This window comes from Pinus tabuliformis, chromosome 4_2 (genome assembly GCF_031772625.1).
Source record: "Pinus tabuliformis cultivar Carrire ecotype Pingquan chromosome 4_2, CPIR1, whole genome shotgun sequence".
Lineage (NCBI taxonomy): Eukaryota > Viridiplantae > Streptophyta > Pinopsida > Pinales > Pinaceae > Pinus > Pinus tabuliformis.
Window position 1 is genome coordinate 1,091,641,709 of NC_142304.1, and position 144,179 is coordinate 1,091,785,887.

The 144,179-nt window shown below is 36.4% G+C and overlaps 3 protein-coding genes and 1 long non-coding RNA gene across 8 annotated transcripts; 1 reads left to right on the forward strand and 3 right to left on the reverse strand.

Annotated features, from left to right (window-relative positions):
* The first annotated feature begins 2,751 nt into the window (after positions 1-2,751).
* Positions 2,752-28,552, forward strand: LOC149173444 (uncharacterized). The gene is made up of 4 exons (XR_016259123.1): positions 2,752-2,999; positions 27,537-27,580; positions 27,699-27,907; positions 28,212-28,552. It is a non-coding gene; the product is annotated as an uncharacterized LOC149173444 (long non-coding RNA).
* LOC149173445 (SUPPRESSOR OF GAMMA RESPONSE 1-like) lies at positions 3,945-71,677 on the reverse strand. Of its 2 annotated transcripts, none has more exons than XM_089424613.1 (7): positions 71,507-71,677; positions 60,872-61,010; positions 5,886-6,072; positions 5,277-5,749; positions 4,623-4,958; positions 4,428-4,525; positions 3,945-4,321 (listed from the first exon to the last, which is right to left on the reverse strand). In XM_089424613.1, the coding sequence occupies exons 1-6, from the start codon at positions 71,512-71,514 to the stop codon at positions 4,460-4,462; spliced, it is 1,209 nt and encodes a 402-aa protein (XP_089280739.1). In that variant the 5' UTR covers positions 71,515-71,677; the 3' UTR covers positions 3,945-4,321; positions 4,428-4,459. The 2 variants fall into 2 exon arrangements, with proteins under 2 accessions (XP_089280739.1, XP_089280740.1); XM_089424614.1 differs by lacking the exon at positions 71,507-71,677 and adding an exon at positions 61,143-61,163.
* Positions 18,237-25,877, reverse strand: LOC149173446 (uncharacterized). Its single transcript, XM_089428086.1, has 3 exons — positions 25,799-25,877; positions 19,032-19,173; positions 18,237-18,915 (listed from the first exon to the last, which is right to left on the reverse strand). The coding sequence occupies exons 1-3, from the start codon at positions 25,875-25,877 to the stop codon at positions 18,453-18,455; spliced, it is 684 nt and encodes a 227-aa protein (XP_089284212.1). The 3' UTR covers positions 18,237-18,452.
* A 20,274-nt stretch (positions 71,678-91,951) lies between the features above and the next one.
* On the reverse strand, positions 91,952-92,854 carry LOC149173447 (uncharacterized). Of its 4 annotated transcripts, none has more exons than XR_016259681.1 (3): positions 92,717-92,852; positions 92,448-92,616; positions 91,952-92,322 (listed from the first exon to the last, which is right to left on the reverse strand). XR_016259681.1 is itself a non-coding variant. In XM_089427941.1 (3 exons), the coding sequence occupies exons 1-3, from the start codon at positions 92,788-92,790 to the stop codon at positions 92,219-92,221; spliced, it is 243 nt and encodes an 80-aa protein (XP_089284067.1). In that variant the 5' UTR covers positions 92,791-92,854; the 3' UTR covers positions 91,952-92,218. The 4 variants fall into 4 exon arrangements, 3 of the variants coding, with proteins under 3 accessions (XP_089284067.1, XP_089284066.1, XP_089284065.1); XM_089427941.1 differs by having other exon boundaries at positions 92,547-92,616; positions 92,722-92,854; XM_089427940.1 differs by having other exon boundaries at positions 92,722-92,854.
* Positions 92,855-144,179: the final 51,325 nt, after the last annotated feature.

Here is a 144,179-nt window from a genome sequence, read left to right on the forward strand (position 1 = left end):
ACCTTGCTGGCGGATGTGGACCAGGGACAGCAAGTTTCTCTTGAGCTGTGGGAGATATAGAACATGATCCAGAAGAAAGTCTGGAAGACCAGGCAGTTTAAGCCTGACTGTGCCAAGCCCTGATGGCTTGATTTTTGACTGATCTGCAAAGTATACTACTCCATCAACATTATCAGTGAAATCTTCAAAAAAATCTTTCCTATGAATCATATGACAGGTTGCTCCTGAATCAAGCAACTAGTGATTTTTCGAAGAAGTGAAGCATTAAACAGATCTTCATTTACTCCAATGTTACATTGTACCTCAATATAGTGAGCGGATTCAGGTGCTTTACCTTTGTCTGTGTCATCAGTTTTACCTTTCTGCTGATTTCTTCTCTGCTCAATCTTTTCCCATGGTAGCTTGCATGTAGAAGCATCATGTGATCCATTTCGTTTGCAGCGAATGCAATGTAAGTATGCCTTTTCTGCTTGAGAATGTATGCCCCCCCTGCCTCTGAAGTATCTTCCTCTTTCTCTTGAATGCATACTGTAACAAAAATTATTTCTGCTGATAGAAAAATAATTTTGCTGATAAAAATTACTTCTGTTAAAAAATCCTCACTTTACAGCCTTTAAATCCCTCTAATATGTGGCAGAAGGCATCAGAATTTCATTGAAATATTATATTACTTTGTGCTTCAATACAGTATAAAAAACAAACTGTGCAATTGTTCTGACTGATATGACCTTGAATGCTTTTGAAACTGCTTATATAACCCGTTTGAAAACCGCTTACAATACAAAAACTGCTATCATAAATACATATCAACGGCACACATTACACTGCCATTAAAATCATCTCTCTTGTACCTATGTCACTATGAAATATGATCCACATCCGTTCGCTCGCTTGTTCAGGTCTCACCCCAACGGTTACTGTCTCGAGCACCCGTTTGGTAAGCGAGCTCCACAGCTGTCAGGCCAATGTGAAAAATTTCTTTACGGAAACGGAAGTCCACCACCAGATTATAGCATATAGGAGGGCTTACAAAACACGTAACTATAGACATGCCGGCAAGATATATGGAGATGTCTAGACGATGAGCTGCGTGAACCAATTGATCCCACGCAAGTGGAAGGTTTATTCTCACCTACAGTTTTATCATGTGCTCTTGAAACATAGTTCAGCTGCGCACCACGGTCTCATATCTCAGTCGTATGCTGAGTCGCCAGCGTTTTTTTTTTGGATGCCACAGTTCAACTGCACACCAATGCTTCACACAGCGTATGTGGAGTGGCCAGCACACAGCGTATGCGGAGAGACGCAGAATTTCTCAGTGAACAAAATATATCATAATTGAGAACTTTGAACTGAAACAATATTCTAATAGCAGATTCTCAGGTTTTCTCAGAAAATGAGTAATGACTCTCTGGCTAGGGCGCAATTACTGTAATGGTTTAATGCATGTCAAAGGGGCACAATGGCTTTTGCAAGTAGACTTGGAAGCCTGCTTAGAGCCAACGGCAGAGATAGTCGGAAGCCGAGCGGAATTCCACAACGTTCTCAATGAAATGTAACTGATGCGCAGAGAGGGGCAGCGTATTCAGGCAAAAAAATAATGCGCAGTCTCTGGCGGTCAGAGAGCGCAGTCAGAGGCAGAGCCAGGGAATCAAGGTCAGAGTAGCGCTCAGGACTGAGCAGCTCTCAGGACAGGAGTTACAACTATTTTAGAACCTGGGGCCTGTGGTCTGATACCATGTCAGGCCAGGGTAACTCCACATTGAACGAGAGACAAAACTGATTGGTTTTATTCATTAGCTAACACATTATTTATATACATACATATGATGGATCAGTTCATCTTCTAGATGACTGTCCAGTTCACCCATCCGTTTCGGATTAGGTGTCAACAACTATCACCCTATTCTCCCCTTGCACAGGGCAAGTGGATTTTCTCTCTCCCTACTCCCTTCTAGATAGATCTCACCAGAATTCCCTTCACCCGTGAGAGCAAGCTAATAATAATGTCCTCGAGATGTTTTTCTTATAAATACACATATGACAAGCATATACTCCATATTCAATGAACTAAAACCAATTTCATAATTTCTCTCAAACTTTATGTATAGCATCATTTCCTCTCATGTGTCTCTCTCACACACATATTTTTGCATTTATTTTCAGTCTCTAATTGATGCTTACATGGATAGTGACAGTCAATCCAATTATTGACAACATCTAAGCCTAACCCTTTCTTTGATTTACATTTATCGTTTATATATGGACTAGGTGTTGGTTAGAGATGTACCCATAGTGTGTGGATTAGGTGTACACAAATAACTGTTTGTAAAATATTACACATCAGTAAATTAACTAACTAACTATATATATAAACTCTAATATATATACTAATAATGCAAAAAAAATTGCAAAAATACCTACACCTACTGAAGTAATCAACCGTATAAACAATGAACTAACTAGTAAAATCAACTCCTTCCTTGCCATTAAAAAAATACCTACTCGTTTAATTTCATCCTTTAAAATATAACTCACTGGAAATTTTTTCAAAGAAATACAATACTTCTTTACTTGAACTCGAATAAATTGCAATACCCTTTATATGTATACCTAAACGAATTTCAACCATCAAACAACCAATCAAACAAATTATAAATACCAATTTTTATGTAGGGGCTCAACTGATGTACGTTATAGATTAGTGGTTTAACTGTTAATCTCTTTCAAGATGAAAAGCAGCAACTCTTCGGCAAAATTTACCACAACTTTCTATTTATGTGAATCAATCTGAATTTCATAATGTTGGAAGGAGATTAGATCTCATCTTCCATGTATCGTATCCCCTCCCATAGATGGTTACAAGGCAATGTTGTTGCTCCCGTCTCTTTCCGACATACCCCACAGGCGGGAGCACAATACCAGGTTTTATTATACTGGGAATCAGTGTAAGAACAGTCAACGAAAAGTTCATGGTTAACTTCGAGACTACTACCCTGGTGAGCCCCGACGCTCTCCTGGCAATATGATCAAGGACTCAGTAATGTAGGATCTGCTCATTCTATATTCTCATTTCTACACAGGGATTTTGATCATTATTGTTCCATGTTTCGGGGGTTAGCCTTTTCCAGTTGCCTTATCATGCTATCTGTTTTATACTTCTAGTTTGGATTGGTTAACCAGGAAGATATGTTTTATACTTCTTGTTTTTATTGTTGTTATTGTTGGTTTTCAGAACCTACATACACACGATTTAGCAGAACAATGGCGCAAACAGAACTATAATAGTGTACCCAAGAGTTTCCGTAGTACAACCTGACACTTTGTCAAAGAAACATCCACGAGCAAAGTAAGGCAAAAAGTTTTATTGCGGGAGAAATAATACAATCAGGCTTACACCCACACAGCCTCCTAATCTCTAGAAATCATTAAAAAATATAGGCACTGTTACAATAATTTTTTATAATTATCTTATGATTAGTAAAGCCATCAGAATTACCACAACAAAATAGCTAAACATAGTTTTACATTGACAATTTCTTTTAACATATTGTTATCATATTCTAACAGTTATTACTCCTTTCATAAACCATTCTCTATGCCCATTTCTGGAAACTAGTAATTTCATTTCATCCAATATGAGACTGATATAAGGGTTTCAAGAAATGACTGTTCTCTATGCATGTTATTGATAACATTACGACTTTTATATTTCAGACATGCGTTGCAAACATTGAAATGATTCTGAGTAGTCTATGGCATGCAGAAAGAAAACAACAATAATTTGAACCCTTCAAGGTAACAAGTTTCCAACAATTCTCCAGACTAGTACGGAATTGCACACAGTGGTAATGGCATTCCTAAATATAAATTATAACTGAAAACTGGCATGAACATATTAGATGGGTCCTAAATTTCTGTCTTTCTATATACACTGTTTCATATAATAGAGATAAATATGAAAATCAATAGATTGCTAAGTGCTTCCGAAGACGGCAAAAATAGTTGAGAGACCCCAATTCACCAGACTAATTAGTTCATTGGCCCAACTTCGGTGTTTTACCAAGTTGCAGACTGTCATTTTGGGAATATAAATGATAAATTATAATTAAGCAAATGCTGGCACACATGTGACCATACTATATCAGTCCATTTTTCTGTTCCTCCATAAATAGTGCTGATATACTAGAGATAAAAATGAATATCAATAGGGTGTGAAAAATCTTTTTAACGGTTTATTGATTCCAGATGTAAATCGAAACCGTAAATCTGTAGATGGATATTCAACTCCTTTCAAAACAAAATAACCTCCGAGCATGACCTGTACAAATACGCAAATTATTAGATACAACAATTAGTTGGAATGGATTAAATTGGAATCTAGCAAAATACATAATCTTGTTAAGGGAACTTGACTGGCTTCTGACCTTAACATGCATGAAAAAGTTCATCATATACTTCATTGGCTGTTACCAAAGTTCTTTAACCATCCTAAAAGGCTTTCTTGGGAACTGAACTGTGAATCCTACAGAATAATGAGAGTTAAAAAATAAAAATCAGTGGCAAAACTGAACTAGATATTGAAGATGAGGACGTCAAGTAAGTTATATCGAAGTACTTACTAATGGAATGGGCCCATCAGGTGGCGTATCAAAATCTAAGTTTGCTAGATCAGAATATGAAGTTTGATGCATTTCCTTTTCATGTCCATTCCCTCCAATCCGACCACAATCAGACAAACCAGGGATGTTGTTCGTTTCTTCAACATTCTCCTGACAAGATCCGTTTCCAAGTATCTCCTCACAAGAAAAATGGCCAACCATCTGCTCCTGTGAATCTTCAAAACACTGAGATTCCCCTGCCAACCATGAAGTCACGTCTGGAATATAGATCTGTCCATCACATTCTGCTTCAATAGGTTTGGAAGGCAAATGAAATTTTGGATCAAGATCTTCAGCCTATTTCCAGAAAGTTTAAGAAATCACAAAACAACAACTGTATCAATAAATTCATATATTGAAGGCCATTTGAAAATGCAAATTGATTTGAAATAATCAACTAAAATTTATAAATAAGAACCTATTTTTTAGTATAATATTTTGGATTGACACTGTGTCAACGACCTAGAAGTACATGAACAATGGAATTCCCAAATTTTCTAAACTCAAACATAAATGTATACCATCAAATGTTGAAGGGGCAATTTCAAATGCCAACATGGAACAAAACCATGAAGCAAGACCATGTTATTTAGTATTATTCAGCAATGATTATACCTGAGGTGATGATGCACGAAACATATGTTCTTCCTCAATTCGATCAAGACAAGAATGTTGCTTCTTTGAACATGGTTGGGGAGGAGTACTTGTTGTAGGTGTTGATGGATCACCTTTGCTGTTTGAAGTCCCAGCATCCTCCTCTTCAGGTATGCCTGGATCATTTTTATCACATTGCTTTAATTGTATTTTTGACACAACAAACTCATCTTCTTTTTCATCGTCCTCAGTCCCAAGATGGTATTGGTGCATCACCCAATCTGTTCTCACTGATTTTGAGCCTTTTGCAGGAGTCGTATAGAGGACCATTATTTTTTTGCAACCAATCTGTTCCCCATTTTCACATACCTTCCTTGTTTTTCCTGTCTTGTGCCAACGAAAATTGTCAACCTTTCGACGCTTACGAGTTCCAGTTGTATAAGCCTTGCTTGTCCTGTGAAAGAAATGGGTGCTGCTTCCGTCTTGCTTGACCCCTATTCTTCCAATAAGACAATTGTACAAATGAATATTACATATCAAAAAATAATGGGATATTGAGCAATGTTTGACCCTATTATACAAGTGCATAATAAATGCATGCATAAAATATATAAGATAGCCAACAATCACCTGGCAAATTTTCGGGATGTGTATAACAAATGCCGTCACGTTCCTCTAGTGTCAAAATGAATTCATTGATGAGTGGGTGTGGCCTTGAATTTCCTATTCCAACTTTTGCTGCTAAATGTCCTACAAGCTGTTCGTCACTAGGCTCAAACTTTACACCAGAGGGAAGCCCTGGCCACTCTTGAGTCACCTGAAAATAATAGGGTCAGAGCATAGCATATGCAAAGAATGAATTTTCAATAAATAGCACTCCAACTATTTAATCACGATTTGTTTCTTCTTTGTAGAAGAAAGAGAGCTATAATATAATTCAGCTATAAAAGCACAGTGATAAAAAGGAACAGCAATTAAGTGCATCACAAATTGGCGTATCTCTTTCAGCTTTTCAAAAAAAATTGGATCAGCAAAACCTTATAAATCTGAGCGTGCTTTGGCTTCCTCTACCTTCCCTTCATTGAAATTTAGAATGACAAGGGATTCTTACGTCTGCAGTCCTCATAATGCATAGGGCCTTGGTAAACTTTATTCTAAAATGTCAAGAGATGATGGACCATTTTAAATTTATGCCTATTTATATTGGAGGAACCTTTTCCTTCATTTCGGGAACTTTTTTAAGCTCTGGGATAAATGTCTCAGATTTAACCTAGGTTGTTAAATTTGAAAACTAGGGCCAATCATCACTTTGGACAGCTCTTATGAGGTAGCTGATATTTTTCTTGGATTCCTCTTTCCGAGAGTTGTAAGATTGATCTAAAAATCATCCCATTCTGACATGTACAAATGAAGTTATAAATTTATGCCTATTTATATTGGAGGAACCTTTTCCTTCATTTCAGGAACTTCTTTTTTAAGCTCTGGGCTAAATGTCTCAGATTTAACCTAGGTTGTTAAATTTGGAAACTAGGGCCAATCATCACTTTGGACAGCTCTTATGAGGTCGCTGATATTTTTCTTGGATTCCTCTTTCCGAGAGGTGTAGTATTGATCTAAAGGTCATCCCATTCTGACATGTACAAATGAAGTTATAAATTTATTTTGTCAAGGTCAGCCAACCATCAAATTAGCCTCCTCCAGCATTCAACGTTGCACATAAATACAAGGTGCCTCCTCATTTTGGCATCTCATCTCATTCATCTCTCTCTCACATCTTGATTGAGTACAGATTTCTGGGCCCCTCTCTCTCTCCACACGTGCGAAAGGAAGACTGTCTTTTCTAGCTGCAGCGTTGACCAGATTAGACCGATATTTCAGGAGGCCAAAATTTCAAGAGGCTGACTTTGACTAGTGTTGACCTTGTTTGACTTTGGTTTTGTGAGGGAGACTTCTGTTTGGACAGGCTGCTGTTTTGGGCACAAAAACCGAGGCTTCTGTTCTGGGCACAAAAACCAAGGCAGTTTGACCTGTGTTAACCAGCGTTGACTGCCCTAACTCAAGTTGTTGTGTTGACTTTTGTTGATCAAAATTGACTGGTTATTTTCGGACTGTTTTGGGCTGCATTATCTTGTTGTTAGAGGCTAAGTTGACCAAGCTGTTTTGGGTCAATTTCAGCCCTGTTGACCAATGTTGACTTTCTGGTTAGGGCTGTCTGTTTCTGCTGTTTTGACTGATCAGTTTGGGCAAGTGAATATTGTAAATTGTACTCTCTACTGAACTTTTGAAAAATTACGGAGGCAGTTTGACCTGTTTTAACCAGCGTTGACTGCCCTAACTCAAGTTGCTGCGTTGACTTTTGTTGACCAAAATTGACTGGTTATTTTCAGACTGTTTTGGGCTGCATTATCTTGCTGTTAGAGGCTGAGTTGACCAAACTGTTTTGGGTCAATTTCAGCCCTGTTGACCAATGTTGACTTTCTGGTTAGGGCTGTCTGTTTCTACTGTTTTCACTGATCAGTTTGGGCAAGTGAATATTGTAAATTGTACTCTCTCTCTCTGCTGAACTTTTGAAGAATTATAAGAAGAATTGATCAAGGGTTTCACCACATTGGGGTTTGTCCCTTGTTGGTGCCATATCTTGTGTCCTCTTGTGTTGCCTTGTGTTCTACTGTTATTGTTTATGTTCTATCTACATTTTACTATCATGTTGATGTGATTGCTATATTGGATATGATATTGGGCTAATAAAGAAAATTGAAGTAAAATTGCTCTAAGCATAAAACATATCATTGTTATCCTAAAATTAACATGGTATCAGAGGTGAGGTGAAGACAGCCCAAACAAAAGTGAAGAGTAATCACTAAGAGGAACAATCACTGATCAAGAACAAGTCTTAACGGCCTCCACATCCTACTTCAAGTCTGATGATAAGCTTCATGATAAGTCCGATTATCATGCATGGAAGATGTCTCTTGATTTGATTTTAAAATAATGTCATGGATTATGTGTAGAAAAAGATTTTGGAACCTCCTTCAAATGCACCAGCTGCTGCTAAGACAAAGTACATGAAGGGTGAAGTTAAAGCCAAGAACATCATGAAGGATTCTATTCATAAGCACTTAGTCGCTTACATCTTTGATTTGAATACATCAAAAGAGATGTATGACAGGTTGGTTGGCATGTTCAAATCTAGCAATGCAAATCAAATTCTTTTCCTCGAGAACAAGTTGAAGGATATAAAAAAGAGAAAAGTGAGGATATTCAATCCTACTTCATGAAGATTGCCAAGATCAAAAATGATCTTCTTTCGATTGGTGAAACTATTGCTGACAGGGAGCTCACTTTCATTGTGTTTGGAAGTCTTCCTCCCGAATGGCATGTGTTCAACACCTACTATTCTCAATAATGACAAAATTCCAAGTTTTGAAGAATTGATGACTAGATGTTCTCAAGAAGAAACAAGGATGATGGAATTGGAGATGTCTTCGAATAGGAATAATCCTACCGCATTCTCTCTCATGCCAAGAGGAAGAACAATGCAGGTTCAAAGAAGCAAAGTCAAGGAAGATTGGGATTCAAAAATGGAAGAAAGGGAAGATGCTTCGTTTGCAACAAGTTTGGTCACTATGCCAGGGAGTGTTCAAATAGAAGGGACACATCTCATGATGATGATCACAATCATTCCAAGGGCAACAACAACAATCAAAAGAATGGCAAGTTCAACAACAAAGGGAAAAGGAATGCTTCAGCCACTCAACTTGAAAATGATCGAGCTTCTAAAAGAACAAGAAACTCCAGGTATGATGAGTCTAATGTTGTAAATTCTAAGCAAAAGGAATCTTATCTTATATTTGCCCTCTCTACTGTCTCTCCTCCGGATACCTTGGGAAATTGGTTGATTGATAGTGGTGCCTCAAGGCACTTCACCGGGTACAAGGAAGCTCTTTCAAATTTGATAGAGAATGATACAAATTTGGAAATTATCCTTGGAGACAATAACTCCTGTTGTCGCACAGAATGTCTAAGCACCGCAACAACGGCTCAGATCAGGGGTTGTCACCCTGATCCCCAATCTCTCCGTTTAAGTTGTCTCCCTACAGTACGCTAAGGGGGGTAGATCCTATGGAAAAGTGAAATGAAGAAGAACTAGTTGGGAATCAACCCGTTCGGGAGACACAGTGAAGTAATCAAGTACTTGATTAAAATTTAGCAAGACTTATAGGATTTGATTAGATTTTAAACGATTGATACCAGTGCCTTGTGGAGTCAAAGATCTTGCTAGGGAAATTAAGACCAAGTAATCGATTAGCAACTGCTGCTTAGATGGATGACTATTTTATATGAAATGTAGATCCTGAAACTAATGTGAGATGCAAAAATCTTGGTTAATTTTAGTTAAATGCCTATTTAAATGTCAATCCTTTCTATGTTGAGCCTGATTCTGTGGTAATTGGTAGAGAGAAAATCAGGAAAAGCACACTAAGGTGTAATTAACGATACCTCTCCTGAAATTCTAACATACCCGGTGCCTCCGGCGCTGCAGAGAACTGTGGCTCTGACCACTATAAAGTCACTATTTTAAGTACTATTAAAACAGGCTTCTTAAGAAAAACAGATGGAGATCTATCTGTCTATCAACCAAGCTTATGCTTGGAAGTAAATTTTATCTTTGCAAAGTTAACTTATATGCAAATGCACCGGAATATGAGATGAAGTTAGACTTAAGAATGGGAAAACACTTATGTCGCAAAAGCCCTCAATTACCCAAATGAAATGCTCGCTTTTTTTTAGATGAAGACTCAAAATTAAACCCCTGAAGATATTATAATTAGAACACAAGCTTATTTCAAATATTTCTGATACAGTTATAGCTCAAAGAGAACGAAAACTTCTTTGCAATTAATATCAACAAATGCTCAAAAAATACTCAATTTATGAAACAAAAGATACGCATTTTATCACAATTCCATGACAGAGTACATAATTTTCAGAAATCAGCTTTTAGAACAGCAGTAAGAAAAACTTTATGACAGCAGCAACATGACAATGAAAAAAGTAAGCTATCAATGATATCTTTATGCCAAAAATTTACCGAAATTTTTCCAAGCTTGCCCACATGAATTATCAAAATTTTCAGTGTGTTATGATGTGATTTCCGGAATTATATCAGATCTGATATACTTATTACAGCCAACAATTAAAATATGAAATAAGCCTAATGATGAATGTCCAACTCAAGAAATTAATTCCTTAATGTATTAAACAATTTAGTCACTGATTTTAGGATAACCCACAGGAAATTTTTTCAATGTTATATTTCAGACTTCAGAAACAGAATTATTCAAAGATAACAGTGACCCAAAATGTAGATCTAGGCCAAATTCTTGATACACATCAAACATAAATGACTTATTAATGTATTTAGAAACTTTTTAGTTAATTTCAAACCACTTAGATGGTTTCTTCACCACTATTAAAAAGGTATATGACTGTTGTAGCAAACGGTGAGAAAAAAATGATTTAGAGACCAAATCCTTAGGCCCTAGGCCTTGAAGATCACTTGCCCAAGTTGCCAAAAAAATTTCAATATCTGAAACACAATTTTTTACCAAATTTTCTGCAAAAACCCACCAATGATTAGCTTCAGAAAATCAAATATTCAAATCAGAAATGGAGCAAGGGAATCTAGGGCCAATGAGAGCTAACACTAGGCCCAATAGAACTAGCGTTGGGTTAGGAGAAGGCAGATTTGGGCTTAGGAGCCCCAAAACTTGAAACCCTTGTTCTGAAAAAAAAAAAAAAACTATTTTGCTTCAAATCTTCAGATTTATTGCAAAATCTTTAATGGCTGGCTTTGTAAGAAGATTTGGGATAAGATATTGCCCTCCACGGCCTAGATCTGTCTCAAAACTCTCAGATTTGCTTCAAAAATCTCAAATCTGAAGATTTATTTGGTTGATTTCTCAAATCTATTCCTGCAAACAATCTTTGAGCCTAGATATTACCCTCCATGGTCTAGATCTAGCTCAGATCTGAAGATTTTCTTGGATGATTTCTCAGATCTATTCCTGCACACAATCTTTGAGCTCAAATCATGCCCTCCAAGATCTACATCTAGCTGAGATCTAAAGATTTTCTTTACTGATTTCTCATATTTATTTCTGCAAACAATCTGTGAGCCCAGATCTTGCCCTCCAGGGTCTATATCTAGCTCAGATCTGAAAATTTTCTTGGCTGATTTCTCAGATCTTTTCATGCACAAGTGAAACAAGAAAAACTCAATACCCAATATGTACAAAAAAAGAGAAAATCCCCAAAATACCCAAGTGTTAAAATTCAAAATTATGTAACAAAAATTCTGATCTACACAAGTAAATAACAGATCTATACAAATAAAATACAAATGTATACAAATAATTTACAGATCTATCAGATCTGAGTATGAGTCCAACTTTGCTCCCAAATTTGATAATCTAAGGCTCTTAATAGCCAGTTCTATCAAAATTTCCACAAAATATTTAAAAGATTTTGAAATTTTAGAGGTACTAGCCCAAAAACAACCTGCAGAAAGAAAAAAAAATTAAAAGAAACAAGAACCAACAAAAAAAAAAAAAAAAAATTATATTATATAAATCGGCTTATATGAAGTAGGCTCTTCAGAAAATATGTGTTGAAAGTTGTCTGGTCCAACCGAGAACTATCTCTAAACGCTCAATGAAAACCTGAGAGATTTTCTGCAAACACTAGATCAACCATCAAATCAAATAGAGAAATAGAACAACAATAAAATTCTGAAGAAATAGAGGTACCTGCTACTTCAATCAAAATTAAAAATGCTACCCTAAATCCAACAAACTAAATAAGATACATGTATTCAGATTATTCTAAGAGAACTATTGATTGATAGTTTTCACATAATATTAAGCAGAAATTAAAACAATGTTACCATAAATTCATGAAGAGGAATGCTACAGCACATTGAAACCCCAAACACTTTTGCATTAATTCAAAAAAGTATACGAGAACATGAGAGCTTAGTGCACAATCCAAACATCGGATGAATTGACTGACAAATAACCTCCTATTTAAAGATAAATCCTCCAACGGCTAGTTCGAGTGATCCTCGTCAAAGCAATTTCGACCATTGATGAGGATCAAAATTTCTTTTAATCTCATACGTTGAAATTTTAAATTATTGAGAAAATTCAAATTTTTCAATTAAATGCATTTTAATCAATTCAAAAAGTAAAATTTTGAATTAATTTCCTCGAAATTTAGACTTTGACTTAACCCCAGAAGACCAAAGGCTTAAAATTTAGCAAAACAATCAATTGACCTTAGTTCTTGGATCTCTTAAAATTTAATTTTTAAGAACCAACGAATTTTGCCTTCGGAGAATTTAAATTTACCTAAGACATAGAATTAATTAAATTTTCGACTTAGGATTTTAATTAATTTTGTCTAAAAAATTTAATTAATTAACCTACAAGGGGATAAATTATTTTTCTAACCCTCCAGACACTTTACATCATGATTTTACATTTTTTACATCTCAAGGGGGAAAACCCATTTGAAAAGGACCCTCACAGACTATCCAGATCTGCGACAGAAATATAATCTAGCAAATCAAGCAATTTGTAATAAAATAACCTAACCAAATAGTTAGGATTATTCTCAAATCACTTTTACATAGACTCGATATAGATCACTAGGACTCTCCTAAGATCCCAGTGACAAAATCCACTCTGGCTTGTTGGAAATAATATTGAGAGGGACGGGGGGGGGGGGGTGAATCAGTATTATCAAATCAGATACTTTTCAATTTTCATACTCAAATTCATATACGCGGCTTCAGTTCAGTATATCAGCGTATATACGCGACTGTGTTAAATGCTATTAGCGTACATGCAGTAATCTTATGATTCAGTTAGCTTATCTTCAGTAAATTCATCAAAACATTATTAACCATAATAACAGTAATCAGGTGCAGTAAAACATAACAGATCATCACACATAAGAAGCACACATGAACACCAAGATATAAGATGGAAACCCAATGTGGGTGAAAACCACCTACTGCAATTCGTCTCTTTCTTCCTTTAATAAGAAACTTCTTTTACAATGTACTGGTGCAGTCCTTTACCAGCACGCAGGCTTCAACCTACAGAGGGCTACAACCCTCTCTCGTTTTCCAGCTACTTCTGGAAGAGAGCTACAACCCCCTCAGCTCTTGTACTAGCTAATATACTAGTACGTAGGTGCTGACCTACAGAAGGCTACAACCTTCTTTTCTTCCGGGACCACGTTTCATAAATTTTCAGACTGGACACATAACTACAAAACGATCACTGCTGCAATACAATCATCAACTTATACTTGCATCATAAATCTCTAAATCACCCAATACTGAATCACTGAAACCCTGTCATCAAAAATACAAAACACAAACCAAAGCCCAGAACTCTGCAACAACCACTAGAATCAACAGCAACCTGAAACACCAAATCTCATAATGTATACGCTACTTGACTATATCAAAACCGCGTGTATACGCGCTTTCACCAGAGACAACCCGCGTACAGATCTAAAGATAATTACTTATACCTTCGTTGTCATATCCAACCGTAGCCACGCATCACAAACAGATAACCAGCAATAATAGATCTTCCCACTTCATCAGACATCCATTCCTTACTCCTGCTCTTTGCCTAATGATCTTATCCTTATATAGGTTAGGCTTCTTTCAATACCATGGTCCAAAACCATGTAGAAACAATACCATGGACCCAATACCTGGGGTCAACACTTCTGACGAGATACCATGGTCCACAACCATAGGTTCAAATACCAAGGACTAAATACCACGGACCAAGACATAAGTTTTCCCACATGTACGCGCTTTTCCTTACGTGAAAGTGCGTGTATACGCATACGCGTCTTCGGCACGTCCAACCCGCGTGTATAAGCTGATTTGTCACAATGAACCTGCGTATATCTCTTTCTTGACCTGATGTACTAAGATCTGTCCTCTGATTAAGTTGCCATCACCTGTATCAACCTCTGAGTGAGTTGCCATCAAGGACAACACTTGTATCATAATGCCAACACGGCTTTGGGGTAACGCTGAAGGAAAACTCTGCCGACCATCCGAGAATTGATCGATGAGACAAAAAAACCTCCCGGAATGAAGATCGTCACCAGAAAAGTAGGTTTACCTAGGTGATTACATACACGCCACGGATCTGCTGAGATTATTTACATTATACACATGCAGACTGGGTTTACATTATAAGGCAATCCTTGCGCTGATGATGATAGCTGGATGGCAGGAACACATTGATCAGGGCCTATCCCTTTTGCAAAAAAGGGGGTGTACTGCGATGGGTCATTGACACGTAGTGGTCAACAACTCCTATCTTGTGAAGGGAGTTGGGAATATTACCCTTCAATTGAATCAAGGTAACATCGTTCATCTTCAAGAAGTACTATATGTAACTGATCTAAAGAAGAATCTAGTGTCTATCTCGGCAATGGAAGACAAAAGATTCAAGGTGGCATTCATCGATGGAAAGGTACGTGTGTGGAAAAGAAATTTCAAAGAAGCATTTACTCTTGGATTTAGGGTTGACAGTTTATATCAAATTGGAGGAAGTCCACTGGGAGCCATGTCTTGCAACACATCTCTTCAGTCCGAGCTATGGCACCGAAGGTTTTCTCATCTTCACTATAAGACTCGACCCGATGCAAGGGAGATGGTTACAGGTATGCCCGAATTCCAAATAGAGCATAAAGGTGTATGTCAGGGATGTCCCAAGGGAAAACATACAAGGGGACATTTTGCAATTGGTTCATTCTAATCTCTCTAGTATGTTGCCTGTGACATCATTAGGAGGATATTTATATTATGTTGTCTTTGTGGATGACTTCTCTAGCAAAACTTCGATATATTTCTTGAAGAATGATGAAATATTCTCATGGTTTCGTGTCTTCAAAGCCTTCATGGAAAATCAAACAAGGAAGAAGATCAAGATATTTAGGACCGATAATGTAACCGAGTATGAGTCAAATGAATTCAATGACTATTGTAGGGAAGCTGGCATTAAGAGAGAGACTACCACTGCATATACTCTGAGCAAAATGGTGTTGTTGAAAGGAAAAATCGTTCCATTATTGAAGCCACTCGTGTCATGCTTCATGATTAAGGACTTCCAAAGTTCCTATGGAGAGACGATGTCAGCACTGCTGTGTACATTCAAAATCGATGCCCTCATCAAGCATTGGACTCCAAAATTCTTGAAGAAGTTTTCACAGGTGAAAATCCCGATGTTTCTCATTTTAAAATTTTTGGTAGTCACGTATACTTTCATATGTCGAAAGAAAAGGGAAGTAAATTGAGGCATCTGGAAAGAAAGGAACTTTTGTGAGCTACAGTGAAACTTTTAGGGATATAGAATTTGTGTGCCTGGTCAAAGAGAAGTAGAGTTGAGTCATGATGTCACCTTCAATGAGGATGTTGTCCTAAGGAAGATTAGCAACCTTCCTATTCCAAGGATATTCGCAAGATAAGCCAATGAGAACCGATGAGAACCGATGGATCCGATTGATCTTCCTCCTCATGAGCCCCCCTCCTCCAAAAGGAGACCCTCATGGTTGAGGGAAACTCTCAAAGATGCACTGAGGGGGACATTTCATGAAAGCAAGAAGCCTAATAGGTACCGAGGGTACATAACTGCTATGAGCACCATTATTCAATCTGAACCTTGCTCATTCGAAGAAGCTTTGAAGCAACAAATATGGAAGGATGTTATGAACGAAGAGTAGGTGTCAATTATGAAGAATGATGTCTGGGATGTGGTCCCTAGACCCCACGACAAATCTGTTGTCACCTCTAAATGGCTCTACAAAATCAATCATGGTGTTGATGGAAGCGCTGAGAAGTTCAAGGCCAGATTTTTTGCTCGAGGCTTCTCTCAAAAGGAAGATGTAGATTATGTTGAGATATTTGCACCCGTTGCTCGCTACACCACCATCTGTTCGATTATAGCCCTTGTTGTCTTGCAAGGATGGAATCTACATCAGATGGATGTCAAGACCGCCTTCTTGCATGGTTCACTTAAAGAGGAAGTCTATGTGGAACAACCTGAGGGGTTTGAAGTTCGAGATCGTCAGACACATGTATGCAAGTTGAAAAAAGCCTTCTATGGGTTGAAGCAAGCACCCCGAGCTTGGTATGAGAGGATCGATAGTTATCTGATGAAGATGGGAATCACAAGAAGTGAAGTTGATCTCAACCTTTACTTTAAGGTTGAGAATGATAGACCTCTCATCTTGGTACTCTATGTGGACGATCTCTTTCTGACAGGTGCGAACCCTCTTATTCATCAATGTAAGAGAGTGTTGGCTTCCGAATTTGATATGAAGGACTTACGACTGATGCATTATTTCCTAGGATTTGAGGTTTGGCAAAAGCCAAGGGAGATTTTCCTTTCTCAAGGAAAATATGTTGTGAAGCTATTTGAAAGATTTAGGATGGTGAACTGCAAGTCCGTGACTACTCCATTGGAATTTAACTTCAAGAAGTTATGCAGAAGTGTTGTACGGCTCGATTTAGGAAATCCTTCTGAGTATTGTCAACTCATAGGGGCCCTGATGTTCTTGGTGAACCCCCGTCCAGACATATGTTTTGTAGTGAACACATTGAGTCAGTTTATGGTCGCGCCTCATCATATACATTAGATTGCTACCAAGAATCTCTTTAGATATCTTCGGGGCACAATCACTTATGGACTGAGATACATTGTCAAGAATGTGAGGCTCCATGGTTACTCTTATGTAGACTAGGATGGTAGTGTGGTGGATCGAAAAAGCACATCAGGATGTTGCTTCTCTCTAAGTTCTACTTTAATATCATGGATGAGCAGGAAGCAGAAGTCGGTTGCTTTAAGCACCACTAAGGCTGAATACATTGCTGCTAGTTTGGCCTCCTGTGAAGTTGTCTGGTTGAGGAAGCTCTTTAGTGAGCTGTTTGGACATGTGTTGGATACCACCGTGATCTTCTGTGACAACCAAAGTGGGATTCGCCTTTCTGAGAATCCTATGTTTCATGATCGCTCCAAGCATATTGATATCAGGTACCACTTTATCCAGGAGCGAGGAGCAATAACATATTGGGACCGATGAGCAGGTCGTCGATATTCTTACAAAGTCCCTCAGGAAGGTCAAATTCTTAACCTTCTGTGAACGACTTGGACACATGGAGAGACCCTCTTATGAGAGCCCTGTATGAGATGGATAGTGAGCTCTGGGAGCTTTGGGGGGCTTGGGGTACTTCTTAGAGCGATGAGCGACCATAGGGTGACTCACCCTCCCCTAATGGTGCGTTGTGTACAGGGTGAATGGTTCACTTTCCCCTGTGATACACCATGGTGGCATATGCATAAGTTGAGTGGTTCACCCTCCCCTATCGCATATGAGCAGGATGAATGGTTCACCTTCTCCTGTCGGCACATCCTACCCATGCAGTCCGGGACTCATGGGAAGTACCTCTCATCTGGTCAATGAGCAAGGAAATGAGGATAGGGACCATAGTACTACTTATGGACGTGTTGTGTACTACCATACACCCTATGCTAGGAAGTTGATATTGATCTGGGATCAATGGAAACTGACTATGGGTCAATTAAGAGTGGTATGACACTCTTTGTTGTTGGACACTGACTTCGGGTCAGTGGAGAATGGTATGATACATTCTCGATCATTTCTTCTTTTTTCATGGTTCAACAGAGCAAAGCAATGCAGTGACAGGGTTGGTGTAGATTCAATGTTGTGAAAAGCGCGAGCGGTATTAAATCGGCGCGGGGAACGAATCGGAAAAAACCGGAAAAATCGGGAAAAAAGCGGGAAAAAATCGTTTGGTACAAAAATATTCATTTTTTTTCATTTTTTTTCAATTTTTTTAATATCTAAACCATCTACAACATAAAATAAATACATTGACACATAAATATGATAAAAAAACTAATATATAAGATGTTTAATATCATTTCTAGCGCTAAAATCACACATAACATTGAATCATGTCCTGAATAGTAAGTCCTGACTCCTGAGTCCCAACTCAGCCTCAAAATATCAACAAAAAATATGATAATGTATCTCATCATGTCATAATGTCATATACAATAAAATGAAAGTCTAATCCTATTGATTTCCTCTGCCCCTCTTGCGAGAAAATGTCACAGCTTTCCCTTTCCCTCTAGATGTAGATGTTGGTGCCTGTGCTGGTGGAAATGGCAGTGGAGTCTGATGTGCTCTAGAAGCTGAAGAACTAGAAGTAGGAGCTACAGGAGGTAGACCACGTCCTCTACTGGTGGCAGTGGTAGCTCGGGTAGGCGATGTCACCTCCTCCTCCTCCTGCTCCTCCTCCTCCTCCTCCTCCACCTGCTCCTCCTCCTCCTCCTCCTCCCCCTCCACTACATCCTGCACTAACCAATCATCAGTAGAATCCATGAGAGGCCTCTCGGCCTCAACCCTCCATGCAGCAGTGGTGTCAATCCCATCCAATGAGATGGCATCCACATCAGGTGTCCTCTCAAGTTGCCTCACCCACAATCGAAGATTGTAGTAGACGTAGACCATGTCATTAAGTCGCTGGGACTCCAACCTGTACAAAGATCATGAAATAATAATTAATAATTAATATTATAAAAAAAAATATTGTTTAATGAATTCAAAAATTTATTTGGAAATTTGCAATATTTTAAATGTTGAAGTGTTAACCTGTTGCGCTTCTTGTTGTGTATTTTTTCAAATACACTCCAGTTGCGCTCACATCCTGAGGAGCTGCATGTTTGGCTGAGGATGCGTATCGCAAGCTTTTGCAAAAGGGGTACCTTGCCACCATACATTTTCCACCATGCATCTACAACAAAATTACAAATAAAATTTTAAATAAACATAAGAAAAAAATGGAAATTGAAGAGAATGAAATTTGAAACAAAGTTACAAACTAAAAAATACCTGGCATTTTAATCGTCCTATCAGTGATAGCCATCTCAAAGCCAAATGTGCCACCTGCTATCTTATATGTCTCAATTTGTTTAGAGATCTCTATACGTTGTTCTGGAGATCGCACCATCTTCTGGACACAGGATAAGAACCCATCCATGATCTCAGCATCAAAATCAAACCCACATGCATAAGAAAATGCAGGGTTCAGGAAAAGCCCAGCAGCATGAATGGGACGATGGAGTGTATTGTTCCATCGCTCATCAATCACTCCCCATAGAAGGAGTTGTTTCTGAAACCCATCATCTCCCTTATCATCATAATAGGCCCAAATGGCTTCTTTGGCCCTGTCCATGGCTTCATACAAATAGCCCATTGCGGGCTTCTCACCATCAACCAACCGAAGAACCTTTACCAAAGGTTCAGTAACGGCGCATACCTCCTGCACTCCCGCCCAGAAGTCTTCCTGGTATGAAACTAGTCTGCATACGGCCTCTCCTTCTGGTTTGCGGCTCATTGACAAAGCACGCCACTCCTCTGAAAGAAACATTCTCTTCACATCCCACATAGAATTCAAGAGGGATTGAAGAAATATGAAACTCGTGGCAAACCGTGTAATGGCGGGGCGCACCAACTCTTTGTTGTTGGTGAATCTTCTCATCAAGCTAAGCACAGATGTATGATTATATATAAATTTTGTGATGCTTTTTGATGAGTCAACAATATCTTTGACAAAGGGAATTTTCCCTATGTCCTCTAACATCAAATCAGTACAATGGGCAACACAAGGTGTCCAAAATAAAGTAGGATGCCTGTCCATAAGCATTCTACCAGCAGCAACATAATTTGCAGCATTGTCCGTTATGACTTAGACAACATGTTGTTCACCCACCTCCAAAATAAACACATCCAGCAAATCACATAAAGTTCTTGCATCTTTGATTTGATGAGATGCATCAACAGATTTGATAAACATAGTCCCCTTGGGACAACTAACCAAGAAGTTTATAAGGGTTCTCCCCTTTTGGTCAGTCCAACCATCTGACATAACAGTGCATCCTGTTTGTGCCCATGATGCCCTAAAATCCTCCAATCTTTGGGTGCAGTCACGCTTTTCATTTTGAACAATCCGGCCTCTGAAATCATGATAAGAAGGGATTTTGTACCCCGGGCCAACACTGGCAATAGCATCAACAGTAGGTTGGAAAAATAGATTATTCCTTACAATGCTAAAAGGAATATCACTCCAGAGGAGAAATTTTGCCATCAACCTGTCAGTTTGTTCTTTATCAGTTCTTTTTAGCATTGAACCAATAGATGGTTGTGAACCAGGTGTGGTTCGAGGAACAAAAAATGATGATGCAGCTACCGGATTGACTGATGCTGCAGTAGAACCAGTGCCACTTGGCCCACTTCCTTCAGCTGACCTTTTTAGTTGCCTTTTGAGTTTTTCTTTAGCCTCTCTAGTGTGCTCTAATTCTCCCAATGCTCTCATGGCTCTTTGGATAAGTTCAGGATTTGTATTTGTACAGGGCCCCACATCATGTCCTGGGATTTGTGCAAGGTGAAACTTCAACCTGTAAACCCCCCCACGTATCTCCTTTCCACACAACTTGCAATTCAAGTTTTGTCTATCATTCGGAGCTTTAGGTTCACCATATTCCCAGAAAGGATCCAATTTCCTTGGCATGTTTGTTTTTGAACTTTGAATTTGCATACCTATGGGAAAATAAGGATTAGGAAATAGGTATTTAGGATTACAATTTAACATTTACAAAATTACAAGTTACAAATTTCCAGAATCCAAAGTTCCAAACCCAAGTTACCCAACCAAATGACAAATGCCGAAAACAATGTTTAAAAAAATGAACAAAACACAACAACAACAACAAAAAAAATTGGTTCCCATAGTCATACCAAGTTACCCATCCCAACTCAATGAGAAAATACAAAAAATTCTTTAAAAACAATGAAAACAAAAGGAAAATGGTGCCCATATGAAGTTTCCCAACGAAAAACAATGAAAAACATAGAAAAACAATGTTTTTAAACAAAGAAAACAAAAAAAAAAATAATCAACATATCGTTTCTATGGAGAAATCGATGGTCTCCTCTTGAATTTGTCCTCTAAGCACTTAGATTTGGTCACAAACCCTCTTCAACTGCTCTCCAACACCTCCTTCCTCCTTCTCCGCGCGCCCACTATCCAAATGACAAACAAAAAACCCAAAAACTCATTATAAATCGCGTTGCCCTGACACCCCGCGCTTTTTTTGGAAAAAATCGACAAAAAAATAGCCGATTTTTTCGTGTAAAAAGCGCGATTAAATCGACAAGGGGAAAAAAGCGCTATTTTTCAAAAAAGCGCGATTTAATCGCGCTTTTCACAACACTGGTGTAGATTGTCAGACAGTTTGGCAGGTGATGTTCTCCCTAGTGGAAACTAGGGCCAAACATCACTTTGGACAGCTCTCATGAGGCAACTGATATTTTTCTTAGATTCCTCTTTCCAAGAGGTGTAGAATTGATCTAAAGATCATCCCATTCTGACATGTACAAATGAATTTATGAATTTATTTTGATTATAGACAAACTGTCAAGGTTGGCCAGCCATCAAATTAGCCTCTTCCAACCTTCAACGTTACATATAAATACAACGTGCCTCCTCATTTTGGCATCTCATCTCATTCATCTTTCTCTCGCTCATCTTGATTAGGTACGAATTTCTGGGCCTCTCTCTCTCCACACGTGTGAAAGGAAGGATGTCTTTTCTAGCTGCTGCGTTGACCAAATTTGACCAAAATTTCAGGAGGCTAACTTTGACCAGCGTTGACCCTGTTTGACTTCACTTTTGTGAGGGAGACTTCTGTTTGGGCAGGTTGCTCTTCTGAGCACAAAACCTGAGGCAATTTGACCCATGCGTTGACCAATGTTGATTGCCCTAATTCAAGTTGTTGCATTGACTTTTGTTGACCATATTTGACTGTTATTTTCAGATTTTTTTGGGCTGCATTATCTTGCTTTTGGAGGTTGAGTTGACCGAGATGTTTTGGTCAATTTCAGCCCTGTTGACCAGCATTGACTTTTTGGTTAGCGCTTTTTGTTTTCCGCTGTTTTGACTGATAAGTTTGGGCAAGTGAATATTGTAAATTGTACTCTCTCTCTCTGTTGAACTTTTGAAGAATTATAAGAATTGATCAAGGGTTTCCCCACATTGGGGTTTGTCCCTCGCTGATGCCATATCTTATGTCCTCGTGTTGGCTTGTCTTCCACTGTTATTGTTTATGTTCTATCTGCATTTTACTATCATGTTGATGTGATTTCTATACTGGATATGATATTAGGCTAATAAAGAAAATTGAAGTAAAATTGCTATAAGCATAGAACACACCATTGTTATCCTAAAATTAACATAGGTGGATCCCTGATCTGTTATGGTTTCCTCTTCCCCCACTTTGGTTCCCTGGCCTGTTCAATTTTTTCTTTGTTTTCCTATAGATTTTCTACAAGCAATTTGTACCATTTTGGGCATCCCACATTTTGGAGCTAAAATACTTCGGGGCAAGCTGCCATAAGATAGCACAACTCATGGGCGTATCTTACATATGAAGGTGATTTTCCATGATACAATCATTGAATCCACTGCGAGCCATCAACATTTAGGATGATCCTACAAACAATACATAGTTTAAATCCAATTCAACACACAACCTGTCAAGAGTAAATATACCTCCATCCCCACTTTTACTATCTAGGAATAATAACCTGCCATGACAGTATTCTTTTCCTCCTTACACTGGTTCCCTAGCATGTACAACTTTTCTTTGTTTTCCTTTTGATTTTCTACTAATGATTTTATCATTTTTGGATATCCCACATTTAGGGCTTTCTTTTCCTACTCAAAAATCCTTTGGGGGCAAAGATGCCATAAGATATCATAACTCATGGCATATATTACATCTGAAGAAGATATTCCCATAATCCAATTCTTGACTCCACCACGGGCCATCCACATCCACGATGATTCTATCAAACAATATATAGCCAACACATAAACTGGCAGCAAATATTACCCCATTCCCGTTTTTACCATCTAGGAATAACAGCTTGCCTATAGAGCTAACTACTACTGTGACATCATTCACCCAAAAGCGAAGGAAGAGATTTGGAACTCACCCAAATAGGCCACATATAAAGGAGATATTCCCATATTCAATCATAGAATCCACCACAAACCATCCAGGATGATTCTATCAAACAGTACATTGCTTAAATCCAGTTCAACGCATAACCTAGCAATATTAAATATACCCCAATCCCATTTTTACGGTTAACTGAGTTAACCGTGAGAGATAGCCTGGGAATAACTAAAGCTCCAAACTTACCAGGGAAAAGAGGGTTGTTCAGAATCCAGATGCCAATTAAATCAGTGCTAAAGCCAATGAGCGGTAATAGAGACAACACCAAGCCTTCGCAAAGCCAAACTTCAAGGGAAACCTTAGAAGAGCTTCAGCAGAAAAATTTCCATTTTATGGTAGTCTCTCTTGTGGTTAGAAAATATAGCAGAAAGCCTCGGTCCGAGGAACACTAGAAAGTTGAATGTTTTTTCCATTGGCACTGCTTGAACGTACGAAAAACACTGGGGGAATGTTAATTATGTAAGTAAAATACAAATAGTTATCTTGTATATCACAGAAGCTTCTCAATGAAATGTCTAGTTTTATTCAGCTCAAATTTCTGTTGTTCTATTAGTAACTGTGCTCACTATTGTTGTCATTGATATTGGTACTTCTTATTGCTATTTTTTATGTTGCTACACTGTTGTTAGCATATCTAATGTTGAATTAATTTGAAATGCAAAGAAATCGCAGACACAAAAGTGCTGAATTTTAAATTCTTAAAGATTGAAAGGTTGTTTTCAGGAATGTGTTTGGAGTGCCATTGGACTCTCGCACTAGATACAAATCATCCAGAGCAATGACGAGCGATGGCAGAACAAACAGGCTAACGAAACTAAGAAAAGGAGAAAACAAAACAAATAAGAAAATGGACCCAAAGAAAAAGGGAAAATGCAACCAGTGTAGGGGATTTTAACACAGTTCTTGACACGAAAGGAAAGATTAGAAGACTGGAAGATTTCAACCAAGGCTTCAGTGTCTCTCTCACCCATTCACAGATAAAAGATTGCATCCAAGCGTGGTGGAAGGAAGAGCAATCAAGCAGAGAAAAAGACAAGCTCAGGATGGAAAAAGAAAAACAAAAGAATCGGAAAAAAGAAACACTTGAAAACATTTTTTAGCAAAAGGAGAGAGAGAAAGAGGTAAGATATCTCAAAGATGAAATACTGAAGATCCTACAACTCCTTTACTTGTCAAGGAAAATGAGTTTCAAGATAATGCAGATAAACAAAAAGGAAAAAGAAAATACATTCTCAAAACAAAAATCAAGAGTCACTTGGTTAGGGGAAGGAGACAAAGAATACACCCTTCCAGAAAATTATTTTAAGAAATAGAGGTCGGAATGGAAAATTTTGAATCCAGAATGCTAATGGTGTTGTCATGACAGATGCAAGATGCAGCAAGAGACCCTATATTGGTTATCCTCGAGCAAAATTTGAGGTTATGGAGAAAAAGCTTCCCTAGAAGAAAAGGTCATCTTTTCTTAAGTGGGCCTAATGGTTAAGAGCATGTGTTTCCTCCTAAGAGGTCACAGGTTCAAAACCAGAGGGTGGTAGAGTATGTATGCCTTTGATTAGCAATGAAATCGTTGCACGAAGGTGGGTCCCTTATCCCACAAACAAGGGGGTCTCATACACAAATTTGGTGTCTAGCTTGGCTGTGACCTTAAAAATAGACAATAACAATAATTGATCTAGAAAAGAACAAAGCTACAAGACCAGAAGGATTTCCACTTGATTTCCTCCCCTTTTCTAAAATATAGTGAAAATACATGCATGGAAATCATCAAAGTTAAAAAAATCTAGACAACTTCTAAACTCACGTAGGCCCACCTTCATTGATCTAATTCCAAAAATGTAGGTGCATACTTTGGACAGCATTTGCACTAAGTTGCAGGAAATGCCCAACCAACCCACATACAATTACCAAAAACACAGAGAAATGCCAAGACAGCTATAAAGTCCATTGGAAATGCTTTCCCTCGAAGAAAAGGGTCATATTTGATCTAGAAAAGAACAAAGCTACAAGATCAGATGGATTTCCACTTGATTTCCTCCCCTTTTCTGCAATATAGTGAAAATACATGTATGGAAATCATCAAAGTTAAAAAAATCTAGACAACTTCTAAACTCACATAGCTCCACCTTCATTGATCTAATTCCAAAAATGTACATGCATACTTTGGACAGCATTTGCACTAAGTTGCAGGAAATGCCCAACCAACCCACATACCATTACCAAAAACGCAGGGAAATGCCAAGACAGCTATAAAGTCCCTTGGAAACATCCCCAAGTCTTTGGAAAGACTGTACAGTATGGCATTGCCCTAAGTTGCAGGAAATGCCCAACCAACCCACATACCATTACAGAAAACGCAGAGAAATGCCAATACAGGTATGAATTCCCTTGGAAACACCCCAAAGTCTTTGAAAACCATCATGTTTCGACATGTTTTTTAAGTTCTTCGTCTCCATGCAAGTTCTCACAAGGAGTGTGGGATCCATAGATCTAAAAATCTCTAATATAGGAGCTCCATAGGTGGTCCAAGATTGAATGATATGAATTGCAGATTTAAGTAGTTTCGCCATATGAGCAACACCTCAACAAATGCAACACCTCTCCTTTCAGATGCAACAAAGGCATAGAACTATTCTTCTCTAATTTACTTTCTACAACATTTGCTTGTTTCTTTCTTAACTGCCCATGGTTGTTTTTTTCATCCCACAACCCTTTTCTATAATTTTTTCTAATGTGAGGAAATTTATGAACATAAATTCCATTTTATTCCTGTGTTGTGAATTGGAGGGATTGTGTTTCTATTTGTAATTGGAAATTTCTTCCTGCGGAGTTTCATCCTAAATTTCCTAGGGCTCTTTGCTCTGTGTTTATTTCTGGTTGACTGGGCGAACACTATGGTGTACCTATCACTCTGGTTTAATTCCTTTTTTAAGTAATCTTGGCAGCTCTATTTGTTTGCCATAGGTTACAGGGAGGCTTAAGACTTTTGAAGAGCCTTCCCTAAGCATGAAGAGACCATTCATGGCAACAGGGCTTCCATTTTTCCGATCACCACAAAAGTTCATGAAAATGAACATCAGTGAGCAGTTCAAAACTCCATAATCATGACAACTCTAGCACAACATAACCAGCAAACATATTCTCTGGAAAGGGAGTGCAAGATGCTCAGGAAGTTGGTAATTAATTTGAGTAAAAGTTCTCAATCTATGGCATCAAGTTTCAGGATCTCTGCCAATTCAATTCACTTGCAGGCCAAGGAGGAGGACACCATGCATCGGATGCTTATCAAATCTTGTGGCTGGAATAGGCACAGACTTATCATGCCTTCTGTTAATTTTTATGTTTTACAAAATATTTTTAGGCTTGGGAGTCTTTCTATGAAAGTATACCAGTAAGAAGAATTGGGATATTCTTTCTGAAGACTAACTATATGTATGCAGATGACAAAGAGCAGACTAACTATATGTATGCAGATGACAAACAGCAGACTAACTATATGTATGCAAATGATAAGGAGCAGGCATTTTTGCTTGAAATCTACAACTAGCAATTTTTGTAAAATCTGTTGTTAAGCCTCAGCTACAGCCTTTTATCTAATAGAATTCTATCCTAGTTTCTGTAAAAATAGAAATAAAAAGAGAGAGCTCTCTCAATATCTAAGCATTAGATCAAAAGACAAACAACCTTGACTCCGTCCAAGTATATATCCTAATTTTCTAAAGAAATAACATATATATTTCATATAATGTATCTGCACCTATGCAAGTTAGTGCAAAAGGCTTTGCTTAGTAGGCATAGGTGAATTAACAAAAATGTTGATTACAATTTAAATGGTGGAAAATATGGCAACCTTCTTTGATTAGAAAATTTATGTGATCTGGAAGCAAAAACATAACAGCCCCAAAAGGGTTCGATATTGTAGATAAGGAGTATCTGTTGAATATATCGATAAAAATCCTTTAGAGGTTGAAACAAGCTCCAAGAACCTAGTATACAAAATTTGACAAAAGAAATCCTTTTGATCCAAACCTTTATGTTAGAAGCATGGACAATGACTTGTTGATTATACTGGTTTATGTAGATGACATAATCAGCATATGCAGTGAGGTTGACATAGCTCAAAAGGTAAAATCTGATTTGTTCTTAGTTTTTGACATGACTGATTTATGCCACCTTCATTAGTGAGGTTAAAACTGTAGAATTTTCAGAAACTAATGGATGTGTAATTGTGTTAAAAATCAAGCATGCCAAGAAGAGTTACCTAAGGCCGACTTTGAGCAGTGTTTTGACTTGTTGAAGCCTGTCTTGGTCATCTCAAGGACTGCAATTTGAAGCAGATGTAAGGCTTGTCTCTGGACTTGTTGAACAGCTATTGAAGGACAGATCTCTTGACAAAATCTGAAGCAATCAGTGGCAGAAAAGGCACACCTCTCATCAGCAAACTAAATTGAGGTATGAAACAAGCTTTTGTAAATTGTTCAGTTTGTATTAGTGTTGAATGTTGAGGCAAGACCTGGATAAAAGATTAGTAGGCAGACCTACAGCAGGATACAAGAACCAGTTTTGAAATTTGATCTCTCAGGTAATAAGTTTGTAACAGTTTGACAATTTGACAAAGTTGATTGACATTATACCATTACATATCTGACATACATCAGCAGAGACAACAGTAATGGTTTATTTGTATATCATTGTAAGTGGGTCATTGTCCCTGGTACGAGAGCCCACATTTATTTAACTATCTTTTATTTTCAAGGTGCTTGGGTGGTGCAAAGGCAGAGATTGGAGTCTCTTCAAGTTGGAGCCTGAGAACACTTCAAAGTCGCAGGGTGGTGCTAGCGCAAGTTTGAGCTTGCAGGGTGTTGGAGCATCCTTTCAGTCGGAGCTGATAAAACCAGCGTGTTGGAATATCCTTCCAGTTGGAATATCCTGCAAGGTGTTGGGGCATGCTTTCAGTGGGAGTTGATAAATGAGGGGGTTGGAACCTCCTCCTAATTGTTGGAGAATCTTGGAAGTAGGAACTTCCTGTTGATGTAATTTTCAAGATATATATTAAAAGTGTTCGGTGGTTTCTCTCTTGAAAGGGTTTCCACCTAAAAATTCTTGTGTATTGTTCATGTGATGTGATGCATTATCTTATTTGATTTGTGGTAATAGTATTTAATGCTCTGAAAGAAATTAAAATTAAGTGAAATATTGATTCAAACCCTCCCCGCGCCCCCTCCCTCTTGATATTTCCAACACAAACAAGTGCACCTTATATCTTCCCTTCATTCATCCATCCAACCCAAAGAATATGTGGGTGGGAGGTGAGAAATGCACAAGGTTTGATTTTTTCATCTAATTCTTTAGTGGTCATGTTGGGCTCTGTTACTCCTCATTTTTACTTTAGTGTATCTCATTTTCTTTGCCAGATATGACCCACATATAAGCAAATCTTGTGCCTAAAGACATTAACATGTTGAGTAAAGGTTTCAAGCTTTCCAACTTTAGCTTTCACTTTTCCTAATTTTCAATTTTGTAGCTACAGTAAAAACAAATTTATTCTTGTCACCATATTCAAGCATGCAAAACTCGCTAATGTTGTATTCAAGCTTTTGTCTAGTTTCTTCTTCAATTTGTAGATTTTCCACAGAACTCTGATCTGCTAGTATGGACAATCTGAAAACAATTTGTTTTTCACATAGACACATAATTTCTCTACCAAATAGCAATGGAATAGAACAGAAATAATTGCACAAATTCACACAAGAAAACAACACAATTTTTCTAGGGAACGCAACAGGGAAAAACCCTTGCCTGCTTCAGAATTTTATTAAAGAATAATAAGATACAGATCTCTTACTACCAGCTCATTTCAATCAGAAAAAATACAATATTCTGTCTGCTTTAAACTAGGCTTGAAACACACGCTAGAATACTGATCTGCTCCTCGAAAACTGTGCAAACCTAAGCTCCAAATTTATGCGCATTCCTTAGGAAATATGTCCCTATTTCCTAGTGCATTCCTAGCTCATAAAAAACAGGAATTTCCTCCTATTTTTCAGCGCACTTCTCAAAGCTGCCTTCCTTCTCCAACTCGCACAAGAGAAAACTTCTTGGCTCATTCCTCTCACAAGCTCACTTGCTCACAAATTCGTGCTCAATAAATTATTAATACAAAGTGTGCCTTCAATCTCCTTATAAGCAATTTGATTTGGCTATTGTTAGTGAGTTTCTAAATTAGGAAGTTGAACTGGACTTTTTCTAGTTAACAAAAGTCAACACACTTAGTTAATTGGATCCTCCTCAAATCTAGGAGGCTAATTCCACTTAGGCATTCAGTTCCCAATTTAACTCACACTAGAAGACAATTAACTTGGTCTACCACAAACTCGCACTAGTCAAATCGCTTCATGAACTCGTCCTCATCACTGGAACTTGTGCATGATTAAGAAGATCACAAATTTGACTCCATGAATTAAGTCACAAATCAAGGAATCAATTTTTTCACTACTTTTCAACACTCCCTCTCAACGAGGAAGGAATTTTGTACAACTCATAACTTATGTCCGTGATGAACAAAACTGATTCTTATTAATGCTTGGTTAAAATATTTGTTGTTTGCTCCCTTGTTGGAATGTATAGTAGTTTGACTATCCCCTTCTGTACGCAATCTCTAAGATGGTGATACTGGATCTCGATATGCTTTGAACGATCATGAAACCCTGGATTCTTAGAGAGTTTAATGCAACTCTGATTATCACGATGTATCATGGTAGCCTCCATCCTTTGTCTGAAAAGTCCAACAAGTAACTTCCTCATCCAAATAGCCTCGCAAGTTGCCTAACTAGCAGCCATCTAATCGGCCTTTGTTGAATTGAGTGCAACTGATCTCTGCTTCCTACTGTACCAAGAAACTGTAGTTGACCCAATGTTGAAGATGCCACCTGAAGTACTCTTCTTGTCTTTGGAGCTCCCTGCCCAATCTGCATATGTGAACCCTCAAGCCTCACTCCATCAACCTATGTGGACCACAATCCATAGTTCGTTGTGCCTCTAATATACCTCAACACATGCTTTGCAACAACCCAATGCACTCTGGTCAATTCAACCATGAACTGACTCAACTGGTTGACTGCAAAAGCTGTGTTGACCAAGTACATCAACGACCCAATAAGTTGCTTGTATATTGTAGGATCCACTCGTTCTCCTCCGAGGCTCCGCCAACATCCATCTTCCTCCAATTTGTGACTGGTGGTGTCGCCATGGGCCTGTAATCCTGCATATGAAATCTCTGGAGAATATTTGTTGTGTACTTGCCTTGTCCCATGAAGATCTCACCATCACTCTGCTAAACCTCCAAACTAAGGAAACAGTGCATAAGCCACATATCCTTCATCTCAAACTCCCTTGCAAGGTCCTCTTTGCAATCTTGGATCAAGCTCTCATCTCCAATCAATATAAGGTCGTCCACATAGAGAACTAAAATGAACGAAAGCCCTCCAACCATGATGTAGTACAAGTTAGCATCTGCCTCACTCTTAGTGAAGCCCATTCCTCGAAGGTAACTATCAGTTTGAGTCTACCATGCTCTCGGAGCCTACTTGAGCCCATAACAAGCTCTCTTCAAAAAAGCACACATGTGTGTCCTCTATTGAACTGCTTGAACCCCTCTGGCTGCTTTATATAAATCTCCTCCTCGACAACTACATTGAGAAAGGTTGTCTTTATGTCCATCTGGTGGATCTTCCCCCCCATCTGTGCTGCAAGTGCCAGAATAGTCTTGATGGATGAATATCGTGCTACTAGGGCAAAAGTATCCTCGTAGTTTATGCCCTCAATATGTGAGAAGCCCTTGGCCAAAAACTTGGCCTTGAACTTCTCCATGCTCCATCTACTCCATGCTTCAACCTGTATACCCATCTGGATCCAACTATTGATTTCCCCCTAGGTCATGGAACAACCTCCCCCAGACATCATTCTTCATGATAAAGGAATACTCCACCATTGCATCCTGCCAAACTCGCTGAGAAGCTGCTTACTCATAAGAAGGCTCAGTGTCCACCAACTTAGTCGTCAGTGCCATATAACTTGTGTACCTTTGTGGTTGTTTACTCTGCTCAAACATGGTTCTAGGAGCCTCGACCTGCTCCTAAGCCTCCTCAATCAACATCTCAGCCCACTTGACCTTCTTCCTCCCTGTGGTGGGTGGCTCTAGCTGATTTATTTGCTCTCGACCTCGCTTGTCCTCATCCTGCTGCAAATCCTCTTGCCACTGGATTGTGGTTGTTGCTAACTTTGAGGTGCTTGTTGTGACTCCTGTTTGGGAGCAAGTAACTCCTCGGGTACTACAATTTCTCACACTCTAAAGAAACTCTCAGAGCCTAATCCTCCTGGAATCTCACATCTTGCCTTAGAATTGTATTCCCAAGTCCTAGAATATACGCCTTGTATGCCTTAGATGTCTCACTATACCCCCACAAAGATACCCTTCTATGTTGTGGCATCCAACTTCCTCATGTTACCTTTGGAGACATGACAGTATACCTTTGTACCGAAGATCTGAAAGTGTGAATCATCAAGCTTCTTGCATGTGAAAGCCTCCTCTAGTGTGACTCATCCAAGCACCCTGTGTGGACTCCTATTCTGCTGACATACTGCAATATGCATGCTTTTGCCGAAAAGAATATAAGCAAATCTTGATCATGCAACATAGCCCTAGTTGCTCCAACAATGCTCTTGTTCTTCCTCTCGGCCACCCCATACTGCTAAGGGTTATGAGGTGCCATCAACTCTCTCCTAATACCTTCCTTTGTCACTTCTCACTGCCTTGATTTTCTTCTCAGTCTACTTCTCTATAAGACATCATCTTTCTTTTTCATGGAATAAATCCAAGTTTTTCGAGAAAAATCATCAATGAAAGTAACATAATACCTATGCCATCATTAATGATGGAGAAGAGAAGGGCCCGCACATCTGAATGCACCAGCTCCAAAATACCTTTGGCTCTGCTATCCTAACCATGGAAGGAAGACTTGGCATACTTGCCCAGTGTGCACCCCTTGCACATTCCACCCTTGTCAAGGCCTCCTGTTGGTAATCCTGTGGCAATCTGTTGAAGAATCTTCAGCGCCCCATGATGCAAGTGTCCTATGCGCCTGTGCCAAAGTTCACCAACATTTGCACATCCTGCCTTGCTGCTCAAGGTTGCATCTGTCTCTACCTGCAACTTGTAGATATTCTTCACCCTCTCACCTATTTGCTTCTTACATCCAAAATCCAAGTGATAGAGGTAAGCCTTACCTCTGCTGAAGATGACATCATACCATTTATCCTCAAGGATAGCTACTGAAACCAAGTTCTTCTTCAGCCCTGGAACATAAAGAACATTTTTGAGATGGAGAGTGCTCCCAAAGTCCCTCTCAAAGCTGAGAGTACCAACCCCCTTGGTCACATACCTGCCATTATCTCCAAGCTCGACATTCACTTGCATATCCTTCTCATCTAACTGGCTGAAATACTCCATGTTCCCAGTCATATGGAAAGAGGCTCTCGAATCAATATACCATGTGTTGCTCCCTATCGAACTTGCCATGAAAGTTATCAATGAGAAATCCTTCTCAAACTGGGAGGCAAACTCATCTACCTCAATTGATGTAGCTACATGCTCTTTATTCAACCCCTTCTTCTTCCATTTAGGACACTTAGAAGCATAGTGTCTAAAAGTATGGCAATGGAAGCATTTGATCTTACTCAAATTTGTTTTCTTCTTGTCACCCTTTTGATTGTTTTCGCTTTTCCCTTTACGTTTCTTGCCTTTGACTTTACATGCAAGAGCAAGATTATATTCCTCCTTCTCAACCTTGGAACCATTGCCATTACTACTAGAAGTCCCAACTAGCCTGAGCCTTAGCTCCTCCCACATGAAGCCACTCCATAGGTGTTCCCAACCCGACAACTTATCTCATCTAGTAGTCTCTGAACAAAAGTATGACAATCTTTGGTAAGCCCATTCAAAGCCACGGGCATTAGCTCTGTGTCCATGGGCTTTTCTCCAAAAGTTGCTAGTTCATCACGAACTTCCTGGATTTTGGTGAGATAGGCAACTACACTCTCACCCTTCTGCATCTTGATTGCCCTTGGGTTCTCTTTGAGGACCATCTTTCGATTCTCTAAAGAGTTTTGGTAGAGCTTGATTAAGGCATCCCACATGTCCTTAGCTATATCTTTACCTGCAACATGAGGAACTACATGATCTCAAAGTCTGTCCAAGATCATTCTCTGTCTTCGCCATCTATCTTTGGAAGAGCATCAACTCGTCTAGATCTAAAGGGGGCTTGCAACACCTTTCTTAGCAAATTCTTTCAGCCCAAACTCGTCCAACAAAAACAATGTGCAGACCTTCCAAACACCAAAATTGGAGGAACCATCCAGTCTATCCTGCCCCCTCAATCCTAGTCTTGCGTGAGTTCTCATCTTGAAGACTATGCGCTGATTGATCTTTGTTCACAGCTTTAATACCATGCAGATTTTCCACGAAATTTTGATCGACTATTATGAACAATCTGAAAACAAAATTTATTTTCACATAGTCACAGAATTTCTCTACCAAATAGCAATGAATAGAACAGAAATAATTGCACAAATTCACACAAGAAAACAACACAATTTTTCTCACCCAACAAGGAAAAACCCTTGCTTGCTTCATAATTTTAATAAAGAAGAATAAGCTACAAATCTCTTACAACCAACTTGTCTCAATCAAAAAAAAATACAATATTTTGTCTACCTTAAACTAGGCTTGAAACACCTGCTAGAATACTAATCTGCTCGTCGAAAACTATGCAAACTTGAGCTCCAAATCTATGTGCATTCCTTAGGAAATACATCCCTATTTCCTAGCACATTCACAGTTCCTAAAAAATAGAAATTTCCTCCTATTTTCAGCACACTTCTCAAAGCTCCCTTCCTTCTCTAACTCGCACAAGAGAATACTTCTTGGCTTTTTCCTCTCACTTGCCCACAAACCCGTGCTAAAGAAATTATGAATAAAAAGTGTGCCTTCGATCTCCTTATAAGCAATTCAATTTGGCTATTGTTAGTGAGTTTCTAAATTGGGAAGTTGAATTGGAGCTTTTCTAATTAACAAAAGTCAACACACTTAGTTAACTGGATCCTCCTAAAATTTAGGAGGCTAACTTCACTTAAGCATTTAGTTCCAAATTTAACTCACACTAGAAGACAGTTAACTTGGTCTTCCACAAACTCGCACTAGTCACACTGCTTCTTGAACTCGTCCTCATCATTGGAACCTGTGCATGATTAAGAAGATCACAAATTCGATTCCTTGAATTAAGGCACGAACCAAGGAATCCATTCCTTCACTACTTTTCAACACAATCCTCTATAGGATAAAATCATCTTCACTATGGACCCTCTCACTAGCCAAGGGGTCATCCTCAACAATATAAAGTGTTGCACATATTACAATAATATTGGAATTATCGTGATACTATCGCCAAAAGACCCTCTGCTAATATTATCGTCAAAAATTATTGCGGTAATTTTCCTTGGTCAAATTATCGCGATAATTTCGATCCCAAGCCAATGGGAAAGTATCGGCATGCTAGAAAAAACGTGAATATAAGTTGCAGTTTGGGTTTTTTCCGAGTTTTTGTTTTTTCTTATGTTAAGATTGAGCTTTGAGGATTGTGTGAGTCTTGTGACCACTTTTCATTAAGCACACAAGGGGAAATCCGTAGTTTTCTTTGCCATCAATTGAGCATTTTTGGAGTGGAGATTTACCATATCCATATTTATTATTTCCAGGTATATAAAAAAATGCCTTCCTTTTCTTTGTTTTCCAAGATTAGTATATACTATAAATTTAGAGTCTACCTCTTCTTACCCTTTTTTGAATTTCAACATTTGTTTTGTGCGGTAGGTCCAAAACTTGAAAATTTAATCAAAGTTGTACGAAATGGCAAAGCCATTGGACCAAATGTGGGAGTATAGTGAGCCCATGTGAGAATGATAATAGAGCAAAGCTGAGGTGCAAGCTCTGTGGAATGGAAATGTTTGGCAGAATCACCCACTTGAAATACCACCTTGCCAAAATTCTAAGGCATGATGTGCATATTTTCCCTAGAGCTATCCCAAACATTGTCCTTATTGCAAAGAAGAACTCAATTCGTGATAATACTAGAAATTGGGATTAGAGGGAGGAACTAAGGAATTTCATGGGAATCACAAGCTTATCGAATTATCGTTATAGACTTATAGTATCTAGAATTTGAATGCCTCGTGATGATCATCTCATGAGATACATTTATTTTTGTTTTAATGTGATTTTGTATTAAGTTTTAACTATTATCTTGTCAGGGCTCGAAACTTATGACTAAGGAGTCAATACAAAATGACAAATATCATATTTCAGACTTTAGTATCTACATCTTATACAATTTGTATTGTAGTTTTATTTTCATATTTGTGTGACAATGTGCTTGTTAATTGTTTGATGTTGATGTTTGCTTTAAAAGAAATAAAATTTGAAAAAATGTCAAGATTCGAGACAAATATCATATTTCAGTATCTACTATCTACTATCAATGATTGATGTACCACTTGACATCCTAAAAATTTTATATTGTAGTTTTATTTTCATATTTGTGTGACAATGTGTTTGTTTGACGCTGATGTTGCTTTAAAAGAATAAAAATTTGAAAAATAAAAAAGATTACTTTTGTATTTTTTTCAAGTTTCCTAATAATTTCCAATATTTTCCCCAATATTGCCAATAATTTAAATTGTGGACCCTTTGCGATAAATTGTCGATAACAACAAATGTAACATTGTCATAAACTAAATGTGTTTCACTCTCTTTAATTTGATGGGTGCTATGTCAATCAAGGTCACTAATCTTTTCAATGTTTCTCTTCTTCAAAAAACCAACAATTCCCATAGCATGCTTCTAGGTCTTTTAGAGTGCTTAGGATCATCATCATTGCCAACTCCCTGACTTCCATAAATATCACTATTTTTAAACAAAAAGAATGGAATTATGTTAATTGGCATACTATTTGTTCCAATGGGAGTAGTAGTATCACTAAAAGAACATGCGAACCTTCCAAACAATCCTCCCATAGTGGTCTCATGAGTAGCTCTACCTAAGAATGTAGGGCCAAGGATGTCTCTCCTTGTAAAAATCTCAGTATTGATAGTTTCTTGCATCCTCAAAATGATTGGCCTAACTAGCCTAGCTAAAGAATTCTTGGATATAGTGGCAAAAATAGTTGGTTGTGTTTGTAGGGAATTAGGCAAATGACAGGTTAGAATGTTAAAAGGCAAGGCAGTTGTGTTTGTAGGGAAGTAGGCAAATGACAAGTTAGAATGTTAGGAAATGTACCTTCCTACTATAATAAAGTCAGTCATAAGAGGAGAAAAAGTAGAGGATTGCACCTATAAGTACTCATATTGCTATTGTGATACACCTATGAGTACTCGTATTGCTATTGTGATACTTCTTCATCCCTTAACCTACAACCTTCATAACTTGCTTATCTGTCTCCATTTCCACGTGTGTTGCTCGAGGTTGCAAGGATTGTCATCTTCATCTCCTAATTTGGTGAGGTTTCTCCTTCAACTTTGGACCATTTCATAGCCATCAATGTTTCTATCCCTCTCCTTTATAATATAATGAATAACCTTCCCTTCCAAAATAATTTTGGAATGTGATATCAAACATGGACTTCAAAAAATAATCAAACTTGGTTACATTATCCAAGTGCCATTTGTTACCAACACGATAACTTTTCAATCCAAATAGGACGGCTATGAATTCTTTCTACCCTTCTTGAAGGCTACATCATGCAAATGTTTAAACAAACTTGCAAGTTCTAGAAGAATATATTAATCACAAAAAAATCTAGGAAGCTTGTAGGGATTGACATAAGATCCATATAATGTGGTATAGGTAGTTTAGTTAGCCACAAAGAAATTTGCCCTTCCTTATAGGAATTTCTTGGCATCTTATATAATCCTATTAATGAATTGGCCAATTATCGTTTCCTTGATAGAAAAATAAACATATCCTGCATTGTACAAAAATTTGTGTTTTCCTTCCACAACATTAAGTGACAATCTACATAGGGTTTCTCTTTGCTCTCACCCCAACTTTTCTAGGAAAACCCTCATAAACATTCTAGAGAGAAAAAGCATAAAAAGGTGGTGCTTGCAATCACTTTTGGATTACTCCAATGCTCCTTAAGAAATAAATTCCCTCCAGAGAAGTAGAACTCTCATCCACTTTTTCAACAATGTAAGTCAGATACAATTGGAACATTTCTGTGGACCAAATACCTCATTGCACTTTACCATGATCCTAGCTAACCCCTTATATGGATTCCCCAATTGTTTCATCTCAAAATTCGTGGCAAGGATCATGCCATCACCCACATGATATTCTATACAACATATTAATCATAATAGTGATACCATGAGCGTAAATGTAACAATGTGGTGCTTGACTAAAGTAGTGATTTGTAGCACAAGGAAGATAGGACATCTATTTTATATCACAAGGTTGACAAAATATCACACTTAACCTCCTTCCAATGAAGGAATCCTTCTAGTGGTACAACTTTAGCAATGAACACATCAGCACACCACTTCTTTGTGTTTAATGATTTCAAGGACACGTGCAGTATGACCCAATCCAAAACTCCACAAGCAATTCTTTACATCTCTCTTCACAACATTACAGTGAACTTGTAAGTTGTAATTCATATCAAAGCCTTTCCTAGTCTTCTCACTATCTCCTACAAATGGTTGTCCCTTTCGTGACCTAGTAGTTGTTGCTCATAGTGGATAGGAGAAGTACAATGAATTCTTGACTCACTTATAAATGCAGTGAAGACTACAATTCAAACTCAAGAACAATATCAAGATTCAAGATAGCTCAAATGCAATGAAAATGACAAAGCGCTATTACTTTACAAAAGTTACATGATAGATAACAATGTTATTCCTTTTAGTACCTTGTATCTTATATCTTGAAACACATATTATTGCATTATTACTTTTGTGATTTCACTACATTTTATTTGAAGAATGAAAGTCAAATTCTGTAGATTTCCATTTAAAACTATGCCAAAAAATCATGCCATGTGAACATGTATCCAAGCCTTTGGCAATCTAAGAGTATATGTAGAAAAGTTCTAATTCGGTATATCAAGGGATCCCCACATTTATAGACTCAAAATTTCATAATTTCTAGCAATGGAAAATGTTGAATCTACAACACTGTGAGACTTTAGGTTCCATTCACATCCAAAGATAAGTGGATTTGAAACTTTATGCAATAGGGCTTGACCAAACATATAATGTCCAAAGAGGAAGCGAAGCCAAACAATGATTCCATTCAATAACTAGCAACCCCTAAATTTAGTAAATTCTAGTTAAGTGTGATAAGGTCCACAACCTCAAGAATTGGAAAAATTCTTCAAAAGTTTCAAGATATTACTAAGTTGGGATTGAATCCATTGTCGCATGGCACACCATAAGAATGCCACATATCTACATACATTAGCACCTTACTCATTGTATGAAAGACAGAAGGGGCAATCAAGGGTGTAGGGGTTCTTCAAAACAATGCCTTTCCTTTAAAACTTTGCCGATTTGTTGATTTAAACTTTAATCAATTGTAGCTCGACAAACATTTAGTATCCAATGGGAGAAATTCAGTATTCATCGACCCATAAATTACTCAATGTACCTTGATAAGATGGTTGACCTCCAAAATAAAGGCATGTAAAGGAAACCTTATCCAGGTCAATGATCTACAATCCCAAAAAATTATACACTACAAATTAAATTCCCATTGGGTCTTGTTATCGCTCAAATTGTACAAGCTAAATGCTACAACGATCAAGGCATGGGTTGTCACTTTGATCCTCGCCCTCTCCATTCTAGTTGTCTCCCTACAGTAAGCTATGGGTGGTATTCCCTATGAATGTGAAGATGGAAAAACCCGTCAACAATCGACAAGTCCGAGAGACACAATTGAATGGCCTAGCAACTTGGTTACTTTAGCAAGTTTAATGATTAGATTAGATTGTCCTGAAAGACTAGTGCTAGCAACTTCGTTACCTTAGCAAGTTTAATGATTAGATTAGATTATCTTGAAATATCAATCCCTTAATGGAGTTAAATAGTTACTTTATGTTAATTATATAGCAAGCCACCAGATGAACAGTTGTTGTTTTAGGATGCTTCACTATCTTATATGAAATGTAACACCTAAAACAAAGAGACATGCAAGATTTTGATTAATTTTAAGTTAGATGCCTAACTAGATGAATCCTTTCCCTTTGCTATTTTGAAACTAATATCTAGAGTGGGTTGTGGAGGGAAGCCAAGGGAAAGATAGCAATGGCTATATAAATGATACCTCCCTTGGAAATATAACCACTCGATGCCTCCAGCGTTGCAGAGACTGGCTTTGAAGACTACAAGGTCACCTTGTTAACCACTAAGGAGGGTCTAGTCCTCGCAAGCTAGATGAGAAAGGTGGTCGTAGAGTCTTTCAACCAAGCTTATGCTTGGAGGTAAATTAATTAAATGCAAGGCTAATCCTAAGATGCAAATGCAAAGTGAGAGATTACCTTTAGTGAGATTTGTTAAAAGTCTTAACCACTTAGAGACAAATTACAACAATATTTATCTTAGAACCATGAAGTATTTAAATCAATGTGTAATGACAATCTTCACTAAAAGCAAAAATATTCAATGATATAAGATAGAAGGTGCCAAAAGTGTTGTCAAGACCAAGACAGACAATTGCTCATGAAATAGCCATAAATTCAATGTTTCTCTCAACATTGCGAGCATTACAGTTAATAATAAAGTGTCGATGTGTCAATTAGATACACAAGATAGAGAGCTTAAACAATTAGCAATATTTGGATTACCACAAGAATACTCTTATTAGGATTAAGATTATCAATTGAATTAATTAGCAAAAATGGAAACTTAGATATGAAGCTCGCTTGTGATACACAATATCAATTATACTTGTCACAAAAGAAAGACTTTCACAAGAAATGCTTATTCCATATGACCATAAGAAACAACGTAAACCAATTACTCAATTATTTGTTTAATGTGATAGCAATAATAATAAAAGATATTCCTTAGACCCAATGTCACAATAATGCTAGCTATCAATGAGAGAAATTAATCCATAGTGTTATTTCTTAGAGCAATTTTGCCAATAATCACCAATTCAATTAGCCTTTGAGAGTACTTGCATGCAAATTTGCAAAGATGCCAAAGATGAATGCAAAATGTTCGTGCAAAAGTCACAAGACACTAATGAACCTTTGACTAAATTGTAAGTCCAAATCACTTCAATAGTGAATGTTCATGAATTACATTTGTTTCTTAGTTACGTTTACAGCCTTTAATGCAATTTATTACTGCTGCAACCTTGTATTCAGAGGTCTGCAAATTTATATCAGACTTTGAAATTATTATATCAGCCCTTACAAAATGATGCAAGATGTCAAGAATGAGCAAAAAAGTCAAAGAAAGAGACCTTCCAATGACTACCAATTAGTTTCATGTTTACTTGTGAGTTATAGATCAGACTTTCAAAATTCAGATCAGACGTTAAAAGAGCATATATCATACCTATACCAACTCAGAAAATCAATGATTCAGTCCTCCAAAAAAGCCAACAAGGTGCCAATAAATTAATGGTACATAAGCTCCAATGATTAGCTAGTGAAATTAAGTGATTATTTGATGATCTTTGGTCACTTTTAATATTTTTTATTAGTGTTATGGGACTGAATAGATGGCTGTAACAAAATCAGAGAAGAAAATGAGGGATAGAGAAGCAAACCAAGAGGCCTAAGGGCCTAGTTGAGGGCTAGAAGGCTTGGAGATGACTTCCACTTCCCACAACCACAATATTAGCAAGAAAATCACTGCAACACAAGATGTTAGTTTACTAAAATAATGCAAAAATCAGAGATGACTGAATATAGGGCTAGGGCAAGGCTATAAGGCTAGAGGAGGCAAAAGATGAGGCTAGAGGCTAAAGAAAGGCAACAATGGAGGGAGAAAATCCTAAGAAGACCTCGGATGAGGGAAAGAATCCTACAAGGGCTGACATCAAGCCCTAGAAGGCTGACACAGGGCAAGGGAAGGCCCCTAGAGGAGCTGCAGCACAAGGAAAGGCCTTCTAGAGACCACGGCAAGGGCAAAGGAGGAGGGCCGAGGGGGTATGAGGCCCCTCTAAGGGCACAAAAAGCACACAAAGGGATGTGACCTAGAGAAAAGGCCCTAAAAAGGGAATTCAAGAGCCTAAAAAGGCTTGACAGGCTACAGCAAGGGAACAAGGCCAAATGGGCCTGCGACCCAAGGAAGATGGCTAAAAATGACTTGTGGCAATCCTATGAGGGCTAGCAATTGACCTAAAGGAGGAAGAAGGACCACAGCTAGGATGGAGGAGGGGACAATTAGGCTGTAGAAGCCTCAAACGATTTTCAGAACCCTGCAATCACAAAATTGCCCAAAAATCACTTCCTCGGGGTCTCAAAAAGTTGGACAACTTCCCTCTTCAACTGGATTTTGAGTTGCTGGAAGTTGGGGAGGCTAAATCTTACCCTCAAGGACCCTAGATCAGCCATCCTTGCTTGGATGAATAGCCCAAAAAATGATTTGTTGCTTCAAACCCTTGAGCTATCGCCTACACAAATGAATAAAAGAATTTCAAACCCTAAATATATATATATATATATATACATAAAACCCCAAATACCCATGTGCTACAAAAAAAAACAATGGTTAGAAAATTATTTACAATATTTTACAAATTTAAAATTACAAACTCTCATTAGCAAAATAATTCATTTTTTAGCCCAAGATAAAATAAAAAATTGAAAAATATTTTTTTAAATGGATTATAATGGATGAATCATTTCGAAAGATATATTGGCCAAAACCCTTTTGCAAAATGATTCACCACAACAAAAGCTTAGAGCCCAAACAAGGTCAACTCTTCCCCACAATCTACGAGCTTGAAGCCTAAGGGCTAGCGTACCTATAAATATTTATAATTTCTCAAAATAAAATGTTAGATCATATAGTGAATCAGATCACCTAAGATAACTCGTATCAATAGAATGTTCTTATCACCGACAAATGAAACAACAGTTTAAAAATTATTCGGCACAATATAGGATAAACAAATAGCTAACACAAACCACAAATCAATAGATAGAAGAACACCATGAATTGAACCCCAAAGTCTTTCTATTATGATAAAAAATATGTTCCCAACATAGCAATAGCTCAATACCACCTTTACAAAATTACCTCATCCAAATATTAGAAAATAGAAGCTCAATAGCTTCTTTATATAGAGAAAACGCCTCCAAGTGGAAAATAACGACTAGTTGCCCTGATCCTCGTCAAAATAATCTCGACCGTCAAAAATAGCTTGATCATCTTTTAATCTCCATTGTCGAATTTTTATTTTTGAGGAAAAAATCGAATTTTCTTAAAAAAAAATTATTAACCCAAAAATTAATATTTTGGATTAATTTCCTCAAAAATTTGACTTTGACTTAACCACCAAGGTCCAAGGGCTCAATTTTTCTTAAAATATCCATTTTTCCTTTGGCGGTTTTTCCTTTGGTGGGGGACGTCCAAAAATTGACTTGTTTTTTACCCACAAATTATTTTATTATTTTCCACTTGGAAAGAAATTAATTTCTCTATAATTATTTTTTGACTCAAAATTAATTAATTTACTAGCTTAAGATTTTAATTTAATTTAGCGAGAAAAATTAATTAATTGACTCTAGAGGAGATTTAATCATTTTTCCAACCTCAAATATTTTAGCCATGGTGTCTGACTGCGAAGGACCATGCACTAAAATATTTTTACATCCAAAATATTAGAATTTCAGCCCTTGAAAGGGGAAACACCTTTAGACATAGACCCTCAATAATTTACCCAATTTTGTGATACGATATCATATAGTATGAAACTAAATGTGCTTATAAAAATAATTTAGCCATAATGTCTGACTGCGAGGGACCATGAACTAAAATTATAACACACTTTTACAATAGACTCAATAGAACACTAGGACTCACCTAAGACCTTGTCAACGAATTCCACCTTAGCTTTGGGGTTTAAACTAGAAGAAAAACTATGTCGATTAGGCATGTTTATAAATACACATAATTCGGAGAGGTTAAAAAACTTCCTAGGATGAAATTCTTTGCCAAAATCATAGGCCTACCTAGGTGTTGTTACATAATTAAAGGGTCATAATACCATCATTTATAATAAACTAGCAGAAAATAGTGTAAATAGAAAATAAGGAGAATTGAAATATGAAGAGACACTGGGGGATGAAGCCTAAGAGTCTCTCCCTCCGTGTATATATCTATGATCAGTCTTAATGCAAAACCACAATTCGTTTTGAGGAGTTACCTCCTGGCCTGACATGGTATCAGAGCACAGGTCCCAGCCTCTATTTTGGCTTCCTTTCTATCCTTGTAACTCCCTTCTGCCATTTTTTTGCAATCTGTCATATTTGTTAATCTTTTTCATTATCCTCTGTCCCTTTGTATTATATCTAATTGTGCGTTAATTCCAATTTCGTGCATTCTATTCTAACAGTGGTTGTGTCGAATGGTTGCCTAGAGATGCAATGTTGCACGACTCGTGCTCGTATAAGACTCGTGATGGCATCGACTCGTCGACTCGTATAAGACTCGGGAACGACCCTTATAAGACCTATATGACTCGTCAAAATACCATATAATAAATACTTATATATACCAACCAAGATTAAATTAATAAAGAATAACAACAACAAATTAAAAACACAAGAATTAAAACAAAGAAAAACGAACAAATAAAAAAATGTGGTAAATTTTAAGCACAAAAAAGAAACTAATGACAATTCCAATCCTTATAAGTTATAAAAACCACAATATATGCAATAATTCATAACATCATCTCATATCTATAAAAGTACAACATAACATATTCGATTTTTGTAAGCAAAACATTTAGATATTGAATAAGAAAAGGACTCATGATTCCATAACTAAAATAAAAAAATGTCAACAAGTTCAAAATTCAAATACATATGTCATAAATGATAAATGATTGTCTCATAACAATCTTGAGTCTCATCACTCATGGACGACCACGCCTAAAATAAGCCCTCGTGGAGCTAGTGGTAACATCGGAAGACTAAAGCAACTGTGAGGCAGGTGTATTTGGAGTCTCCATTTGAGATGGCAAACTGGAAAGATCCTCGGTCTCTTCATCAAGCCAACTCAAATCATCAGCCTCCTCCTCCACAACCCAATCAGACTCTAAATCAATAGTATCCAATAAAATTGGATCTGTATCCTTTGGTTGCACTTGTTTTGTGAGCATTTGAAAGTTGTAGTAGATTAAAACCAACTTCTCCAACCTCTCATGCTCCAACTTGTTTCTCTTTTTATTGTGGATGTGCTCAAACACTAACCAATTGCACTCACAAGAAGAAGCATTGCAGGGTTGACTCAAAACTCTGATGGCAAATTCTTGTAATTGCGGTGCCTCAGTGCCACAATCTATGGATACCAATGAGCTGTAAAAAAATAACAATAAAGATTATCAATTTGCAATGCCAAACATATAAAAGAGAACTGGCAAAATTACAAGCTAAGTTCTAACAATTTGCACTTACAAGGCTTTTTCTTGTCCTTGAGACATTGGCTTGAGTTGAATCCAAACATGCCAAATGCTTCCTTGTACATATCTCATTGTAAGTTGATTTTGTCCTGAATATCTACATCCGAGAACATCTTCTCAATGCATATCATGACACCTCTCATCACCTCAGGATCTCTTTGAATGCTAGACCCCTCACTATAGAATAAGCTCAGATTGAGATATGCTCCTGCTGCATGCAATGGTGAATGTAGTTCACTGTCCCACCTAGAATCAATAATTTGCCATATAGGGAGATATTTAGATTCATTTCCCTTTTAGAAAGTCTTGATGGCCTCTTTGGCCCTGTCCATGCCCTCATAAATATATCCCATTGCAGGTTTCTCTCCATCCATCAATCTCAAGACTTTCAATAGGGGCTTAGTGAAATCGACAATCTCAGTCACTTTGTCCCACAAACTATCAACAAAGACAAATGTTTTCACAGACATTACTTCCGGTTTTGTGCTATCTTTCCAAAATAACCATTGCTAGCTACAAGTACTCATACAAAAGGCCTTGGAGGGGAAGAAAGTTTGTAGCAAACCATGTGACAGTTGTGCAACTAAGCTCACCCTGTGTGAATTCCCTCATAAGGTTCAACACCCAAGCATGATTATAAATATACTTGGTAATATGCTTGCATTCTTGCACAACGTCTTGCACCCACTCCAACTTCCCAATGTCCTCTAGCATCAAGTCAATGTAATGGGCAGTGCATGGAGTCCAAAAAATGGTGGGATATTTGGCACAAAGCAACCTTCCAGCAGCCACATAATTCGTTGCATTGTCTGTGATTCCTTGGACAACATTTGCAACCCCAACATCCTCCACCACATCAACCAACAATGAAAAAAATCAAACGTGCATCGTTTAGATTTGCAGATGCATCAATGGATTTTAGGAACATGGTTCCTTTAGGGCAAGCTACAACAAAATTTACAACATAAAAAAAAAAACAAAACAAAACAAAAATAAATAGATGGAAAACATTCTAACTAGGTTCATGAAGCCTACCTGAAGCTTAGTCTGATCCAATGAAGCCGCCTTTAGCCTCCTTCAACAGCTCCTTTAACTTCACTCTCAAGTTTCAACACTCACACAAATTAGCCAAACACACAAATGACAAGTGAATGAGAAATGGAAGGGAGAGAGGTGCTTATAAAGCTTTTGTTTCCCTCCAATTTCCCTTTACTTCCACTTCATTTCCAAAAAAAAAATCGAATTTCTGGACAGTTTGGGTGTTTTGATGCCCGAAGGGTCTTATAGGGGTCCTATAAGAGTTTAATAGGCCACCCGCAGGTTTGATGCGAGTAGTCGGGTCTTGTATAAACCCTGCAAGGTAAGGGTAAAGACCGTGGATTCTATGTGGTTCACCCGTCCTGGCTCATGACCCGTTCTTACCCACGGGTAACCTCGGGTTTCATAAGAGTGGCGCTTCACTGTGGAGATGAAGTTTGAACATGGTGTGTGAGGGGTCCATTTGTTTCGATAGTTAACACGTTGAAGTCGAAGGTGTTGTGGCTGGTCTGCACGCTATTTGGTATGTTTGTATCGACTCCCCTTCCGCTATAACATATAACACTGCAAAAAACCATACGCCGTAATAATACCGCCACTTCAGTTATCCTCTCCCAGTGTCTCTTACCACCAATTTTCCCTTACCACCGTCCTCCTCTCCTCTGTCTTGCGGCATCAATTATCACCATTACCACCGCAAGAACATTGCAAGACCGCTGGTGTAAGAACGTTGTAATTGGCGTATGTATTGGTCTTCCCCTCGGTCAAGCTTATGGTGCAACGCGAGATATACCATTGCATACCACCCATCATGACCCCATAAAATACCTCCTCCATACCACATATCAACCACCATACCACTCCTTCCCCCGTACATTAAATAGCTCACGTAGTTACATATCACCTCTGGTATACTCCCCAATATCATATCACCTTTGGTATATTCCTCCCCAGTATCGTATTACTCTGACAGTCATAATATACGGTGAATGGTATTACATAACGTTCCATGGTATTACCTTTGGTGACATTTTGTGGTGGCTGACAGTGATAATATATCACATATATATCATAGTTATATTACCAAAGTTACGATGTCTGCCTCACCTCCCCTTCCCCATATAACAACTCTGCTATATATATATATATATATATATATATATATATACATACTAGAAGTGCATTTTTTTACACATATTACCACTCGAAGTGCAATTTTTTTTATAGTATATTGCCAACAGAGTACAATGCATCCATTGGAGTAGTTCTCTCTAGAAAAGAGAACTATCTTGAATGGACAAGGAAGATAAAACACACTCTCATTTTTAATGAGTTGTGGAGAGGAGTTTGTGAAGGAGAAGGAGAAAATGCACCTACAAAGCCCACTTCGAATAAAGAGATTTCCATTTGGGAAAACAAAAACAGCAAGGCCTATGCCTTGATTGCAACATCTGTAAATGAAAAGGTGAGTCGCCATATTTCATCATTTTCAAATGCTTTTGAAGCCTTAAAGAAGTTGAAGGAACTGTATGACTCACACTATGAACTTGAAGTTGTCCAATTGATGATTAAATTGTTTAGTCTTGAATTAAAAAATAATCACCCTCTAGCCTTAGCATCAGAAGTAAGATCCATTATGCGTGATATAAAAACCACTTGCGTTGAAATAGACATTCCTCTCATAGCTTGTGTCAAGGCACCATATCCCACCTATTCAAATCATCTTGAGTCATTGCAAGCATATGGAAATCTCAAGAAGATTACCTTTGAATCCCTTGAAAAGAAGTTTGTTGAGAAAGAGAAGACTTTTGGGAAGAAGACAGCTCCTCAGTCTTCTGAAGAAGTTGTGTGTCTTGCACATAAAAAGAAGAATCATGCACAAGATTCTTCTAGAGGAAGAGGTGGCCAAAGAGGAAGAGGAAGAAGGAATTTTAGAGGCAAGGGGGCAGACAGTTCCAAGGAGAAAAGTTTGATCTTCATTGCATACGTTTCAATAAAGATGGGCATGATGCATCCACATGTAAGTTGCCTTGGGATAGAATTGAGCAAGAAAGAAATGAAGGCAACAGTTAAACCAATGACAAAGGGAAAGGCACCTGTATCCGCTCACTATGTTGTGGCACACTGTAATAATGGAGTAACTGAAGACATGTTTAATGCTTCACTTGCTTCTTGTCAAGATGATTGGTTGCTTGATTCAGGAGCAACTTGCTAAATGACTTTTAGGAGAGATTTTTTTGAAGAATTCACAGACAATGTTGATGGAGCAGTATATTTTGCAGACAATTCAAAACTTAAGCTATCAGGGCTTGGCACCATCAGGCTCAAACTGCCTAGTCTTCCAGACTTTCTTCTGCATGATGTTTTATATTTCCCAAAGCTGAGGAGAAACTTGCTGCCTTTGGTCGACATCCACAAACAAGGACACTCCATTCATATGTTTGATTGCAAGGTTGAGGTCAAAAAAGCATCAGATCACTCACATGTCATGACGGGGATAGAACAAGAAAGACTTCTGAAGATGCAAGGAACCTTTGCTCATGCACAGAACTTCTCATACAATTCTCACTATGATGAAGGTAAATTTCCATCAAGCTTAGTCACCGGATTCATCCTAAACCCCCTGCGAATCCCGAATCCGGCGAATCCGACACGATTCGATCCGGATTCGTGTCCAAATCATAGAACACGTCGTGTCTGTTTCGGACACGAGGGCGTGTCGCGATTTTCAAAAGCGTGTCGCGATTTTCAAAAGCGTGTCGCGATTTTAGGACACGTGTCCGATTTCCAAGACTCACTAAGCTCAACGCGGGAATGAAAAGGGCGTGTTTGCTCATTAAAATTGTCATTTGGCAAGTGATTTGTGCTGTTGGCAAGTAATTTGTGCTGTTGGAGCAAGGAGTAAAGCATTTTGGCAGCTTCATGATCAAGTCTAGGCCCTAGTATTGATATGCTATTCATGGTAATGTTAAATTCTTAAAGTAAAAGTGACATTCTCCTTAATCTTCATTTTCATTCTTTTACTTAAATTTTTAACATTACCATGAAATGACTCAGGATGTTTGAGAGTGGTTCCGACCTCATTGGATTTCATATGGAGAAAGTAGAATTTTAGATTTCATTCAAAATCCAGCAGACTTATCAGTTTTTCAGGATTTTAGGATTGGGGGATTGCAATGTTTCCATTGAATTTTGTCATGTATTAGGGTATGGAACTCGTATTTAATCAAGAGCACCAAACCAAGAGCTTCTGAATATGTCGCTCCCGCTCCTGTTTTCGCTCCCGCTCCCCGCTTTCGTTCCCACTCCCAAGTAACACTATTCCTGATGATATGGGTCTGGACACCACTGTTGAGTTGGCATTGGCCAACATGGATCTCAATGATCCAGTGCTAGAGCCTGTTAGATTTGATGACTTAGAGGGGTCAACCTCCAGACCAGCAGATGCAGAGGCGACTATGGATACAGCGCAATAGGAGGATGTAGAGGAGAGCAGTGGGGACCATGATGATGGGGACAGTGATGTTGATTCTGATGCTGATTGATGCCTTGAGGCTTTGTATACCTGTAGTTGTTTTATATTTTCTATTTCTATTTGCCATTGGCATTGCACCAACACTACCTATGTAGCACATTTTGATTTGATGACTTAATGAGAAAACTACAGTTGTCAGTGTGTTTATCTTACTATCTTGTAGTTGTAAGTTGTCTTTCAGTTATGAATTATGAATCATGATTTAAATTTTTAATAGATTCATCATTTATGTGACCAGTACCACTGACATTTATTTGAATTTTGTATGTACTATGCATGCTAATAGCTATAGATGAAGATCTATGTTTGAAATCAATAAATTTGTATCATTAATTAAAATTTGTGTAAGAAATATGATAATATCTAATTTTTAATATATATGTATATTTTTTAAATATATATATATATATATATATATATATATATATATATATATATTTAATAAAATAATATATAACGTGTCCTGTTCCGGGGGGTCAGCGTGTCCGAATCCGACACCACGAATCTCGAATCCTACGTGTCCCGAATCCCCGTGTCAGGTGACTTAGCCATCAAGTCTTTTATGGCATACTAGATTTGGACACTTGAACTATGACAGCCTTCTTTTGTTAAAGAAAACTGGTGTTACTGGTTTGCCTACAATTCCTAAGAAACTTAAGTGATGTGATGCTTGTATATTAGGAAAGCACAACAAACAATCTTTTCATGATTCTCATTCCAGAGCACATAGAAAACTTTAACTCATTCATTCATATTTATGTGGCCCAATGCATATGTTCCTTCTACAAATGATAATAAATATATGATGACATTCATTGATGATTACACCAGAATGTGTTGGGTTTATTTATTAAAGAACAAGTTTGATGCTTTTGAAATATTCAAGAATTTTCATGCATGGATTGAAAATGATGCACAATCTCATATTGGCTCTATTCGCACTGATAAGGGAAAAGAATACACTTCAAATGAACTTGAAAGCTATCTTTGCCAGCATGGGATCAAACATCAGACAACTATTCAAACATCAGAAAACTATGCCTTATAATCCCCAACAGAACAGAGTAGCTGAAAGAATGAACAGGACAATTTTAAATATGGTATGTTACATGATTGTTTTCAAGAATGTTAAACTTATGTGTTGGGTTGATGTTGTTCTATGTGTTGTCTAGAGATGTGATATTTCTTTAATCTTCCAAGACTAACAATGTTGTTGAGTGGCAGCGTGATCGGTTGGATAGATTCAGACATGTAAAATCTTTTCAAAAATTTGATAATGAGATTCCACATCTTGAAGCGGGGATTCCTATACTAGATCAATCTGTGGAATCTTCTTCTGAAGCACTCTCTGCCCCACATGAAGCTCCAACCACTAAGCAGCTTGGGCCATCTCAGAAAAGTCCTCCAAAATGGCTGACAAAGACACTGGAAAGTGTTCATTCTGATGAGGTTAGAAAGACAAGAACAAGAAGCTCAACCAAACAGAATGGAGGTGATGTAGACGATTCTAATTCACCTATTGATATGGATGTCTCTTATGATTGTGAACTGAATTTGTCTACAGATTTTGAACCAACTTCCTTCAAAGAAGTTGCTTCTCATGATGAATGGAAAGAAGCGATGCAAAAATAATGGCACTTGGAAGCTGGTTGATCCTCCATTGGGAACCAAACCAATAGGTTACAAGTGGGTCTACAAGAACAAATATAAAGTTGATGGCTCACTTGACAAGCACAAAGCCAAGCTTGTGGCAAAAGGTTTTGCACAAAAGTAAGGGGTCAACTACAAGGAGCCTTTTGCCCCCACAGCAAAATGGGCTACCATCCAGACACACTTTGCCTTGGCAACACAGAACGGTTGGAAAGTCCATCATATGGATGTAAGCCTACTTTCTTAAATGGAGATCTGAAAGAGAATGTTTTTATGTTCCAACCAGAAGGATTTATTGTGAAGGGTCAGGAACATAAAATATGCAAGCTTGTAAAATCCTTGTATGGCCTCAAGCAAGCACCGCGAGCCTGATACGAGAAGTTAACTGAGCATCTTTTGAAACCCAACTTCAAACATTATGATATTGATGATGCAACTTTGTATGTCAAGAAAGTTGGCAAAAAAGTGGTATATATTGTGGTGTATGTAGATGATCTTTTGATGACAAGGAACAATGAGAGCTATATTCACTACAATCTTGGGGTATGTTCACTACAATCTTGGTATGGAAGTAACTCAACGTTCGAAGTTTATATTCCTCTCTCAGAAGAAGTACGTTGGAAATGTGTTGAATTGGCTGAGTGCAATCCTTTGACTACTCCAATGGAACAAAACTTAAAGCTCACATCCACTGAAGGAAAAGAATTTGACGATGCAACAAAGTATAGATAGCTTGTAGGAAGTCTCAACGACCTGACTACAACCAGACCAGATATTTCATTTGTTGTTGGAATCCTCTCAAGGTTCATGCAAAAGCCTTGTGAGGGACATTGGTCTGCTGCGAAAAGAGTTCTACAACACTCAACGGGAACTCAAGACTTTAAACTTAAGTATACACAAGTGGGCGACTTCAACTTGATTGGATACTCTGATTCAGCCTTCAATGGAGATAAAGAAAAAGAGAGGTATCTACTTTAGGTTATGCTATGAGTCTTGGATCAAGAGTTGTCTCTCGGAGGTCACGCAAACAATCAATTATGGCAGATTCCACAATATAGGCAAAATATGTGGCAGCAACTGAAGCAAAAAAGGAAATTGTGAGGCGGAGAAAATTCTGGAAGATTTGCAAGAGAAACAAGTGTATTCAACTCCTCTCATGATTGACAACACTTCTGCAATAAAGTTGGCCAAGAACCCAAAGTTCCATGATCGAACAAAGCATATCAATACAAAATACCATCTGATTCAACATCATGTTGAGGCCAAGACAATTCACCTACGCCATTGTTCCACAAATGAGCATATTGCAGACATCTTCACCAAAGCACCTAGAAGAAAAAAGTTTGAAAGATTCAAAACTATGCTTGGACTCACCAACATCCCTTCAAATTAAGGAGGGAATGTTGACACCTAATTTTTGGGATTAGGTAAATCCATGTAAAATAGTGTAAATAGAAAATACGGAGGATTGGAATATGAAGAGACATTGGGTGATGAAGCCCAAGAGTCTCTCCCTCCATGTATATATCTATGATCAACCTTAATGCAAAAACACAATTCATTTTGAGGAGTTACCTCCTTGCCTGACAATATATTTATGCTGGCTAATGACTTTGATTCTTGAAAAAAATTGTACACTGCTTCTTCAGACTACTGACAAAATTGTGGATAGAAGGTCTAAAGTCCCAACACATAAATTTTACAAAAACCTTAAGAACTCCCTTTGTCGAGCTCAATCTTATTGCCAAATGGCATAACCTAAAGCTTCCGCTTGTCCCCTTCACTTGTACCCTATTGATGCCATGGAATCTCACGTCAACATTGTTGGTCTATCTCGACATCAACATAGTATGTGACACATTTTGAGACTACCACATGTTATACTAATATCATCTCCTCTATCAAGCCAATGTCATCTACTTGTTGTCTATGCACACACAATACTTTCAAATTTGTCCTTTCAATTTGGTACAACCTACTTGGTATTCATGCACACACAACACTTTCAAATTTGTGCTTTCAATTTGGTACCACTTGCTCAAATTTGCTAGCCCCTTTGTGCATTCGAATGTTTCATAAGCATCCCTAAAGTATTGTGAACACAAACAATGCCTTGTGGATCTAAAATTTTTATCAATTGTAGCTTAAGCAAGCATATGGCATCCAAAAGGAGAGTTTAGGTCCTAAAGTTCAATTATCCAACAATACAAAACCTTGAAGTTTTATGTAATGCACATTAATCAAACAGCTAACCTTTGGAATAGAGGCAAGTAAAGGCACCCTTTCCAACTCTAAAAATCCATGAACTCAAAAGATTATGCAATGGAATTTGAATTCCCATGGGGTGTGCACTCCAACACCTAGAAATTTTCATGAAAAGCTTGAGGACATTAACATGTCATTCATATGGCATCTAAAAGGAGAGTTGAGGTCCTAAAGTTCAATTACCCAACAATCCAAAACTTTGAATATTTATGTAATGCACCCTTGATCAAACATCTAACTTTTAGAATACAGGTAAGTAAAGGCACCCTTTCCCACTCCAACAATCCATGAACTCAAGCAAACATATGTCATCCAAAAGGATGAGTTCAAGTTGCAAAGTTAAATGACCCAACCAAAAGAAGAATTTAGGTTCTAACATTCAATTACCCAACAATCCAAAACCTTGAAAATTTACGTAATGCAACTTGATCAAACAACTAACCTCCAAAATAAAGTTAAGTAAAGACATCATTTCCAAGTCCAACAATCCATGAACTCAAAAGATTGCACAATGCAATTTAAATTCCCATGGGGGATGGGTTCTTACACCTAGAAACTTTCATGAAAACCTTGAGAGTGTTAACATGTCAAGCTCAATCCTCCTATCATATGGCTTAACATGAAGTTGCCACTTATTCCCTCACTTGTAACTTGTGGATGTAATATGGTCATGCATAAATACCTAACTGGTCCACATCCCTACCCCATTATCCATGTTGACACCATCATAATGATGTGGCATCTTTTAGGATTGCCACATGTCCTATTGAGACCATCTCCTTTGTTGAGTCAGTGCCATCTAGCTAATGTTCTTTCATTCATGGTACCTTCAAGTTTGTTCTTTCAAAAGGATGCAGCTTCTCAGACAAACATACCTTTCTATGCATTTGAATATTTAGCAAGGCTCCTCAAAGCATTTATGGACATGAAATATTATGGGATACAATAGTGGTAGAGATTAGACATATGTCACCTTGGGGAGAAAAGGAACAAACAAAACCTCCAACCATCAACAAGCCCAAAACTTTATAAAATGCAATGAGTGCAAAACTTTGGGACCAAGAGAGCAAAGAAGCCATTATGACTTCAATTTTCATCATCATGACATTTGACCCAAACTATTACAAGATATCAATGGCAAACATTGGAAATCCACCACCTTGGCGACCAAAGGCACAAACAACCCATCCAACCATCCACACAATCCCAAAAATGTAAATGATACAGTAACAAAGCCATTTAATATTTAACACATCTAACGGTCCAAAAGGGAGGTTTTTCATCATCATAATACTTGATCCAAAAATGACTAGTGCAAAAGCACAATCAAGCCCAAGATCAAAAGGTGAGGAAAATCTACAAGTCTAAAAACAAGTCCAAACAAAAGACACCCTAAAACCAAAATTATAGAAAGGATTGCTAAACTTTTGAAGGTAAAGATGGAACTCACATCAAAGGAAAATTGTGTTATTCAACTTGCATTGAAACTCCTCAACAAAATTAAGAAACAAAGCATTCCCTCAAATATTGGGGGTATTAGGTGCTTACACACAAACAATACATATCACATAGTCCAGCTAGCCCAATCCCATTTTGTAGATTTCCTCCTTCCTACTGATCTCAATGCTTACTAGGAACAAGTATCATTCAAACACCCTGACTTTAGACACACACAATACCATATTAGTGAAACCATCCAAATCCTCCACTTCAATTGCCAACAAATTTGCTTCCACAACACTATAGAGTGGAACCAACAATCAATGTGGAACAAACGACCAATACTTGTCTAGCACCCTAACTTCTATTACTAGATTCTTCTCAATGACATCACATGTTTAAAGAATTTCTATTTATTGCATATGGTTTCTTCTTAGGATCACCTAGCTAGACCTTCTCAAATCTCACAATGATTAAGCCAACAATAGAGGTGCCTATCAAAGCAAAGGGAGTGAGCATTCATCCTACACTTCTACATCATACTTAATGACAAAGTCCCTTATCTTTTTTATATTTACTTTACCTTCTTACTTGCTAACATTTTTATTCTTTCATTAAGAGTACCCTTAGCCAATGTTGCACAAAGCAAAGATGAAATGGGGACATTTTTTGGAAGCGGGGACGCAGAAGCGTCATTTTCCAAAAATCTAGGAAGCGGAGCATCTTAGAAGAGTCTACTCTATATATATATATATATTTGCATTTATATTAAAAAAAAAATCCAAAATACCAAATTAGTTGTAGAAGACATGAAAACGTGCATATTTCAACATAAATCAAGATAGATATGGCATCCATTGTACATGAATGATTAATTATTCTAGCATCAACCATCTATAATCTAGATTCCTCTTCTCTTGTCTAGCCTTTGCCTCTACTTCAATTCTATAGGGATTTTAGTTAACATTGCCTAATTTTAATCCAAGCCTTATAATATGGTAGAGAAAGCTTAACATGCCTGATCAATGATTTTGACTTGAGTGAAGGGTACATAATTGTTAAGGCCATGACAATGGAGTTCAGCAATCAATAACACCAACACTGGGGTACATATAGGGCTTGTTGCTCTTGATTAAATGCCAATCAAATGCCCTCATACATGATATAATCCAATGAAATCCCATTGATCCTAAAAACTGTTAAGTCTGTTGAATTTTCAATGGGATATGAAATTCTATTTTCTCCATATGAAATCTGATGAAGTTGGAACCAGTCTCAAACATCCTGAGCCATTTCATGGTAATGTTAAAAATTTAAGTAAAAGGATGGAAATGAAAGATAAAGGAAAATGTCACTTTTACTTTAAGAATTTAACATTACCATTAGGGAGCATCTAGGAAGCGTCTAGGGAGGGCACCTTGGGAGTATTCAGAAAGTGTAGTTCCTTACAAAACAGTTCAAAATTTCCAAAACCAAAACAAAAAACAAAAAAAGCCTCGCGGAACCGTCCACCTTCTCTCGGATCTGCTCGTGATCCGCGATGGATACACGCCCGAACCTCCACAAATCCGCATCCGATCCTTTCCAAATCCGCAAATTGGGAAATAGGAACCACGGATCGAGGCCCCCACGAATCCAATTTTGCAGGAACCGCCAAAAAAAGGAGGAATGGCAAATCTGATTCTCCAATCCGCAGTTCTGCTGAAGGATTGGTGGCGGATCCGTACGAGACGCGGATATGCCTTTGGATCCTTGGGGGAGGGGGGGCAATTCCTGCACTTCCATTGTTTGTTATTACAAGTTGTTTTTTAGTCCCATTGACCTATTTTTTTGGGTTATTCCTCCTTCCTACCTATCTCAATGCTTACTAGGAACAAGTATCATTCAAACACCCCAACTTTAGACACACGAAATACCATATCAATGAAACCATCCACATCCTCCACTTCAATTGCCAATAAACTTGTTTCCACAAGACTATAAAGGGGAACCAACTTTTAATGTGGAAAAATCGACTAATACTTGTTTAGCACCCTAACTTTTACTAAATTCTTATCAACACCTTTATTTTTTGTAAATTTGGCATCGCTGAGGCTACATCATGGTCATGTCCAAGAATAACACCTGAATAGGGTGAGGAATTGAATCGGTAACTTAAGATCTAAGAGTGCCTTAATAGCGCACCCAATCCCTTATCTTTTTTATATTTACATTACCTTCTTTCTAACATTTTTATTCTTTTATCAAGAGTACCTTTGGGACTTCCATGGTTTGTTAATATTAGTTGTTTCTTTTACTGCCATTGACCTATTTTTTTGGGTTATTCATGGTCATTAATGAAATTATCTTATCTCATCTAATCTACAAAAGCCTTATCATCATAGATCCAACTTCAACTCTTGCTAAAATGGACAGAATTAGAATAAAGTTTCAAAATAACAAAACAAGGGTACAAGGGGACAAGGATTTGGATTAATTAAATCACATCCTCAATTTTTTCAGGAGACAACAATAATATCTATCTATATATATATATATAAACAAAAAATGCCCAAGGGGTCAACTCAATCAACTGTGACCAATGTTGCCAAGCATTTCACTAGTTTCAAGCCAACAAGTGCTCAATTCAAATCCCCTCAGTTAGGTCCACTAGTCTATGTCAACAAGTTTATTATGGATGTCATCAATGAATGTGGGGAAGCGTCCCTTAGGTTTCCCCACAAGTTTTTCCTTGGAAAAGAATTATATACATATATAAAACCAAAAATATAAAACAAATTGCAACCTACACTTATATAATCACCAATGACAAGTCTCAAAAGGTTACACTTCGAGGTGAGAATCAAATCAAGGTTGAGATTTGCAAATGTGATAAACCAAACATTGATTAAACATTCCATCCTAATTCCACGAGAAACCATCAAAAGCTTATGGTCCATGACTCCAATCACTCCTAGCCTTATTCCTCCCAATCAAACCATTCAAAGCAAATTTTGATTGATATCTCCATCAATAAAGATAACTAAAAAAAGTCAAGCAAATTGTACACACTTCTTTAGGATGGGATGAAACTTGCAAAATTTTCTACCACAATGTCTAAGTAACACCATTATTATATTGCACAAAATAGTAACACGATTGCAGCTAACCTTGAGCAATATTGTTTAAAGAGGTTTCATCCACTCAATAACATGGAGCTAAAACATGAGGGGCATGCAGATGATCTCTTAAAAATTTCCTAAATTTTTCCTAGAACTTCACCTAAAAGTCCTCATGCACCCAACGAAGTCCTTAAGCATTCTGAAATGTTTAAAAGTTCCAAAATCCCCATATGTCGAAACAATAGAAAGATGGGTTTTAAAAGTGGGGATGTGTCCCATTCAATATAGACAAATTTGAGGTAACTTTCTATGGCAAGGAATGATGGAAACTATTGAAAAGTCACAACACCTAAAGGGTGCTAAAAGATGTGGCAAACAAATTTTTTGAGGCTAAGTTGTATTAAAAGATGTTAGAGGATCCAAGGCTTTAGAGTAAAATTTAGAGATCAAATTACATTATCAATGCACCAGCTAAACTTATAATCAAACAAAATCCTCTTCTCAAAGGAAGTATTTCGAATGTAATTCAAACAAGATACCTTAATAGACAAATGTCTCTTTTGGGGACTTATAATTACAATATTGTAATAGCTCAAATTGTTGGGAGTTAGTTCTAGCACTCTCCACAACTAGGTTCAAATCCCTAATGAGACATTTGACCCATTGTGATAATACTAGAGAGGTAGATGCACCTAAAAGTGGGACCCCCCTTGTGGATGTGTCTTCAAATGTTTCGACCCTTGCTAAATCATAAGTTATCGACATATTTGTTGCAAATATTTGGATATACTCTTGGGTTGTAGTGGCAAGCAATTGGTTTAATCCTGGGCCTGGTCCAAAGTACTGTAACAAGTTATCAATTTCCTGGTGTTTTAAAAAAAATTATAATTACAATTCTATCCAAAGTCAACTGGTGCTATGTATCAAAAAAAATTATTATTTCAAACAAGACTAACCTACCATAAGTGATCCCATGGGAACATCTAGACCAAATTCAACCACAAAAAATATCCTCCCCTAGAAGCTTTACGAGCTCAATATGATAACCATCCTAGCCCAAGTCGGTTATGATAAGATAAAATTTCGAAGATCTAATCGAAGTTGAGACCTCAATTCAGAGCTTATTGGAGGATGAGGAACCTCCAAGTTGCCCAATGGCAAAACACTATCATCACAACCAATAAGATGTCTCGATTATCTAATTGGTCTACAAACAACTCTCAATTTTGCTATCTTGAGCGTGGAAATTTTGATGTACATCTTTTGTAGTTCACTGAGTTCTCTAAAAGTTGGGTAGCTAAGCACTCTATGCGTGGTGGTAGTTTGAACATGGTTGTTTTTTGTATGGACAGTCATGATGAATATTCTATGTACAACACTATGGTTACTATAGGTCGGAAATCCAATCTTACTCTTAGGCATAAGCAGATATTTCCAAGGATAGAGAGGATCATTGTTGTATATATTATAAGAAAATCCCTTTTCTAAGAGAAAAAGATGCAAGATTCGGTATTGGAACTAAAGAACATAATTCATCTCCCTAAGCAACTCTAAATGAACTTAGAATATTGCATTAGATAGGCCATTTATACGGGATGGAAATTGAAATTTGTAGTTTTCCGCTTAAGTTAAAAATATTCTCCATTAAAATTTGAATAGTTATAATATAGATATTTAAAACTATTGAAACGAGCAAGTTGAGATAGGCAATAGAGTTGGGGTGAACCAAAACATTTGCAAAATCTGCATGCCACTTACATTTTCCTCAATGTTGAAAGAGAAATACGAGCAGTTAAATTTGCAACCCTCATCGTTATCAGTTAAAAATACTCTCCATTAAAATTTGAATAGTTATAATATAAATATTTAAAACTACTGAAACGAGCAAATTGAGATAGGCAATAGCGTTGAGGTGAATCAAAACATTTGCAAAATCTGCATGCCACTTACATTTTCCTCAATGTTGAAAGAGAAATACGAGCAGTTAAATTTGCAACCCTCATCGTTATCCGTGAGCCCAAATAAAGAGGTTATATCAAACTAATAATAATCTCAAATAGCCACATATACCTCTGGTGGAATTTCATAGTCAAACTAGCACTAAAAGCTTATATCCTTGTTGCAAAGCGACCTCACCCAACAAGTTTCAAATTGCGATTTATTTAATCAATTTGGCAAAACTGACGATTCAAGAACGAGATGAATGGTTTGAAACTAGTATTTGTGATCTATTATGTCACTAAATGTATAGAATTGGAGTTGTTTACTTGCACTCCATGTAAGAATATGTGTGTGAATGACTGAAGCTAGTTATACTGTCATTTTATGGCATTGAAGTTTATTTTGTCAATAATTAGCCATATTTAAAAGATCAAGCAATGCCCTTTTACTCTATCAAAAGCACAACAGTTGATTAATCCCCTTACCTGGGTATTCTAAATTTCGATTCTACACCATACATCACAAAATAGATAATTTACTGTTGACAAGATAGACTCGTACTCAAGCTAGTTAAGGGACCTATTCGTAAAGCTATTTCATCAAATGATTGAAATAAGGAAAATAACGTCAATGATGAACAAGCATCGTTATTCAAAAACCATTGCCATCAGCAAGTAGAGTGCTCAGTGTAGTACATGGCTATTGTCAATTTCATAATCGCAATTGGGGCAAGCTATCCTGACATCATTTCTCCCGTTCTCGTTGTCGTTTTCGAGAAGTTGCGTCGGATTTCTTATTTTCATTGCGATTCTCCTACCATCAGTAATCCATGGTCTGCATTCACAAAAAAGGGATTGTTAGACTCCCTTTTATGAAGCATAATAGAACATAAACAAGTGCAAATTTTGAAAACGAGTTACATTGGCTACGCATTCAAACAAATACGGAAACAGCATTTAAATATACCAAGCAATTTGTATGCAAACTTGGTCGCCATAAATTATTGGAAGCCAACTCCTAGAAATCAGTTTTAAGCTGGATATTTTACCATCACAGAGACGTTGAAGATTGTTTTATGCCAAACTCATAAGCAACTATATAGGTCCTCAAGTGGAATTTTAATTTTCATTGTATTGCAGACAAAACTCTCATGTCTCAGTAGACATGGAAGGTTGTGGGAGTTTTACCCAACAAACATCCCGACCGAGTTTTAGAAACCAAATCAAAATGGTGGCGAATGACCAAATTCCAATCTCACTTGGCATTTAGCCACCACAAAGGTGTTCAAATAAACGTGTAATGCTCATAGAAGCGGATATGTAATGATTACATGCCTTTGTTTAATGCTCCGGATGTGTAATGATTACATGCCTTTGTTTAATGCTCTCATTGAAGCGGGATGTGTAATGATTACATACCTTTGTAAAACAGAAAAACAAAGATGATTCACAAAAAATAATGTACTCCGACAGTTACATTGATGGACTTGAAATAAGCATTTGTAAAAATCATTTACCAAAAAACTAATTAAAATTTCGAAAAAAATCTAATTAAAAATATAGAATTTTGGGTTTAACTTTAAATACCCAACATATTTTTGAAGTGAGATTAGAAATAACAAAATACGGCAATGTGAATAAAAAAAATTAGAAAAGCAAAAGGAATTATGTGGGTTTTTTATTCACAGGTTTGTCAACTAACAGTGTTGACATGATCATTTCTCATGAGATTTGAATACATGTGGATGAAGACTAACCGTACCAAATAAATAAATATGAAATAAATTTATTTTAAATTGTAAAATTAACAATCTCAACTCTTTTAATATAAAAAGTTAAATGTAAAAATTAAGAAGATAAAATTCGGTACCCTATTTTCAACCCCACAGCAGAATCACTTCCTTTCACCATTGTCGTGGGTTCTTAACTTTTAATGTTTGAATCATTAAGAACAAACAAGGATGGATTAATTAAGTTTAACTTTCAACACCCTGTTAGGTTTCCTTTTCACCACCGTGTAATAGTGAAGAGGCCTATCCCCACTTTTTCAAAGGTCTGCGTAGATAAAGACTTTCTGAAGTCGAATTGCAAGAGACCCAGCCCAAAAGCTAAATATTATCTCTGGATACAAAATCTCGATTACGAGCAAACTGCCTAGTGTAGATCATGTTTCAAAGTAAGGCATGTGACAACCCTCTACGCTAACCAAAAGTCCAAAAGGCTTCATGCCCAAAAGCGGGGCAATCGAAGACCTACCAAGTGGCAGAGTGCCACTGAGCAATACCACGTTGTGCAAACACAAGCACCCAAGGAGGAGAACCTGGATGTTAACAATACCATTACTATTAATAAAAAAAGCACCTTTGCCATTGAAGGAGTCATCAATATTGAAACACGAAAAAGGAGCAAGTTGCGAAGGTTTCTAGCTCTCTATGGGAATAATCACAGATGTCAACCAGAAATACAGATTTTTGTATCTAGCAAGAAAACCACCACACAATCAGAAAAAACACTCGCATTCATTCGCCAAGTAGACCTTGGGACCTCAAGATCTTGCAACTAGTGAGATGACATACAAAATGGGAAGAAGTAGTAGCCAAGATCAATATAGCAAGAGAAGCTATTGGATCTAGCGAGGAAACTCCAACATGGGCGAGGAAGTTGTTACTCCTGTCTATGCGCCAAGAACTCCATTTCCGGATAAACATGAGGAATGGACCAATGAGAAATTTAAGAAACATCAAAAACTGACTTTCAATTACATGAACAAATCCCAGAAGGAGAAGAATTTACAAGTACATGAATAAATCCCGGCAAAGATTTTATTTTAGATATATTATTTTTACATATTTCTATCACCAATTTATAGGGATCTACTTTAAGGTAAAGAAAGAACCAATGTTGGAAAACTGAAAATTTTGAATCATCCCTATCCCATTTGGAATGGGATATAAGATAGATTTTAGAAACACCTATGAACGAGGACGAGGAGTCCATACCCAAGTGAGCTTTTTAATTAATACAACCAGAAACAATCCAGCGTGAAGTTAAATTTAAAAATGGATTTTTTAAACACCTATGAATCTAGTAAAGATATTATAATGGACGAGGAGTCCATACCCGAGTCAGTTTTTTTAATTAATCCAACCAGAACAATCCATCAAAAATTAATTTAAAATTTTATTTATAATAAAATAAACTTGAAACATAAGATAAGTTGCTCAGTGCATAAGTGATAAAATGGAGTGGAAGTAAGAATGCCATTGTCATAAAATCGAAAAGCAAAACTGATCTATAAAATATAAGCTCTGCACCCAGGCAAAGAGGATTACAATGCCGCCAAAGAGGGAACAGATAAAAGAGCCTCGATGCTCCAAGTGCATTTCATCAAAAGGAAGAAAAGGAGTGTTGTACAAGTGCACGTCATCAAAAGGAGGAAAAAGAGTGTTGTCCTTTTCTGAAGCTGAATATGCTGCTCTTACTATCCCAGGCCTAATTTATCTCTAAATAAAGGGTTGGCTGGAAGAACTGTATCTCGCTGGAGGGACGTCTCTCTATATAGAAGAGGTGACCTGCTATTTGGAACCTGGGGGAGTGGTGGGGAGTGCCACCTCCTAGTCTGGCTCAACCTGCTTTTGGAATATAAATAGAAAATAAGAGGAAAAAAGGTAAATATAAATAAATGTAAATAAATATTAGCAATCTCTCTGATTTGAAGTCTCGTTTTTGTAAAGCTTGTGGTTTGAGGTTCAAATTTACCTTAAAGCCTTGTGGACCAATGTTATTTGAACTGGACCGGTACCCGTGGAACCAGTCAATCTGGCTGTTTTTTTGGCCCAAAATCGGTCTGAACCAGACCCTCCAACCAGAATAAGCCGGTTGGAACCCAACCTGCTAGTTTAGGACGGTTCCATGTAGATTGTACTTTCTATGGTTCTCACCTTAATATTCAAGTCTATGGTCCTATGCAATTCATGTTAATGTTTAAAAGTGGCATTCTCTTTAATTTTTCATTTCCATCTTTTTACTTAAATTTTTAACATTACCATGAAATCACTCAGAATGTTTGAGAGTGGTTCCAACCTCATTGGATTTCTCATATGGAGAAAGTAGAATTTGAGATTTCACTCAAAATCCAACAGACTTTTAACAGTTTTTCAGGATTTCAAGATGGCAGGGATTGCAACGTTTCCATTGGATTTTGTCGTGTACTAGGGTAAGAAACTAGTATTTAATAAAGAGCATCAATCCCTCTATGTACTTTGACGTTAGTGGCATTGGTTGTCGAACTCCTCTATCATGACTACTAAAAATGTACCCATCACTCAAACAAAATCTTGACTTTAAATGCTAAGTTTTTTCTATCTTATTTTAATGCTTAAAGAGTTATATTAATGAGGAAGATCTCAATATAGGCATTGATTTTGATGATATGTAGGTATTTGTTGTAGCATGATGTATTTGTTGATGCATTTTCGGTTTAGGGATGGATTACACTCAATACTATTTTGGTTATATACACTCTTACATGCTATAAATGAGAACTTTTACTTATTTGAGTATAAATGGTTTGGATTCATATAGATGCACATGTATAAATCTTTTTTTTAATTTAAATATTATGTGTTTTTAGTCCATTTTTTTTTTTATTTTTTTTTCTAGTTGCAACGAATTCTGCTCCACAAGATTTATGAGTTCGATCACCAATTGGGTTCTAATAACATTGTGTAGAACTCCACAAGATTTATGAGTTCGATCACCAATTCGGTTCTAATAACATTGTGTACGATGAATAAAACGGACATAGATTTATCTAGAAGTTTAGTGAGCCGGAAATAAATGTCATTAGACACCTGGTCTCCAGACATCCCAAATGTATTGTGAGAGCGTTAGCTAACAAGAAAAACAAATGGGACATTACCCAACCATGTGGTAAGCTACGTATGGAGGTGACAAAAGCAGGGACTGAAGCCATAATCCCTTCATCCTACACCAGCCCTCCCATTCCATGGTTTAAACACAATTTGACGTGGGCAGGACTTCTATTGCACGGCTTGGATAGCTAGCTCTCTGTCTATCTTTACAAGGGTTAGCTAGCGAGGAAAACAGATGACAACATTAAGCAACCATGTGGGAAGGTGATGGATAAGTGACATGTATGGAGATGACAAAAGCAGGGAGTCAAGCCATAATCCTTCATCCGACACCAGCCCTCCCATTCCATGGTTTAATCACAATGTGGGCAGGGTTGATAATAAAGGGACGGGGCTTGGATAGCTAGCTCTCTGCCTATCTTTCAAAGCAGTTATGATCCAGGTCTTATGGGTCCACGTCTAAATTTAAGGCTTTAATTTCCAGTTTGCAGCATGTAACTAATTTCCCAATGAAGGAAAGACAAAGCAGTAAACAATGCATAACATTTTTCCTTCGAGGAACAGCTTACAGACTGGACTAGTATTTCTTATTATACAGATATTTCTTATTGTACAGATGTAATATAGAAATAGTTAATTTGAAAAAACACATTAAAAATAATAAGAAACAAAATAAAAATATTTGAATGAAAAAAAAACAACAAACTAAAAAAAATAAAATTTTATTTCATTAATAAAAGTAAATTCTGAAAAGGAAAAAAATCCAAAAAAACTGATATAATATATAAATAGTTAATTTTTAAAAAAATATTAAAGATTAGCAAAAGTAAAATAAACAAATGGGACATTACCCAACCATGTGGTAAGCTACGTATGGAGGTGACAAAAGCAGGGACTGAAGCCATAATCGCTTCATCCTACACCAGCCCTCCCATTCCATGGTTTAAACACAATTTGACGTGGGCAGGACTTCTATTGCACGGCTTGGATAGCTAGCTCTCTATCTATCTTTACAAGGGTTAGCTAGCGAGGAAAACAGATGACAACATTAAGCAACCATGTGGGAAGGTGATGGATAAGTGACATGTATGGAGATGACAAAAGCAGGGAGTCAAGCCATAATCGCTTCATCCGACACCAGCCCTCCCATTCCATGGTTTAATCACAATGTGGGCAGGGTTGATAATAAAGGGACGGGGCTTGGATAGCTAGCTCTCTGCCTATCTTTCAAAGCAGTTATGATCCAGGTCTTATGGGTCCACGTCTAAATTTAAGGCTTTAATTTCCAGTTTGCAACATGTAACTAATTTCCCAATGAAGGAAAGACAAAGCAGTAAACAATGCATAACATTTTTCCTTCGAGGAACAGCTTACAGACTGGACTAGTATTTCTTATTATACAGATATTTCTTATTGTACAGATGTAATATAGAAATAGTTAATTTGAAAAAACACATTAAAAATAATAAGAAACAAAATAAAAATATTTGAATGAAAAAAACAACAAACTAAAAAAAATAAAATTTTATTTCATTAATAAAATTAAATTCTGAAAAGGAAAAAAATCCAAAAAAACTGATATAATATATAAATAGTTAATTTTTAAAAAAATATTAAAGATTAGCGGAAGTAAAATAAAAACATAAATTCAAAGTGTGTTAGTTTAGGTTGTTGGTAAAAAGAATGGAATCCTCTCTACTAAAAAGTAATGAAAATTAAAAGAAATAATAAGTAAGACTAAATATAATTAAAAATTCATATTTATAAAAAATTTAATATATATAAATAAAAAATTGTCAAAAGAGTATAATGATTTATTTTCTCAAAACAATATAATGATTTGTTTTTAAAATGGCTAAATGGGAGTAAAACCCAAATAAACTTAAGATACCGGAAAGGTCTGAAGAAATTGTCGGAAATGTGGATCCCGTTTTCGTTTCGGACATTATTTTTGTCAGAAACCTCGTAAAAACGTTTTTGTGTCGTTTCAAAAAATCCGAAATTTCAGATTTGGAATTGGATACGTTTCCGAGGGTTTTTAATTTTTTTTGGATCTGTTTCCAGATTTAAATCATAATTGTAATGGCCCTTCAAATGTTAAAACGCATGAAAATTTGTTCAAAAATTTATACAAACAGAAGAAGATAGATGTTCAAAAGTACAAACAGAAGGGTTTGATTAATGTTTCATAAAGAGATTTATTTGAGCGATATTTTCAGTTTGGTTAAGGTTTTGTTAATTGTTATTGATTTTGTTCTTGATTTCGTAAATCCCTATAATATAACAAATCTTCTCTAGTCAATTTTTTGCCTGTATATAGTCAAGAGACCAAGCTGACATTGAGAAAAATTGAAATGTTCAAATAGATCTTGACAGAATATCCCAATGATCCCATGGGCTTTTTAATTGTCATGCAAAAAAGATAGATACCATCTACCATGCATAACACATTTTTTTGAAGTAATTGGACCTGAAAGCACAAAAATTGTAGCATTTCTGATTACATTACTAATAATGATAATAATATGTTAAATGTTATAATAAACGCTATTGATGATGATAATGTCTATACTAAAATTGATGATGATAATTTGTTTATATTAAGTTCAAATTCCAAATTCTAAAAGATAAACAATTATATAAAATATATATACACCGTTTTCTTACCATATCGTATCTAATTTTTTAAAAATTTGTTGTATCCATTTCAAACCCTTATCAATATCTGTTTCGGAGCAACTTAAAAATAAACAAATATCATAATATCAAAAAATTATCACGAAGTATATATATCATTAAAAAAATAATAAATCATAGAAAATTGTGTCGGGTCGGAAAAATCTGTATTCAGAGTGGATTTGTTTTTAAATATGTTACAACAGTAATTTGATAGAGCAATCTATATGAATTTTATGGATATGCTTATAACAATTAAAAAGCTTATGATTCTGTTATAAGCACATTCATAAATAGGATGAACCGCTTTCCCTAATGTACAAAGCTTATGATTCTGTTATAAGCACATTCATAAATAGGATGGACCGCTTTCCCACGGGTACAAAGCTTATGATTTTTCTTCCGGGTTCTAATTCAAATTGTTGGGAGTAAGATTGGTTTCCCAAATTGTTGGGAGTAAGATTGGTTTTGGTTTTTCAAATGGTTTGAAGATTGGTTTTTGTTTTTATTAGTGTTTAAATTTTATAAAGAAATATGTTAATCAGCTGTAATAAAGTTAAAAAAAGTAGATGTCTTTATTATAAATAATAAAACAGTATAATGATTTCTCACATTATGTAAATATGGTTAAAGTTAAAAAGGTAGATGTCTTCACGTCAATATTATTAAAGTTAAAAGGTAAATGTTTTTACGGTAAAAGATAAAACAATATAACAATTTTTAATATTACCTGAATATTATTGAAAATGCTAAAATAAAATTTTAAACAAATAACTTAATCATGAATGATTAAAACATTGAAAATGTCACGGAGGATAGACATCATTTAGAAAAGGAAAAAGAGAGAGGGAGTAGAGACAATTTTTTTTAACCACAGTGAATTGTTTTTTTTGGAAAAAATTGTATTTGCAATGCATTTATTTTTAGCTATACTAAATTAATAGTAGTAACTTGTTAGAGTAATCAATATTCAAGACAGATTCTATCGGATACCCAGATCTTGGGACAAAGGGTCTCTAAGTTAAAAAGTTTATAATTCTATTATAAGCACATCTACAAATTTTTAACTATACTAAATCAATAATAGTAACTTGTTAGAGTAATCTATATTCAAGAGGGATTCTATTGGATATCCCGATCTTGGGACAAAGGGTCCCTAACTTAAAAAGTTTATGATTCTATTATAAGCACATCCATAAATTGGATTCCCCCTTTGCCTCGAGGTACAAAGTTTATGATATTTTTTTGGGGTTTTAGTTCAAGTTGTTGGGAGTAAGATTTGTTTTCACCTCCACCAATGTTCAATTCCTGCAAAGGAACATGTTAAGCCCGTTATAATAAGATTAAAAGGGTTAATGTCCTCACGATAAAAGATGTCTTCACTTTTACTATGCCATAAGTTACCTATTAGACACTGAATTTCAAACACTGACACTAACCTAAAAGTTATAATGAAAGGGTTAATGTCCCCACGATAAAAGATGTCTCCACTTTTACTATGCCATAAGTTACCTATTAGACACTGAATTTCAAACACTGACACTAACCTAAAAGTTATAATGACAACCTCCAACTTTGCTACGTGTAAGTTACTTATTAGACACTGAATATCAAACACTGGCACTAACTAACCTAAAAGTTATAATGACAACCTCCAACTTTGCTAAGCCATAAGTTACTTACTAGACATTGAATTTCGAAAATTGGCACTAACATAAAAGTTATAATGACAACCTCCAACTTTGCTACGCCATAAGTTAGCCACTAGACACTAAATTTCGAACACTGACACTAACATAAAAATTATAATGACAACCTCCAACTTTGCTACGCCATAAGTTACCCACTAGACACGGAATTTCAAACACTGACACTAACCTAAAAGTTATAATGACAACCTCCAACGATGCTACACCATAAGTTACCTATTAGACACTAAATTTCCGACACTGACAATAACCTAAAAGTTATGCCAGTTGTCCAACGGATATGCCCACCATTAAATTTCGGCACGCCATTAGATTTTGGTAGGCTTTTGATAGGCCAGTTGTCCAACAGATATACCCACCATTAAATTTCAGCAGGCCAGTTATCCAAGAATAAGCATATATAACAGCCACTCATTTAATGCCTATTGACAACCCACATATTTATTTCTATACTGTAAATTACCTATTATAGACTAAATTTAGAACACTAACGCTCACTTAAAAATTACCTCTTATACACTAAATTTCGAACACTAACACTAACTTAAAAATTATAATAACCACCACCTGGAACCAACCTCCAACTTTAAACCTAGATCTCACCTTGAAGGTATAATGAAAACCTCGGACTTTAAACCTAAACCTCGCCCAGGGAATTTAGAAGTTACCAATTCCCCTGTAAGAAGTTACCCATTCACATATAATATTAGAGAAAAAAAGAAAAGCTCCTCTACTTTGTAGATGATATTTATCACCGTCTCCTGCATCGTTCGCGACACTTGGGCAAATCGTAGCCAGAGCAACGTGAGAATGATGTGATCGGAGAACTGCGCATCCAGCTTCACGCGGCATTAATTAGCAGTTTTAGAACAGACAAGGCTGGTGGCAGAGTCGACAGCAGCAGTAGCAGAGTTGACAGTCGCATTGGCAGAAAAGCAGAGGGTGCATCGGCGCAGAGTTTCCTCAAATTGGAGAGGGATTTCGCACAGCAGGCTTACCCATTACAGGAAGCAGATGACGGGAGTTCAAGCCCAAGCACCCCATTTCAACGAGCATCGACAGGACATGGATAGGCGCATCAATGAGGGTTGGAAGAGAAGGGTCAGTTAAAAGGATTTGAGAAAGAATTGATCGAGGAGGACTTCAAAGAGGAATCCAGAGTTGAAGTTGAAGAAGGCCTAATGTCCTAGGCATGCAACAGAAATTATTGCAACACATGCGGTGAATGAGCAAAAGCTTCAGAATAAATTGAGAAGCGTCAAACAATAATTAACACGGCAACATTTGGGCAAAATCCTAAACAGAATACCATAAGAATGAAGTGATCGGAGAACTACGCATCCAGCTCTCGGTAGAACTTATTAGCAGTTTCAGAGCAACCAGTCTAGTGACAGAGACGACAGCAGCATTGGCAGAGAATGCAGCAGAAGGTGCAGCGGCGCAGAGTTTCCACTAATTGGAGAGGGATGTCGCACAGAAGGCATACCCATTACAGGGAACGGCCCACGGCAGTTCAAGCTCAAGCACTGCATTTCGAGGAGCATCGTCGGGACATGGATACATGTCGCATCAATGAGGGTTGGAACAGCAGAGTCGGCTAAAAGGATTTGAGAAAGAATTGATCGAGGAGGACTTCAAAGAGGAATTTAGAGCTGAAATTCAAGAAGGCCTCATGTCCCACTCATGCAGCAGCATTTATTGCAAGACATGCAGTGAATGAGGATAAATTGAGAAACCTGCAACAACAATTAACACAGAAATACAGCGAGGCATGTTGAAGGAATCAGAAGCAAATGGGATTCTCCCTGAGATACTTCCTTTCCCCAGAGGCTTGACTTCAGGTGTTTGCAGCTTTCGTAGTTTTGGGGAGCATTAACAAGTTAGTACAACATTTTTAGGGGCCGAGAAACCATTCAACCGCTGTACCTTTAGAAGACCAAGAAACATTCGAAAACAGCACAAACATTGCATGAATGCGATCCAAATTCAATCACAACGCAGTCGAAATGCTATCAAAATGAGTCATTTCTACACTAAACAATCCATGGATGTGAATCAATGCACTTGCTTACCTCGCCATTGCGATCTGGAATCTGCAATCGGTATGAACGCCCAGCTCTCCAGAAGCACGGAATGGGGGATTTGGACAAGTTGAACCCTTACTGAAAACCCGCAGCAAAAGCAAGTGAAACTTCTCAGTATTTGCTCTGCTCAGAGTTTCCACTTTGACAAGTATTGTGATGTCGGAAGGCGGGAAAGAGCTTCTTAATAGCCGTTGAGTAGGCTCGGGGATACTGAACCTGAGGCTCGTGGGAGTAAGAACATAGTCCCCAAGTATGGTCTGTTGCCTTGGGATAGGCCCGGGTGCGCGGCTTGACTTGGGGATCTAGTCATAAACCACATCAGAAAGCGACGTGGGGATTAAAATAATATAGATATTTTGATTGGTTGACACATAATTACGGATTATTTTAATTTAAAATATAATGGTAGCTAACTTGGTTTGGATTAAAACAATACAAATATTTTAATTATATCGGACAAATTTACGGGTTAAGTTAATTTAAAATATAATCGTAGTTAACTTGGTTTTTAATGAGGGCGTTAGCGGAGGCTTCTCAGTGAGGCCAATTTTGGGATCTCGATGAATGCGAATGTTAGAGTTTCAATGTAATTCGAAGGTTAGAGTTTCAATGGAATGTCGTGGATATACACAGTATGTGTGTATATATTGTATTGTTAGTTATGTATATATCGGTTCTGTTTTTTTGTTTTTTCATTTAGGTTTTGAAAAGGGTTTTATATATGATATTATGCAATGTGTTATTGAATTTTGAATAATTTTGTGATATATATATGACTTGGAGTGGGTGACTTTCAAGGTAATGGGATGTAAGCATATGTATATATATTGTAGATGTGTATGTATGTTGTTGATTTTTTGGGGTTTTGAAAAATTTTAGGGTTTAGGGAATTGTTATGTGACATTATGTAATGCTTTGGGAATTATGAAGTTTTATTATGTTTGGATTTTTTAAAATATTTAAGGTTTAAAAGTTAGGGAAGGAAGAGTGCTATGCAAGATATTGTTTTATGAGATTAATAATGGTTTTTATGTGTTTTTTAATTTATATTTTTATTATTATTAAATAATTAATTTATATTAATTTTATGTTATATTTGTAGTTTAACTAATAGATGAAATGGTTTTTTTTTGTTAGAATTTGGTATTTTTTGCCATAAAGAATTAGGTAATATAATTTTTTGGGAGATTGTGATTTCTTGTAATTTAAAGTGAATTTTTGAATGTATAAATGGATTATGCACACTGAAAAATCTATAAATTATTTAAATTAAACAACTTAAACTTATTATTATTATTGTTATCCCAAGCCAAACACCAATTGGTGTATGAGACTCTCTTTTTTGTGGGACAAGGGACCCAACGCAGCCATTTGACTCATCTGTCTACAAAGGCATACATACTCTACCGCCTTTGGTTTTGAGTTTGTGAGCTCTTAAGAGGAAACACATGCTCTTAATCATTGTGATTATTAAAAATCTCTACAAAATTTTGAATGTAACCAAAAATAAAATAAAAAAACAAACAAACATTTAATTTATTAATTAAACCAAAAAAAAATATTAAATTTAAAAAATATACATTTATATATTTAAATTTTATTTCACGGTAATATTTTACCTTTTTAAGAAGAGTTTCAGCATAAATCACATGTAGAAGGATCACAGAAGCCTCAAGACAAAAGTTTTCTACATGTGATTTACGCTGAAACTCTTCTTAAAAATATTATGGATCACAGAAGCCTCAATTCAATAATATTTTACCTATAAAATAATGCAAATTGTAATGTGTCGTCATATTTAAAAGATGTTTGAAATAGTCATAGGGTCTTGGATAGACGGTGATCCGTTGCTCTGTTAAGGCACTCCTTAATATGAAATCATTAGTTCCCACCCCAATTAAGTGATATAAATTGAAATAACTGATTTACATATTAAAATTTTGTTTCTTAATCAACTCTATCTTTCCTTCGTCTCTTTGGAAATCGGGATGCCCCCCTAGGATAATCTTCTTTGCGTGGCTGGTATATTACAACAAGAACCTGTCGTGGGACAACCTAAGGAAGAGAAGTTGGCACGGCCCAAGCAGGTGTTCGATGTGCGAATCTGACGAAGAATCAAACCTCCACATGTTCTTCCAATGCAATTCATCTCAACAAATCTGGTATGATCTTGCCATTATTTTTGGTTTTCCTCATATTGTTTTTGTCTCTATCCATGCAGCTTTCGACTGGTGGCGCAACCAACGGAAGCCAAAGTGTCTTCTCATCATCATCATGATATGGTGTGCCTGGAAATGGAGGAACCACAAAATTTTCCGTGATTCCAAAGTTCCCTATACTTACATCCTCCATCGCATCATTGCTATTTATGATTCAATTTCAAAACAGCTGGCCATTTAGTCTCATCTCAATGGTTTCTGCTTTTTGAAAATCGATGTTGTTGTCTTTCAATAAGGCACTCCGAATATGTACATGTTGCCTGCTTTTTGAGACTTGTTTTAATACTGCTTCAAATGTGATGGAATATGTCCACATGCTGCCTGCTTTTTGAGACTGTTTTGATCATCTGATGCTTTCTCAAACATCCTAAAAGTGGCTTCATATGCCACCATTATATATCTTATGATGACTTTTATATTGTCTTAATATAATGCATTTCTGCTTTTTTCTCTGAAAAAAAAAAACTTATTCATATATTAAGACTCTGTTTTGTAATAACATTTTTACATATGAAAAGTAAATTATAATATATAATATTTACTACCATGCTCATAGTTATATTCTAAACTTTTCCACGAAGCAAAGTGTTCGCGAAGGCATTTTTAAATCATTATTTTAGTTTCTCCATTTATTTTTGTTAGGAGGTTATATAGAATATATTAAAAGATTCGAATTTTTAGATTTAAGATAAGAGACTATTTTATGGTTATGAAATTTGGAAGTGGTAAAATTATTATTATTTTATATATATATAAATTATAATTATAATATTTTATTTTATTATTTATTAAGTAAGTTTTTTAAATATTATTATGAATAAATATTTAATATACAAAAATAATATATTTTTTAAGATTACATTAAAATAGTTAAAATTATTTTTTGCTTAAGAAAAGTTGTTATAAAGATGTAAAGTTTTAGTTAAATTATTGAAGTACGGAGAAAAAGGTCACTTTACAAAAACACAAAATTATTAGAGCAGTCATAAATTAAAGGTGCAGTTTAACTTATGGTCGAAATGATCTTTTATTAAAGGTGTAGTCTAACTTATAAACGAAATGGCCCAAATGACCTTTTTCATCGACCTTTTTTGGTTAATTTTAATCAAAATCTGACGAGAGGTTTTTAAAAACTTGAGTTTAAGTTGTTTAGTCTGCATAGTGCTCTAGGGATTTTCAAGGTTGTTGAACCCATTTATGCATTCAAAAATGTATTTTAAATAACAAAAAATCTTGAAATAGTATGGTCGAATTTTGGTGAATTATGGTGAAAAGGGATATTTAGTATTTAGTCTATAAGTTAGCTTACTCCTAAATTAAATAGTCATCATTCCATTGTACATGTCTCACAATAATATCATAAAATTTAACTAAATTAGTAACACCCATATAAATTAAATGAATAGTAAATGTCTAGAAACATCAATACATAATAAATATCAAAACACTTACTTCGTCATACATTTTAAGTTGTTAAAAAAAATCATACAAATTAATTAGATTATGACTTTATTTAATCTAATTATTATTATTATTAATGATAAAAATAATTAACGTATAAGTTGAACATACATATATTTTAAAAAATCATGTAACAAGATTCTTAACCATGGAGATTCACCCCACATTAAAAAGGCTTTGTTATAACACCATCCCTTATCAGTACCACATGCCCAAAAAATAATAACTCATTTCATATGACACTTGTTCATATAACATTTTTTTTATTAATGAATTTAATTAAAAGGGTAAAAAAACATAACTATTTTGGAAATAAATTCAAAATATTCTATGGAGGTTAAATCCCTACCATCCACTTAATAATTATTGATAATTAAATTATACTTAAAACCCTATTTCAAAATAGGCATGTTTATCAGCATAATAATAACTTTATTTAAATTCCTATTATTATTATTATCAATTATAAGAAGAATTAATAGGTATGACAAGAGGGGGAGGAGTGCTCTATAACCTCGAGGAAGTTAAAGTTACAAAATATTCATGGGGCTTAAGGTGCATGACAAACAACGAGGCTTAACCTTATGCCCTCTATTAGGGCATTCAGTTAGCCAAAGAAAAATAAGTAGCTTCTCTCACTATTTTGGGAGACTCCCTCATTCTTATTCAACATTTGGTGAATGACTCCTCTCCAAGGGAGAAAACATTATAAAGTCTTAAAAATAATTAGGAAAGTAGTGGAAGGGTTCTCTTCAATAGCATATTTCCATGTTCTCCTTGGTCTCAATAAAGATGTGGACTTGTGTGCTAATGAAGGTTGTAGATTAAGATTGGCAGATTTAAAAATCAATGGCCTAATTAGGCCTTCTCATATTCCTTTGAGTTAAATAGTTTGGCATTACACATTTATGAATGATTGCATTGTCAATCAGTTATAGTATGACATGTAAATTTTCTTTTTTGGTGGGTCATTTTTGTAACATATATGTTGAGAAATCAAGAGGCTTATTAATTTTATATTATATTTTCTCTTTCATAGTAACTGCTTGTGAATTAGTTGGCTTCTTAATAATATTTATTCTACTTTGTTTCGTCAAACAATTAGTATAGCATGAACATGAAAAACACATAATCAAAAGAACACAAAATATAGGCTCTCAGCCAGGGAAAAGCCCCTCTCCCAGGGGAAAACCCAGCCAAAATGTCTTCTTATAAATCATATCAAAGTGAGACATCCAAGACCCATGAGCATAGAAGAACTTCCACCTCTAGATGACAAGTCAAACCTTACATTTTTCTTAACAAATTCATCATCAAGATATCAACGACAAAAAAAATACCAAGGGAAAATTTTCACATATTCCATCTCAAGAAAAAACTCTTCTTCCATTTCGAACTTTGTCCCTCCACTTCATCTCTCTTCTTCTGCGAAATTTTAGACCAAATACATATCCAAGTGTGTGTCCAAATGAGCTCATATCATATTCTATTTATATTTTCCATAAGGGGGCAAACAAACATGTCCATTGGGGCAGGGTTGACTTGTCATGAAGGCTGACTTGGCATCTGGAGGGGTTTTGACCCAAAATTACATATTAAAAAAATTATTTTCAAGCGGTCCCAATAGGACTTTTACTCTTTGACTCAACAAAACCTATAAGCATGAAGAACATGCTTATTTAATAATAATAATAATTCTTTTGAGCATGAAACCCATGCTTGAAAACCATTTTTTGTCTCTTCTTTTTGCTTCTTTTTACATAAAATTGATAATTATGATGACTGAAACTAGTTACATCTTTCAACATTCTCTCTTAACTAGGGAGGTATTAATAATGATACAAGGATTACCTCAAGTTGAAATGTTCTGAGAAGAGTATCATAATTAGCATATACATTACTAGATATATTAATACCATCTACGCTAACTGCCAAGGTATCAACCCATCAAGGGATCTAGGCACCATCTAGGCTACCTTCCAAGGTACCAACCCAACAGGGACCCAAGTGTCATCTAGGCTACCTACCAACACACTAACTCAACAGGGATTCACGTGTCATCTAGAATACCTACCAAGACACCAAATCAATATGGATTCAGGTGTTGCCTAGGCTACTTGCCAAGAGACCAACTCAACAGGGATCCAAGTGTCATCTAGGCTACTTGTCAAGACACCAACTCAATGGGGATCCAAGTGTCATCTAGGCTACCTGGCAAGACATCAACCCTAACAGGGATTTAGGTATCGTCTAAGTTACCTGCCAAAATACCAACCCTAAGTACCAACATACGAGCTAATTAGCCTAAGGTGCAACAACTCATCATCATGATTTGGTCAATGCCTCAACCTTATGGTAAACAAAATAGTACATATTTGTCATTACCAAGATCAGACTTACAGGAACATCTATCCTCAAGGAGTACCAGTCTCAGGTGCTTATCCAATCCTCCACCATTCTCTCTCCATTCTCTCTTTATGGTTGCAAAAGTTGGATTGTGAAAATATTTCTTTCCATTGTAGAGCTTGTTACGAAACAAGGCATCCCTTCAAAAATTGTCCCAAAGCTAGGAAAAGTAGCCGCAAAACAAGGTGGTGTGATGGTGCCAAGTCAGAACATTATACGATCTTTAAAGATAGACTACCCCTAGATCTCAGCAATGAGGAAAATGAGTAAGAGATTAGAATCCAAGAAAGATCCCCACTAGGTTCATGAAAACTCAATAGCAAGCCAAGTTGATATGGAATGTATGTAGGAGACCTATGAAAATCCTAAGAACTCTAGTTACCCAAATGCTTCTCTTGAAGAAAATTATGAAAAAAATTACTCCTTGTGTTAATCTTCCAAAAGTTACCAAGTTCAAGTCAGAGATTTTTGGTAATTCCTTTGTCTCTTCATAAATCATGACTAAAAAGCCAACTTCTTGGGCAGAAGAGGAAGAACCGCATAAGAATCCCGAAGGTGCAGACAAAATTTGATATAACAAGAAGAAAAATGATCCTCAGGATATAGTAGATAACACAAGTTGGATCCAAGTGAGGAAAAGGACATATATACTTCACCAAGGAAAACAATAAGTCAAACGAAGCTAAACAAAAACAAGAAGCGAGTCAAAATTAAAATGATAGAAAATTAAGAATGGGATTCAAACGTGTATGGATATTATGGGTCTTTTGCAAAATCTTTAGCTGGAATGGAAACAAACTTTTTGTTTTGCAGAGCTCTCGAGTAAGGTTTTGGATTGATCATGTGTGTTCAATCTCAAATCCTCAAAGAATTTTGGCAACACATTTTTTAAAAGAATTGTAACAATATTGGGCAAGATCATTGTTATTTCAAAATATTTCAAAATACTTGTTTATATATATATATGTGTGTGTGTGTGTGTGAATGTGTCATTTCAAAAAGTTATCCACTAATGTTGATTAACACAAAATGTTATAAAGAGGAAAACTACACCACTTGAATTTATTAAGTCGATGGTCTATAAGTGGGTAAGCTTTCACTCCTACCAAATGCACCAAGGTCTTGAACCATAAACTTGTTTCCTTAAGTCATTTTTTTTACTTAAAAATATTATAAATCGTAATTATATAAAAAGTCATAATAATCAAATTAAATATTCAGAACCTCGGATTTGGGTTTCCTCACATCAACCTAGGCATGGTAGAATTCACGTGTCAGTGATGCATGACTCATTAATGAGAAGGGTGGCCATTCTCTGTGAAAGAGGTCGAGCCAAGAGAGGTGGCAAAGGACGTGGGCATCAACCTCTCCCTCCCTAGCATGGTCAAGGTGAAGACCAATTCAACAAAGACTTGTCGATTCACATACGTCACTTAGTCACTACCATGGAGGCACATGAGCAAATAATATTGGCAATGACCATTGGGTTGTCCGGAACCCACAAGGCAGACATATTCAGGAAGAGGAAGAAGCTAAGGAGGGGGAGGAATTTTGAATCACAAAAATCAACTTCCATCTAGTTCATACGCGCACAACCTCATGGAATTTGTCCAAAGCATTGGGAGTTCCATTTCCCCCTCCTTCAGATTCCTCAAATTCACATGACAGGATAGAAGCCATTGATTCCACTAATTAGGGACACATACAATTTTGTCCTGCCCACCCATTGTCTTAAGCAAAGAAACAAAATCTCGCTAGCAACCACAACTCCCTAGAACAAGTGGAGCAAGCACAAAACTTGGCCAACCAGATTGATGTTGTGTGCCAAACCAAGGGAGAAACCTCACAAAAGTAGACATACACCTACACCAAGACTGTGTATGTTGAGTGGGAGCGCCCTTCATGCCTTCGTTAAGGATTTAACGGCCTCTTCCTCTACCTTGACCAGCATGAAGATGATCAAAGGGACAAGGCTCAAAAGGATCAAGCTCCACATAACCATATCAAGCATAACCATGCATGGAACCAACTCAACTAGGCTCACTAAATTCCCAAGAAAGGCTTACTTAGCCTCTATCGCTTCCTAGTTTTCCACGATGTTTTGTTGTTCTTGTCTCCTTACTGTTAGTAATCTCTACTTTGATATGGACCAATATTATTTTAATTTGGGCTCAAAACTATTTGAGAGACTACCTGGTTTTCCTCTCATGCACAGTTGGTCTCTCTTACACTCTTCTCATGACATAAATGCATTTTTGCAAACAACACCACATCCTTGATACTCTCTACTATAGTTTTTCCATGAGTGTACTTTATGTAAATTTATGAAAATATAAAGAATTTTGGCTTGCTTAAAAAAAAAAAAACAAGAATTAATTTATTTATTGAAACTAAGACAAATAATATCAAGAAAAAAAATTGTAAAGTTTGTAATATGAAGAAATCATTTTCTTTGTAGTAGCTTCATTGGTTGACTGACAACTTCAAAAAAATAAAAAAAGTGTGTTAGATACGCATATTCAATACTTACTACTTACTGACGTAGTTGCATGATATTTGTTTGCATTGATAATTCATTTAGGCATTTGAATTTGATGCACTCTAACTAATATATGAAATGATTTTTTTATCGGAATAAAAAAATTGTTGAGGCACTCAAACTTTATAGGTTAAACAACTTAAATTTATGACTTTTAAAGTTTTATGTAGAATTTTAGACAATATTGAGTCAATTAAAAAAAAATGAAAAAATAGACATAACATATAACATATAATGAGAAAGCAATTTTAATTGCTCAAAATACTATTAAAATAATGAATTGTATTCATTTTTTGTATTTCCTAAACCAATCATAATAAGACCATAGTCATTATGACTTGACTCTTATCATTTTGTAAGCTAAATACAAAAAAGGAAACAAATACCTCAACACAAACCCCACTATATAAATTAGGTACATCATTTCTCTCTCTATATATATAACTAATAGTATGTCTTGAGTTTTATATAAGTTGTACAAATTTTATTTTGTTTAGACTAAATAATCTAGATAATTCTATGAGTGCAACAATTAAAAATTACTTCACATAAATCCTAAGAGTTAGCTCAGTTGGTGGACTCCCTGTTGCTAAGTACCTTGCCAATTAAACATAAATGGTAACAAAAAACAATAAAGAAGAATATTTTATATATCTAATGCTTCCTATCACCAAAAACCAAGCTCCCTTTTTTGTTTTGCCCTCTACCGACCCATTGTTAAATACTAATTTGTTTTCTAACAAATGTTTCTCAAAGAAAACCCTCCCATAAAACCCTTAAGCTACATGAGTTCACCCTCTGGTCTTAAAGAGAATTCCAATATTTTATAGCTCATCTTTTTGATATTATTCTAATTTCCTTAAATATCCTTTTGATCTAATTCCTCCCCTACTCTCTCTTTAATTATTGTATTTATAAAATCAAGTAGAATTGGCACCTGGTTTTTGTTAATGCAAATTTCCAATTAGTAGACATTTCATCTTTTCATGCAATTATTATATTTTATTTTTATTTTTTATTTTTTATTATTATCTATTTTATTATTTATTTATTTTTTTAAATAAAGGTGTATTGTGTTAATGGGGTGTAAAAATCCATGGTAAAATTGTGATAGAGATTGTGATTTCTTATTATTTAAAATGTGTTTTTAAATGCATAAATGAATTTAACACCCTAAAAAAACCCATGGCAATTAGATTTGCAAATTATATAGCTTAAACTTATAATTCTTAAAAATATCTATAAAAATTGCATTAAACTTATGCTTTTTGAAAATATGTATAAAATTTTGAGAAAATTGACCGAGAAAAATACCTAAAAAACAAAACCATTTTATTTATTAATTAAATAATATATTTTATGTTTTATTTAAAAATAAATAAATTAATTAAACAAATAAAAATTCTATTTACAATCATAAAATACTATTTTTTTCTTTAAAACAAACCTACCATATTCCTCAAGGCATTAAGATTTCACAGTAAAAAAAAACAGATACCTAAATGCAAATCTTACTAAATAAAAAGGTACAACATTTAAGTCAAATCAAATGCCCTATGCAACAAATATAAATCCAAAGTGCTACATCAACTACAAATAAAATTAACTCTATCTATATGATTTCAAGAGTACAAAATAATTTCATATAAATATTCTATTATTGACACAACCATACCTCGAAATTTTAATTAAACATTTAATAAAAATTAAAACAACATAAAAAAGGTCGCATACTTATTTGGCCACCTTGCCTAATGATGGTTGAACATCAACTCATTTTCCACCCAACCTTTAAAAAAAAACTTTCTCTAAAACCCCCAAACTACATGAGCTCACCACCTTCAATGAAAACTCTCCCCTAAAACCTCCCCTAGTATCCTTTCTTTATTTTACTATCACCTCTTGCTACTTCCCCCAACTCTCCCCTGCATCATTTTACTATAGAACCGCAATTGACATCCCATCTTTTCCATGCATGTTTCCAATTATTTTACACCTCATTCTTCATATCGTTTCCAATTTCCAATTTTTTTAATTTTTGTTTTTTCAAAATAAAATCATCATTTCTAAGGACATGTACCTTATTTTATTTATTTATTTAATGTGCCTATGATTACACCATCATACTTTTTTAATTGATTAATTAATCACTGTCCATAATTTTTTTGAGGATTATTGACTTTGTTTTGCTTAACTTAGAAGGTTGATAATGGTAATTAGTGAGTTGGTAATTTTAGAAGATTATTTTGAGCAAAACATAAAATCAAATCACGATGGCCACTATTCACCTCAATATTAAGATATTCAAATTAAGCTAATTAGTAACTACCACTAGAGTTATTGTCCCTTCACATTCACATACAAAATAATTTAATAAAAAATAATATTACAAAAATATTTAGTCAACGTCAAACTTTCATTCTTTCATTCTTGCTAGATGTTTATAAATATTAGACCATTGAGATGTTTTTAGTTTAAGAAAAACAAGTTCATAGTAAAGACTTGTTTTAAATCTCATTCTTAAATAACTCTCCTTATTTTTCAACCAAATTAAAATTCAATTAGTGATCTCAATTTCTTATATCATATCTCCAAAATACCTAAAATGATTTATCCTCAGTCATCGGTAAAATTAAATATAAATTATAACCTAATTATATAAAACTAAAATAAGATATTTAGATAAATTTTTAGAATTACCATACATAAATAGGCTAAAACATCCCAGCAAACACTTTACCATAAATATATATTTATTAAATATAAAAATAATTTCTACCAAAAATATGAAAAATATTTTATCTCTTATTTATCCCAATTACAAAATTACGATTTTGACTAAAGGGAAATAATAAAATAAATTTATTTATTGGTACTCGTGAAGAGGAGAAAAAACCCTTTTAATTTCTTCTTAAATTTAGTTGAAAATTGTATATGTGATAGCGAACTTTGGGACAAGTATGGGCCCGGTTCACTTTAATAAAGGGTACAACTGATCTTAATAATTGAATGGAAAGGGTTTCCTTTTCGTAACATTAAAAAATTATAAATATTCTAACAAAATTCATTAAAAATTAACTTTTCTTCATTTAATCTAAACTTAACATTTTATAATAATTATAAAGATTTCTAACTAACATTTTTTTTACTTGATTATTGTTTTTCCATTCATTTTTTTTATTATTATTTCATTTATTTTCTTAATTTTAATATTAAAAAATAATAATTTTAATATTTAAAAATATTATTTTTTAATTGTAAATATTTCTAAGTAACTTCTCTCGAAAATAACTTGTATCCATTTATTTGATCCATATCTTTATTTTTACTCTCATTAATGTTATCCCGTTTATTTTTATATTATTATATAAATAAATGATTTTATTTAATTTCTTTAAAATGTTTCACGTTTACTACTTTTCGCTTCAGTCTATTCCTTGACCATATTCTTATATTGCGGTGCATTTTCAATATTTTAGTTATTTAATGTATATGGTATATTTTCACGAAATATGTGTATTATTTAGGTTATTTAATTTATATTAAATATTTTCACAAAATATGTGTATTAGCAAGTATATCTATTCAAAGTGTTGAAAAAATGGAATATATGACTTTTCAATAATAAAAATGTTTTAATGATGGGAATCAATTAATTGTACTAATTTTTATAGTTAAATGTTTTTAATAGTATACACAACTCAAACGTTGAAATTTTTTTGAAGTGTTGAAAAAATTGAATACATGATTTTTCAATAGTAAAAGTGTTTTAATGATGGGACTCAATTAATTGTACTAATCTTCATAGCTAAATGTTTTTAATAGTACACACAACTCAAAAGTTGATTTTTTTTATAATTAAATTCATTAATTAAAAAAAAAAAGTTTTATATCAACAAGTGTCATATGAAATGCCTTATAATTTTTTGGGCATGTGGTATTGATAAAATCATAGTATTGGCACATGGTATTGTAACAAACCCTATTTACAAATTAAGAATCTCCATGAGGCTTAAAGCTTTATGGTCAAAAACCTTGTTACATTTTTTTTTTAAATGTATATATTTTTAACTTATATATTAATTCTTTTTACCATTAACATAGTATAATAATTATTATTTTAAATAAAGTTATAATTTAGTTAATTCTCATATAATTTTTATTTTTTTTAATAATGTGATATCTATGATGTATGATAAAGTAAGTGTTTTGGTGCTTATTATGGATTGAAGATCGACGGAAGCATTACTCCAATAGGACATTTAATGATTATAGATGCAACATCTCCCCCCACATTTACCTGCTTTTACTATCTCTCCATGGTAAACACGGGTTGAGTGTTACTATGACATGACCCGACCTCCAAGATCCAACTATGGAAGTGGGGCCTACTATCCGAAACACATAGTGCCACCCCCCAAGGACACCAAATCACTAAAGAGTCTGATAACCACTCTCGGTGATCAATCCCTAAGCAGGAACTTCTTTTCACAAACTTTACATCCCAACTGCACCCATGACACATTGTGCATGCGGTTGGAAGGCTCCAAAGCCTTCCTGCATGCGGTTATGAATGAAATATGTCAATTCTGTGCTAGCGGTTGCGAGATTTGTGCCACTTTTTCAGGGCTAGCCTACAGGCCATTGCCTAAAACTTTCCAGAATCAAGTCTAAGATGATAACAAGTCTAAACAATCAATACTAGGGCTAGACCTTGCTTAAAACACGTCAGTCACATGATAAACATATCGTCAAACATATGGTAAACATAGTAGCTACATGTCATGAGTGCATTTCTGATAAAAAACTTTTGAACTTCATCAAAGAATCATCAAGAAGGCTCAATGCTCTCTCAAGATAGTTGCGACAACACTTGTTAGCCCTACATTTATATAACCATTCAATGACACATCAAATCATGAACAAGATCCATAGCAAGAGCACATCATTTAACTATGCATATAACCAGAATAGAATCCATGACAATTCAGCCATAAAATCAACATAATAACCAATATATGTGCTCGTCAATCACAATGAGAGAATAATTGATATTAACATATGCAAAATTCAACCAAGTTAGGGACTTCCATGTACCACCTGACCATAGATTTGGCTGGACCAAAATCTCTGTTTCAACCAATCACCCTCGTGCCATATTCCAAGCATGAATGTGGGATCATATGGGTTAAAGCAAAATAGAACCAATCAAGGCTTCTAGAGGCCAAACCACGTCAACCCTCTACCATAGTGACTTCACCTAAACGGTCCAAAAATCACTAACATCAAAGCAAGCTTGGATGTCTCTGATGTCCTTCCCAACTCCAAAGGAATTTTTGTGTCTCCACCCATTTGTCAAGAGTTCTAAGAGAAACCCCATCTCCACCCTTGACCCTTGGGAATTTTCCCGACAGCACCTCAACCAGGATCCAAGTCTATTGACCATCTAAAGCTTAAACTAAAACAAGGAACCCACAACACCATGACTATCTAGGAAATGGCAAGGAAAAGATGAAACCACTGCCAATCCTATCAAATCCCATGCCAATGGCAACAAACATAAACAAATAACCAATGCATGCACCATGCATTCGAATCTCAACATGCTAAATCTCACATGAACATTGTTACCTACAATCCACAACTAATTTATGTCCTTACTTACCATTGTCCAAACTTCCTCTTACTTCCCTTGCTTGCTTGTCCAAGTGCTTTCTCCTTCTCCTCTTGGAGTTTGATTTTTGATATTGATAAAAAGTTGAGCTAAAAGTTTTCAACTGTTTATGAGGTGTCTTTTATCATTGATGTCTAGTCTCTTCCTTTCCTTTTTACCTTTTTCATCATTTTCCTTCATTTTCTCTCTAATTTCCCTTGCATGCATATTTGTGTCTCTTCATCTCCCTTTTCTCATATTTTTCTTTACTTCCTTAATTAAATGTCAATGATTGTTTCTTTGCCCTTTGCCAATTTCCATAGCCATTAATTAACCACAAGTGACCCCCAACGTGATGTTCACTCATCATTCAACTTGGAATATGTGTCCCATGACCTTGGTCTTATTTTTTTTACATGGAAAATCAACCAAGGGTTGTTACAATAGAGAAAGTCATTGATGTCCTTAGGGTGGATGCCAACAATATTTTCTAAACTGAAGTGTTTATAATCGTTGGGAACTTGCAGGTTCTTTTTGTGTTTGATTGTTTTATGTTTCTGGATTGGTAGAATTGTGTAGTCTAAACAGGCCACAATGAAAATTCTGACATTATTTTGAGAAAATTCGGCATAAATTTTTGAAAATTTGGGTTGTGATTGTCACACTTCACAATTTTGTGTGCTCAGGGGTTCTTGAAGGTGTTGAATTCATTCCCACTATGAAAAAACGATTTGAACACTACCATAGTCAGATTTGTGAAATATTTTTTTACCGTATTCCGACGATAAATTCACCATCCGAGCGAAATTGTGGCCTTGGTAGACAACACCTTGGTAAAATTCCATAGCTCTTGGCATAAATGTCTAGGAGGTTGTAAACAAACAATAATTTTATACTTTGGTTTTAATGAAACAATAAGTATAAAGATTTTTACATGGGAAAAACGAAGTATTGATGTTTATCAACATTCATTAGTCATTAAATTATATCAATATTCAAGTTTTAAAGTTAAGAGAAAGTTATAAAGTTGTATCGTAAAGAGAATTTAACAGATCTAAGAGAATTTTATAACTTATAGCTTAATCTGAATACTGCATTTAATTTCTTCTAACCAACCCTCGGTGGACCTAAGATTGACAATAACATTCTTGTATAGCCTAGTTGTAACAACCCTCAACTCGAGAGGGGCTTTTATCTCTTCTAATCTCTTCCATAGCATATCCCGAGGAACAATGTCGAGAGATTTTCTAAAGTCAACAAAACAACAAAAGAGATCATTTTTATTATTGCAACATTCCTCAGTAATGATCCTAATACTAACAAGATGGTATATAGTTGAGTGATGTCTCCTAAATCCAACTTTCCCTTTAGCTCTTTTACCACGGCTTTAAAGCCAAAGACTAATCTTCTTTTCCAAAATGAGACGATACAACTTGGCTAAAATTTGCCTGATCATAATGGTCATGTAGTTAGAGGGAATGTTTTTATCCCCACTTTTAAAGACTCGCACAATAAGGCTTTGCCTCCAACGCTTAAGGAAGCCTTGTTTCACTACCCAATTGAGGAGCTTGTGTATATGAGGAATGAGGACAAACCTTCCAATTTTGAAAATTTCAGCTTGGTGGCCTTCAATGTCTGTAGCTCTCCCATTAGCGAGTTGCTTAATCTTGAACTCAAAGTCTTCCAAAGAAAAGATATCCTCCTTTATAGGAGTGTAGGAGCTTGTGTATATGAGAAATGAGGACAAACCTTCCAATTTTGAAAATTTCAGCTTGGTGGCCTTCAATGTCCGTAGCTCTCCCATTAGCAAGTTGCTTAATCTTGAACTCAAAGTCTTCCAAAGAAAAGATATCCTCCTTTATAGGAGTGTAGGAGCTTGTGTATATGAGGAATGAGGACAAACCTTCCAATTTTGAAAATTTCAGCTTGGTGGCCTTCAATGTCCGTAGCTCTCCCATTAGTGAGTTGCTTAATCTTGAACCCAAAGTCTTCCAAAGAAAAGATATCCTCCTTTATAAGAGTGTTCAAGATGATGCGCATGGTGTCACGGGAATCATAAAGATTCTTAAGATAGATATCCTAGTTTTTTTAGGGATCGAATCATTTTCTTTCATTTTAGAAATAATAAAGTTCCTCCAAAACTTTATGGGCTCAACTTTAAAAAGTTGAAGAAGATGTTCTTGCCTCCCTTTTATATAGGATATTTTGTTTTTTTGATAAGAGTTTTGTACATATTTATTTTTTCAAGCTTTAAGGGTTAGTTAAGAGCATCTCTAATCACTTTCCCAACAATTTTACAATCATTATCATATTAACAATAAAAAAAATTATTATCTTAGTAAAAAACTTATTAATGACCATGAAAATAGTTACAATAAAAATATAAAACTAATTTCTACCCGATATAATATATATAAAATATGTTATATCTAATTTACCCAAGTTCCAGCATTCGTGGATAGCAGCCAGAGATGGCTGTCCTCACTGTTGGTTTGACACCTGAGTTGATAGGTTTTACCACCTTCGGAAAAAAAAAAAAAAAAAAAAAAAAAAAATAAAATAAAATAATTACGATTTTGACGCAAAGCAAGTCATAAAAAAAATTATTTACCGGTACTCGTTACAGGAGATAAAACCCTTTTAACTTCTATTTAATAGAAATTTGTATATGTGATAGTGATATTTGAGGTCAGAATGGGGCCCGGCTCACATTTATAAAGGGTGAAATTTGACCTTAATTTTCGGAAAGGTTAGCTTTTTATACTATTAAAAAATTACAATGATTTCTACGAAACACTCCGTTAGAAAAATATTATTTTTAATTATCAAAAAAATTAACTAACTTCGTTGGAAAAGAAAATTTTGTTCATTTATTATGATTAGTAATTTTATATTTTACTTTACTTTTATTACTTTTTAATGTTATTATTCCATTTAGTTGGTTAATTTTAAAGTTTCATAATATTATTTTTTTTTTAATATTATTTTTTTCATTTATGGCAAGTTTAATATTAAGAATTTATTTTTGGTTATTTTTTATTATTATTTGTGATGTATTTTTTATTATTATGTAAATTTATTTATGCTTAAAGTGATTGGTTGAAATTTTATTATGGATTGTTTAGTAATTTCCATTTTTATTAATTACTAATTTTTAATTTATTTTTTTTCTTTTCCTTTTTCTATTATTTTTATTTTCAACAATTATAATTTCTGCTCTGCATTTTTAATTTAAAATAACTTATTATTATATTAAAAATTATTTTAATAAATTTAATTATAAAAACTATATATATTAAAAAAATAAAACATATATACAAAATAAAAATATATAAAAATATATAGATTAATATAAACAATATTAATTAATCATATTTTCTTATTTATAGTAATAACATTCCCCATTACAATATTTAATAGGAGTTGTCTATAATGCGACTTTTTGGAGATTCCGGTGACGGAATCCGGCGGAAGAAATTGAGGTTAAATCTTAATTTGTTGCAGTTAAAATGGTTTTTTAACTACATATTTGGATTTAGCACCCTCGAAAACCCTTGGGACGCTTTCATTGTGCATAAACTAGCTATCAAACTTGCAATTCCAATAAATTCCTGCCGGATTTCGACCGGAAAAACCGGCCGGAAAAGCTTTCAAAAAGTCGCGTTATAGACAACTGCTATTTAATATTTTATTTTTGTGATAAAAAATTTGTATTTATTATTTTTTAGTTTAATTAAAATATATTTAAATTAAACCATACGTGCTAATTACTTTGTTTCATTTATTGCGTTAATTCTATAAAAATTCTTTAAATGGTTTTACCTTGACCACTTTCTAATTCACTTTATTCCTCAACCCTACCCCTTTTTTATGTAGTCCTGGACCTGTCCTTACTTATATTGCCCTGCATTTTTTAAAAATTTAAGTTTTAATTTTTTAATCACATCAGAAAGCGACGTGGAGATGGTAGTTAAATTGATTTTCAGCTTGGGTGGTGGGAGAGGCTTCTCAATTTGGCTAGGTTTGGGATCTCTGTGTATCCAATGCGTTATGATTTTATTTATTTATTTTTCTAAGATAAAGAAGGGATTGTTTTATTTTTATTTTTTTTAAAGGTTAGGGTTAGGGTTATTGTATTGTGTGATAAATAATGAAATTTGACTATGTTTTGATTTTTCAAAAAGAAAATGGGAAGAGTTAAGATGGTTTCATTTTATCATAATATTATTGCATTCTTTTATATATATATATTTTTTTCCAAATATTCATATATTATAAATTTGTTTCATATTATATATTTTTAATATCTATATTAAAAGTGGTAGAGAGTAAAAGTATTTGTCTTAAAAAAATTATATTAAATTTCAAATTCTTTAGTAAGAGAAGTGTTGAGCAAGGCTATTTTTAATTATTATTTAAATATTTTCATTTATTTTAGTTAAGAGATAGAAATATAAAATATATATTAAACTTTTTAAAATTTTTAATGATGATAATTAATGTTATTAAAATTGAATTTGAATGTGATTTATTATTTATTTTTAAAATGTGAGAATTAATTTAGTTTAAATGTTTTATGTTTTTTTAGGTACAACTGAAACTAGCTCTACCATTAGTTATTGAACAAGCTCTCGATCCGCCCTCACTGGCAGGAAGGCAGGGAGGCCAGCCCCTCCCAGCTGTTTAGGCAAGGTCCCGGGCCCGAGACCCCCAATTAATTTTGTTTAAAATATGGTAAAAAAAAATGGAACTACAAATTTGACAACTCAAACTTATATAGATAGATGGGTTTGTGAGATTCTAGATCTATTCATGTCTTATAAGTTGTAACACCTCACGTTATATGGACATTTAACTTGTGTTACTATTTTACTTATTACTTTTATTTACTGTTATGATTTTGTCATCATATGCTCCATAAGAACATTAAAGAACTATGGCTGGGTTGGCCAGAACATTTTTACAAATAATGCATAATAAGAATTAAAACATTTTTCAACAACTGAACATAGTTGTTAACCTCTTGAGATAGTTAAGGTGGTTACTCACTTGTCTCCTCCAAATGAGAATTCGAGGAAGGCCTAGGGGGATGGAGAATTTAGGAGAGGAAAGGATCAGATTGGTCAAAAAGGGCAAAGTGTTGCCATCAAAAATTCCTTGAGCTGGGTGGAATAAACTAGTGGGAAATCTGGAATACAGTCATAAGGGTATGTGACTTGATGCTGGACAGACAGTCTTGATGCTTCAAGATACCTAGACTGAGACAAACCTCATAACTACTATTTGGAGGAGGAAGAGCTCGGGGGAGAGTCTGGATGTAATTTCCAGACTCGCGGCTGGGTGGTGAGATCTTCCCGAAGAGGAACTACTGGCTACAAGACAGTGAACAGATAAGTACCTAAACTTTTTATGTCTCAATGATTAATAAAATTGGTAATTCTAGTGTTGTTAGATTACTATAAACAGATGAAATGAGTACTACAAAGATCATTGTTAATTCATTATGTGCTTGGCAACCAATATTTATTTCTTTTATGACTTAGATTAAAATTGATAAGACTATGTACTTGAAACGAAGGTTAATTACTACGCGGTGTGTGCGCTAGTTACAAGGCAGACGTGATACAATTCACATGGCGAGTGGAAGACGTGAATCAAAAACTCAGAAAGATCCTGAATAGTCGCATAAGAACCAAACAACTGCATAATTGAAAACATAGTAGAGAATGAGTGAGCCTTGAACATTAGAGTCAAGAGCGAACCTAGTTATTCTCAATAATCATAGCATAAACACAACTATAAATCGATGGACTGGATATGCATATATAAACAATGAAGGAAAGCATGTTGCAACATCTAAAGCATATAGAACATAATTTAAAAACAATACACAGACCTTGCAAGGAGAAGGCACCATTATGAGATAATCGAACATTCCATATAACATTTCAAGCAGGGTATTCGAAATAAAGAAACGATAATAATTATTAACCAAACCATCACCATAATTTTATACATGAAACCATTATGTTCACAAATTCAAAACCCTTTCCATTGACACAAAGACCATCTCCTGAGGAAAATTACACATTAAGTTTATATTTGCAGGTCATCTTTAGAATTTGAAAGAACGAACAAAAACTTCAGTTGGGGAATGATGGAAAACTTATGTTCATACTAACATTTAAATGTATTACGACAATCTTTATAACAGAAGGAGTCAATAAATTATAAGCCCAGTATGTGTTCAAAGTTTAATATTAAAACAAAGATTGGGTCACCCATCCGTGTCCTAGGCGAGAAGGCCACCAAAACACAACAACCCAGGAAACCAGGGCAATGTTACAACCAGACAACCACATGCTAAGTAGATAGGCAACCAGAGGACTTGTTGAATGGTAAAATCCCTGGAGGGTTTAGTGTTAACTTTTAAACCAACCTGAATGGCAGCAGAGAGAAAAGAGATATGAGAACGCTGCTCCAGAGGCCGAATCGCTAAGAAGGAAGGTTTGGGGAGAATGTGTACCTGCAACCAGTTTCAGAACCGAGTTAGGAGGAACCTCACCGAGCATTATTACTGAATGGTAAAATAAAACATGAACAATTAACTCTAGAATACCTATGAAGTGGTTATGGAGTTGTGATTCTCACCTACACCGTTAACCAAGAACTTCGGGTTAGCTTCACAACCCCTTTCTCTCTGGCGAAAGAGACATAACCCAAAACTCTGATAGTAAACACAATCTTTACCTGGGTGAGGACATTTGTTTCTGGATTCATCTCCATTGAAACGTAAGGAGCCGACATCAGTAGGAACCACCTACAAGGTTCAAGAATCTACTTAGAACTCATACTTGCACCTCTGGAAAAGAAAAACATTGATAACAATAACCATAATCTAGAGAAAAAACGATGCATACATTACCCAAGGGATAGCGCATGTAGTAGCCTGCAGATGAGCGAGGTTCTGGTAAATAGAAACCCTCATCGTCATGGAGAAACACACACTCTGTTGCAGAGCAACCAAACCAGAAAGCAGAAAAACCAAATGACTTCGACCGCGGGGCAGAGCAGGGGAGTTGGTTACCACAACAAACCCTTGTTGCTGAGGACCGTTGAATCCACAAGCTTTGATCGCACAACGTAGGAGATGCCAAGTGTCCTGGGTCACATGACCTTTCTAGAGTCGTGTACCAAAAAGATTAAATTGTTGTTGATTAATGTGTATTGTACATTGGAGGGAATGCAATATCTCGAGGTTCTCCTACTGTGTGCCATAAAACCAATGTAATAATGTCACATCAACCATAAATTCCGCAAATTACATTGGTTGCATGGTGGTAAAAATCAACTGTTATTTATTTTGTTTATGATCGGGTAAATGATTTGCTTAGAAATGTCTGTTCCATAAGTTGTATTTAGAGAAATAAAAAATAGAGATCTTAAGAAAAATTGTATGGTTGTAATGAAAAAGGTCATAAAGTAGAATGATTAGACTTTGTTGAATTTTATTTATATTCTTTAAAAGCATTAAGAGATGCATACCAGTATCACAATTGTTTTGTTGAGTTAAAAAAATTGAAAATGTTGGTAGTGTGAAAAATACTTTGAAATTTAGATCTAATATGAGAATAAGCTGGAGAATCCAAGAGACAGTGATCTTCATCTCCAACCCTCTTAGTGTCACAAAGGTGACAAACACTTTCATCCTATGGTGTTTTGAGAATTAACCAACACCCAATTTCGCCATGGAGCTCATGAGAATTTGCTCTTATTTTAGCAATGATTATTTTCTTCTTTACATTTGTCAAGATAGATAGATACTTTTGATTTTTAAGATTTGAATTGATCACCTTCTCATAATATCTTGGTATCCTTTTTCCCCTCTAACTCTTTATCACCCTATGATTTCTCCTTACATTTTTAAAGAAATAATATTGTTAACATTACCCTTATTTTCCATAATGATCTCTTCCTTTATCTGTTGGTGGTCTACCTAAGATTGGGCATTCTTATGCCATCCTCGCTTTAGTTGAAAGTGGTTTTAGCTAGTGTTAGAATACATTTTAAGAAGCCTCTTTCCTTGATGTTGATTGATCTCATCTTATACATAAGACACCTAGTCACATCCATATAAAATAACAGGGGCAAAGAAAGTCTCAAGGATGAGTGTTTTTATCCCATATCGAAATATTTGTTGACTTATAATTGTTTTCAAGTCCAGAATAAGTTTTCCATCCTCCATTTATCATTTTATCAATGTTATAATTCTAGTTGAGCTTGTGATGGTTATCAATTCTAAGATATTTGTATGAAGAAACTTCCTCGAACTTGTTTTTGTCATATATGAATGTATCATATGTGAGTCTTTTATATTTGATAATAATGACTTTTGTTTTATCAATGTTAACCGGCATACCCATCTTGGAACGAAAATCTTGAAGGATTCTCATATGCTTTCCAAGATGGTAAGGACTCCTTGCTAAGAGAACAATATCATCAACGTAAAGAAGTGTGAAGACTATACCAATGAGAGTAGGCACAAAATAACCTACTTTTTCCAAACATTATTCTAACTTATCAATGTGTATTTCAAAAAGGGTATGGGACAAGGGTCACCCTTGTTAGACTCTGATATTGTAGCTAATTGCTTTTGACCAACCATTAGTGGTCCTAAACACCTAAATCTGTTGTGATTAGACCATATTTGGGGTGATATGGGGGGATCAAAATGATACAAATATCTTTGTCCTGTTGACAAAATACAGATTGGATATAACATTCTCTTATAACTCTGTCACAACAACCCTCAAATCAATAGTCACCTTTGTCTCTTCCAACCTCTTCAAAAGGTTTGTCCTTGGAATGGCATCAAAAGCTTTTTTGAAGTCAACAAAACAACAAAGGAGATCAATTTAATGATTTTGACACTATTCCATAAGGACGCTAAGAGAAATAAGGTGGTATACCATAGAATGATATCTCCTAAAATCGACTTGGCCTTTAAATATTTTAACATGGCTTTCTAGCGACAAGCTAATTTTCTTTACCAAAATAATCTCATATAGGCTACTAAAATGGGGTTAATCACAATGGCATATAATTAGAAGAAACATTTATATCCCCACTTTAAATATAGGTACAATGAGGCTCTGTGTCCAAGGCTTAAGGAAGCCTTACTTCAATACCAAATTGAAGAGCTTGTGTGTGTGAGGGATGAGGATGGGCCCTTGTATTTTAAAATTGTCATCTTAGTAGCCTTCAATGTTCTTAGCTTTTACAATTATGAATGCATCACTCCGAACTCTATGTCTTCCTTAAAAGGATTTCATCCTGTATAGGAACATTCAAAATGGTGTCCATGGTGTTAGGGGATTCATAGTGTTTTTTAAGGTAGGAATTATAGTTCTTAAATGGAATCATATTAATTTCCCGAGCTTTATGAATTGATTTTTCTCCAAAACTTCCTTGTGTTCGATTTAGATAGGTGCAACAACAACTTTTTCTTTCTATTTATATGGTACCTTTTTCTTCCTTTTTGTACATATTTATCTTATTCAGTTTCAAAGGTTCCTTAAAAAGCACCCCTAATTGCTTTTCTAGCAATTTTACAATCATAATCATAATAAGAGTTAGTTGTTTTTTTTTTTTCACATGATACCTCGATATGGAATTTGTTAATGGATGTAGAGAGGGTTGTAGTGATTGTTTTTAGGAAAAAGTGTACCAAGGACAAGTGTTCCCGAGGCTTGGTGTCTCACCTAGGAAAGTGTGTCCTAGTGTGACCCCCTTTACTTAACTTTGTGGGTAATAAAGTTAAAGTGTGTATATAAGGCATAAACTCATACACTGACTTTAAGAGAAATAAATTCATAAAGTGACTTTATAAATATAAAGTCACTTCAAGATAAATAACATCATAAAGTGACTTTATAAACACAAAGTCATAAGTACCTTTTGAGTAATTAATGAAAAGGGGACTAAGGGGGAAAGGGGTCTCATGAGTCAATGAAAAATCAAATCTCCACCCTTGGCCTAATCAACTAAGATCTAATCTAAGCCATTAGTTCTTAGGGTTAGGGTTTCTCTTCTTAATGAGAGAACAAAATGGAAAAGCAAATGGGAGAAGACATAATTTGAACATTTTCTTCATGAGAATTGGAGAGAAGGAGCAAAAGAGGTTGAGAGGAAAAATTTAGTAGAGGAAGGAGAATACAACAAGTACATGAGCAAGGACAAACCATAAGAATTTTAAGGTACCCTCTAGCAGACTTCCACTATATCGGCACAAATTTCGAAGGCCAAATTGAAGTTGCACGATTCTTGAGCTGTAGCATTGTTTTTGTGTTGTCATAACAACAAATCTCAAGGATGAAATTGGAGTTACTATTGTACAAATTTTGAGACGTTTTGGGCATGATTTTTGAGAGTCTGACATAGCAGTCAACGCTACTACAACAACGTGGAAATCAGTAAAGTATAGGAAAAAATTGAGGGGTTATTTCTCATGAGATTTGAGGGGACAAACAACAACATTTATTGTTGCTAGATAGTATTGATGTTGGCACAACTTTCTGAGCAAGAGGGCACAAAAATCGAGGAGCAACTACAATACAATTTCAAAGGAATTATGAGCATGAATTCAAGGACATAATTTCATTATGCTTATTCTCATTAATTGTTGAAATAATTCGTTGATAATAAATAAAATATTCCTCTCTCTCACTAGTTTTCCCTTCTGGGTGTTTCCAGGGTCATTGGACCAAAAAACCATTGTGTTAAATTTGTGTGACAGTTGCATTTATTCTCAGCGAAAGTGAAATAGTAGAGTAGGCTTATGTGTTTCATGCTTTAGTAAATATTCATGTTTAAAAACAATAGCATAAATCTATGTTGGGTTGGGCATTACATTGATGTGATTCCTAAAACTAAAATTGGGTTAGGCATACAATTTTCTACATGGTATCATAGTTGTGGTAAGCAGATCTATTGAAAAATGTTGAGAAACAAGGACAAAACAATAAGCTTAAAAAGGTTTGTGTGGTTGAGAGGGAGTTGAGTTTACCCTTTGGACAAATCCGTGTTGGGTTTTGGAAGTCATGGAAACAAGGTCGAGGGTGGAAGATAGGCTGAGTGGGGCTGAAGCTTTTAGCCTGTGGAAGGAGAGATTTGTATTGTTGCTTTAAGAGTTTGAACTATGGGATGTAGAGAGTACAATAAATCCCCCACAAATCTAATACTACTCGATGATTTCAACAAGAGGAATGTGAGAGCCAAAAGACTCCATCTAGACGCTATTAAGGACCACCTTATTCCCCATATTTCAAGGAAGGTTTATGTCTTTAAGATGTGGGTGACCTTATATAAACTTTTCCAAAGCATCAATGAGAACAAGAAGATGGCTTTGAGGAAAAACTTAGGCCAACCAAGATGACTAAAGCCGACATTGTATCCTCATACCTCACCATGGTCACCCAAGTAAGAGATGAGTTGGCAACTGTGGGTGAAACCATCTTTGATGAGAAACTAGCTACATCAACCATGAGTGGTTTTACACCGAGTTGGGATGCCTTCATTGATGGAATGACTTCTTGGGAGAATATTCCATATTGGGGAAGAATGTGGGATGATTCCGATCAAGAGGAGATAAGGTGGAATGCCAAGAGTGTCAAGTAGCGTGGTGGGAAAGATGAGGAGAAATTAGGCCCTAACAAGAAAGGGCAACAAGAAGGCCAAGAAGGGATCCACGTGTGGGGCCAAGCACAAGGGTAAACATAAGGATAAGGATATGAGAAAAATGTGATGCTTTGCTTGTCAGAAGATGGGACATTATTTAGTGATGTGTCCCAACATGAAGAAGAAGGGTGTTGCAGTGTTAGTTGAAGTGGATGAGTTTTCCACCAAATTTGAAAGGGATTTTTCCTTAGTTGTAGGCCTTGCTACAAGTGTCATATCCTCTAGTGTTTGGTACATTGACACTGGAGCTTCATGTCACTTGAAAGGGATCAGGGAGCATTTTATAGGTCCTATAGAGAGGGATGTGGATCTAGAGATGGTGCTTGGAGATGACTCCACAATCAAAGCAGTTGGTGTTGGGACCATGTCCTTTTAGAGGGAGTCACAACCTCCCTTGAGTGTGATGGAGGTCTTCTATGTTCTAAGGTTGAAGAAGAACCTGATATCAGTGTCCAAGATTGAGGACAAGGGATATGAGGTGGTGTTCAGAGATGGGCAAGTTATTATGTATCCTAAGGGATCCATTATCACTTCTGCAAGAGTGATTGGAGTCCACCATGGGAAACTTTATAGGTTCATGTTTAAGCCTACTAGAGCATTGGTTTTGACCACTATCAACAATGATTTGTGCTAGTTATGGCACAAGAGGATGGCCCACTTGCTCTAGGGGGAGCTAAGAGTATTGACGAAGATTGTCGCAAGATTGCCAGAGTTCAATACAAAGCACCAAGATGTGAGTAGGGGGTGTTCTTTGGGAAAGTAAACCACGACAACTTTACGAAATAGTGATAATAGGGTAGCCAGGATACTTTACTTGATTCAATCTTATGTGTGGGGTCTGATGTCTTCCTTATCATTAAGTAGATGTGAGTAGTATGTCACTTTTATTGATGACTACTCGAGGAAGACATGAATCTACTCCATGAAGACCAAGGATTAAGTCTTCAAGAGGTTCAGAGAGCTTAAAGCTCTAATATAGAACCAAACAAGGAAGAAGATCAAGGTGTCAAGGTTCGATAATGGGGGTGAGCATGCCTCTAATGAGATGAAGGATTTTTATGCTATAGTGAGCATCAAGGGAGTTGACAGTTCCTTACACCCCACAACAGAATGGGGTTGCATAGAGGAAGAAAATGGCCCTAGTTTTGGCAGCGAGAGACATGCTCCATTATCAAGGGATACCATTCTTTCTACAGTTTGAGGTGTGCAACATTGCAGTGTATCTACGGAACATGAATCCACATAAAGTGTTGGGGAGCAAGACTCCTAAGGAGGATTTTTATGTAAAGAAGCCTAGGATTGGACATTTTAGGATTTTTGGGTGCATGACATATTCACATGTCTGTGAGGATCATAGGACAAAGTTAGAACCCACAACTGAGAAGGGAATTTTTGTGGGGTATAGTGAGGTCTCCAAGGCCTACCACATATGTATTCATGTGTAGAGGAGGGTTGTTACGAGGCAAGATGTGAGATTTTAAGAAGAGAGAGACTTGACGATGTAATGAGACATGTATTAGGTAAAGAATCCAACTCCTTAGCATGGAAGTCCATCACAAGGTATGGAATCATTAAGTACAGGTTCACAGGGTACTGTAGGATCACAGGCTTTAGGGGTGATTGGTCCGTAGGGTACAAGGTCACAAGGCATAGGTTCTTAGGGTATAGGTTCACCACCAACCACACAGGCATCATCCTCAAGGATTCAGACTTATGAGGAGGATATTCACACCCCAATGTTGGAGGCTACTTCAGGGAAGAGGAAGCCAAGATGACTTCATCATACCTTGAAATAATCCCAAGAGATAGTCGGAAAGCCCAAGTGGTCAATTAGGGAGACCATAACACCAAAGAGATTTAGTGGCTATTTGGCTATGGTGAGCGGCATTGTGGATACCGAGCCATCTAGTTAGGAGGAGGCCGTAGGTTAGCAGGTATGTCGGGATCCCATGGTGGAAGAGTATGCTTCCATCATGAAGAATGATGTGTGGGAGATAGTGTGGATACCTGATGGGAAGTCAATGGTGACATCCAAGTGGCTCTACAAGATCAAGTGTGTTGCAGATGGCAGTACAAAGAAGTCCAAAGCTCGATTTTTGGCACAAGGGTTCTCATAGGTACAGGGAGTTGACTATTAGGTGACCTTCACACCAGTGGCTTGATACACTTCGATTAGAGTAGTGATGTCCACTGAGATTCATGGGAGAGGTGCATGGGAGAGATTCTCATGTATGTAGGTTGAAGAAGGCCTTGTATGGGATAAAGTAGGCACAAAGAACGTGGTATTCGCAGATTAATTCCTACTTGAAATATATGTGTTTTAAAAGAGGGATGCATATATGAACATATATTACATTGCGGTTGGTGAGGATTCACTCATTCTTGTATTGTATGTAGACGATTTGTTTATTACATGACATGAGAGACTCATTTGGGCATTGAGAGACCTTACTTCAAAGTTTGAGATGACCAATATTGGACTAATGCACTATTTTATAGGATTAGCGGTTTAGCAGGAGGATGGGAATATCTTCCTGGGATAGGGTAAGTACATAGTGGACATATTGAGCATATTTCATATGGAGGATTGCAAGCCTATGGTCATGTCTATGATTACCAACTAGAAGAATTTGTATGCTTTTGATTCCAAGTTAGTAGACACCACTTTATATCACCAGTTGATTGGTTTATTGATGTATTTGGTCAATACTAGATTGTATATTTGTTTCACAATCAATACATTGAGTTAGTTCATGGTGGAGCCTAGGGGTTGCATTGGGTGGTTGCGAAACATGTGTTGCGGTACCTACAAAACAATGGATTTTAGTCTGGACAATGTTCAAGGGGATGGAGTCAAACTTACTGGCTACACAAACTCATATTAGGTAGGATGTGTTGGTGACATGATGACTATTTCTGGGTGTTGCTTCAGTTTGGGTTTGGCTATAGTGTCATGGTTTAGCAGGAAGCAATAGTAGGTAGCACTAAGTTCTGCTGAGGCAAAGTATATGGCAACTAGTCAAGCCAGTTGTGAGGCCATTTGGCTTCGCAAGATGTTGATGTGTTTATTTGGTCAGTTGTCGAGGCCTACAGTGATCTACTGTGATAATTAGAGTTGCATTAAACTCACAAAGAATCCAATGTTTCATGATAGGTCAAAGCACATTGGGAGCAGGTGTTGCTCCATTCATGACTGTGTTCACAGAGGGGCGGTACAACTTGAGTAGTTATCTCTTAATGAGCAGGTGGTTGATATTCTCATGAAGTCTTTGCCAAGAGGTGAGCATTTCTATTTTAGAGACAAGTAACCAGAGTCATGAGAAACACTTTCCTTGGTAAGAGGGAGCATTGGAAAAAGAGCGCCAAGGATTAGTGTTCCTAAGGCTTGGTGTCTAGCCTATGAAAGAGTGTCCTAATGTGACCCCCTTCACTTAACTTTATGTGAAATAAATTTATAGTGAGTTTTATAAGGCATAAAGTCATAAAGTGGCTTTAAGAGAAATAAAATCATAAAATTACTTTATAAATATAAACCAACTTTAAGAGAATTAAAGCCATAAAGTGACTTTATAAACTTAAAGTCATAAAGTACCTTTTGAGTAATTAATGAAAAGGGGACTAAGGGGAAAAGATAGCTCATGGGTCAATGAGAAATTAGATCTCCACCCTTGATCTAATTCGCCAATATCTAATCTAAACCATTAGATCTTAGGGTTAGGGTCTCTCTTCTTAATGAGAAAAAAAAGGGAAAAAAACAAAGGAGAGAAGGCACCATTTAAAAATTTTCTTCATGAGAATTGGAGAGAAGGAGCAAAGGAGGTTGATAGGAAAAAGTTGGCAGATTAAGGAAAGTACAACAAGTACAGGAGCAAGGATAAATACTATGAATTTCAAGGTACCCTATAGTACACTGCCATCGCACTAGCGCAAATTTCAAAGGAAGTTATTGCAGACTAAAGTTGCATGATTTTCAAGGGACTCATGCATGAAAATTGAGAAGTTGCGGTGTTGTTATTCAAGTTGTCAAAGCATCAAATCCTAGGCACCAAAATTGAGGTATTGTTGCATAAATTTTGAGAAGTTATGGGAATGATTTTTGAGTGTCTAACGGAGTGATCAAAGCTGATACAATAACACAAAAATTGAGAAAGTTTGGAAATAAATTTGAAGGTTATTGGGCATGATATTTGAGGGAATTGACAATGGAATTCATTGTTGCCATACAATATTGAAGTTGGCACAAATTTATGAGCAAGGGGGCACAACAATCGAGGAGCAACTACAACATAGTTTCCAAGGAATTCTCGGCATGAATTCAAGGAGATAAGTTCATTGTGCTTACTATCATTAACTAATATAATAAATTCCCTAATAATAAATAAAATATCCCTTGGTTTTGCCTTTGAGGTTTTTCCAAGGTCATTGGATAAAAAATTCACTATGTTAAATTTGTGTGACTGTTGCATTTATTCTTAGCGAAAGTGAAAGAGTAGAGTAGGATTATGTGTTTCATGAGCAAATATTCGTGTTTAAAAACAACAACATAAATCTATACTGGGTTGGGTATTAAACTGATGTGATTCCTGAAACTAAAACTGGGTTATGCCTAACATTTTCTACAAATTTATGATAAAGGTCTTCTATATTGTCCTTACAAGTTAAGAAGTTTAAATCCCTATTTAAATCCTCTAATTAGAGATCAACTTTACTTTGTAAAAATGTAGGTGACTTTGATTCTCAACATTTTCATGTATGGGGTTTTTGTGCATGAAAAAGTTTAGAGTTAAGGTTAAAGGTATATAATTAGAGTTAGGCTCATGGTCATTTATGAGGTCAAAATTTACTATTTGGTTGGAAATGGAGATACCACATACCATGCAATCCATGATGCTACTATAAAGCCCATGAACTCAAGTCATTGGGTACTTAATGACACCATTTCAAATTATTTGGTCTTGAGAACTACAAAGCTTGACTAGCTCGGTACCAAATAAATTCTCAATTAGGTCTTCGGAGTTTCTTTTTTATCTACTAGATAAAACAAAGTCCTCGTTTAGCCATATAACATTAGGGTTGGAATAATTCCTTAGATAAATAACTTAGTTAGTTGTAGTTCTAGCATTAAAGTCTCATAGCAAGAGGATATTACATTCATTCCTCAAACTATGAATATCTTGTTCTAAGGTATTATAATGGCATTCTTTTATCTAGATTGTCTTTTATTATTTAAAATACAGAATTAATAGACACAAAATAACAAATTGTAATATAAATTCTTCTAGCATTAGTGTTAGAGATTTTTATCCAAATGTATTGATTTAAGGGGTCAATCTTGTGAAGCCAAGTATGAGGAGAAACATTATTTTTTATACAAACTATTCCTTCAATTAATCCACAATAAGATTTCTTGCGCCATGCTAACTACAAGACAAATACATCTACGTGGGGGATCTTATACTCATAATTATCACATGTTTCAACGAGAAATATAATATCAATTTCACTTGGGATCCAACTTAACATAAGACCTTTATTCCATGGAGAGCCATGGCAATTCCAAAAAGGATACAAAGTATTCCAAATTCCCATTTAAAATTATCATTATGGTTTATATCCTTGATAATAGCTTTCTATTTCTAATTGTTGCTCATTTTCCTTACTTTGTGTCTTCATTTACCTTTTGAACCTCCTTCCTTAACTCAACTTGATCTATTGGAATGTTGTCATAGTCTATAAATATTCTTGACCCTTTTAAGGTTGGAAATTTATTGAGAATGCCAAATTTATGGTCAATACAACTTACCTTGGCATGAATTAATCTATCTTTCGGTTGGAGTATCTTTCACAATCTCTTTACTTTTATGAGATAAGTTGTTTCAATTTGTGACTTATTTTTTAGTTATTCTTTACTATTTCCAGTGTGTTGTCATCTTTTTGCTATTTCATACCAGTAATTATGAGATTCAAGACCCTTTTGGCATGCTCATGTTCTTGCTCAATTAGCTGATTTATTTCCTTTTTGATGAGTTTGATATCATTTTTTTAAATACTACTTAGGGCCAAAATTGTTATTTAGTTTTTCTTTTAACTCTTTAATCTCATCTCTTGAGCTGTAGTTTTCTTTAATCATTAATTGCTTATGTTTTTCCATATCTTGTAATCTAGCCTCCATTTCTGTTTGTTGAGTCTCAAACCCTAATATTATATTCTCTACTTTCTCTTTTAACAATTCAAATTTGTTATCCAACATTACCTCTAAATCTATGTTCCACTTCTCTTTCTTCTATCCTTCTTATTATTATATAAACTTATAAGCATTGAGAAAAATGATATATGAAGTGTATAAACTTATTATGGACATGAAAATAGTGGTAAAATTAGAAAACCAATCCGGATAAGAAGAAATTCATTTTTCGAACTCTTATCACTCCTTTACTTATATAGTTGTACAATTTGGTGTTGCAATATCTCTAGAGAATCGTGGAGAAGAATAAAATAAATCCAACAGAGATTTATAATTTACAATCTTAAAATTAAACTCAATACACCAATCCCATCTTCCTCACAAAATTCACTCTTTCCCCCATTAAGAGCACGGTTATGACTCCATTTGGGAGCTCAAAGATGATCAAGGAAATCAAGTAAGTAATCCAGGGGAACTAGCCTACCTGGCCTCAACACATTTCAGGAACATTTACAAAGCACCGGAGCGAGCTAGCCTACTTGAAGTAATGAGAGTGGCAGAACTCTTCCCCAGATTTGTGGATGACGAAGCTGCAGAGGATCTCACTAAAGACATCTCATTGGTGGAGCTGGAAGCCACAATAAAAGGATTCCAGAAAGACAAAAGCCCGGGACCTGACGGCTGGACCATTGAGTTCTATTTGGCTTTCTTTGAACTGTTAGGCCAGGATCTCCTCAAAGCCATAAGCCATTGCAGCCTCACGGGCTCCGTCCCTTCTAGCATTAAGGCCACCTTTATTGCCCTCATCCCGAAAACAGATAAGCCGGAATCCTTTGATGACTTCAGACCCATCTCGCTCTGTAACTGTTTGTACAAAATTTTAGCAAAAATCCTAGCAAACAGGTTGAAGCCCATCCTCTCGGACAATATATCCTCTGAACAATTTGCTTTCCTTCACCATCGTCAAATCCATGAAGCTATTGGCACTGCTCAGGAGCTCCTCCACTCGATGCAGAGTAAGAAGCTGAAAGGCATGATACTCAAAGTAGACCTCTCGAAAGCTTTTGATAGGGTTAATCTACTTTACATCCGAATGCTCCTCACTCACCTGGGCTTCCCCTACCCGTTCATCAAAAGTCTCATGGGTTGCATCTCTGATATCCCTTTCAGTGTCCTCCTAAATGGATCCCCCACCCCTTTCTTCACCGCTGAGAGGGGCCTCAGACAGGGATGCCCCCTTTCGCCCCTCCTTTTCCTCCTCATTATGGAAGGGCTAAGTAGGTTGATTACCTCGGAACACAGGAGAGGACGCTTAAAAGGTATCAAAATTGCGGACAACTGCTCTCTCACTCATCTCTTATTTGTGGATGATGTACTCATTTTTTTGAATGGTAGCATGGCGGACTCATCCACTCTACAACACATCTTTGAACTCTTTCAGAAAGCCACTGGTATGGTTATAAATGTTCAGAAATCCACTATCACTGCTCATGGCTGTACTCCACAGGAAATCATCTACACTAAAAATCGCTTCCCCTTTCAAGTTCATCCAATGGAGGAAGGGCTGAAGTATTTGGGCTTCCGAGTGAAACATGGAGGATACAAGATCGCAGACTGGATATGGCTAATTACAAAGGTGGAGAAAAGAATTAATGTATGGTACAACAGATATCTTTCAAGGGCTGGAAGACTTACTCTCATCAAAGCAGTGTTGGAAGCTACACCGGTGTACTGGATGTCACTGGCATGGATACCAAGGGGGATATTAGCTAGGCTACAAAAAATTTGCTGCAATTTCCTATGGAAGGGAAACAAACCGGGAAATCTATTCGCCTGGGTAAAATGGGACACAATAGCAAGACCCAAAAAATGGGGAGGATGGGGCATAAAGCGACTAGACTTATTTGCAAATGCTCTGGCAGCAAAGCTGGGTTGGCAGCTTCTCACCTCTGACAGTCTTTGGAACAAGGTCGTAAAAGTAAAATATATTGCCCCGGAGAGCATTTACAGCTGGATCAGTAGGGATCACAGAGGTACTGGAAGACACTCTATAATCTGGAAAGCTGTCCTAAACTCTCTTCCTCTCATCCGGGAGGGTCTCACCTGGAGAATCCAACAAGGCAATTCAGTCCGCATTGGCATAGATCCCTGGATTGGGTGTGGCAACATGCATAGACTATCAGGACAGCTCAGGGCTCACCTACAGGAACAAGGGGTCACACACATCACTCATATTGCTGACCAGGAAAACACCTGTTTTCTTCACCAGGCTTGGAAGTCAGCAACAGACCTCCTCATTCCGGATCACTGGAGACAAGAGTGGGAATCCTACACCGAGGCTCTCACACAAGCACACATCAGAATCTCGGAGGAGGAAGATGAGATTGTTTGGGCTCTAGCAAAGAGTGGCTTATATACACCAAAGGAAGGATACCTGCACCTCATGCGCCCTTATCAGCCTGACAATATTCAACAATGGTGGAGAGCCATTTGGCAGTTAAAGGCTGCCCCCAGAACGAAACTGCTGATGTGGGCAATCCTGTACAACAAAATTCCTACCGGCGCAAACTTGATAAAGCGCTCCTTTCATGGACCTTTCTGGTGCCATTTATGCAGAAGGAACGATGAAGACACAGAGCATCTCTTCCTCACATGCCCGGTGGTACAGGATCAATGGACTCTCCTTTCTGCTCGTTCCCCCACCCTCCGGCAATGGCAGGGCCCCACAATCCTTGAAGCTTGGAAATGCTGGCTGGAAGAACATTCGGGAAAGGACAAAAACATCCCTCTTCTCATGTGCTGGTCCATCTGGACAGCAAGAAACAGAGCTATTTTTGATCAAAAGCTTCCTCACTGGCCTTCCATACTGACCCACATCTTTGCTGATCTAGCTCTTATCCCAGACGATCCTCCCTCTGCTCCCCCCCGCACCATCACCCCTGAACTCATTGACAAATCCATCCCATGGGCGTATTTTGATGGCTCAGCCCAAGAGGAGGGTTGTGGAGGGGGAGCCCTCCTCTTCCTCAGAGACGCCCACTACTTCATGTTACAAATTCCGCTGGGTTGGGGGACAAACAACTATGCTGAGCTTACTACGGCAAAACACATTATCTCTTTTGCTCTTGGAAAAGGATGCACTCATCTGCAATTGTTTGGGGATTCACAGCTTGTTTGCAATTGGCTCAACAGAAAATCAATTTGTAATGCATACTCTTTAAGACATATTCTGGAAGAGGCCCTCAGACTAACAGATGCTCTTGAAAAATTTGAATGTCGCCATATATACAGGGAGCGCAACGTTCGGGCGGACCAACTGTCCAAGCAAGCAGCACAGAGGCAGGAAGCGGACTGGCTAATTCAGGAGAAGCTGGACGGGACTTTCTTTCAGTACTACCACAGACCTTTTGTTGATCAACAACCACAAAGGGATCCACAACACTGAAAGGGGTCCCAACATATCACCGTTTTTTTGGTTATTTTTCTATGTTTACTAAATACAAAATCGGTTATATATGTATGCACCGCCTCGGGGCGGAAAACAGTCTGTTTACTATACCTTTTTTGGACAGCAAGATATAGACTTGCTGCATATATTGTTTTTGAATATAAACCTCCTTGGAGGATGTACACTCCCTGAGTGGTGATAAACACACAGGGAAAGGAAATGATCTCTCTTAGCTCACCGGTGCAGTCCTGGAACAATCGTCAAAAAGTTTCTTTTTGATAGTTTTGATAGGCACACAGCCTCATTATGCATATGCGCAGCATCTACAGAATGTAATTTCTCTTTTCTTAATAGAAATTACGACTTTTTCTACGGGAAAAAAAAAAGAGCACGGTTATGACTAGGTTATTAATATACAAGAATAAGATAAACAACATGGAAGACAAGGGGCTTCCTAAGGTTGCTTCAAAATCTAGTCGAAACCATTAGTTGTTCAAGCAAAGTTGTCATAAAGATGCAAAGTTTTTACTAAATCATCGAGGCATGGAGGATGAGATCACTTTACAAAATAAAGATAATTTTTAAAATATTATTGCATTTAAATTTAAAGAGTCACTGTGGTGCAATAAAAAAAATTAGAGAATAGGCAAGAATTAAGACACTAGATAAACCGTGATCGACATTGCTAAAGTAAGAACAAACTCTCATGAGTTCCATAGTGAAACGAGGAGCTAGAAAATTCATCAAATGCACTAGGTCAAAAGAATGTGTATCTTTGTGACAGTAAGAGAGTTGAAGATATATGTAGATTATCCTGAAATATCTTGTACTATATACCTATTCCCTGAATTAAGTAGGAAGAGAGAAATCTACTTAAAAAATAAAATTGAAAATGAAAAATAATTTTTTTAAATGTCCTTTATATTATATCACATTAAATTTCAATTGAAAAATATTTATTACAATACCAATATTCTTAAAGTTTCAACTCATTAAAATTATAATAATTTAAAAATGTTTCTCATAGAGAAAATTTAAGCAAATAAATGAATTTTTAATGTCTAATAAATAAATATATATGTGAATGTTAATAACTATTAGAAAAATATTGGATTTTAAATATGTGGTAGGATTAAAAAACAATTTTATAATAACTATTATAAAAATATTGGATTTTAAATATGTGGTATGATTAAAAAACAATTTTATATACTGTGTGCATACTTTTTTTAAAGATAAACTTAGGTAAACTTTCCTATGTTTATTGATGAATAATTTTTTTTAACGTAAAGATTAATCTGTGTGAAGTAAAGAGAGAAGCTAAATATGGAAAAATTTAATTTTATGTTAAAATTTTAGGAAATTTTATTAATTTTTGAAATTTTAATAATATTCGTATAAAAATATTTAAATTTTGAAGAATTTTATATAATTGGTTGGAAGAAGATATTAATTTTTAAAATGTTAATTTAGATGATGATGATGGTTAACGTCCACTGAGACCAAACTTTGGTCTATCGGGCCTAAAGAAACAAATTATTTAGTTTGATTTAAGATTTTATTCCTATGCTCAAAAAGCTTGGAGAGAAGTCTCTCGAGCTCACTATAATTTTGACATCGTAAAAGGCTAGGAAGGTCAGTATTGCGACAAAGATTATGAAACTGAGATCTAATGTGGTTGTACGCGGGGCACTCTAAGAGGAAGTGGTTTTCATCCTCGATGTTCTAAAGCTAGCTTAGGAAGTCTATGATCTCCTATGTTATTGAGTTTGTGCTTGTACAACAGAAGCCTAGTCATAGCTAGGCTCTCGATTGGGGAAAGACCTACTTCTATAAGGAGAATAAGATAGGGTGTATTGCTTTTAATTTTCAGGTTATACGTTATGAAACGCTTCTGGATTTGCTCAATCTTTCTCCAGGATTCTCTAGAGACGCTGCAACCCCAGACCTCACATCCATATAAGATAACAGGAGTGACTAAAGTTTCAAAGAGGAACTTCTTTTTATCCCACATTACGAGGTTTCCCGTTTTACAATTATTTTCAAGACCAAAATAAGCTTTCCAGCCCCCACTAATCCTTTTCTCAATGATATAATTCTAGTTGAGATTGTGATGAATATCAATTCCTAGGTACTTGTAAGAATACACTTCCTCCAAGTTATTATTGTCATCATAAAATTAGCGGAAGTGTCCTTCTTGGATTTGATAATCATAACTTTTGTTTTGTCAATGTTAACAATCATACCCATGGTAGAGCAGAAATCCTTAAGAAGCCTAAGTTGCTTATTAAGATCAGATGGGCACCTTGCGAGAAGAACAATATCGTCAGCATAGAGAACAAGGATGATGACTATCCCAGTTATGATGACTATATATTTTAGGTATTTAGGTTTTTTTGTGATCCACAATAAATTAAGCAAAGTTTTTATTAATATTTTTATAAGAATATTTAAATTAAAAAACAAATTATAATTTTTAAATTTTGTTATTTATTTTAAAATCGAAATAATTTTATTCTGGTATTTTCCATTGGAATATGAAAGAAATGTTGTTATAGCATGTTATGTTAAGTTATCTAAACATTTTGATTTAGTTAAATAAAAATTAATTAATTAAATTAAGAATTTATTATTAAGTTGAGGCTTCAGTGATCCATATCAACTTGTCCTGATGATGAACCGCATTTGTTGATTCGAAACACGTGACAAATATATTATAATAAGAATTGTCCTGATGATGAACCGCATTTGTTGATTCGAAACACGTGACAAATATATTATAATAAGAATTTATTGTTAACTATTTTGGGTTCCAATTTTTGACAACCCATAATATTTGTTATGATAAAATCTATTTAAAAATTTAAAGAAGTCTATTATGAAATACAAGAATATCAACTTAAATCTATCTTGACTCCAAACTTAATCCTCTCAACATTTAATAATTACAAATTACAAATTTAAATAAATATATTTATAAATAATAATAGGAATGGTCCTCCATAGTATTTTATTTAATATATTTATATCTGGTCAATAATGATCGACCTGTAAATCAACCTTGTGTTATATGAATACAAACCCAACTTGTAAATCAACCTTAGGTTTTATGAATACAAACCCAACTTGTAAATCAACCTTAGGTTTTATGAATACAACCTCATATAATATAAAACAATATAAAATATTGTATTTCTAATTTATTTAAATTATAAAATATAACTATCTATCATCATGGTTGTTAAGTTTCAGTAAATTAAACATCTCAAGACTCATCTGATCATAAACACAATCAAACTTTAATTTTTTGTAAGCTCACTATTTACTTGTAAAGCTTCCCTTGTTATTGGAAATTGGATCATGTTGGCTCAACTTAACTTTATAAAAGGTAAAATTTAATAATTATAAAGGTAAAATTTAATATTTAATGATAATGGATTGAAAAGGCTGGTTCCATTTGTTTGTTATTTTTTCTCCCGGAGATAAAAAGATTTCTCACTAACTTTTTCACAAATGATGATTCCCTTCCCTTTGTATTGAGTTTATTTTTATCTTTACTTTTATTTCCACTTATTATTATTCCATTTTCCTTTATTTAATTTCTTTAAAGTGTTTAACCAATGTTCCTTTCCATTTCATTTTCCTCCCGGACTCCATCCTTATTTTTACTTAACTTTTTTATATTTAATATATCATAATGACTATAAATTTATATTTAATATATCATAATGACTATAAAAGCACAAAATTTCAAAGCATGAAATTTTTTATTGGTGTTATTTCAAAGCTTTAATTTTTTCTTTCTTTGTCCTAATGACTATAAAAGCATGAAAAGTGTTAACTGCTGTTATTTTCCACTCGTTTCTTTCAATGTAATTGTCATGATAATGGGATACTTTGATAACTATTTCGCGGAGGAATAATAAGTATAATCAAATGACAGATAAATGTAATATTTAATTCTGTACGGACACGGAATCGGAGGGAGATTGTTTTTTCACATATATTAAAATTTATGTTCAACTTTTTGTCATATATTAAAAATTTGTATATTGTTTTCCATTTCTAAATTAAAAAAGGACATATATATGGTTGGTTTTTTAATATAATTTTTGTTAGTTCGGTATTTTATTACATTTAGAAATAATATTTATATTAATAAATTAAAAGTAATAATAATAGAAAAATGAATGTTGGTCATAAATAAAAGATTTCAAATTTTATATTAATTTTATATAGAGAAATAAAGTAATTGAAAGTATAAAAAAAAACTATTTTTTAACATGAGAATAATTTCTTCATTGCTTAATATGGAGGTGATAGAAAATAATGTTATTCATATTGCATGATGTGTAATTAATTCTATGTTTAATTTACATGTAATATTTAAAATACAAATCTATTGTTATTATTATTTTTTAAACAAAAGGGTTAGATTTCTATTACATAAGCTGGATTGCATGGTCATAACCATTTACATATATGGCTACAAAACTTGTTTATGTTATCTTTGTTGCTTCAACATTTTAGTAAATGTATAACAAAGTCTTTTTGCCTCTACGGGCCCTCTGCACTATAATTCTACATTGAAACCTTCCATATATTTTGAAAAACTGACCCAAAAACAAATCAAATTTGCATTACATTGACAATCGGGAATTTAAACGGGTTTTAAAGGCCCAACTTCATCTGTTCCAATTCGAATCACCTCTATTCCTTTGCTCATTCTGGCACTTAATGTAGCGCCACCAGCTTGCTCTTGCTGCTCCTCAGGACCAGATCCTGCATTGCCAAACACGAGCTCCTGGACATCTGCAAAAAGATCGAAGCCTCAAACCTCTATGTTGTTAGAAATTAGCTCTACCTCCAACCTTGCAAATTTTCTTTCAACACTTGCTTCTAGCCCTTCGATTTTTTCCTCTGCCAAGGTGGCTCTTGCTTCTCTTTTGCTCTGCATGAGATCCAACATTTTGGAGAGAAGCTCCACCCTTCCCATCAACAATTTGAACAATAGCTCCACAGTTTTCTTCCAATGCACCAACTCAGCTTCGGGGTTTGACCCTCTTCCGATGCCATAGCCAATTGCTCCAGGTTTGAACAAATGCGATGAGTACACTAACATAAACGAGGAGGAGGTGGCCACATTCCAAAAGATGCCTACTTAAATAACCAGTCCTTGTCATTTCTCTCGAGAATGAATGCTCGACCATATTCCAAAAGATGCCTACTTAAATAGTCGATCTTCTTCATTTCTCCCAAGAATGAATGACATGTCTCCATTTAAATCAATCTCCAATGATGCATGATTATGTTGTGAACTTGATCTTCATGAGGCACTAGATCAACATTCCTTCCAACATATGTAAGCATGACAAAGAAAGGAGATGTGTTCGACTCTACAACATTAATGAGCCCAGGTGAAGTCCAATAGCACCAAGGATCAAGGTCGTCCATTTTTCCATTATCCTGGTCTTAATAAACTTGGAATAGAGCACTGGGTACGATAGATTACCATGTAGTGATCTAGTTTTATTAACACCTCCAAGTGGACGCTCCTTAATTAACGTGACACATGCTTTGTGCATGTGGAGTTGAAATGATTTAAACTATTTTTTCATGAGGTTTCCAGCTATAATGGCCTTTCTATCCACATTAATTCATGGTGGTATTGGGTTGTGTTATATTCTTTCCACGACTAGCCCACGTAGTGAACCGGGGGGTTTGAGGGGGGCGGGTAGCCCCCCTCTACGGGGTCCCTGGTGGTGCCTCAGGAATTTTTTTTTGGACCCTATATTAGGTTGGGCGAACCTACCTATGGTTTTGTGCATGATTTTCACACATGGTTTTGGACACGATGGTTTTCGGTCCATGGTATTGGATGCTTCGACATGTATAAATATGTATTGTAACATTGAAAGGAACATACTGAAAAATCAAGTTGGTAGTCCTGCTTTTGGGATCCAGGGCAAAATCTCTGTGTATATGTGTTTTATGTGTTATGCTCTCGCATTGTTTATTTTTTTTGTTTTAGAATTCGTATGCAGGTAATTTCTGTACGGGGTTAAAACCTACAGGTGGGTTAAGGCATCAGGGTGAATCACTTCCCCCCCTCATTAATTTAGAGAATTCCAATTTTGAGTTCCACCTCAAGATTTGTCATTTTTCCAGCATCTCCTTTTACATGCCTAAGTATATGCAATAGAGAGACTTCTTCATTTTTTTTCAACTACAACGCAATTCTTCTCACGAGGGGAGGAAATGAAGAGTCACAAGAAAAGGATGCCTTAGTGGTCATTCTAATAATGATAATCAATTCCCCTAATATTTTAAGCTCTCTTATTCCCTTATTTTTAGTGATATCTAGGCCTTTCCATGGTGTTAGAAATTCGAATCTATTATTTGATGTTGTACCTAAGCCCCAAGCGAATCTCATCTCTTCATGTTCTTTGGGGCAGTAGATCACCCTTCCCACCCCTACCACCCCTAGGTTCTCTTTCAAAGCACTGTAAAAAAATAACATGGTTGAACACTGACTACCTTTCTAGGAATGGAACTAATATTTCCCAATATTAAACATTGAACTTTCACTGCATTCAACTGACCATTGAAGCTAAAAACATGAACTGGCGAGACATAAATGTTTATCCAGCTCTTTTCCAAATCAGATAAGTCATCAATATCAGAAGCCTCAAGACCTCTCTTTGAAATAGACTCAGAGAGCAAAGACAAGGTTTTGGAAGTTGGTCTAATAACTAAAGCTGATTCATCTTTAAAAATGACTTTATTTCTTTCTAACCAGATAGTCGAGCACAATTTTTTTGGAAGAGATGCCTAGGCATGCTTGGCAATGGAGGATTGAATCTTATCATTTGGGCAAATGTTTATCTAGGTTTTAAACATTTCCTACCAACTTAAAGGGATGGAAAATATAGAATGCACTTTTTCATAGGCTAATTGCCATACAAAAAATGAGAAAGATCAAACATGGAATAAATGATAAATTGATTTTTCTTCACATTTACATAATACGCACCTTGAAGGGCCATGAATGTTTATGTGTCTGAGATTTTCTGTAGTGAGAACTTTCTCATGTATCAATGTCCAACAAAAGGAATTGACCTTTGGGATGGCATCTTGTTAGGATATTCTAACACATAGGAAATAGTTAAGTATAACTTGGTCTAGTGTAGAGTTAGGTAAAGTGTGTTTCTTTATTATGTACTTTTGTAACTTACAATCCGACGGTCACGATATGTAGCAATCCGACGGTTCATTCTCTCCTCGGTATTACTGACACTTGATTCGTGGCTTAACACCCGATTGGTCCATGATCTCTATTTAAAGAGCGTGGAGGGTCATTTGTAGGGTAACCATTCATGAGAGAAGCTTATGTAAATTTTCATGCTTTTATTAATAAATTTTCTGAAGTGGCAGTGTTGGCTCAGGCCGTGGACTGTTTCCCTCTTTGACGATTTTAACCACGTCAAAAGTACTGGTGTATTGATATGTGATTTGTTTGTGAGTGGTGTCCTTTGGTGTTTTGTCTGAGGAACTTACCCTATAAATTCCTACATGGTATTAGAGCTATTTGAGGGCCGCATCCGTTGGTGATCCAAATCTGAAGCCAGTAGAACTGCATCCGACTGTCGTTTTCTAGATCTACTGTTACTGACTGCTTTTGGGCTGAGAGGACTGCTCTATTGTGTTAGAAGCATCTGTTCCAGTGAGGAACCCCTTTCGTTTGATGCGAAAAGGTTTCTGGTAGCCCTAACTATGCCATTTTTAAGATCTGGAGCCATAACTTCTTCATCCGGAAGCCGTTTTTTTTTTAATCAGCCTAATTTTTCGAGATCTTTCCATTGGAACACTTAGTTTCGGCATCTATAGCTTCATTTTTTTATTGAAATGGAAAGTCCATGCCAAGTTATTCTTGATAGCACCAACTACTTCCAATGGTGGTCCTACATTGTGGATTTACTTAGAAGTAAAGGTCTTTACATAATAGCTTCAGGCCAAGAAACCAAACCGAAAGATTAGGATAAGGCAGCCAAATGGGAAAATAGGCAATATCAAGCACGTGGGTTGATAGGGATGTCTATTTCTCCAGACCTTAGATTCCATATCACAGAACTTGATACTCCTAATGAAGCAATGAAATAGATCACTAAAGTTTTTGGAATTAAAAATGAACTTAGAGCCCATCAACTTGAAAATGAGTTGCTTACATTGGACCCCAATAATTTTTCTTCCATTGAAGATATTTTGTCCAAGTTCAAGACCCTTAGACTTCTCTTGGAAGGTGTTAAGGTTAAGAAAGAAGATGGTAACCTTATCTATTCCATTCTTACTAAGTTGGGACCAGCCTACTCTGTGTTTGTTTCCACCTTCCATTCTATAAGAGAAGCCTTCATTTCTCAAGGACAAGACTACAAGTCCCCTTCCCTTGATGCCTTTTGTGATTCTTTAATAAGAGAACAAGAAAACTCTTACATCTTGGAAACTATTCTAAGAAATCCTTAGCTGCCCAACAACAACCAAATTCAAAGAATCCTAAGAAGCCATATCCTAAAAAGAATGGTCCTAAACCAAACAAGTGTCCTAAGCCATTTTAGTCTCAAAATGAAAAATCATTTCAACAAAATGATAAGGCAAATAAAAACAAAGGGAAGAAGACTGATAAACATTGCCACTTTTGTAATCGAGATGGCCACTTAGAATCCAAATGCTTTAAGAAGATGGGAGCCTTGGAGGAAGCAATGAAGAAGCATAACATCCATTTGGAGCACTCAACAACTTCAAATTCATCTTTAGGAATAACACTTTCTGCATGTGGTTGTCAAGCATCTCGGCCTGGATATGCACTAAATGTATCTTCTTCTTCTCATTCTCATGAGTGGCTCATTGATTCTGGAGCTTCTTATCACATGGCCAAAAACAAAGCCATGTTTTCTTCTTTAAATGATTGTAACACCAAAAATATATATGTTGGTGATGATAGATCTCTTAGTGTTGTAGGGACTGGAACTATTCATATAGACAATGGTCAATTCAATGATGTATTATGTGTTCCAACCTTATCCTGCAACCTTCTATCTGTATATCATATAACTCATTCAGGTGAAGGTAAAATCGTTGAATTTTCACTTTACGATGTTGTAATTAAGGACCTAAGAGATCCTAGATAGATTTTAGCTATTGACATTGTTGATGATTCTACAAGGTTGTATAAGTTTAACAACTTTGGGTCATCAAATCTTCCCTCGGTATTTGTTGCTCATAATGATGAAGTGAGCAAACTTTGGCATGAGCGGTTTGGTCACTTAAACTATCGCTACCTCCAGAATCTATGTAAAGAAAATATGGTGACAGGTCTTCCAATGCTATCTTGTAGAGATGGTGTTTGTTCCGTATGTGTACTCGGAAAACATCATCGGGATAGTTTTGAAAAGCGTGCCTCTTGGCACACCTCAACCCCTTTACAGCTTGTGCATAGTGATTTATGTGGTCCAATTCTAGTTGTTTCATTCTCTGGCTACAAGTATTTCTTAACTTTCATTGATGATTTCTCCAGACACACTTGGGCATATTTCTTAAAACTCAAGAGTGAAGTATTTAACATGTTCTTGGCCTTTAAGGCCTTTGTTGAAAAACAATCTGGACATCAAATTCTTAATCTAAGATCTGATAATGGCGGAGAATATGTTAACAACAAATTCATCAACTTTTTCACTAAGAATGGAATTCAAATGCAACATACTGTTCCATATACTCCACAAAAAAATGGTGCAGCTGAAAGGAAGAATTGCACCTTAAAGGAAATGGCTAATTGTATGCTTCAATCTAAAGGACTTAGTCTAAATTTTTGGGCAGAAGCAATTAAATGTGCAAATTACATAATAAATCACACTCCTACTATGTTTTTAAAGAATATCACTCTAGAAGAAGCATGAAGCTCAATTAAATCAGATGTAAGTCACTTTCGTGTTTTTGGAAGTGAAGTATGGGCCCATATTCCAGATGAGAAACATAAAGCTTTAGAACCTAAGAGTGAAAAATGTATTTTTTGTTGGATATTCTGAAGATGTCAAAGGATACAAACTTATTCCACTTAAGTCCAAAAATGTTATCTTTAGAAGAGATGTAAAGTTTGCTGAAAATATATCGGCCTACGAGCCTAGTTTGGCAGATGTGCCACCTCTCTCTATCCCTTCTACTTCTGAAAATATTTCTTCTTCGGATGATGACAGCGAGGATGACAATCCTCCCCCACCTTCTTAGGATCCTCCTTCAGCTCCTCAGCTTCCAAAATGGGTCCGTGCTACTCGGGATGCAGCAGGTGCTCTTACTGGTGATCCTACAGATCAGTGACGTACACATTCTTAGTTCGATAGGTCCTCTTCTTTACTAGCTCAAGCTTCAGCTAATTGTGATCCTGACACCTTTGCAGAAGCTTCAGGCCATCCAGATTGGGATGCAACTATGAATGAAGAATATCGTTCATTATTGGAAAATGATACATGGGATCTTGTTCCCCTTCCAAAGGGACGAAAACTTGTTAGATGCAAATGGGTTTACAAAACCAAGTAGGGACCAGATGGAAAAGTTGTTAAACATAAAGCTCGTCTTGTTGCTAAGGGTTTTTCACAAGTTGAAGGCATTGACTATACTGAAACCTTCTCCCTTGTTGCCAAAATGAACTCTATCCGCCTTGTTCTTTCCTTTGTTGCCTCTTTCAAATGGGAAGTCCATCAGATGGATGTTAAATATGCCTTCTTGCATGGGGACTTGTATGAAGAAATCTATATGGAACAACCTACTGGCTTTATACAAACAGACTCTAGCCTTGTATGTCGGCTTAAGAAATCCCTTTATGGTCTCAAGGAAGCCCCTCGCGCTTGGTATGCCAAAATGGATAGCTTTCTTTTAGACACTGGATTTTCTAGGTGTAATTCTGACAATACTGTCTACACCAAGAAAGTGGGCAAGTCTCTTATCATTCTTGTTCTTTATGTTGACGATCTTATCCTTACTGGTAGTGATCCCAACATTATAATCCATGTGAAGTCCAGCCTTAAAAAGAATTTTGAAATGACAGACTTAGGACACTTTCATTATTTTCTTGGTCTTCAAGTCTTGCAATCCAAGGAAGGTATTTCCCTTTCCTAGTCCAAGTATGCATGTGATCTTCTACGCCATTTTCACATGGAAGACTATAAGCCAGCCCCTTCTCCCTTTTAGTTTGGAGCCAAACTTTCAGTCACTTGTACTTCCCATGAAGTTGATGCTACCTTATACCATCAACTTGCAGGGAAACTTTTGTATCTGACCCATACTCGTCCTGACCTTTCCTTTGTTGTTGGCCTTATTGCTCGGTTTATGCAAAACCCACATGAAAGTCATTGGAAAGTAGCTAAAAGAATACTTCGTTATGTTCAAGGTACAATTCAGTTTGGGATTCATTACAGTGCAGAAGCATCTCCTCTATTGGTTGGTTTCACTGATTTTGATTAGGCTAGTGACCCTGATGATCGGAAGTCTATTGCAGGTTATGTGTTCACTCTTGGTTCAGGACCTATTACATGGGCTTGCAAGAAACAAAGTGCCATTTCTCTTTCTTCAGCAGAAGCAGAGTATCGTGGTGTCGTAGAAGCTAGTAAGGAAGCCCTGTGGCTTCGTTAGATCCTGTCAGAGTTTGGCTTTCAGCAACAGCATTCGACTACACTTTGGTGTGATAATCAAAGTGCCATTCAACTATGCAAAGATCTAGTCCAACATCAGCGAAGCAAAAACATTGAACTGCACATGCACTTCATCAGAAATCTCATTCACGACCATGTTCTTGAAGTGCAATATTGTTCAACAGATGATCAAGTTGCAGACATCCTTACAAAGACTCTCACAGAGCCGAAGTTTACTAAACTTCGATTTATGGTTGGAGTTCAGAAAGTTGTCACTAAGGGGGGGAATAGGCTCTAATGCCTCCTTCCTTCTCCTATTGTGTCTTATTTGTACATCCTTCAATCCTATCCCAAGTTGTTCTTAAGGGGGGATGTTAGGATATTCCGACACATAGGAAATAATTAAGTATAACTTGGTCTAGTGTAGAGTTAGGTAAAGTGTGTTTCTTTACTATGTACTTTTGTAACTTACAATCCGACGGTCACGATATGTAGTGATCCGATGGTTCATTCTCTCCTCGGTATTACCGACACTTAATTCATGGCTTAACACCCGATTGGTCCATGATCTCTATTTAAATAGCATGGAGGGTCATTTGTAGGGTAACCGTTCATGAGAGAAGCTTATGTAAATTTTCATTCTTTTATTAATAAATTGCCTAAAGTGGTCGCGTTGGCTCAGGCAGTGGACTGTTTCCCTTTTTGAGGGTTTTAACCACGTCAAAAATGCTGGTTTATTGATCTGTGATTTGTTTGTGAGCGGTGTCCTTTGGTGTTCTGTCTAAGGAACTTACCCTGTAAATTCCTACACATCTATATTCCATATTGTTCCAAATCTTCGAGGGAGAAGGGTGTGAGAGCTTATGTATCAAAAGCTTATATCCTTCTTTGACTGAATAATGAAATGTTTTGCTTGGGCACCAAGTACAACAATCCAAAGAACCACCTTCTATTTGGTTGAGAATGCTTTTCGGAGCTAGAACCCCAAAACAAAAATAAATCGATAGAGCTAATAAGAATCACTTGATTAATATTGTTTTCTCAGTTATATTCAGCCAAAAAACTCCAACTTCCTCTTTTCTTCTTAATTTTTTTGATGATCTCCTCCTAATCTTCCTTTAAAGGCATACCTAAAGATATTGGTACTCCTAGATGTTTGAAAGATTTCCACCCAATCTGAACCAAGAAGTCCAAAGATGATGCGATCTCCTGCAACGTTACATCATAACAATTCTAGTCATAGAGATCTTTCTTTTGTTTTACCAATCCTCTTGAAATATCTAAGTAAACATCAAGGATCCCTTGGAATATTCTTGCTATGATTTTTGAAGCACCATAAAAAATATTAATTAATAACAAAAAACATTTTACTATTAACCATAAATAAAATATTTCAATATCCATATTAATTCTAATTTGAAAATTCTTTATATTTTCACTTTCCATTGCTAGGGAGAAGCATAATTTATTTCATTCTTAAAATGGAGTTGGTATATAAGATTTAAAAAATATTAATAAGAAATAAAAGTTTAATGTGTGTCATAGATCACATATTTCAATATGCATGTTATGTGGGATTTACGATTGCGGGCAAAAGTATCTCCCCTAGGTTTGGTGGCTAACCTAGAACAACAAAGCGACAAGGAATACAATGCTTTCCTTAAAGTAAATAGATGATGGTATGAAGGCTACCTGGAATCCATCGCGAGCTTCGCTCCTTCTTTAGCTTGAATGCTCCAATTCCAACTCCGATTGCCAAAATTAGAACTTGCTCAGTTAGATGACACAAGCCAAGAAACTATGAGATCTGTGCAGTATCTTCTAAATACTCTATTCAGTAGATCGACATGTTATTGAAATATATGAAATAACAACATCACATATAGGAAAACATAGGATTCTTTGCATTAATATAAACGGAAGGAGTTTGCAACCATAAATAAGTGTTGATTTTGTAGAAGAGATTCTCCAAGGCTGACTTGTCCTTTCCTTGTCACAATGTGCACCTCCAATCACCCTAAATGCATGAAATGAAACCTTTCACCACATCAACATAAGGGTAATATCACTCTCCAAAATCCAACCCCTTGCATATGGAAGGTTGTAAATATGTAGAGGAGTGGGGTAAGTTGGGAGTGCTTATCCAATTAGCAATCTAAGGTTTTAGATACACCTTTGATGGGAGGATGGGATCAAAGGATAAGGGATGGAAACTCCAAAGTAGAGTAAGATAGGATCCAAATGGTTTATATGTGGTAAATAGTTGTAACAAATTCTGGAAGCTTCTGGAATAGGAGGCTTCTGAAATTTCTTTTTTTCTCTCGAATTTCTAGAACCAACACAAGTGCAAAGGGGAGAAACATGTAGGTGATCAATGCGGCCATAGTGGAGCAACTTGTAGGTGAACACTGTCCAGTAAGAGGCCAAGGTGTGTTGATCCTAAAACTAACTCAGATGATGCAGTTTAGGGCAGAAAATCTAGGAAATGAAAGGTACATTTTTAGGGCTTTGTGCAATGATAATGATAGGGGGGAATAGGACATTGATTGACCCCATTAGGAGGCCTATTGATCGGATGTGACAAAATGGCCTATAACAGAGTGACCCCTAAAGGAAAAATTTAGAAATGATGAATGATGACTGAAGTGCTTTACCTTGTGACAAGTCAGGATCAATAACAATTGGCAAGCTTCATCTGTTACAATACATTTACATCATGACATCTTTGTTGCTGAGGGAGGCATATACTCAGCACATAAGCTAACATAACATGTACAAGGATAAAAAAATCATGTCTACAAATGACAAGTGGTGGAACCATGACTAGATGATTGCCTGTGTGATCATGGCCATCATACATTGTGATCTCTGTATAATCCTGAAATCCCAGCCTAGATGGATGAAAATAGATTCAGGTTCTTCTATATCCTTCACACGACCAACCAAGGTATGAGTCAAACCATGTGAATCAATGAGCTGAGGTCAAACATGGTAGACACCATCTGATTACTACCTGATGTTGTAATCCGTTAACAAACGTGAGAGAAACCATTGATGATGTAATGACTCTCAAGGTACTACAATACAATCCATATGGTGTGAATAAATGAGTTGATGTGAACATCACACAAAATATTTTAGTCGAAGTCCATTGATGTAAACCTGTCGCCAAGAGCGAGGAAACTTGCCATTGATGTATGCAAGCACCGAGATACCAAGGGGTGTTTCTAAGTAAACTTCTTGGATAATGTGTTGATGTCGACAGGAAGCGACCCGTTGCAGGAGGGCCTTGATGTATCCCCCATCAATGACATGAAACAAATATCATAATTAAGATAGAATGATGTTGTCACGAAACTGGATTAGGAAAGGAAAACATGGAATGAAGGCTTAAGAGTATTGTAATAGATATCAACTGAATGACTTCTCTTGAACACAACAACAACACTGAATGGAGTTGGCAGGCATTGACCCAAAACCAAAATGGAAGCTTTGAAAACTATATGATAACTAAAAGACAAGCAGATTACCCAACCCAACAGCCGCGAAGATGAAGTGCAAGAGTGTCTTGTTCAAGAGTGACTCGCTATCATTAACAAATGGAATACCCTATTTTCCGAATTTCCTTAACCATCATGGTTAGTACCTCTTTACTTTTTAACAAGCTTGAGGAGGATAACATATGCTTGATCTATAAGTTCACCCTTCGGATGAATCCCTTAGAGTATATTTAACGAACCTAGAGAAGGTGTGGTTTGGCCTTGTCATGTTCAACAAGTCCATCACTATTTGATGTTTTAACGAGTCCAATGAAGGTAAAACTCGACATTTTTTTTCATGTTTAGAGATTTTGAAAAAGAGGTGAAAAATAAAACTCCATATGTCCTTTTCGTGATAGTCTCTCAAGTTTGAAAAGGTAGAAAACAATACTCAAGAGAACCTCTTAGCCATGTTTGACTAAGGTATTCCCTTTTCGTAAATAGTTTATCTCAGTCCAGAAAAGGGTTAAAATTATACTGAGTAGACGTCTTTTCATTTACTTTTACGAGTTTGAAAAGACAAGTGCTCGACAATATTTTCATATTTTGGGAGTCTTGAAAAGAGCTTAAAGAGGACTCCAAGGGGTTCCTTTTTAATGGGTTTACAGAGCCATAAAAAGAGATAAAAGTATACTCTTTGGTCAAAATAACCTATTTAAATCGTGGTAAAAACCTGTTAACAGTTGTCAATCTGCTCAAAACATCACAAAAAGGATTAAACATACACGTTTCATAGTAAAAATGAAGCATATTCAGGTCAAAAGCTTACATATGAATAAAATAATGCAAGAAATGGCCATAAATACTCAAAATGACTACTCATTTTCACCATTTCACGTTTACCTCTATCAGTGAGAGTTATGAGCCCTTTTTGACCTTGATTTTGTGCAGCTGATTGCAGCCAACCCGGTGGATCATTCCGAGTACGTCACTTCTAGGTAGGAGCTAAAACCCTTCTCTTTGTTTTCATGGTCCAATTTTGTAATTTCATGTAATTTTTTTGAGGTTTTGAGGGCCCTCGGGTTTTAAGAATATGCCCTAGGACCAACGCACCCCCCAGTATCAAAATATGCAATGCACTTAGCCAGGCTAACATTGCAGGGGGAGGTGCAATGCTCTATCTTGCACTACTAGGGTGCATTGGGCGTAAAATGCCAACTTGTTTATGAGTTTTCCCTCAAATTTTGTCAAGTTTTTTGCATGAAAAGGAGCCTAATGAATCTCTTTTTTATGTTTCAAATGTTCATTAGCACAAAATGTCATTCATTTTGAGAGAAAGAGAACATGAGGAAAAATATTTAAATGCAACAAATGATCCTGCTACCATCCAGGTGCTAAAAAACTATGGATTGATAAAATTATTTTGGCTTCCTAGTATGAGGCAACAAATGGAATTGTTGAAATACCTTGTTCGTTCATGGGATGTTCAGGCACAAACATTCGGGTTTGGGGAACAACTGCTCAAGATAAAGGTAGAGGATATCTACTTTATGAAGGGTTTATCCAAAAGAGGTGCCCCCATCTCTCTTATAGGTGGAAGAAGTGGTGGGGAGACAGTGAAAGATTATATCACCACCTATTATAGACCTCGAGCCCAGCCAACCAAGGATGGAAAGATCGTCATCAAATATGTGACCTAGTTACCTTTGATAATGATCCTATCCATTATCGTGAGTTTGGCAGGTAGCTCAACACTACATGTGGCAAGTAAATCATATATGCAACTGGTCAATATGAAAGAACAATTGACTAAAGCAAGAAAGGGGAAGTTAAAGAACTTCAACTATGGTTGAATCTTAGTCTCTTTTTCTCTAGAACTTGTACCATTACTTCAACCTCAACAGGTCATACTCGAGCCTATCGATCTGAGGGTACCACAGATGAAAAGGTGGATAGATCATATGGCTCGAGATGTAGGTCCGTCGACGCTCAAATTCTCACCAACCTTCTTTGGGTGGCTATGTAGACAATTCATGATGATTAGAGACTATCCCTATGCAAGGATGGATTTTTGTGATGATTGTGAGCTCATGTTTCCTGAGGGCGAGAAATGGGATGCTACATATAAAATTCAACCATTTTAAGCTTTTGGAAGTTTGACATTTTTTTTTTTGTGTGTTTTTTGAGGTTTCTTGAGACTAAACTATTGATGTTTTCATGTATATGTGGGATCAGTTTGACCAACGGGTGTTTCATATCTTCATCGTGCAGAGAGACAACCACATGAGGAGGCAGTGGAACCAGTACAGGTTATTGTGGTAGGATGGAATGCGCTACGAGATCTTGAGGTAGATGAGATCCTATTAGAGGTGGAGTGTCACATGGAGGGGCTGACACATGGGATTGATGAGACCAATGTCGACCATATTCCTATGCGACTTTAATGACACACTATCGAAGTGCCTAGCCGTATTGGTCGATTACTATGCAAGATAGCTCGTGCAATGTCATTTTATCATGAGCACCATTGATTTGTCTACTTAGATATTTACATGTAGTTTTTTATATGGGCGATGTAGCCATATGTGTCTCGGGGCACAAATTTTGTAAAACCAAACTTTATATATATATATATATATATATATATATATATATATATATATATATATATATATATATATATTCAGTGTTTCCTAGTTCCTATTGTGCTTTTAATATGATGTGATGTGAATTGAAATATATTTACATTCGTTGCAAATGTCTATCTAAAACGTAATTAGAAAGGGAATCTACTAATGTGTTTATATTTCTAGAAATATGTTCATATCATATGACGTACTCTCAAAACCATGCGAAGGATGGCAGGATTTCTCACCAAATAAACATTAGCAAGTTGTAGTACTACGAGCTGTGAGTCAAGCGTGATGACTATACGATGGATACCATGTAAAATAACATCAGATAGTTGCTCCACCACTGCGCTATACTCAACGATATTGTTAGTAGAGCGACCAATGAAAATCCCTTGCATACTCACTAACTCGCCTTTTGGAGAAAATATAGCCCATGCTGTGGAGGATAGGTTCTGATTACTACGACTAGAACCATCAGCATAACCAATATACAGTTTGAGAGAAGTTGACATCTACAAACCAAACATAAAATGGATCAACAGAAACCTAAGGAAACTCTGAAAAGACACACTACAAACACACTCAACACACCTATAAACAATATGTACATAGTGTACTACGCATGGGATCAAGCATATTATTTTTTGAGGTACAACCCATTCTGAGGTTGCGCTAATGGAACTCCATCAAAATATACTAACTCATAGGCCCCTTTTGCAAGGACTCGCTTGACAATGTATGGACCTAACCACATGGGTTGGAACTTCCCTGGACCTAACTTATCAACCTCCTGGTCATATAAGAGAACCAAGTCTCCTTCTGAGAAAACATGAGGCTTGACATTTTTATCATATTGCGCCTTGATGCGTATTTTATGAGCTTCGTTGGCTAAAGCAGCATCGCACTGAGTTTCATCCAAACAAATCAAATGTAAAAGATGCTCCTCCTCTATGGAAGTGGTAGGAAGAAGTTCGACAACTAGTTTTAACGATGGAATTTCACATTTGATGGGGAGGATAGCTTCTAGACCATAAACCAACTAAAAGGGTGTGAATCTGGTAGCAGTCCTAACTGAGGTTCGGTATGCCCACAAGGCAGTGTAAAGAAGCAAGTGCCAGTCTGATTTGTGGACCCCTACCATACGTTGAAGCATAGTCTTAAGAACTTTGTTAATAGCCTCAACCTGTCCGTTAGCTTAAGGATAGTAGGGAGTGGAACTTTCATGTGAAAGTCCCAACTTAGCAATTAGTTCGGTCATCATATGATTCTAAAAATGTTTCCCGTGATCCGTAACTATTGCTTGCGGAACACCAAACCTAGCAATAATGTGATTGAATAAAAAGTATGCAGTCGTTTCGCCCGTGTTTTCAAATGTAGGCATCGCCTCGGCCCACTTAGTAAAGTAGTCAACAATGACAATAATATAACCATGCCCCCCGACCAAATGAGGGTTACATTTCATAAAGTCCATACTCCATTTCACAAAGGGACAAACAACTACAATGGGATGCAATGGAGCAGGTAGTGCATGGACCTTACAATCGTAGATCTGCACACATGACACTTTTTGATGGCGAGGATGCAACTGCGAAAGATAGTAGGCTAAAAGAAACCAATGCATAAGATACTTTGCGCGGTAGCATAACCATAAAAATTTCTGCCACATGCCCCTAAGTGGAATTCATTAAGGAATTTCTTGACCTCTTTAAGGTTGAGGCACCTCTGTAAGATCGTATCAATACCACGATGGTAAAGGGTGTCCCCAATAATAACATATTTTAGGGATTGGTATTGAATACGTCGCTGCTCGGAGTGAGAGGTATTAGGTTAGAAATTCTGGGTCTAGAGATAGATCAGAAAATATCCATACCACGGGTTAGATGACAATATCAGGAACAATGACTCATCAGGGATAGAATCTTCAGATGCATATTCAGAAATAGGGGAAGGAAGACTGCATATTAGCTTGGCGAAAACTAAGGATTTATTCGACTTGGATTTGATGAATTCCAGGTAGAACTCTTGGAGAATAATAATCCACTTAGAGTACTTTCTCCCCATAAATTAACATGATAATATATATGTCATAGGGTTGCAATCCAAAACGACCATAGTTTTCATGAGTAAGAAGTAATAGCGAAACCTTTGGATGGCTTGAACAACCGCAAAAGCCAACTTTTCTACGTGAGTATATCTGATTTCAATATCGTTAAGGTTCCAACTCAGATAATAAATAGGATGTTCAGTCCCTATATCATATTCTTGGACCAATACCATTGCTATAGTAGAAATGGCAACAACGAGATACAAGAAATAATCGCGCTGATAATCAGGGGGTACATAAGAGATGCCTGAACTAGTACATCTTCCAGGGCATTAAATGCTTTCTGGGCAACGTCGTCCCAATGGAAGGGAACCCATTTTTTTGTAAGCGAGTTAATCCTTTGGTCAGCTTAGTGTAATTAGGAACAAACCTCCGTAGGAAGTTAGCTTTCCCTTGGAGTCATTGTAACTAAACAAGAGAAGAAGGTGCAGCCAAGTTAATGATTGCTTGCACTTTCATGGGATCAATACAAATTCCTTGTTTTCAAATGAAAAAACTGAGGATTCAACCAGAACTAACACATAAACACATTTGTACGGGTTAATTCAAATGTTATAATGTCTACAATGGAGGAAAATAACCCTTAAATGCATCGAGTGTGTTATCACTCTAAAATTTCCCTAGGGTTGTCATGTTGTGTTTAAAGAAATGATAGAGGTAACCACAAACCTACTTTTGAGATCAGGATCTAGTCTTCCTAATGCTCAGAGAGGGCTCTCTCTTTATGATTTAAATTTGTTGGTTTTTTATTTGATTTGGTGGTGGAATCACTGATTTAGATGGATAGATAAATGTCTTTTTACCATTGGGATATGGAGTCCAAATGTCAAGAAAACAGGACTGAATCAAGTTCTAAAGATAGTGTTCACAGGGCAAGGTAGCTGAGTAAATTCAGATCTTTTAGGCTGGATGGTGAAGTGGTTTTTCAATCGGGGTCAAGGAGCAGTTAAGGATTCCTCAAACCAGATAATGAAGGAAATGAAAGAGGTCAATCGAAACTAGGGAGCAATGAATAATTCCCTACTCTAGATATTAGAAGAAAACATCAAAATGAATAACTGTTCAAGACAGAGTGTACTTAAACAAATTCTATAGTAACATTCCAGTTATTTCATTCAAATTGGAAAACATGTATGTATGTGAAATACTTAAGAAAATAAAAATTTAACAAATGAAAGATACTTCACTAAAGTGGCCCAACACATGAATCCTATAATGCAATGCCTTTATTACTCAGTCCAGTCTGTTGACTTTAAATGTTACAATAAACCCTCAAGTTTTCAGATCAATAATAACTATAGAAATTTTCAACACTCCACACATTATACTTCGAATTATGAAGTATTTATACAAAAAACTGTTTCAAAATATCCTAAAATGTTTTAGGAATTATTCAAGGAAAATAAAATATCTTCATGCAAGAAGATAGAGACACCTAGGAGACTAAAAGGCTAGTTGTCCCTTCTTTTACTGATTTTGTTGTTTGTTGTTTTGATCTTTGGCTACCTTTTCTCTTTTTATGTTGCTCTACGCCGGCTATCCTTTTACTCTGCCTTTGAATGATACTCTTTGATTTAACTAATCTATTGTTTTACCTTCACTGCTCTGTATTCACTATTTACCTTGGAATTTTAAAGTAAATCATTCAACTTTTCCCAAGTCTCTACATCTGGTAATTTAATATTTTCTATTCTTCTGTAGACTTCATTAGTTTCAGTGTATTTTGCAAAAGTGGGCTTGTTTACAAAAAGATGTTTTACCTCATGCTGGAGGTAAAATAGGTTCTCAAAAGTCTGGTAAAGGACTTTTCCTGTAGGCATCCCTTTCATAGAGGAATTGTTGGCTTGTTCCTTTGCCACTTCTCTGATTTTTTTATCATAGTCTTCATGTGGCATTAACCTGTCATTAATTACCAATGGATTAGGTAGACCTTTCTGCCTCAAAGCATCAAATTTCACCATAAACCTAGCTATTGCTAGCTCCATTGTTTGGCATTTATCCTCAAGTTGTGTCATCAGGTTCCTCTTGGTGATTACCTTCTTTACCTCTAGTATGGTCCCAGTTCTGTCAGCTATTCCAAGCTCCTGCAGTTCATACTTATTCTTTGAGTTAAGGAACTGGATTATTCTTGAGGCTTCTTCTGGCATATTTCCAAGTTTGGCTCTAACCCTTTGAATTGCCTCACCAGCCTCTTTGACCAAATCATTCTGCTCAAATATCACCTATATAGATGGCCAAATATCATTGATTGAGTCAATGATATTGGCCCATAAAAGTTGTTTTGCTTGGGCTAGTGGCTCTTTCAGTGTCAATTCTTTCTCTAATTTTTGTATCCTTTCATTCAACTTGTTTGATTTATGAGCTTCATTCTTATGCATGATTTGAGCCAGTTTCTTTTCATCCTCTAGACTTTTTGTTGGTTCCTGAAGTCTATTTATTTTAGTGGTTTGGATGGACATATCTTCCATGGATTTGATCAATTTACTTGCTTCATCACTAGGATGAGCTACTATTGTTGTTGAACCTATTGCTAATGTAGTTGCTGATGCAATTGGAAGTGATGTAGCTACTGGAGCTGTTGGGGCCAATGAAGCTGCCAAAGTAGAAGGAATTGTTGTAGTAACTGTAGGAATAGCAGTGGCAGTAGCTATTTCAATGCTGGCATGTTTCTCCTGTACTAACTTGTCCATTTCATTCTCCATTTCTTTCAACTGAGCATTTAACTGAAGAATGAGGTCCATCATCTCATCTTTCTGGCTTTGGTTCTCTAGAACTTCCTTGGTCTGTGGATGTTCAGAAGGAGGCAATTTTAGTTGCTTCTTCAATGCAGATATGTCTTCATTCTTCTTTTTTATGAGCTTTTCTGCTGCCTTGATGTCATTTGGATTATAGCCAATCTCAATAACCAAGTCTTCTAGTGACTTGATTATGTTATCCTTTGCTTGTGAGGATGCTTTCTCTAGCTTAAACTGTGTTGTGATATTGTCTAGAGAATTTTGAAGTTTTTGTACACTCATAGCGTTGTTGGTCATTGTTGAGTATATCATTTCTCTTACTTAAATTCAATCTGATCTATGGGATGAACATCCCTGGCCAAAACTTCAAATTCTATCTTTTTGTAATCTACTGATGACTTAGGCTGTTGTACTGTGGGCTGCAAAAAGGTCATTTACATTTTACCTGTTTTAATTTCAAAAGCTGAAAGTAACCTATTCTAATTGCTAAGAGTCTGTTTGAAATATTGGGCATAGGTTTCAGCTTTCAATGCCTCATTTCTCAACTTGATTTCTTTATACTTCTCCTTTATATCTTTGTCTTTATCCACTAGTTTGCTGGATGGAGAGACTTCAATACTAAGCTGCTTGTGAATACTCTGAGTATTAGAGGTGGAAGGCTGATGAGTTTCCTCTAAAACTGCTGGAGTTGTGTTCTCTTTGAGCACTGTACCTGTATCAATGATTTGAAGCGTCTCAACTGTCTCAAGTATCTCTTCTTGCTCATTTACAGGATTTAGCTTGGGATTTTTCCTGTACAGGATTTCAAATCTGTCATCTGTTGTATCCTTGTTGGAGCAAGAACCTTCTTCCCTGGTACTTTTTTCATTTATGTCCTATAGGGTTGAAGTATGCAGAATGGAACTAGTATCCATATATTTCTCCATATCTATCAAGGTGTTTTCCAACCACTCTGATTGGTTGGCATATTTTTCAATGTCTGGCCTGGACTCATGCATGAAAGGGCTCAATTTAAACTTGAGTCTTAGTTTGTTTATGACTCCTAAAGGGTCATACTACCATTTGAAACTGCTACTGAACTTCATTTCCTGTAAAGATTTTTCTGCTTCTTCTCTAGCCTCCCTATTATTACAGATAAAAGGACCAAGCTAGTTTTTTATTTTGAACTGTGTTTTCTTCCTAGCTGATAGAAAATTCACATCATCTGAATTTATAATCTGCCTGATATACTCTAATGCAAATATCCTCATGGGGAGATATTTGGGCAGCTTATAGGGAGTGAGATGGCATCCATATATCCTAATTTCAGTGTGGTCCTGGTATAAATACCAGTCTCCTATTCTATTGTTTTTAGACAACTGCAAAACTCTCTTTATCTCATCATTGATCCTGGGTTGATTGCTACTGCTTAGCATATTAACAACTGGATGAACAAAGGAATCAATGAACTCCTTGTAGCTGAAAACAGTGGAATACTTTTGGATTAAGGGTGTCCAAAAGATGACAGATCTAGGATGGCCCTTAGTGTCCAACTTTTGGATATTAACTGGAAACCTGTTTGATTGGAAATATAGGAACATGTGGAACAATACTGAAGAGTATTTGAATACTCTTTCATTTGGCAATCTGATCAATTGATCATAGATTCTATCTGCTAAGCACTAGGCAAAATTGAAAACTGTAGTTGGAGGCTTGCCTGGGAAAAAAATAGAGAGGAAAGAAAGTATAGGCTCATATCAGTGGTATATCCTAGAATACAAGAGAGCATGGTTACAATTTGTCTGACCCTCTCAGAGAAAATGGTGGCAGAGTATGGAGGACTGTTTGTAGGAATATGAGCCTCTTCTAGGATGAAAGTCTGAAAATTTTGAGACCTCTTGGGAAGGTCCAGCTTCAAGTATAGTTCAAGTAGGTTTTTAATAGAAAATGGGGTTTCATTTGGCTTTGGTTGGATCTGCAACATTTGGTTTATTGACTCTGCAATGATTGTAAATAAAATCTGTTGGTTAGGAGAGACTATGGCTCTTTGGCTTGGGATATAACAGAGTTGGCATAGGTGGATGATTTCAGGGAACTGGTATACTTGTGGGAACAAGTATTTGGGAAAATTTGATTCCCATAACTAAATATCATCACTGTGGTTGAGGAATTTGTCTTTACTCCAACAGTGGAGTTTCAATAGATGGCTAGGGGAAACTATGTCTTTGATTTGAAAATCTCTGTCAGCCAATGGGAGGTGGTCAATATCCAGGTGAGGGGTTTGCAGGGGTTTTTCATTCAGAATGCTTTGGGAAGCCATAATTTTGCTTATTTTATTGAATTAACCTTTATCTGGCTTAAGGAGTAAGCTTAAGACTTCTGGAATAGTGCAAAAGGTGAATACAGTTTGCAGGAAAGGGCTTTTGGATGCACAGTGGGGTTCTTTTAGTTTGGCAAGGTTTTTTAATTAGTTCAATTGAATAAATTTTAATAAATATTGTGCAGAGTTTAAGTAGAGGGCCTTTCTGGTTCTTTCAAGAATACCTGGAAATCGAAGATTTGGTGTGCAGTCAGGGTTCTGTGGGAGCAGTGGAGGCTTTCTGAGGCTTGAATTATCTTTGTGCTGCTTCAAATTGGAGTCTGCAGCGTCTTCTGGTTGTAAGTGGGGTTAAAACGGTTGAGCAGAGCTTCGGGGTTTAGAATTGGTCGGCAGAGGTTGCTTGGTAACAGAATAACAGTGAAAAGGGTAAAAAGGGCGGCTTTTTGGTTTTTAACCAATAGTGGTTAACTTTTGGGTGCGGGATTAATGTATGAACAGTAGGCGGTTTCCTTTTATGCGGGGAGGCGGTATTATGGCTTATCGCACTGCTTTTGAGTGTACGGTGGTATTTTTTCAGAGCATGCGATACAACATGGGGCTGGCATGTAGCAAAATGGCGATCAGGTAAAACTGTGAATCTCGCGTGATTTTGGGATTTTAACAGTCAAACGATGGGAGCACGCGATATGGGTATGGGCTGTTGGATCTGGAAGTGGGTGATCGGAGGGTTATCGGGTGATGGAGTTGCAAGGTCTAAGTTGAGGAGTGGGGTCGAGTTTAATTACAATGAAATTTAATTAATTAAAATGCAATTACGAGATTTAATATATGCGATGGGTTAATAAAATGCGGGACTCGGGAATAAATACACTAGGGACATAAGTTAAAAGGGTATTGGGGAGGGTTTTTCAATGGGGCTCGATACATTATTTAAAATTAGGATAAGGGGGTTTTCAAGGGAAAATGAGAAATTGATAAGGGGAGAATGATTTTTAAAGGGGAAATGTCTAGGGAAAGGGGAAATGTAAAGGGAAAGGGGAAATGTATTAGAATAAGAGGAAATGAAAGGGAAGGGTCCTTAGGAATCAAGAAGGGAAAAACATTAGGGAATGAAAAGTAATGAAGGGGTAATGAAGGGAAATTAATAAACTAGACATGTAGGGGTTTAATGAAATGAGGGGAAATTAGTGAATAAGCTTTAGTATTCAGGCCCAAAATTATATAGAACTTTTTAGGGTAAATACCCAAAGTAATATATGACTTTTGTGAATGTCCTTTTTCTTTGATAGTTCCTCCTACACTTGAAACATATGATTAAGCATGATGATGGTGCATTTGAGCTTGCAACCTTGTGCATTCCAAAACCTCTTTTACCTACCCTTTATTTACTCTAGCATTTTCTCTTCATTGATTGGGTACATTTAAGCTTGCTGACCCTTTATTTCTTTTTCTTTCATAAGCAAACTATCTAATTCTAATCTTATAATTTCCAATGGCTCAGATTAAACTGACGATCTCATTATTATTCTCTACCTAACTACTGATCTCCCAAGATTAAACAGTTTGGCTAGATCTTTATTCTCTATCTATCAGCATAAAATTTAAAGCATGAATGAATCAAGATTAAACTATTTGACCATCATGGATTGTGGCATTTTTGGAAAGCTGCACACAATCTTATTCTGCAAGGCAAAGTAAAAAGTAGTGGCATTTGAATTTGCATCACTTTCAGAATCTATTTTTATCTCTTTTGGTGGGGTTCATATTTTATTTTCTTTTTTGATCCTTTTCTTTTAGTCCTTTGATTTTTCCTTTAGGACTTACTCTCTTTACATTTTTTTATTTTATTTTTAATATGGGAAAACGTTTTGTAGAAAGCAAAAGTATGTACAATATTACAAGACTAATCATAGCCAATTCAAAATTACGAATCCTAGTACTATAAGACCCTAACAGTGGCTCCACATGGGGATGGAATTTCTTGGTGAAATGTCAAGAACTTTAAGATCAGTAGCCTTTTGAAACTTTAACTGTGGCTACCTTGTAACTATTTTTCTATGATTTGCTTTATTCATAAATGTGATGGTGCACCTTTCAAAGCTTAGGGCCTTCTCTTCGGGCTTTAACCTCAAAAGATAATCATCCAATCCATTCTAAACTTTGTAATGTTATATACAATGAGAAAAGTAAACAACTGAACTAATGTTAATATGGGGATAAGTAATGCTTCAACATTCTACCATTGATTGGTCCACCTGGTAGATCTGTTCCATCTAACTGCTTCAAGAAAAATGCATTGTTACCTATGTAACCATAAATGATATAGGGGCCCTGCCATAGGAAATCATTTTTACTATGTTTACCCTTTTCTTCTCTTCTGGAATCCCAATTGAGTACTTTGTCACCTATGTAAAAATCATCAACTTTGGTTTTCTTGTCAAAAATATTTTTGATTTTATCTTGGATCACTTGGGATTTGACATAGATTTCTTCCCTGGTTTGCTGCAAATGTATTGTTTGATTTATCCTCCTTTGGATATCATTGGATTCTACCTGTAGCTCTTGAATCATTTTCATCACTGGTACTCCTAAAGAGGATGGAAAAACAACATCCATTCCATATACTAGTTGATAAGGAGATGTACCAATGGACTTTTTTGTAGTGAGTCTATCTGCCCATAAGGCATTAACCAACTTTTTGTTCCAGGTCTTCTTATTGTCTTCTAACAGTTTCTTGATGATATTAACAAGGCTTTTGTTTGAGGATTCTGCAAGTCCATTACCTTGAGGGTAATAGGCAGTGGAATGGCCAAGGGTAATGTGATATCTGTTACAAAAGTCTACCATTTTCTTGGATTTGAAAGCAGCTGCATTATCAGTAATGAGCTTTTGTGGGCATCCAAATCTTGAAAGGATATTGTTTTCAAGGAATGAGATGATGACAGAATTTGTGGCTTGTCTAGAAGGGATGGCTTCTATCCATTTAGTGAAGTAATCAGTGGCTATCAAAATCCATTTATGTTGGGCTGAGGAGGATGGGTGAATTTCACCAATGAAGTCTAGACCCCATTGCTGAAATGGCATTTCTGTGGAGATGGGTTTGAGGGGTAATGGTAAGAGTTTCTTCTTGCCTTCAAATATTTGGCACTTGTGATAGGAGGTCACATATTTTTTGACATCTACAAAAAGGGTGGGCCAGTAAAAACCTGCCCTTAAAATCTTATCAGCAGTTGTTTTCTAGTATAGGTGTCCTCCACAATCTCCTGCATGAAATTCTTGCATGACTTTGTCAGCTTCATCTTTTAATAAACAATTTAACAAAATGCCACCATTATCTTTCCAAAATAAAGCATTGTCTATGATACAATATTTCATTGATTTCATTTTCAAGAATCTACCTTTAGTTCTAGATAAACCAGGAGGAGCTTGTAAATTTAGTAAAACAAATATGATATATGTATACCAAGGTGAATCTAAAAAAGCTTCACTGATTTGTGGAGTCGCCATCTCTTCCTGATCATCTAGAGCACTAATGAAATTTATATCTACGGCCTGACAGTTTGATTCAACCATGAGTTTAGCTAAACCTTGGCCTTTGATTAGTTTTGTGGGATTTATTTCAATATCATATTCCAAAATAGTGGTAATCCATTTGCCTCTCTTTCCCTCAGGCCCATTATGTGTTAGAATGTCTTTTACTACTGAATTTGGAACATATGCAATAATGTGTGAGTATAAAATGTACACTCTGAAATCTTTTATGGCTTTTACTAAAGCAAGAGCTTGTTTTTCCATTATATTATACTTTAGTGTAGCATCTCTCAAAGATTTGCTGAAGAATGCAATAGGCTGCTCATAACCTTGATCATTCTTTTGCAACAAGACTGCTGCAATAGTGTGTTCTGAAGCAAAAGAAAAAATTATAAAATCTTTTTTGAAATCAAGACTTATGAGGACAAGTGTTTTAGTAAGGGCTTCTTTGATTGCCTCAAAAGACTGCTTAGCCTCTACTGTCCACTTAAGTGTTGAATCTTTCTTTAACATGTTATTCAATTCTCTGATTAGTTCTGCTAAGTTAGAAATGAATCTTCTAAGAAAATTTATTTTACCTAAGAATGATTGCAATTCTTTAATTTTTCTAGGGTGACTGATGTTTAGGATTGCCTCTATTCTAGCTGGATCAATTCTAATGCCCTCTTTTGAAATTATGTGTCCCAAGAGTTTACCTTCTTCTAGCCCAAAGAGTGTCTTTTTGGGATTCAAAGAAATGCCAAATTTTCTACATTTAATAAAAACTCTTCTCAAATGATCTAGATGTTCATTATCTGATTTGGAAAACACTGTGATATCATCTTGGTAAACAACTAAAAAGTCATGGATTTCTTTTGCAAAATATATGTCCATTGCTCTTTGGAATGTTGCTCCAGCATTCATCGATCCAAAAGGCATCTTCAAATACATGAAAGTACCCCAGGGAGTGGTAAATGCAGTCTTTGCTTGATCCTCTGGCTGAACTAGGATTTGGTTATACCCAGAGAATCCATCAAGTAATGAAATTCTGGATGACCTACTACGCTCTGGAGAATATGGTCCATTTTAGGGAGGGGATAGTTATCCTTTAGTGATACTTTGTTCGAGTTTCTGAAATCAACACAGAGTCTGATTTCTCCTGTTTTCTTTGTAGTGGTGACTAAATTAGAGACCCAATTTGAATATCTAATAGGTGCTATGATTTGTGCGTCATACATCCTTTTTACTTCTTTTTGAATAAATGGCATAAGAAATGGATTAATTCTCCTAAGATTTTGTTTAAGGGTTTCTGATCTTCTTTGATGGGAATTTTATGTTGAATAATGCTGGTGTCATAAGACTTGAAGTCTTCATAACACCAGGCAAAAACATCTTGAAATTCTTTAAACAAACTTATGTATTTCATCTTTTCAGCTAGAGGTAATGCTTTGGATAATTTAATAAGCTTAGGTTTTTCTTCTATTCCTAGGTTGCATTCTTCTATGTTTGATCTTAAAGGCTTCATTTTTGGTTTTCTAGCTGATTTCATGATTTTAGGGAACTGGTATACCTGTGGGAACAAGTATTTGGGCAAATTTGATTCCCATAATTAAATATCATCACTGTGGTTGAATAATTTGTTTTTACTCAAGTAGTGAAGTTTCAATAGATGGTTAGGGGAAACTGTGTCTTTGATTTGAAAATCTCTGTCGGCCAATGGGAGGTGGTCAATATCCAGGTGAGGGGTTTGCAGGGGTTTTTCATTCAGAATGCTTTGGGAAGCCATAATTTTGCTTATTTTATTGAATTAACCTTTATTTGGCTTAAGGAGTAAGCTCAAGACTTCTGGAATAGTGAAAAAGGTGAATACAGTCTGCAAGAAAGGGCTTTTGGATGCATAGTGGGGTTCTTTTAGTTTGGCAAGGTTTTTTAATTAGTTCAATTGATTAACTTTTTATAAATACTGTGCAGAGTTTAAGCAGAGGGCCTTTCTGGTTCTTTCAAGAATACCTGGAAATCGAAGATTTGGTGTGCAGTCAGGGTTCTGTGGGAGCAGCAGAGGCTTTTTGAGGCTTGAATTGTCTTTGTGCTACTTCAAATTGGAGTCTGCAGCGTCTTTTGGTTGTAAGTGGGGTTAAAATGGTTGAGCAGAGCTTCAGGGTTTAGAATTGGTCAGCAGAGGTTGCTTGGTAACAGAATAATAGTGAAAAGGGTAAAAAGGGCGGCTTTTTGGTTTTTAACCAACAACGGTTAACTTTTGGGCACGGGATTAATGTATGAACAATAGGCAGTTTCCTTTTATGTAGGGAGGCGGTATTATGGCTTATCGCACTGCTTTTGAGTGTAGGGTGGTATTTTTTCAAAGCACGCGATATAACATGGGGCTGCCATGTAGCAAAATGGCGATCGGGAAAAACCACAAATCTCGCGTGCTTTTGGGATTTTAACAATCGGACGATGGGAGCGCGCGATATGGGTATGGGCCATTGGATCTGGAAGTGGGTGATCGGAGGGCTATCGCGTGGCAGAGTTGCGAGGGTTCAGTTGGGTTTAATTACAATGAATTACGAGATTTAATATATGTGATGGGTTAATAAAATGCGGGACCCAGGAAGAAATACACTAGGGACATAAGTTAAAAGGGTATCGGGGAGGGTTTTTCAATGGGGCCTGATACATTATTTAAACTTAGGATAAGGGGGTTTTAGTGGGTTTTCAAGGGAAAATGAGAAATTGATAAGGGGAGAATGATTTTTAAAGGGAAAATGTATAGGGAAAGGGGAAATGTATTAGAATAAGAGGAAATGAAAGGGAAGGGTCCTTAGGAATCAAGAAGGGAAAAACATTAGGGAATGAAAAGTAATGAAGGGGTAATGAAGGGAAACTAATAAACTATACATGTAGGGGTTTAATGAAATGAGGGGAAATTAGTGAATAAACTTTAATATTCTGGCCCAAAATTATATAGAAATTTTAGGGTAAATACCCAAAGTAATATATGAATTTTGTGAATGTCCTTTTTATTTGATAGTTCCTCCTGCACATTAAACATAGGAGTAAGCATGATGAAGGTGCATTCGAGCTTGCAACCTTGTGCATTCCAAAACCTCTTTTACCTACCCTTTATTTACCCTATCATTTTCTCTTCATTGACTCGGTGCATTTAAGCTTGCTGACCCTTTATTTCTTTTTCTTTCATAAGAAAACTATCTAATTATAGTCTTATAACTTCCAATGGCTCAGATTAAACTGATGAGCTCATTATTATTCTCTACCTAACTACTAATCTACCAAGATTAAACAGTTTGGCTAGATCTTTATTCTCTATCTATCAGCATAAAATTTAAAGCATGAATGAATCAAGATTAAACTATTTGACCATCATGGATTGTGGCATTTTTGACAAGCTGCACACAATCTTATTTTGCAAGGCAAAGTAAAAAGTAGTGGCATTTGAATTTGCATCACTTTCAGAATCTATTTTTATCTCTTTTGGTGGGGTTCATATTTTATTTTCTTTTTTGATCCTTTTCTTTTAGTCCTTTGATTTTTCTTTTAGGACTTACCCTATTTACATTTTTTATTTTTAATATGGGAAAAAATTTTGCAGAAAGCAAAAGTATGTGCAATATTACAAGACTAATCATAGCCAATTCAAAAGTACGAATCCTATTATTATAGGACCTGTTAGAGTCGGTCTGGTCAGCCCTCCGTCAGAGATCAAAGCTCTTTGTGCATTTCAAATTTAGGTGTCCTGCTCCATCCACTCAGCTGCATTTCGCTAGGGACATGTCATGATCTGACGAAGATAGTCAAGCCGATCATTTTCTCTCATCTCTGGCCCCTGCTAGTTCAGGTCTTTGTACATAATCACTCAAGTTTCATGATAGTCAAGGTCTGGTCCTATTTCAGGACATAGTCATTTTTTATTGTTTGGGTCTAGGAAATCATCAATGTGGTTTTTTGAAAAACATGTCCTGAACAAAGTCATACAGGCCAGAGGGAGATCTTATACACCTACAGTGCAGAAAGCTTCATCATCACCGCAAGAGACATCGACTCTTCTTCAAAACACTGTTTTGAAGAAAAGCCAAACAAGGTCAACTATGACAAAATTTTCCAAAAATCGACAGTTGACATTTTTAGATGCAGACATGGATTTCAAAGCCAAAGGCCCAGTCATACAATTCCCGCAAAGAAACGCTGAAAATTTTATCATGAGAGCCAAAATTTCAAAGAAAAAGGAAAAACAGAGTGTTTTAAAAGTCAATGAAAAGTGCAAAACAAAAACATTAGAAAGTGGGTTTTTAAGGAAGAAAAAATCAAACGAGTTTCTCTCAAGCCTATATATACATGTTTTTGCCCAAATCAAATGGCATTGAGCTCTTGCATGACTTGGAGAATACATTTGCAAAGGTGTGAATTTGATATTATGAGAATTTGAGTGAGTGAGAGCCGATTTCAAGGAGCGCGGCGCACTGGCAGCCAGCCCGCAGTGGAAAATTTGCAAGGGCGCAATGCATACAAGGCGCGCGGTGCACTGGGAATTGCGCGCGGCACACACAGTCCAGCAGCCCAAAACGGTGCCAAACCACTTCAAAACTTGGAAAAAGCGATCAAATTGAAAGGTAAGCTTTGTAACAACACCTACTCATCAAGTTTTGTCAAGAATATGGTATTTGTGAAGAGGTTGAATGAGATCCAAATCATATTGGCCATCCATGCAAATCATCCTCAAAGCAAAAATGATAATGGGGGTTTGAAAATTTGAAAACAACACCAAGGTTTGTTTCCCCTCCCCCTTGTCCCCTCACTCCTCGTCATTTATCACCTCTATTCCACCTTGCCTCCTCAAGAAATCACCCAAAAACGTCCTAAAGCCATATCCCCTGTTTTTCAAACAAAAATTGTGTCGTTTGACCGCGCGCGGTGCACACACAATGTGGCGTGTCGCACTGGGAGCCCGGCCACAGTTTTAACTTTACACTAGCGCGGCGCATACCTGACGCGCGGCGCATTGGGCAAAGCGCGCGGCGCACAGGCCTGTGAGCCTAAAAAAGCACCAAATCTCCCAAATTTTTGTAAATTGGCTCTCAACATTGCAAAAGGCCCATAAATCTTTTGACCGCTGATCCTAACCTCAAAGAAAATTATGAGGTTGGTGACCATGAAAGCAAAAGCAAACTTTTATTAAGCAAACACAAAAATGACACAAAAAGGGTAAAAAAGCTAGGGTTTTGCTACAGTAACTTGATTGTTAAATATGCTCCTACCCTACCTCTATCAGCTAATTCCCCTGGAGCATTTTCCCCTAATGGTTACCCTAGCTACATTGCAATCATATCCCTTTTTCCCCTTTACTCATATAGCTCCAAAGTTCCTTAACCCTACCCCATCAAAACCACACCCCAAACACTCCCAAATCCCTGATAAATTTCCCCTTTAAACCCCTATCCCTATTTCATCATTCCCCTCCTGATACTCCATATTTTATTGTCCCCTTGGTGACAGATTTGCAGAGAATTCATCAGTGTCATTGAATTCAAAGGGCAACACTAAACTCAGGGTACAAGCAAGAGTGATGGCATCAGAAAATTCATCAGATTATGAGGGGGATACACACAGTGACACAGTTTCAGGAGAACAGGCTCCCTGGAGACCTAGGAATGGCAGACATGTCAGGGATGAACCAAACACCATCACTAAGTTGCAGGCATGCCCTCTCTCTATGTCTTGTTTCCAGCACTTAGCATGTTTCGAATTTTTTCATAGGGTGGCAAATGTCAGAATTCATCATGAGTTGGCCCGTCTTTTTGCACTTCACCTACATGGAGGTCAGTCTATCTTGGCAGGGGTCACTTTCACATTGACACCTGAAACCATATCAGTGGCAACAGGCATACCAAATGTTGGAGAACAGTGGCACAAGAAGATGAAGGTGGAGAGGGAACTTTATGAGCCTTACATTAAGGCCAGTTGTTTGAGTTAAGTCTCTAGAGTTTTCCCATTCAGATTTTTGAGAGATGAGTATGCTCCGCTCATAAAATTGATCATGAAATACTTCAGTTGTGAGGGGAGGTTTTCTCGCCTTTATGCCTATCACATCAGGTTGCTCATGCACTTTACCAGGGTGCGTATGATGAACCTCCCATTTTTCATCTGCGGGAACATAGAGAAAATGAAAAAGTTCATGCAGCACAAGACCCCTCGGCAGCAGCTCAACAGTGTATATCACTTCGCTCTTATCCAGATTTTGGTGGATCATCAGTTGGGATTGCAGGGCATTGCTTGGGAGGACTTCATCTCCCGTGATTTCTTCAGTGCTCCACAGGTAGTATCAGAGGCAAAGCATGAGATAGGTGGTCCTTCTCATCAGCATGAGCGCCATGAGACTACTGTGGTGCCATTTTCCATCACATATCAGAGAGGCTATCCGAAAGACACCAGGCCTTTGTTTGCAGCAGCAAAGCGAGTGTTAACTCCACCCGGGGTGGAAGGGGCCTTGCTTCCTACATCGACGACATGGGTACAGGACAAGGGCAAGAAGCCCAAGCATGAGGGGCGGCCTTTAGGTGTGCCACCAGGTAAACGAGAGACCGGATTCATTCTCCTTCATGATGATGATGATGCAAATGCACGTCCACAAAATGCACAACTGAAAGAGATCTTCCAGGAGCAAGAGACAGAGATTTAATCCTTGACACTCAAGTTGGAGATGGCCAAATGGAACATCAGGTATTTGGAGCAGAGGAACAAATAGCTGGAAGACGAGCATGTGATCATGGAGCTGCAGAACATCCGTGAGGATCGCCTAACTTCCCAGCAGAGGAGGATTGAATTCACTTCATTGGAGCAACAGGTTAAGGATGATCGTGAGTCTGTTCTCGAGAGAGTTAACATGCACCTGGACAACATGTTGAACAAGGTTGACGAAGACAACACACTGCTGAGACATATGGCTCGTCATTACAGGGCACAGAACTTGAGTTTGAGAGCCCGAATAAGGAGTTTGAAAGCAAAATTGAGGAAAGCCACAAGAAGGGCAAAACGGGAAAAAGAGAGGGACAGGCTTAGAATCTTGGCTGAGGCTTCCTTGGCTCAGCATGGCACTCCATAGAGAGCCCCCAGCCCAAATTTCAAAAAATTTGGGGCAATTTTGTGTTTTTGGAAATTTTTTGGTCAAAAAACAGGGTTTTTCTCCCTGCTAAAATTATAGCACTCCAATCAAGGAATGGCTTGCATATTTGGATTCAGAATCGAAAAATACGTCTACTGGTGTCCGGGAAAGAAATTTTGATAAGTTTTGGGTCTCCTAAAGGTCAAAAAACACCCAAAAATGGCCTCTCTGCCACTTTTTGGACACACAGAAAGCAGTCTTGGGAGAATGAAGATTTGGAGGGGCAAATGAGCACCAAATTCAGAAATTCCAGTGGGGTTAGAAAGTAGATAGGCCAAGCTTTCCAACAAGCCCACTTGGGCACATTTTGGACACCTGCAAGTGCCCCAAAACAGGCCCCAAAGTAGCACGACGCACAGAGAAAAGCGCGCGGCGCACAGAGGAAATTTTGCCCAGTTTGCTCCCGTTTCGCGAAATTTCAGGTCGCGACTTCTCCAAGTGGGCCCGGTCATCCACTCTTCAGTTTTTTGGCACCAAAGGTGGATTTTAAAGAGTTTTCTCTCCAGGTGGGCATCTATCCAAGTGGCAAAGAATGCAAAGGGTCACCACAGCCAAATGTCATGCTTGAGAGCGCTGCACCTGTAGCTGATGGTTGGCTCTCCATCTCCATTTCGAAATGATTTGAGTAACTTCCCAACCCCTGGGCGTTCCATCTCTTCTCCCCACATTCTATATATTGTATGCATTTTATTTGCAAAGGGTTGGCTGGCTTGTAACTTCTGAGAGACTGTGGGAAAGAAACTCTGTTTCTGCACTGTGTATTTTTGACAAAGAGTTTAATGAAAGGCAGCGGCTCTGTTTCATGAGATTCTTGTGGTTGTGAGTGTAGAAAATGTGTTCTTGTGTTCCATATGTATCTTGTTATGTTTCATAATTCATTTCATGTTTCATTTCAGTGAAATTTTCTAAGTGATATTAGGTAGAATTCAATTTATATTGCTCTGCCTGTGGGAAAATTTCATATGCAGTGTTATTCTTCTATTGAAAAGGATTCATGCGACCATGCCCTTTTCACTATCTTCGGCGATCTTTCCATTCCGCGTCGCCTTAAGTTAAAATTGTTGCGCTTCTCGCCTACCTTGCTTCACGGAATAATCTGTGCCTTCATTTTCAATTCTCTGTTCTTTGGTAAGCGCCAGTCCCATATACATCTCAGAAGTTCAGTCACTTTCAAAAATATTTTCCAAAATCCCTTTTCACTTACTAGCCTAAGGTAAACATCGCATTGTAAGTCATCTCAGACCATTTTTCTTATCCATTCGCTGAGTGTGACTCGGAGAGAGCCCTCTCCTGCTCTCGTAGGGCTAGCTACGAGACTGAGCTTGGTTTGATGTTGCCTTGAACCTCGCCTTCATTCAGCCTGAGGCAGATTCGAGCGCTAACATAGTGGCGACTCCACT

Excerpts from the sequence above, each read along its gene's own strand:
- LOC149173446 (XM_089428086.1), bottom strand. The coding sequence starts at position 25,877 with ATGATGGTTTTCAAAGACTTTGGGGTGTTTCCAAGGGAATTCATACCT. Across the intron at positions 19,174-25,798 it reads TCTCTGCGTTTTCTGTAATG|ATGCATGGTGGAAAATGTAT; the intron begins GTATGTGGGTTG and ends ATTTTGTTGTAG. Across the intron at positions 18,916-19,031 it reads CACAACAAGAAGCGCAACAG|GTTGGAGTCCCAGCGACTTA; the intron begins GTTAACACTTCA and ends ATCTTTGTACAG.
- LOC149173445 (XM_089424613.1), bottom strand. Across the intron at positions 4,959-5,276 it reads TTCGTGCATCATCACCTCAG|GCTGAAGATCTTGATCCAAA; the intron begins GTATAATCATTG and ends TTCTGGAAATAG. Across the intron at positions 4,526-4,622 it reads CTGATGGGCCCATTCCATTA|GATTCACAGTTCAGTTCCCA; the intron begins GTAAGTACTTCG and ends ATTATTCTGTAG.
- LOC149173447 (XM_089427939.1), bottom strand. The coding sequence starts at position 92,790 with ATGACGATGAGGGTTTCTATTTACCAGAACCTCGCTCATCTGCAGGCT. Across the intron at positions 92,617-92,716 it reads TGCGCTATCCCTTGGGTAAT|GTGGTTCCTACTGATGTCGG; the intron begins GTATGCATCGTT and ends TGAACCTTGTAG. Across the intron at positions 92,323-92,546 it reads AAACAAATGTCCTCACCCAG|GTACACATTCTCCCCAAACC; the intron begins GTAAAGATTGTG and ends AACTGGTTGCAG.